We start from the raw sequence: 143,206 nt of genomic DNA on the forward strand, positions 1-143,206 counted from the left end.
ATCTCGTAACTTTTGGGCTTTGTTATTTATTAAACTTTGAGACTAATCTTGTAACTTTTGGGCTTTGTTAATGATTAAAATCCAACTTAGCCCGGAATTGTATAGTGTTGTTTAAATCAAAGGAGTTCGATTCCTCTTTGCATGAGATATCATATGTGTGGAGTTGATGCAAAATACTAGTCCCTTTTAATAAAACCGAAGAACGACTTTGGTACAAGACATTTGGCTGTGGGATCAATTCCAGCAAAACTGGTTTCTAGTGTTCAACTTGGAGGAGGGTCACTTGTCTGATGGGTGGTTCATTGAGAAATAAGCACCAAAGGGTGGCAAGCTACGAAGGCTAAGATTTGGACTGAGTTGTGTCATCCCGACATGTGAGCTTTTCGTCCATATTGGAGTTGAGTTGTAGTTGAGGTTGATTCAACAACGTGATTTTAGGATTCAAAGTCTTTGAAAATGGGTCATGGCGGAGACTGTCTAAGTGGATGATGGCGAGTTTCGATTGAATGGTTATGTTGGTGAGAGACTGATAAACCGAAGGTCTTTGTACATCATCGGAATGCACTACACAAGTAGTTGCAATCATTTATATAGAACCTAAACTAATATAGAGTAGAATAGATACACAATTTCATGATTCTAGACAAAATTGGACCATATACAACACACATGTAATCCAATGCATGTGTGAATGATTAGGTAATTTGCAGATGAGTCCATTACAAATATATCTAACAAGTTGTAACATTGTTTTATGAATTAATTTTTTTAATCCAATATTACTGTTAGATATTCATGGTCCAAAAGACATAAAACAGTTATTAGGCATCAATTTGAAAGGAGGTTTTCGGCTCATAATCCTGTCAGATAAATAGATGTTTCTTTACATTGACTTCAGGCTTTTCCTCTTTTTCAACTTTTAAGAGTTTGATTTGATGTCAAACATATCTTGTTTTTAGAATTAGGAGGGGGAAATTCAGAGCTGGCATTTAATTGTGGTTCACAGCAAGAGAAATTAATTGTAAATATATTTGGTTGTTGTAGGTGTGAAATGAGAAAACCTGATCTTCCTCTTCCACAGTATTACTAGGTACTTGGATTTGATGGTTGAATGTTATGAAGAAGAGTGAGGATGAACAATATCATGCGGTCACTTAATTGTTCAGGAAATTCTTGTCAAGTATTTTGGAAATGACAGTTTGATGCAGAGTGATCCTTGTCCATCAAATGTACGAGTATTCTTCACAAAATGAGTTTCCTTTAAAGAGGGTGGCCCTTGACAACGGTGACTCTTACGAAATTCCCAACGTGGTCACCTTTACACGCCTCTTCTTTAAATAAAATGGGTTTTCACACTTTACTTTCAACTTGAACAAAAGTCTGTCAACTCCAAAACAGTGCTAAACATGATTTTGTTTATGGCTTTTTCCAGGTGCAAGGTGCGCTGGGCTTTAAAATGAAATGATGGAGAAATTCAACTGTGAGGAGTAAAATTCTCAGAAATTAAAATGCAGAGGATAAGTGAACTTCGAGGAAGAAATTAAACGGGAAACTGCATCTTTTGCTCTCTGTTCTTATTTTTTTCTTTTCTTTTGCCGACCACTTCCCTGTTCTTTTATTCCTTTTAGTCTTCTCTCTTTTGTTGATTGAAACCCTCTCTGTGTTTCTCTTTCTTGGCCGTGCAGAAAAAGCTCCACCCTTTTCCTTTTCAAGCTCTCTTTGGAAATGGTCAAAATGCTGAAAAATCGCTGCACTTGGCAGAGAATCCTCTGCTTTTCTATGCCAAGATTTTCTTCTTGTTTTTTTGCCCGTGAATTCCGGTCCGTGAATGCCGAGATTGCTCCCATCGTTAAGATGGAAACTACACGGCCCTTTCCTTCTTTTGATTCTCTTTTGCCTTTTCTTCCATTTGGACGCGTGCAGCAACTGAACAAGACCTTCCATCTTACATGTTCAGACTGGAATTGGCCTCGAAAATGGTATTGGCCAATTGTAACTTCACCTGCTGCCCTTGAATGGCCGCGCTTCCTTTCCCTCCATTCGGCCGAGTTCGATTACAGCTTGGAGGCTGGAGTCGCTGGACTCAAGCGGACTCGGTTTTGGCACCTCGAATGAGTTCAGCACATACTTTTGCATATGGAGCCATCTATTGAGCCACTCCCAAGAAAACTCACAGATGGAGCCATGCTTTGCTCGATGCGAATACTTCATGCCCAAAATTAAAATGTCCTTGATATCTAAATGCGAATAAACGAAGTGAGAATTACGAATGCATGACCATGCAAGATTGACATTTTTGTTAAGGGGTCAAACTCCGTCGAATTCAATCTTCAATTTCCTTATTAAATGAATGGAAGTCTTCTAACGAAAATTTAGGTATCAATTGATACAATCTACTTTAACAGTGGCATAACATTCACACCAAATATAATATGTCCATCATATAAAATCGTACGTACTCCAATAAGATAACGAACATAAGTTGATGTGTATAGCAAAGTCTAGAGAAATTACTATGAATAGTAAGACTTAATAACAATTGGCAGAAATTTACTTTTTTTATTACATAATTATTTATTGCATAGAAAAATTAATAGTTACTAATAGGTAGATGCATTTTTTAATATAAAATGAGTTGCTAATCATACAAATTTTGTATAATTACTTTATTGCTTTTATACAGAAAAATAAGTTGGATGAAGGCATAGAAGTGTATGGGCCAATATACTGTTCCTCTAGGTAAATTTCCAAAGCTTCATCCTCGGAATTGAAAATGTATCCTACTAAATAATGTTTAACTGCGATTTCTCACATGTTGGAAGTGTTAGGAACCGGATCAACATTAGTAGCTAAAGCTTGTAGAAAGCAAATAGCAAACCATTTGTTCTTGATGAGCAAAAGACTAGAAAGTGACATTGTATGGATTTGTCCTTCTAATTACTAAAATGAGACGATATTGAACATTTTTAAAAGGTCAGGAATAGAATCAATTAAGAGATAAGATCACGGCGCACATTAGACAAATATTTTAGGATGTAATTGAATCGATTGTTTGATTAGATATGACATGGACACATTCAAATAAAAGTTCAAGGACAAGCGATTTCATTAAATATAAATCTCGATAATAACTTTACTTGTTTCCATTTAAAAGGTGGAAAATAAATTTCCATTTGGTTGGATGTATATATACTAAAATGATTGGATGGAGAGTAGTAAATTAATGATCTAAGTATTATTGATGTTTTTATCACGAATGGACTAAAACAAAATTTAGTGCAAAGTCATCAACTCTAGCCCAGATGTCACTTGCATCTGCAAAAATTTCATTGCAATCTTGTGAAAAGTTACCGACACAAACGTGGGGAAAGTTACTTCAATGTATACAAGAAAAACTAATCATGTATATATATTACAAGTCAGATTAATGAGTTACTAACCATATGAAATTGTGTTACCTTTTTCTATGTTAAAAGTTGGTATATAAAGCACTAGTTACGTAAATGGTTAAACTTACTTTGTTGAATGAACAATGACTATCTGAGATTTACTAACAATAGACAAGTAGAAAATTACCTTTTCTAATTCAAAGTTACTTATCACATAGGTTGGGAGAGGAGGCGATGAATACTCATATTTAAATTAATCCTGATGGTTAATTACTTGGGATGCACGCGCCTCTCAAGTCATGGTTGTTAGGTAATCTACTTCCCAGCGTGGGGTGAGGGAAAGCAAGTCAAAAGTCTTTTATCACCTTTGCTTGCTTCCTTGCATTTTCCTATTCTTTTCTCCCAACCAAAGAAAGAGATAAGGCAAAGAACGACAAAAGCTACTCAAATGAAAAAGTCGAAAGGAAAAGGCTGGCGAGCGCAAGCAAGTCGGTCTTCCATCATCTTTGCTTTGCTTCGCTGCATTGCGAATTTTTGGATTAATATAGTATAAAATCCATTTATGCGACAGAGAAAATCAATCTCTGTATAATAATTATACTAAAACTTGTGTTTTATAGTGAGACTCATTATGGGTTTGTATAGCTTCTTTAAGGTATTTAAAGAAATCTAAATGTTCGACAACGCCATGTAAATTCGATATACATCAAACTCTTCAATTTGTTTATTGACTCTATTCATGTTGATCTAGTAAAATACGCGGTTATGCTATTGTTTTGTAGTTATAGTTTTTTTGCTTTAAATTGAAATGAATGAGTAGATACAGGTCATATCCATGAATGTGAACATGCGAATATGCGATACATGTAATCCTAATGCTAGTCTCTCGTCAAAGGTTTTACAAGAGTTGAAATTGATATGTGGAAGTATTTGGGCTTGGCGATCTAAATTTAGGAGAGGGGGATTCGACACTGGCATTTTGATTTGGTTCATGGCAAAAAAAATTAATTGTAAATATCTTTGGTTGTTGTAGGTGTGAAAATGAGAAAACGCGGTCTTCCTCTTCTGCAGTATTGTTAGGTAATTGGATTTGGTGGTTGAATGTTATGAAGAAGAGTCAGGATAAACAGTATCACGTAGTTACTAAATTGTTTAGTTTAGGGAATTTTGGTAAAGCATTTTGGAAACGACGGTTAGATGCCAACTGATCCTTGTCCATCAAATGTGCGAGTATTCCTCACAAAATGAGTTTCCTTAGAAGAGGGTGGCTCTTGACAAGGGCGACTCTCACCAAGTTCCCAAACTATTCACCTTTGCACACCCTTTTTTTTATAGATAAAATGGGTTTCCGCACCTTAATTCTAACTTGAACAAAAATCGGTCAACTTCAAAATAGTGCTAAAATGATTTCATTTTGGCTTTTTCCAGGTGCAAGGTGTGCCAGGCTTTAAATGAAATGATGGAGAAATTTGACTATGAGGAGTAAAATTCTCAGAAATTCAAGTGTAGAGGAAAAGTGAACTTAAAGGAAATTAATCGGGAAATTGCATCTTTCGCTCTCCGTCACTACCTCATGCGTGGCCCGACATCTCTCTCTCTCTCGCTCTCTCTGTGTCCTCCTCTATTTCGTCTGTTTCTCTTTTTGTCTTCTTTTGCCGACCACTTCTCTCTTCTTTTTTCCTTTAAGTCTTCCCTCTTTTGTTGATCCAAACCCTCTCTCTGTGTTTATTTTTCTTGGCCGTGAGAAAAAAGCTTCATCCTTTTCCTTTTTCTTTTCGCGCTGTCTCTGGCAATGATTAAACGCGAAAAATCGCTGCCCCACTTGGCCGAGAATCTCCTGCTTTTCTATGCCCGGATATCCTTGTATTCGTTTGGCTGAGAATCCCCTGCTTTTTTATGCCCAGATTTTCTTGTGCTTCCTTTGTCAAGATGGAAACTGCCCGCCCCTTTCCTCCTTTGATTCTCCTTTGCTTTTTCTACCAATTTTGACTCGTGCAGCTGAACAAGACCTTCCATCTATGCGTTCAGACTGGAGCGGGCCTCGACGATGGGTGTTGGCCGATTTGAATTTCCCTTGTTGTCCTTGAATGACCGCGTTGCCTTTCCATTTAGTAGGCCGAGTTTGATTAGCTTAGGGCCAGGCTCGCGCAGGCTTGATTTTGGAACCTAAAGGGAGTTGGACTCATATTTCGCGTATTAGACTATCCATCAAGCCAATCTTAAAGAAATGTTGATCTATGCTTTGTTTGATGCAAATACTTTATACCCAAAATTTAAATGTCTTTAATATTTAAATGTGAAGAATTGCAAAAGCAATACCGTGCAAGATCAATATTTTTGTTTGAGGGGTCAAAATTTATCGAATTTGATGTCATATTTTCTTAAATGAATGAGAAGACCTCAAGCGAAAACTTGTGTATCAAATGGCACAAATCAATTCAATAATACCATAGCCTATCTAACACTCACAACGGATGTCCAAGACATAAAATCTTATGTATTCTCACCACTAAGTTGACAAAGGTAAATTGACTTGTATAGAAAAGTCTAGAGAAATTGCTATGAACATTGAGAGTTACTATATGACATACTGAAGATATGTAGGAAATTGGCAATGAGCTTCGGGCTCTTTCATGGCTCCATGAAATCTACTGGCATTGAAAATGAGCACCTTCAAATTAGAAAACAAGCCCATCCATGAAGGAGAGGTGTCAATGATCGGATTATCACTCTTCAAGGTGAAAATTTGGAAAGTTTTCATCTCGCTTACCATCCACTCTTCTTTGAGAAATATTTCTCTTCTTCTAAATTTTACTTGGAGACAACTTTGTAGAGCAACACCATTTTGTATTTGAAATGAGTTGCGTTGACTTTTCATTTAAAAATACCTATCTGAATCACTTCGTTTTTTGGATTTTCAAATTAAAGCAATTGAGTATTAAATGCTCAATAGATATAATCTCAAAACAGAACATACAAGTAGGAGAAACTTTATTCTTTTCGTTTGCACAGATTAGCAGCAGCAGGCATAACATTCGAGCAAAGTTGCCAATGGAAGTCTCCTATCATCGGAGGAGAATCAATGCCTGTTACTAATTTCCAAACTATACCATCAATAGTAGGAGAGCTTGAGGGTCTAGGCTTAGATGTTTCTTTCTATTTTGCATGGTAAAGTGGTAGAGACTTTACTGTAGAGCCACCACTCCCGTTCCGGGGCCAAATCGTTGGTCATCAAAACTTCTCCACCTTATGTGATTTCTCAACACCGATCATTGCTCCTCCTACCGTATGATGTCCTTAAGGGGAGTCAAGTTCCAAATCCTAGTATCTGCACCAATTAGAGACTTCAGTCTTAATTACTTTTTCACCTGGGTCAGATTAGAGGATGCAACATCAGGTCTCAACTCTCCTTCACCAACCTATCCTCCCAAACTTTGACCGACTTCCTATCAGCAATTTATCATAACCCACCTTCCTTAATTAGACCTCTCCCTCCAAAACTCTACTCTGTCCCTAAGACGTTCTGCCACCTCTTCTAACTTCCACGAAGCTACAAAGGGGAAAGTAGAGCCCTTGAAATATTTGCACCCAGAATTCTGAGGGGTTGCTTTGGATTCTCCAAGCAAGCTCAGCAAGGAGGGTTATGTTAAACTGTGATAAACTACTAAAACCCAAGCCTCATTCTAACTTTGCTTCAGTTAAGCTTTCCCTACTCTTCCAATGCACTTTCCCTTCATTATTCTGCTGACCCCTCCAATAATTGGCTATAGCTGCGTAAACGTCCTCATGCCACATCTTTGGAAACTTGAAACGCGACAACAAAATAAGTTGGTACTGCATAAGCCACTGGTTTTACCTCAATCTCCCTACCAGCTTGTGACAATAATTTAGTTTTCCAGCTTGGCATTCTTTTCAAAGACTATCCTTAACAATGTCAAGAGCTTTATGTTTAGAGCTACCCCATAGAATAGGTAGACCCAAATGGTTACCAGGGTGTTGAGTAGCATTGATTCCCTGGACTGTGCTTACCTCTGTTCTCAACTTTGCCCCAGTGTTAGGACTGAAGCATATACAGGATTTTTGCAACACGACCCTCTGGCTTGAGCAGTACCATATGGTCAAGAATAATTTTCGAACGTCTGCAGTTCAAACTGGGTTAGCAACAAGAAAGAATAGGGAGTCATATGTGAGGAGAAGGGGGGTTCAGGATTCTCCTTTTTAGCTTAATTCCCTGAAGGCATCCCTCTTATAGAGCATTGGAGAGAATATGGGATAAAACATCAGCCACAATTGTGAATAAAGAGGGGGAGCATATGTGCTTGATCGTCTGTGACTCATCGGCCACAGCCTCGTTGACCTCGAATGGATCAGTGCTGGAGCTCCCAAGGGTGATCTTCCTTGTCGACCGCAATGTGTCCTTGTCTCTCCTATTAGTGTGCATTCTGGTGGTGACAGTGGTTCCTCAGATTGCGATCGCAAAACCCTAATTGCAATCATACTTCAATGTCGATCAAGTATTGCAAGAAGCCCGTCGAGTCCACCAAGTCCGACGATAGCACCATCGAGGACGACCTCAAGCCTAGGTCACTTGAGTTCGTTGAAGTCGACCAAGCTATTCTCTTCGAACTCATCCTGATTGGTCGATTCTTTAGTTCCTCAAACGGCCCTCTAGTAAAAAATGAAGCTTTTGTTTGTGTTTTTGTTCCAAATCTATTTTTTTGTTCCTAGGAACAATTTTGGAACAGAGATAAGAAACAAAAAAAACTTGTTTCTTGTTCTTGGAACACTTCCGAGAAACAAATTTTCTCTCTCCTATTTTTTTTTTTTTACTTCTCTTTCTTTTCTTCTTCTTTTTTCTTTGGCCAGTCGCCGGCCTCGGCCATGGTTGGCAACCGGCCATCAAGGGCTAGTGAAGGCCGGCGACCTCAAGCTCGCCTAGCCATCGGTAACGCTCGGCCTCGCCGAATGCAGGTGAGCTCGAGGCTCGCCCAGCCAAGGCGAGGCCAACCTCGCACCGGCCGGTGAAGCTCGGCCTCACCGGATCTAGGCAAGCTCGCCCCGCGTTGTTGGGCCACGGCCGAGTAGGCATCACCGGCGGTGGCCAAGTGAGGCCGAGCCTCTCCAATGGCCGGGCGAGCTCGGCCTCACCAAATGCGGGCAAGCTCGAGCTCACCTAGTCAAGGCGGGCGAGCCTCGCCTAGCCACGACTAGGCTCGGCCTTGCCAGAGGGCGCGATCCTCGCCATGGTTGGGCGAGGCCGCCGCCCTTGTCGGCCGGTCGTCGATCATGGCGGAGGCGCGACCGACTAAAAGGAAGTGGAAAAAAAAGGGAAAAGAAAAAAGAAAAAAGGAAAAATAAAAAGGAAAAATAAAAATGAAAAATAAAATAAAAATATTAAAAAATTAAAAGAAACAAAAAAATTATACAAATTTATCAAACGTGTTCATGTTCTTTTTCTATTCCAAGAACAAATTTATCAAACACGTTCTTCGTTAAAAAAGTATTCCCGGAAGAGAAATAGTTTTTTCTATTTTTGTTTCTTGGAACAATTTTTGAACAAAAACGTTACCAAACGCACCCTAATTATCCATTAAGCTATGAGCGTCGGTTCTCGTCGGTTTGGCTCGCTACGAACAATGTTAAGGACAATGTTGGTTTGGCTCGCCGAGCGTTGACTTGAGTGTACCTTCCGCTTTAATACACGGATACTAGTGGGAATTAAAGCAAAATTGTTTGTATTGTGTTAATACACTTTGTCTCTCTCCATCTTACTCTCTGCCGCCCTTTCAAAGAACCGCCGGCGACCGCCCTGCCCCGCGTGGGGAACAGGACAGGGATGGCCCAAGTTCCTAGTTCGCCGGCTAGGGATTGGACTTGCCCCAATGCCCATCCCTAATGGTGAGCTCTCATGTTTGTGGGAACATTAGAATTTGGCTCCTTTTTCCAGTTCTAATGTCGATTTTACCTCTACAAAATCTTCGCGATTCTATTTCTTATGCATTTCGTGCACTAATTTTCAGTGGTGTACGATGAAGATGGTGATGGGAAGGGAGAAGAGGGGCGAACGACGTTTTCAAGAAATGTGGTTTCCACCTTTTGACATGGGAAACTCTCCTCTAGATTACGCTGATGACAAATTGGATTTTGAACCTCTATAAAGGATTCGTAAAAAAAGAAGTAAAAAGAAAAAGAAAAAAAGCAAGAAAACAAAGGAAAATAATAAAAAGGGCACTGTCCATGGGTCGGAACGTGGAACATGAGGAGGGGTGAGCATGGTCTGGATTGGGTCGGCCCACCCCCTAATCCTAGGACCAACCCACACAGTACTGGTTCTCAATTTTTTGGATCGAGGACCGAGGACTAACCCTATTGAGCTTGGGACCGAGGACCAAACTGATCCAATGGGTTCGGTCCAGTTCCAAGATCAACCCGAGATCAACCGATAATTCATTTATTTTATTTTTTGTACTATCTAAAAAGGCAATCAAGGACCAGATCGACCTAATGGGTTTGGTCCGATTCTAGAGTCAACTCATGATCAATCAATAATTTTTTGTTTCATTTTTGTATTCCTGAAAAAGTGAGTGAGAACCGGACTGACCTTATGGGTTCAGTGACAAGCGAGGTTAGCTAAGAGAGGCGAGTGACGATTGTTGAGTGGGGTGAGCATCGAGCATCGAGCAGGGAGCAACAAGCCAGGCAAGCATTGAGCGGCAAGCGGCAGGAGTGACCCAAAGCAAGTGAGGCTAGTGTTAGGTGGCAAGTGGAAAAATTATTTCTTTTGATTTTGGCAAATTAAAGACTAAGATGACAAATAGGACAGAAGAAAACGAGTATTAAAGGAGGATGCCGTGAGGAGTTATTTACGCTCTTTTGAACACCCTCGGGACTCCTCACAAAAACATATTTCTCATTTGTAAATGATGACTTTTGACGCCGTAAAAGACATTAAAAGATCTAAGTTATTAAAAAATAGTGTAAAATTATTCAACTCCATACTAAAGAGCTATTTAATGTTGTTGATGCCGTTTATTTTAGGATTTTATCTATATAAAAAATTATAAATAATATATTAGATATATACATATACATATATATATGTATATGTATATGTATATATATAGGATCAACCCGTACAGTACTGGTCTAGGAATCTCAGGACCAAGGATTGACCCGATCTCCCTGGGAACTGGACCAGGATTGGCAAAGTTGGACCAGTTCAAGATTGGTCCAGGGTTGACCTTAGATCGATGCTCACCCTTACGTGAGACATATGTGGTCATCGTCCAAAGGCCATGTCGCAAGTGAGCTGAGAGCAATTGAGACGAAGTGATCAACTACATTTTTGGTTTGCTCAGCGAAAATTGCCTCGGTTTTGTTTTTCAAAATTTTGCCTAAGCGCCCACCGACATGTCTTGGGGACGTTAACCTTTCAACTTTTTTGTCTTTCTACCTATGAAACCCATCTGGATTTGACTGTGTTATGACTTGTTCATGGTTAAATTCAAGTTTAATAAAGGCGTAAACAATAATCATTCTGTTCTCAAGAATAATTTCTTATCAAAAATATTTTCTTTTTCTTTTTCTATATCTTAGATGAGTTTTTGAACAAAGATATACGTTTGATAATGTGATAGAATTTATATTCCTAAAATAGAAATTTGTTTGATAGGCCTTAAAATTTCTTAGCAGTGGTCGGTGGAGGGTGGTGATTGGTGGCTAGCGGGTGGGCAATGGGTGGAGGGGACGACCATTTGCTAGTAGAGGATGGTAACAACGAGTAATGAAAAGAGTTTTTATTTATATTTGTTCCAAAAATAGAAAAGTAGAAATTTTCTACTTTTCTCATTTTTGTTCCAAATCTATTTCTAAGCTAATTTTTTTTTTGAAAATAAAAAAATGAAATTGCATTATCAAACGAATTGCTATTCCAAACCTATTCTAAAGAACAGAAAAAAAGAAAAATAAAGAAATAAAATAATTATCATTCGCAATCTAAGAGGATATGCATTTCTAGCAAAGATCTAGTCTAGCGGGCTTCTAGTAATCTTCTTATATTGGTGATGAAAAGTTAAGAATAGATTTCCCCTATCATAATTGGAAAATGTTGATTTCGCATTTTTCCAGTCTCGTCATCCATTACGTGCAAGAAATGACAATTAGCATATCTAAAAAGTCTTCTCAACACCAAGTCGTAAGTGAGGTCGAGTTTTATATGGGACATGAAGAAAAGTGACCACTCAAGCTATGCTTTGCAGTGCAAATTACAATTAATTAATTACTGGGTTTCTCCGTCGAATTTTCAAAATTAATTTAAAAGAAACTATACATTATATACTAATTTACAAGCATAGCTGCTCTCGCCGTTGGACTTATTGCCCAGTTAGATTGCCCTTTAAAGATGTCCATGACAAAATTAATGTTTATTTTTTATTTTTTTGATCCTCATAACATGTTTAGAACAAAAATTCATTTAGTAACGCAATTTCATTTTTTTAAAACAAATTTCTATTCTAGAAATAGATTTGGAGCAAAAATCAGAAAGGACCTATTGGGTAACCATCCCAACAGTGCCAGATTCTGATTTTTTGTTCTCGGGAATAGTTTTGGAACATAATCGCGTTTGGTAAAATATTTGTTCCTGGGAACAAATTTTGAGGAGAATTAAGAATAAAAAAAAAGTCGATTCTTGTTCCGGGAACAAAATTGAGAATCAAAACTCTTCTTCTTCTTCATCGACCGCCATCCTGCGACCGCCGCCCACTATCGCCTGCTGTCACTAGTCGTCGTCGCCTGCTATTGCCGGTCGCCGCCGCCGATCACCAGCAACCAATCTGGCGAGCTCGCCCAGCCACCAACAAGGTCCGGCAAGCTCGCCGGAGTCTCACCCAGCCATCGATGAGCTCGCACAAGTTGCCGACCTGGCCACCGGCGAGACCGTGCCTAGGCTGGTGGTGGGTGAGCCTTGCGATGCTCACCCGTCGGTGGCCGGGCGAGGCCTTGCCTAGCCCCGACGAGGCTCGCCCGGCCACCGAGGCTCACCTAGCCCGCCCGTGGCCAAGGCGGCCTTGTCCAAGCTGGCGAGCTTGGGCGACGAGGGCCTCGTCGAGGCCGGCGATGCTCCGTGAGATCACTGCCCTCATTTGGCCGGTCGCCGGTCCGCGATTGGCCTCAAGAAGAAGAAGAATAGGAGAAAAAAGAAAAAAAAAAAAAAAAAAAGGGAAAAAAAAAAGAAAAGGAAAAAGGAAAAAAAGAAAAGAAAAAAAAGAAACAAATATAAAATTTAAAAAAATTTAAAAAATTTAAAAATTAATTTGGAATAGAATCAATTAGCACGGTACCAAACGCAATTCTACTCTAGAATCATAAATTTTGTACGGTTACAAAACACATTTTTTTTTTACTCAAAATCGGTTTTGGGAACAAAATATAAAAAAAAAAAAAAATCATTTCAAATTAGAATTTGTTTTCAGAACAAAATCGTTACCAAATACGTCCTAAAATTATTAGCTTTTCTATTTTTGGAACAAAAATAAGAAATGAACACTCTTTTATTGTTCACTCGTGTTACTACTCGCCACTCACCCACCGCTGGCCGCCGATCCCCGCTTGCCTAATGCCGAATGTCACGCCCACCGCCGGACGCCCGTCATCGGACCACGGATGCCTGCCGTTGCCTCCCCCGAAATAGAAATTTTATTTTATTATCAAACAATTTCTATTCTAAAAACAAAAATTTTGAGTTGTTGTCAAACGCGTTTCTTTACAAAAAATTTGTCCAAGGAATAGAAATTGAGAAATTAATATATGTTTAAGAAATTTTGGCATGTCACCCAAATGGATAGTGGGCAATGTTCAAGGCCCCAGTGGATCCAGCCTGCAACAAAGTCTCCGTAAGTTCTTCAATTGACAAGCAAAGTTGCAAGGCACCGGTTTCCTCAAATCCTAAACCACCCATAAACTTGGGGAGACATGCATCATCCAAGCAACTTTTGAACCTCGAGCGTTTTCAGATTTTCCCTTCCAAAGGGAGGCAATGCACTTGCTTTCCATCATATTGATAACATTTTTGGCAAAAAAAAAAAAAACAATTTACTCCAAAGATTCACCAAGCTGTCACTTCCTTAATGAGCTGCAATCTTTCGGATGCCTAATTGTCCAAGAACTCATTCAAAAAGTAATCTTATCCACTAAAGGCTTACACTGGATCACTTAACCTTCCCAAAATCAGAGGAAGGCCAAGGTATCTAACTGGCACTTGACCCTTTTTAAAGCCACCAAGAGATGTATGTCATCCACTGGCTGCCGCTTAATACCAGCTAGATTTATTTCCCGGTCTTTGGGGGATTAAGACTAAGACCTGACGTGTGCTTAAGTCTCTGAAACAAGGCCACTACTTCCGTTCAAAGAATCCATATCCCCATTTCGGCAGGTTTCATCTTAGAGCACTGAGAATGGTATTTTGATTTGCCATGACTTGCAGCATTATTGAACAGTTTTGGGAAAACCTCCATCACCATAACAAAAATATGCAATGAAGAGTCAACCCACCTTAGTCCTTTCTGACCCTTGAAGAAACCCTCAAGACCACCCTCCCATGTCAGAAGATACAGAGGAACGCTCTGTAGCTTAACCCAACAACTGTTTTCACATTGGGGACCTCCTAAATTTGCAGTTCAGGCTTCCATATTCTTAGCACAAGAGGATAGCGGGCAATGTTCTGGAAGAGGGAAAGCTCATAAGGAACATTCCATTCTCAATCTCCTCCTATCCCCACAACATATTCATCGTAGAGGAAATAAATCCAATAATCTTTCTTGCCAAGACCTTGCCCTACAAGAGAAGAATTCCACTTTTCAGCGCTGTTATCTATGACAGATTTAGGAACTAAAAACATGCTTAACACCATTGACAATTTTAGGTAAGAGGCACGTCATGCGTAACGTCCTAGACTGCTGATATGGTCTTTTCTTTACAAATTCCTTACTTTCTGGCCAAGAATGCTATTTTGGTTCTCTTCCTATTTCTTCCCTTGAAACCCACTCCCACAATCAAATAAGCACTTTTCATTTATCAAATAGAAAATTTGCACGTCTTGCATGATTTTCAATGATAAAGATTAATTGTTTCCATTTCGATTTTTTGCAGATGAAAGCAAAACTGCTCAATTTAGAAAAGAAAAATTCATCTCCTCTCACCCATAAATATTCTCTGGGAAAATGAAGTCTTGAAGCGGTCTTAGATCCAAGTCTACAGGAACTTGGTGGAATGTTACGTGGACAAAAAGGTCCCACGTTGGCGATAGATGAACCTTAACTATATACTGTCAAGACTGTGGGCTTTGTGACTCTAATCGTTACCATATAATATTACAGATCAATAACAGCAAAGCCGACAGGAGAAACTTTGGATCTTGCAAACTAAGTAAAATACTCACAAATTGTGTAAAGCAAAGAAAATTCAGAGCAGTAAACTGATAAATAAAGGGATGATGTATTTGGGACAAACAGAATGCCAAACAATTCTTGAAGAAGAGAACAAAAGCCTTGCAATTCTTGAGAAGAACCCTTGTATTGAGGTACTTCCTAAGATCAGCTTGCGTGATCTATAGAGAAAAGACACGTCCAATTGGCAGCCCCATCTTGATGGTGCACAACTTCATTCAAATATGAAAGGACAATAAAAAAAAATAAAAAAAAAGAAGAGAAAATCGCAGTGATCGTACATAATACTAAGTCGATGATGCATCTTGGGCAGCTTACCCTTAGATGCTTTGGAGAAATTTGGTGCCCCTCGAACTAGACACTCTCATCCCCCCCAAGACAATCTCATCGCATCAAGTATCATGAATTTCCTTCTCTTTTATACTTCGCACGTGATGATTGGCTTGTGTGGGTGAGAGCTTCGCGCTCCTGGAGCACCCAAAATTCTCTTGGAGGGTGGGACTCTCCATTTATACAGCTGGATAACTTGCACAATTGAACATTGCTGTTCTCTTTGCAGCCACAATGCGCCAAACCAATCCCCACTTCACCACATCACGGATCTTGCACCATGCCACCTTCGGCCTTACAATCCTAGAATTATGGACTCCATAACCTGTGTGAGATGGACAGATCCCAAAATCTGCCCCGCTGCTTGACTCAATGATGAAAGTATGCTCCGGTGTCCACATCAAATTGCCAGGGATCGGAGATGGCACTTGGAAAAGCTCCTCAGGTAACAAATGGGTATTCGGCGCACACTGATCTTGCGTGTAACCAGAAAGAGGACTGCTTTCGTCAGCACTCAAACTGGACAAAAAGTCCTCCCTTGCTAAGCTGTTGAATACAGCCGGATCAAAGATTTTTGCAGTAATATGACTCTGTCGCCCCAGACAACCTAATTGTCTGATCTCTGTGACATTGTAGCAGCACGGTGCTGAAACCAATGAGTAACTAAACTCAGGAGTCACTTCTGGTCCATCTGAATAATGATGCATCTCAGTTTCAGCTACCATAGATGTCCAAAATGGTGGATGTGCCAATAAAGAAATAGGAACACTAAACCGTGAAAGATTAAGAAGGCCAAGAAGGAAAAGATAGATGGAAGTGATGTAATAGCACAATACCTTGGTTTAGCTCTGTGTAAAATAGATGATGAAGAGGCAGGCTCAGGCCAATTGACGGCTCTGTAGGCAAGTTGGTTGGGGCTCTAAGAAGAGAGACGCTAGGTAGGGTATCGAGCGTCACCCATTGATTCTTGTTATTGTAAGCTAGCCATTTCAAGTTCTGCACCAAAATCTGTTGACCGAACATCAGATTCAATCAAGTCCAAAATTAAGCGGAGACTATTTTAGGAGAAGTTCTTCTGGTATATATTCTGCCATGGAAGCGGACTAGTCTGATAAGTACAGGCCCTTCTATAGGTCCAGATAGATTCACACTCGGCTACTAGATAGAGAAGTTTTGGGTTATGGTTTATGTACCCTCTGGGAGTGGGTCAATTTGTCTACTGATTGGTAAGTTTGGCCATCGAGTGTTGCTTGAGCCACTTTCATTACCAAATTGAACTGCATACTGGCCTTGTTCAAAGCTTGGTAGAAAGCATACATCTTGTTGTTGACCTCATAGGTGCGGCATGTCTGATAATCGTCTCCCACGTCCCCTTGGGGATCCCATTGCCAAGTATCTGAAATAACATCGCACCACAAAAGAAGTAGCACGATTTGATAGTTAACAATGCTTACAATAACGTGTACTGGAAAAAGGGAAATTAGCAGAGCTCAAAGCGAAATGGTCACTGCGTTTCTTTGAGAGGATGCATTGGCTTTGTACAGCTGGAGGAAATCTTGAACAGTATTGATTCCTCTCGAAGTCAAGCACTTCTGTAGGGTGCCATCTTCGGCTACTTCCTCTAAACGCCACACTTGTCACTTAGTCAAGACTATACATTCTATGCTATATCAGCCTACGACCCTGAATTAAGTAACAAGGACAAGACTCTAGTCTTCCAATTTTCTGTAAAACATGAAAAAAAAAACATAACTCTGGTGTGCACATGAGGCTACTCAGTGGGGAAGTTGATCAGAAAGAGTTTGGTGGCGAAACCCCATATAGGTTTTGCACTCCCGTAGACTACATGATCTTTTTGTCTTCCATTTGTTGGATTTCTTGCTGTCCAGATTATTGAATATCCATTGCTTCGCATTTATTTATTGGGTTGTTATATTGTTCAATGCAGCATCATGTGTGGACCAAATGACCGTAGCTACAGTTTCAAGAAAGTCCATGCTATTCTCCCTTATAATGGATTAATTACTTGATAAAATAGGACGTTTCTTGTGAGACAGATCAACTTACTCATGTTTATATCTTTGTACTCTGTCCTGATGTTACCTATACTATCTTGATTGAAAATGCTGAGAAAAAATCGAGTAGCTTGTATACTGACTGGGATCTTCTCCTGCCAAAGCTGAAGAAGGTAATCTATTTACTGAATGTTCCGATCAGTTTGCTCTGAGCTATAAGTCTAGATAATGACCTATCTCAGCCTGAAGACAGGAAAGACAGAGCACATTCCAGATCCTGAAGATAAGAAGCCATAGGTATTCATCCCTTACCACGGCTAACCTTTCAAATGCAATTTCCTGTAATTCTTTTAAAATGACATTGTACATGTGACTGCCGGGCATGATGACATCCCAAAAAAGATACCAGATCCTGATGCCGAGAAGGTAACCCTGCTGAACATGATTCTGATTTGAAGTTGATTTTCTACCATCTTTCATGAGGTTGATCTACACTAGGTAGTTACTAGTCAAGATTATGATTTCAGCCTGAAGACTGGGACAATGAGGTGGATGTTGAGTGAACTGCCCCAACCATTGCCAACCCTGAATACAAGGGTCCATGGAAGCCAAAGGTATGTGACGTTCTTCTGCATTAAGGGATTCTCTTGATCATGCATGTCCTGCAGAAAATTAGAATCCTGACTACAAGGGAAAGTGGAAGGCACCAATGATTGGCAAACCAGATTCTTAATCACTAGTTCTTTTCTTAAACTTAGAAATACATCAATGTTATTCTTCTCTTGTTTGCTGTTATTATAAAATTCTTTGAAGTCTATCCTTTGCAGTTTTTTTGAACATCAAAGATGAACCAGAGCTCTATGGCTTACCCATCTTAAGTATGTTCGGATGAACTGTGGCAGGTCATTTGTCTGTAACTGGTCCTGTTATATTTGATAACGGTGTTCCAGGAGCTCCAAATCGGTTTACCCTTGTCAAGTCAAATCTGGAATCTTTTTCAATAATGTCTTGGTCTGTGATGATTCTGAGTATGCCAGGAAGCTTGCTGAAGAAACATGGGGCATGAACAAGGATGTAAGTGGTTTTGCTCCTTTTGGGTTTTACCTCTGAATTTAGTAAAAGTATAGACTATTTATGGGCTTTATTTATTCTTTGCTAGCTGAGAAGGCAGCATTTGACGAGGCTGAGAAGAAAAGAGAGGAAGAGGTAACCAAGAGCTGTTATAACTGACATTTTTTTTGGAAATGGAAAGAAGCATAGAAGTTTTAAGATTAATTTGCTTCATTATTATTGCTATCCGAATTGTCTGACATATTTTTTTGACAAACAAGGACGTGAATATATCCTAAAATTGGTGAGTTGACAGGAAATTAGTAATCATATCTCTGAAAGTTATGCTTGTGATGCTCGGTATTACATGGTTGCATATTTTCTCCTGGATAGCTTAGGGTCCTTGACAATACCTGTAATGTACCTATTGGCAGGCACGATTGAGAGAGAGAGAGGGGGAGATGTTGTAGTCACATTGGTTTGTTCCTCTTTTTCTGACTTGGATTTATATCCTTTCCAGTAAGCCAATGAGCCAGTAGATTCAGATGTAAGCCGTTCATACCTACTCTTTAAAGATTCCTATTGTTATTTATTTGGATGGTTTTAACCGTGCAGATATATGATAGGGGAAAAATGAAGTGCACATCGCTTTTTCAGACTAAGAATGAAGATGTTGATGCCGATGCTCATGATGCTGGAGATCACTTTGATTTTGAAACTAAAATGGATAAGAGTGCCAACTCTACTGTTGCTAAGGATGACGTAAAGGTATGATTCTTCACTTGACATGATCATGAACTTTATTTTACTATACTTTCTTCATTTTCTTTCCTTCTGTTCTTTTATTTTTCTTTTATTTATTTATTTATTTTATTACATTCACTTATCATCGTCATGTTATGCTGTTTGAAGGAATAGTTGTAAAGAGGCAGAGCAACAAGCTAACAAGTTGGGTTTTACATAAACTTGGTGCCTAAATTTTTTTCCTTTTTCTATCTTTACAATGTAGATGGATGACTTTTCTTCAGAGGGAGAGAAATGTAGGAGACTGATCCCAAGGTTGACTGATTGCATCTATATCCATGTTGACTTTCGAGTTTTTAGAATGAAGGCAAATGTCCATTTTTAGAACAATTTGCACATGTGAAATAGTCCAGATCTGCAGCATATGATTTAGATAATGCAATCAATTCCTGTTGGTTTTCTCCCTTTGATTTGGTCGGTCTTTGTCAACTGCTGATGGAAACTGACAAATATGCTCATTCCCATTATATTGTTGCGGCATCAGTTTTACTTAATATTTGCAATCTGTGCATCGCGAGTGAGCGCAGGCTTGGCATTCTTCTGGAGTTGCCTGCTATGCATATATTCAAGGTTCCTCTCTTTTACCAAGATATTTAGCTTGATTTATTAGATTATACTCAGGATTTATTCCTTTGTGATAATATGCAGAATAGACGACACGAAAGTGAACTGAATGGAATTATATGCAATGAACTATCCGTGGGGTAGTTATTCTCTTTGGCGGTTTCCCTCTTCCCATCATCCAAAATGATGCTACTTCCCGTGTATTTGTTTAGACAATAGCGACAAGCTAAATAGATACATAGGACAGAAAGTTTTCCCCAACAACTCAATTCTGTTTGCTTGAAAGGCGCCCTGTTGGTGAACTTGATATGAAGCACATCAACTCATGAGAATGACAGAGATGTTACTGAGGTCCAACCTGTCGGCGAAGAAGAAGCTTGGGTCTCCTTATCACGGAGGGTCTCAAGTAATACGCTGCTCGATGCTTAGGCCAAGCATCATATCCATTTTGATGATCAAGTTTGTCGTGACCTACATTTTTAGTTTGGAGGGGAAAAGCCTTGGTCCATCCTTCGGACTCATTCCATCCCCCGAACCGCAGCTCCTCCCCCACTCTCGCGGCAGTCGCAGCGCGACGGAGATGGCTGCGATGAGCGACGCCGCCCGTCTTCGCCCGGCCAAGGACGCCTCCAGGCTTCGCCTCAACCGCCCCGGGGCCGAGCACTTGGCTTTCGTCTGGCCGGTGAGGCTCCAATGACAACCATGACGGGCCACTTGGACGCCGATCCACAAGAAACTGCGGAGCCTCCGCGTACGACCATCATGGCGGCCGCGGACCAAGAAGAAAAGCATGGCCACCCTGAAGACAACCCCTCCGTCTAGGCCGTCGTTCCTAGGCCGGAACCTGACATCGCCGGCCGTGGCGTCCTCGGCCTCGCGCAAACATAGACAATGACGGCCGTGGTGGGAATATGGCGAAACGACCGACGCCCGGAACGGAAAACTCAACAACGCCCGCCTCAACAGAACGAATCAACTCAAGGACGCTCGGTTTTGGCTAAAAACGGGAGGATGAAAACTAGATCTCACTGAAGAAGCATTTCGGCGAACGGGTGAAGGGCGCTCACGAATCGTGAGGTCTCCGACTCAACCAGGGACCCGAACCCAAACCGGGACTCTCGCCAAACAGACAACGAAACACACAACAACCGAAGGAGGGATGGACGGGGCCGGAGTTCGCGTGAGCCAGATGGTCGCGAGCTCCGGCCCGGCGTGCCCCAAAACAGGGCAGAAAAAAGAGGGAAAAAAAGAAAGATTTACCCGTTCGGCTTGAAGACATCGACCAGGCGTGGTCGTCGGACGGAGTTCGTGCGTGGCCGCGGTGTCGGCCCAGCTCACTCTCGCTCCCCGTTCTATCTCGGCTCTCGCTCTACGCTTCTCTCTCCCTCTCAGTCTCCTTCCTCTGTAAAAATGCCCCCCCTCTCTCTCTACCTCTCTTTCCTTTTAATGGCCACCGGGGCACATGGCCTCCTGTGACGCCAGCTGCCGTTGCCGGTCTGCACCCGACCACCCACTCCGGTGAGACGCTTTGCCCTCTGCTCTCTTGTCCTTCTGCTCGTACGAGCCTTCTATTTTTCCTTTTTCTGCTAAACGCGCGAGAGCGCGAGGGAGAGGGAGGGCGACGGGAAAGCGGAAGAAGAGGGGAAAAGAAAGAAGGCGGGTCTCACTTTTTTTAAAATATATACATTTTTAAATAATTATAAAAGTTATAATAGTAAATTTTTTAATTTTTTTTTAACTTTAATATTAGTAATGCAAATACTCCTAATGTCTGAATGCAATGTAATTTAATGAAAATTATTTTTTCTAAGGATTAAAAGTTAATCCATAATTTTTTATGAAATTGATAAGTGATTAAATAAGTCCGTTAAAATTTAGGTGTCAACAAAGTTTTATTAACAAAAAATCAATCCATTCACAAGTCGTGACTAACGAAGAATATGCATGTACATAAAGCCTAGGCAAGAAACAATGAGGACGCTAGACAATATGGGAGTATATACAATGAAACTTGACAAAGCGCTTAAAGGCAACCTAGGACTTGGACCCAACCAAAGAAGATCCCAAGCGCAAACTTTACAAATTCGAGTTTTAGTTATTCCTGCTAGATGTTGGTCTCTTCACTACCAACACAGGGCACTTGACATTTTGAGCACAATGATAGCTCACGCCTTGCCACATTTCACCAATCACTAGTCTGTATCCATACACATACTACAATCTACTCATTGAAACAAAAAGAAATTTATAATTAAGAGTAAACCTTATTACTTCCCCTCATTCTACTAATAGGAATAAATCATTAAATAGTCAATCAAACACTCGAGACTTTTCGATTGCCCGCGTATACGTGAGGACAACCTTCAACTAGGGTGAGCAACTAGATCAATTTTCCTTTGCTCTTTTCATTTTATTTAAAGAAATGTTAGATATGCTAGAGATGGGTTTCAAACCCAATAATTTAGGTAGTCCATCAGTTTCTTAACCACCATACCACAAATTGTTTACATTATATTTTCTTCCAAACAATAATGACAAAATTTAAAGTTAGGCCCGGTTCTCGAATGCTACTTACGACTATAACATAGAACCTACCTATTGTAAAACCGTTCACCCACACTTGCAATGCTAGCATTTCTCATTCTAGGGCTACATAATACATGTCTTCCCTCTGAGGCAATGGTCTAGCGTTAGAGTTGATATCAGGAGTTTTTGAGTAACTAAACAAAATGAGTATTTGAAGTACCTCTTGATAAGGCTGTAACCATGGCTTCCCATCACCAGAACATCAGGTGCCAACTTCTGCGCCCTGCGGTAGATCACATCTCTTGCATCCCCATTCTCCCTCTCGTCTCCACCTCGACCTATCCCCAATAACAGCAACCATACCCAGGTCAACCATCACAATAATCTCTTAGATATTTCGCTTATTGAAATTTAAAAATTTATGCCTTGATAAGAGCTCATCTCACCAAAATCATGACAGATCTTCTTAGCCTTAGCCATAAAACAGTCGGCCATTTCATTGTTGTACCTCTCCATGATGGCCACTATGTCTGAAGAAAACAGGTACCGGAACAAAGAATGAAATGAAAAATAAAAATGTCAAAACCGCTCTATAAATATAATTGCAAGAGATGGTCTCCATAGCAGAAGAAGACCATCTTGATGTTTAGTTTTTTTACCTGTAGGTAGATCAAAAGGGGTTTGCATAGAGGAGGACGAGGGGAAATGTACACTATGAGTGCCAAAACTTGACATAGGTGAACATTTTAGTATCAAAACTTCCAAAAAATACATCTAAGTAGGATTTAAAAAAAAATAAAAATTGGATACTTTAGTGCCAACTCCAACGAAGGTAGTCGGAAATCTGACATTGCATTATTTCAATAATAAAACTGATCCACGTGACTCATTGGAATGCTTACTCAGCAATACGTCGTTTTGCCCATAAATTTGATTTTTAATATAAATATTAATTAAATTGAATTAAAAAAATTAAAAGGGTTTTGGAATGCTGTGCAAATTAAAATTAAGCATCGTGTTTCTCCATCAAATTTTCAAATATTAATTTTCAATGAAACTATATATTATATGCTAATTTACATCGCTCGAGTAAACTTTCTCCAAACATAGCTGCTCTCGCCAGTTGGATTCACTGCCCAAATAGACTGCCGTTTAAGCAAGAAACAGCTAAGCCAGGCCACCCAAATGGCTCCAACCTGCAACAAAATCTCCATAAGTTCTTCAATAGACAAGCAAGATTTCAAGGCCCCAGTTTCCTCAATCCTGAACCACCCTTAAACCTGGGGAGACATGCATCATCCAAGCAACTTTTTTGAAACTCGAGCGTTTTCAGATTCTCCTTCCAAAAGGGTTACACTTGCTTTCCATCATATTGATAACTTTTTGGCAACAAAAAATTTGACTCCAAAAATTCACCAAGCTGCTCCTTCCTTAATGAGTTGCAATCTTTCACCGAGACAGAGATGCCTAAATTGTCCAAGACCTCATTCGAAGAGTAATCTTGTCCAGCAAAGTTTTACACTGTCATCACTCACGTTCCCAAAATCAGAGGAAGGCCAAGGTACTAACTGGCGATTGGCCCTTTTTAAAGCCACCAAGAGATGTATATCATCCACTAGCTGCCGCTTAATACCAGCTAGATATATATCTCCGTCTTAAGGGGATTAACACTAGGAATCCTTATCCCCTCTGGAAAATATCATCAAATCGTCAGCGAGTTTCACCTTAGAGCACTGAATGGCATTTGAAAACCTCCATCACCATAACAAAAATATGCAATAAAGGATCGACCTGCCTTAGTCCTTTCTCACCCTTGAAGAAGCCCTCAAGACCACCCTCCCATGTCAGAAGATACAGAGGAACGCTCTGTAGCTTAACCCAGACAATAATTTTCCCATCAGAGACCTCCTAACTTTGCAGTTCAGGCTTCCATTTTCTCAGCACAAGAAGATAGTGCACAATGTTCTGGAAGAGGAAAAGTTCATAAGGAACATTCCGTTCTCAATCACCTCGTCCCCACAGCATATTCACCGTAGCGGAAATAAATCCAATACTCTTTCTTGCCAAGACCTTGCCCTACAAGAGCGCTTTTATCTACGACAGATTTAGAGACTAAAACATGCTTAACACCATCGACAATTTTAGGTACGTGGAACATCATGTGTAACGTCCTAAATTGCCGATATGCTCTTTTCTATACTAGTTCGTATTCAGATCTTACTTTTTGCGTAAGAGTACTTTTTTGGTTCTCTTCCTATTTCTTTCGTTAGAACTCACTCTCACAATCAAATAAGCACTTTTCATTGATCAAGCAGGAAACATTGCACGTCTTGCATGATTTTTAATGATAAAGATGAATTGTTTCCATTTCAATTTTTTGCAGATGAAAGCAAAACTGCTCAATTTAGAAAGAGAAAAATTCCTCTCTTTTCTCGCCCAGAAATATTCTCTGGAATAGTCTCGAAGTGGTCTTAGATCCAAGCCTACAGGAACTCGGTGGAATGTTACGTGGAAAACAAGGTCCCACATTGGCGATAGAAGAACCTTGACTATATACCGTCAAGATTGAGGGCTTTGTGACTAATGGTTACCATATAATATTTCAGATCAAAAACAGCAAAGCTGACAGGAGAAACTTTGGATCTCGCAAACTAAGTAATATTCTCACAAATTTTGTAAAAGCAAAGAGAAGTCTACTAAGCATATCAGGGCAGTAAACTGACAAATCAAGGGATGATGTATTTGGGACAAACAGAATGCCAAACAATTCTTGAAGAAGAGAGCAAAAGCCTTACAATTCTTGAGGAAGAACCCCTGTATTGAGGTACTTCCTAAGATCAGCTTGCGTGACCCATAGAGAGAAGACACGTCCAATTGGCAGCCCCATCTTGATGGTGCACAACTTCATTCAAATATGAAAGGACAATCAACAAAAAACAATAGAGAAAATCGCAGTGATCATGCATAAAACTAAGTCAATGATGCATCCTGGGCAGCTTACTCCTAGAACTAGACATTCTCATACCCCCAAGACAATCTCCTCGCATCAAGTATCATGAATTTCCTTTTTTTTTGTACTTCGCGTGTGATGACTGGCCTGTGTGGGTGAGAGCTTCGCACTCCTGAAGCACCCAAAATTCTTTTGGGGGATCAGACTCTCCATTTATACAGCTGGATAACTTGCACAATTGAACATTGCTGTTCTCTTTGCAGCCGCAACGCGCTGAACCAATCCCCACTTCACTACATCACGGATCTTGCACCATGCCACCTTGACCCTTGCAATCCTAGAATTATGGACTCCATAACCCGTGCGAGATGGCCAGATCCCAAAATCTGCCCCGCTGCTCGACTCAATGATGAAAGTATGCTCCGGTGTCCACATCAAATTGCTAGGGATTGGAGATGGCACTTGGAAAAGCTCTTCAGGAGACAAATGGATATTCGACGCAAACACATCTTGTGTGTAACCAGGAAGATGACTGCTTTCGCCAGCACTCAAACTGGACAAAAAGTCCTCCCTTGCCAAGCTGTTGAATTACAGTCGGATCAAAGATTTTTGCAGTGATATGACTGTGGCCCCAGAAAACTAATTGTCTGATCTCTGTGACATTGTAGCAGCACGATGCTGAAACCAGTTAATAACTAAATTCAGGAGTCACTTCTGGTCTATCTGAATAATGATGCATTTCAGTTTCAGCTACCATAGATGTGCAAAAAGGTGGATGTGCCGATAAAGAAATGGGAACACTAAACTGTGAAAGATTAAGAAGGCCAAAAGGAAAAGATAGATGGAAGTGATGTAATACCACAATAGCTTGGTTTAGCTCTGTGTAAAACAGATGATGAAGAGGCAGGCTCAGGCCGATTGACGGCTCTGTAGGCAAATTGGTTGGGGCTCTCAGAAGAGAGACGCTGGGCAGGGCATTGAGCACCGCCATTGATTCTTGTTATTGTAATCTAGCCATTTCAAGTTCTGCAACAAAATCTGTCAACTGAGCAGCGGGTCCAATCAAGTCCAAAAATAAACGGGTACTTTTTTAAGAGAAGTGCTTGTGGTATATATTCTGCCATGGAAGCAGACTAATCCGATAGAAACAGGCCCTTTCTATAGGTCCAGATAGATTCACACTCAGCTACTAGATAGAGATGTTTCGGGTTATGATTTATGTACCTTCTGAGAGTGGGCCAATATGTCTACCAACTGGTAAATTTGGCCATCGAGTGCTGCTTGAGAAACTTTCATGACCGAATTGAACACTATACTGGCCTTGTTCAAAGCTTGGTAGAAATACATCTTGTCATCGTTGATTACACAGGGGCTGGCATGTCTGACGATGGTCTCCCATGTCTGCTTGGTGATCCCATTTCCAAGTACCTGAAATAACATCGCACACAAAAGAAGTAGCACGATTTAATATTGAACAATGCTCAGAATAACGTGAACTGGAAAAAAGAGAAATTAGCAGTGCTCGAAGAGTAAGAGTCACTTTGTTTCTTAGAAAGGCGCATCCGCTTCGTACAGCTGGAGGAAATCTTGAACAGTGTCGATTCCTCTCGAAGTCATGCACTTGTGCAGAGCACTGTCTTTGGCTATTTTTTGCAAACACCATACTTCGTCGCTCAGTGATTGTGGATAGTGCTTCTTGTTCACTGCACATAACAGAGAAAACTTGTCAGTCATTCTATGGTCCACATACAGAGTTGATGGTTGGAATTAAATTGTCATCATAAAATGATAGGCATTGCAAACTTACACTCTCCTCGATGATATTTAACAATGAAAGTTTCACTTCTCACTTCACTTATTCTTATTTCTGCAGAAACCTTTTGCACAGCTTGAGCTCATTTCCCGACTTCTCATCCAGCTCGAGCTGTCAGTGATGATTAAATTATGGAGGCAAACAATTCCCCCCTTGCAAGATCACAGTCGGCTCCCGATTATCAATGGCCTTCTCCCTTCCCTTTCGCAAATGATGTTGTAATTGAATTCCTTCTCGGTCCAATCCTCTCCCTCGTCTGACCCGAAATCGCCATCAAGGATGACAATTTTGAGCTTTATGGAAGATAGAGGGCCACTCATAACCCTCTCATTGGTCCTGCCATCTACTTGTTCGATCCTCAGAGGAGTACCATCCTCGGTGCTTATCTGACTGCTAGTGAAGATGGTTGCCGGTAATTTGGTAACAAAATGCAGTTGCAAACTGCTTGTGCTTCCCTTATTCTTTTTTCTACAACAATGTTGATTCCTCTCAATGTCATGCGCTTGCGTAGAGCACTGTCTTTGGCTATTTTATCGAAACGCCATTCTTCATCGCTAAAAAATGGAGGGTGGTACTTCTTGTTCACTGCACATAACAGAGGAAACTTGTCAATCTTTAAGTCTTTTTTAAGGTCCACAAATATTATCAATGACAAATCCACTTCTTCATGCCACTTCTTTGGAAACTTGAAACAAGACATGGAGTAAGTTTGTACAGCATAAGCCATTGTTTTTACCTAATGTCCCTACCAGCTTGTGACAACAACTTAGATTTTCAGCTAGGCATCCTTGTCAAGACTCTATCCTTAAAAAGCCAAGAGCTTCATGTTTGGATCTACCCCATAGAATAGGCAGACCCATATAGTTACCAGGGTTCTGAATACCATTCATTCCCTGGGCTATGCGCACCTCTGTTCTGAACTCTGCACCCATGTTAGGACTGAATCATATACTGGATTTTTGCAAGATAATCCTAGGGACCGAGCAGTGCAATACAGTCAAGAATTTTTTCGAACATCTGCAGTTCAATCAGGGTTAGTAACAAGAAAGAATAGGGAGTCATAAGTAAAGAGAATGTGGGCTCAGGGCACTCCTTTTAAGCTTAATTCCTAAAAGCCAACCCTCCTACAGCATATGGGATAAAACATAAGCCACAATTGTGAATAAAAAGTGTTAGTATATGTGCTTGCCCGTCTGCGACTCGACCAGCACAGCCTCGCTGACCTCGAACAACACAACGCGCCCCCCCCCCCCCCACCCCACCCCCACCTCCTCTCTCTCTCTCTCTCTCTCTAATGTAAGAATCCGAGAGAAACTCCGACCATCCACTCTCTCTCTCTCTATCTCTAGCCCTTCCTCATCTCTCGCTACGAGACTTTCACATTCCGTGTTCAGTTTCTCCGTTTCGAACAAAACAAGAGAGGGAAAAACAGGGTTTGACCACACTCGTTTGAGTTGAAACTCATATATAACAAAGACAAAAGGAGGAATAAAATGAAAATCATGGACATCAATCAATGAACTGAGTACTATGTTCAAAAGCTGATCAAAATTGGACAATGTTTTGGCATCGTATGAGCGTGCCTTGTTCACTTCCTTAGCTTCATCATCAATATTTGTCCGGGAGAAAGCCTTTTTCATAGAACAAAAAAACAAAACAACAACAAAACAAACAAAATGGCTACACCAAGCACCACAACCAAGTCATGTTCTAAATTCCTTACTGGCGCAACATCCGGGTGTCCCTGTAATACTTGCTGGACTTCCATCAGGTCAGATTTCCATAACCCTCGAAAAGCATCTCACAATAGCAACCCCGGCCACGTTTACAATAATTGCGACGGTCGGGCAACCACTTGCAACGGACAATTAGGCAACATTCTAAATCCAAATTCGAGGTGTCCACCAAACTCTCCAACGACCTGCAATCGTGAATCCGCAAACACTTTAGAGATTCCAAGTGGTCCAAACCTTCCATGCTTCTTAGATTCAGACATTTTCCTACTCAAAGCTCCCTTAGCTTCCACAATTTCGACAGGTCTGGCATCCTTTCGATCGACCTACAATATGCGACCGCAAGGGATGAAAGGGATCCCAATTCTTCGAGGCCGCGAATCTCGACTAGTAGCTCGCATTCGAACAGATCTACCTCTTGCAGATTCTTCATATGTGACGGCTCAAGTGCTATTGTGGGGTGGCCGCTATGGAGGACGTATCGAATTTTTTTTCGAACCGGAATCCTTTCATTTTCTGCAAAAAGGGTAGAGCTGTCTTGAAAGCGGGCAATCCTGCAGAAGGAGTTTCTCCAACTCCGAATCACATATACCAACGAATATCGGCATCCACCAACAAGTTGAACAAAAATATAGAAAAGGTGAGTTCGCCAGTTCTCGAAATATTGAGTCTCTCAAACTAGACGGGAGCTGGAGGAGGAACCGCATGTTTGGGGTGGCCAATATTTGTTTTTCCATCTGAGATCGGGTACGATCGGGTCCACAGGATAAAACAATGACATTCTCCAGCTCACCAAGAGGGGTCCACGTCGGATTCCCTAACCGTCTGCTCTCCTGTGCAGCTATCTCAAGTTCACGGATATTAGAGACAAGATTCGCCACAGTGGGTAATCCGGATATTTGGGTCCCTGACAAGTCTGGCATTTTCAAACAGGACTGCCTACTTCCGTTGGACCAAAAAGGACCAGTCACTGACTGAACAAACCAGATCGCACTAGGTAATTTTGTCAACCCTCCCTTAATGTCCCTCATCCTAAGTGTTGTTAGTTGCTTTAGATTGCTAAATGAATCCGGTAGGTGATCAATACTTGTTCCTAACAAATCCAACTCGATTAATGATTGTAATTTCCCAATCGAGTTCGGAAGTTTCTTTATCTGCCCACAACCACGTAATCTCAAAATCTCCAAGAACACCAGTGTAGATAAATCGGGTGTTCTCCTTAAGTTTTTACAGTTGCTGAGATCTAGGACTTTTAGTTTTCTTGTCGCCTGCAAAACAATTCGATAAAATAAAATATTTATTGAGAAACAACCTACAAAAAAAAATGAAAAGAAACAATTTACGTGTCAAGGCGTGGAGTTGTATCGTACTTTGATCCAATCAATACTTTCTCCCAAAATTTTGCTCCATGAAAAGTCAAGAACGACCAAATTAGTTGGATGAAAGTTTTTTGTCTCAAACATGGAACAAGAAATCCATCTTAAACGGGAGAAAAGATTATCGAAATCTCCAACAAAGGACACCCCACGCGAGAACCGCAGGTTTTGTAAAGCAGCATATTCATCAGCCTTTAGAATGATGTCTTCATAAAAGAATCTTCGAGATCCAAGTGAAAGAGCTTCTATTTTCTTACTTCCCTGAGAATGGAAACACCAAGAAGTCCACGTGTAATGGTCAAAATCAAACAATTGCAAGCGCTCATAGCAATCAAATTGTCCTTTTGCAACAATAATCTGCAACAATTCACATGAAATTAAATTGCTATACTCTTTCTATACCTCTTTTTGCTTCAGAATATTCAAGGCATCCTCATGATTCCACACTCTACTACGCTCGCAGGGTTCTTTGTTCTCTTGACGTACAATTTCCCTTCCGAGGTCTCGCACTTGATCATGCATCCAAAAGTTATTGTCATCTTTAATTTTGATCAAGGACATGAGAAAGAGGACCTTAATGGCAACGTCTGGATGGTATCCATAGGCATCCCACATAGAGAGAGGGTATGTTTTATCCTCATTAACAAAAAAACAAGCTATATCCAAAAATACTTGCTTTGTTTTATTATCTAACTTATCATAAGATATCATCAATTTACTTTGGACTTCATCAGGAGGAGCATCTTTTAACTTTTTCAATGTGGCTTGCCAGAATTCTTTGGGTTCATTGTTAAGGGATGAACCTGTAACCTCAAGGGCTAAAGGAAGCATTCCCAATGTGGAGACAATCTTATTTGAAAGGGAGCCATAATAATCTGGCGGTGAGTCCCTTCTAAAGGCATGCTTACTGAAAAGCTTAAGAGCATCTTCAAATTTCATTTCCTGTACTTCGTAAATCAAAACTTTTGCAGATTTTTTTACATGGCCTTCACCTATTGCTCCTCCCTCAATCCTTAGAACACTTTGATCCCTAGTAGTTATGATAATCCTACTACCGAAACCAAACCAATCACCTTCTTCCGCTAGACTTTTGAGTTGCTGTTTCTCATCCACATCGTCCAGAACAATGAGAACTTTTCTATTGCCAAGAACTCTCTTAATCATGTTGATCCCCGCATCCAAATCACCAATTCAGTCGAGCATAGAATGAGAAGTAACAAACTTGGATAGCAACTGTTTTTGCAAATATACCAAACCATGGCGTTGTGATAACTCTCGGACATCTGAAAGGAAATTGCAGTCTTTGAAGTGAGAAGACAATTGATTGAAGACAACCTTAGCAAGTGTTGTTTTGCCAATCCCGCCCATTCCGTGTAATCCAAGAAATTCTATGACATCAGATCCCACGTCCAACATCTCGATTATAGCTTTTGCACGATCATCAACTCCAACTAGATTTTTAGTCACAATCTTTTTATTGCGGACATTCAGCTTATCCAACACAGTTTCAATTACAGATTGCATCAAATCTGCTTGGCTGCAACAACGTAACAACCATTTTAAGAATATATCTCATATTGCAAAACTACTCCCTAAATGACTCAATTGTCCTTACAATTTGCGGAAATTACGCAAAATAATCTAGACGCTAAAACAATCAGGATTTTTTCCGATCTGTCTACGCTCCCCCAATTTAGTCATCATCCTCGTCAACCCCTGCCACCACCAAGCCGCCATTGACATCACTCACTTCCCCAGGCTGTCACTGTCGCTTTCCAGTGCCGTTGCCCATCGCACCTCGTCAATCCGCCCATCTCAGCCTTGTCTTAATCCTTCAAGTCACGCGGGTCGTGGCTTTGCGACCACCGGGGATGGCTTTGCCGGCCTCCGCTGACCCTAGATTTGGTTGGTGACATTAGACCCAACACCCCGAGCCCGAATCCGACTTGCCATGGAGTGAGAGAAAGAAAGGGTGGCGGCCAGATGGCTCGGCTGCGGCTTCTGGTGGCTTGGGATTGGGCTGGTGAAAAAGGAGTGGCAGGGACTGACGGAGAGCTGCTGCGATGGCTGGCTGGCGGCTTGGCGGAATTGCTAGGAGCGATCGCCACAACAGTGCCGATATTCATAAGAGAACAGAGCTTTTCACTTTTTTAAGTAATCGTTTCATTCTAATATTCCTTATATATCCACTGGCCCTTATACTTTTATATTTTTATTCGAGCTTATGAAATCGAAAGTAAAAAATCGCACTGCCATACAAATGAGGATGAAAGATACGTAGGAAACTACACAAAATCCCCTTAAATTACGGGTAGTACACATTTTTTTTTTTTCTGAAACATTCAACGGTTATGCAATATTTCCTGCACTTTTATTCTGTTAAAACTGTTATCTCTCTATTAGCTTTGTCGCTAGCAGTGTAGTGCACATGAGTTTTATGTGATTGATATATTTTTACCTCAGTTTTTAAGAAAACTCTCCTTCATACTTAAACATGGTGAAAAATGAAAGAAAATTAGAAAATAGGAGAAAAATGAAAAGAATGAAATAATAATTTTTCATCCACAACACTACAATTAAATTAAATAGAGAGGAAAAGGAAATCTACAAACAATAATTGAAAAGTTTTAGACATTTACCCTTCATCTTTCCTCCAGTTCCATCCCTTTATCTTGTCCACTTCAATGAGGGCCTTTTTCCATGATTCAACTTCATTACGAAATTTTTTCTGGTGCACTGAAAGAGCTTTGCTGTATAACTTTGTTTTGAGCTTGACATCATCAGGCTCCACATCTAAGAAAATGGGCAAAATCTCTTTATTCCCATTCGATTTGGAGGCGCACTCAACCATGTATGCAAGCTCTCGAAGGCACCAGTGACTCGATGCATAATTCTTGGAGAATATGGGAATGTAGATCTTGGAGTTTTGGATGGCTTGTAGAAGTTCATCGCCAATTCTTTGACCGACATGGAGGGATTCATTATCCCTAAAGACGAGGATCCCGGTCTCAACCATGCCATGGTAAAGAAAATCGGTGAATCCATGACGAGTGTCTCGTCCATGAAAACTTAGAAAAACCTCGTAGGAAGGTCCAACTGATTCCCAAGAATTCGTCCCTTTTGCTGGCACTTCGTGCTTCTTCGAGGTCCGGCTAAGAAGGACGCAGAGGTATATGAGGAGAGCGATGGAGAGTGCGGAGAGGCTGAGGATTCCGATGAGGAAGTAGAGCTTGAGGCTGGGGCGGGGAGTCTCGCAGGTGAGCTCGTGAGGGAGAGAGCAGTCGAGAGGTCGGTGTTCGCCGGAAACCACCATGTTTCCAGCGGAGCGAAGAGCGAGAGAGTTGAAAAGGCTAACGGAGTACGTGAATGCGTGAGAATTCTAGAATGAGAGCTTTGCGGAGAGAGAGAGGAGCAGTGCAGAAGAGAGTCTCGTTTAGTAATACTATTACGAAAGTGCCACTGTGATGGATGAGTGGAAATAAATTGCAAAAAGTGACAATGATGGGTTCAGAAAGCATTGCACTCCACCCAAAAAAAAAAAGAAATTGTTCCAGAAGTGGGCACGCTTTATTGTTACGCGTGTTTGCATCTAAGCATGCCTCAGTCCAGGCCTCAATCGCCCGATGGCCTGCTCTAATCCCTCCTTCTCCAAATGGAATCGTCCTCAGCCGTTCGATCCGAATACCTGCTTCCAAGTCAAACCTCGTGCGGGGCCCAGAGAAGGAGAACGAGAAGGAAAGGCACATGAAATGAGGGTGTCACCACCATCGAGGACCACTCAACGACGAGAGAAAGCAAGTCAAAAGTCTTTCCCCATCGAAAGACTTTTTGACTTGCTTTAGCTGCAAAAAAGCAAAAGCCGACGAAACCCTCTCGAAAGAAATGTGCAGAAAAAAGACGCCGACGAGGAAAGCAAATCAAAAGCCTTCCACCACCTGGCACAGTTTGTAAGTGATGCGACGGAGAAAATCAATAATAATTTAATAATTATACTAAAATTTGTGTTTAACTATGGGATTTAGTATGGGGTCTGCACGGTTTTTCTTAGGTATTATATGAAAATCTAGATGTCAGACAATGTAACGTAAATTTAGTGTGCATCAAACTCTCCAACTTGTTTATTTATTCTAAATAACTCATATTTATCAAATAGCATATGTGGTAATGTTATTATTGTATAATTTTACTTTAAAAAAAAAGTTGAAAAGAGTTAGCTGATGCGGGTCATAGTACAAGAATATGAACCTGCGAATATACTATATGTGTAATTTTAACACTAGTCTCTCATCAAGGGGTTAAAGAGAGTTGAAGACGCTGTTTGGAAGCTAGCTATTACTTTACATATACATCAACATAGCCAAGATTGGCCATGTAATACAGTTTGTCAAATTTTCATCTTTATCCTAATTCATAAAATTCATCATCTCTTCTACTTACTCTACTTTTGTTGATCATGAGTTTTTGAAGATTTACATTAGATCCATCATTTTTATGGGTCTAGATTTAATTCAACACATAATTAGATTCCTAGCTTCGGAATTAGAAGATATAAAGTGAAATCAGGATAGAACATGAAGATGAATTTTTAGTTTTCCTTTATTATAATTATATTAGAGAAAATTTCAAGAATCTCCTCAAATTTAATATCTATATCAAATATGTTTCCCAACTTTTGGCATTTTCAACAATCTTTATGTTTAGAAAAAAAATCCTTAAATAAAATATTAAACTATTGCTCTACTACAAATATGTATTTATGTGTTAGACACATGATTGACGTGATGTGATTGATTAATCCAAATGGCCCGTGCACTCTATGCATGTCATCCTAATTGGCACTTAAAAATTAAAAATACTCATTTTCATTAGCTTGTTACGCAATGTATCATAATATGGTATGTGTCACGGCCAAGAGATTCCGGTAACTAAGGGGCCATGCCTTCTCGTGGAGGACCTTTTGTGCTCACTGAGATTCCCAACAAGACTCCTTTTGGAACTTTCCAAGGGCGGACGATACGATAATTGAGCTGCATTCTAGAAGTCTCTAGCCATTAATATCAGTAGTTGGTAGCTATTAAGGTTTGGCGGTGCAATCTCGTCCGTCAGATAAAGAGTCAATCAACAGATGTAATCAGAGGGTCTCTAGTATAAGAAGGAGTGCCCTCCCCTTCATTTGTATACATCCAATCCTTTCAGTAATATCAAAACTCATTTCTTTCCAAAGTTCTTCTCTCTAGAAGTTTTATCTCTCTACAATCTGGGTGAGCGAGCAAGTGAGCGTTCGATTGAGCAAGGCTTGGCTTAGGTGATCCAAAAGAGCCTGAGCTGCCACGCTATCACGATCCTAATCGATCGGCCCGTGACAAGTGGTATCAGAGCAAAGGAGAGATCTGTTTCGAGAGATCGATGAGCACCAATTGTTTGAGAGAATGTCGAGCCAAGAAGCTGCTATGGATGGAGAGGCCGTGCAAGTCAAGGAGACTCGCAGCCAAATAAAGAAAAGAGAAGCCTCAATGGATGTCGTAGCTGCATTGGATGAGAAGCTCGTGAAGGTCTAGAGTACCATGGTCGAGTTCATGGAAGGTCTTAACGATGTGAGAGACCGCATCATGGAGGTTGAGGTCTCGCTCTGTGAAGATTTCACGACCGGCATCAACCAAGCAACAGCCCCATTGCATGACAAGGACGAAGCCCTTGAAGTATCGATCGATGTGTTGAAGGAGCGTGTCCAAGTGATCGAGGAAGAAAGCTTTCGTAGGGATGAGGTCGAAGCCATGAAGGCGGAGATCCAAGAGCTCAAGACCGAGCTCGCCCTATGCAAATTGAGCATCACCAGTGGAGTGATACCTACACAAGCGGTGCTTAAGCTCGAGGTGCCGAAGCCTAAAGAGTTCAAAGGCAACTGATCCGCCAAGGAGGTGGATAAATTCGTGTGAAGCATGGAGCAATACTTTGACGCCGTCAACATTCAAGACGAGTTGATCAAGGTAAGAACCGCTTAGATGTTCCTTTCCGATACCGCAATGCTTTGGTGGCGCAATAGGTGCGACGAGACAAAGCGTGATGCCGATCCCGTTGACACATGGGATGACTTCATGAGAGAGTTCCGAGACTACTTCTTCCCTGAGTTTGCTCAACAAGAAGCTTGTAGCAAGCTCTGTCGCCTCGAGCAAAGAGGCACGATCCGAGAGTACGTGAAGGAATTCACGGAGCTCAAATCTAGATCCACAACCTAGGAGAGGAGGAGGCTCTCGGAGCGTTCATGGATGGATTGAAGTCGTGGGCACAACTTGAGCTAAAGCGACAGGACATGAATAGTCTTGCAAGAGTGCTAAGCATGGCCGAGTCCCTCGTCGACCTCACCAAAGCCGAACCAAAGAATTGAGCAAGAGATTGGAGGTCGGAGTGATCCTCTGAGGACGAAGGAAGAAGCACACTCCGAGGCGCGCATGATCAAGGTGGCCGAGTCAAGACATGGGGTGAAGGAACTTCTAAGCCGTCCTTCCAAAAGGGTCGACCAACGGATTGCATGACGAATAAGTTTGATCAACCCCTGTCTTCACCTTGCTTCATTTGCAAAGGTCCGCATTTGACCCAAAAGTGCCCAAAGAAGGGTAGGATCAATGCCCTTCTTGCCATCAAAGAAGAGGAGGAGGAGCCCTGTCACGCCACGAACCCCAAGCGCGCGAACATCCCACCATGGTCATGCAAATGTGTGATATTCCCAGGACATGTCACCGACCCATTCATGTTATTATACATGCAGAAGCGAAACAAATCCCTAACAACAATTAATTTGGGATAGAAAAGCAAGCAATTAATCATAACCAAACACTTACATAATCCAACGGAGTTTACAAACAGAGATCTACAACCAAAAGTCTACAAAAGACCAGCTTATAAAAAGGGATCATCCCACAACCTACAAGCCGAACACGATCTCCAATCCTTCAACTTCACCTCTATAACTCCACAAGGCCAACTATAATGAACTGGCCGCTCCATCCACTAGGGAGTTGAAAATGTAAGCCTACAACGGGGTAAGACATTGTCTCAGCAAGTTCACCCCTTAAACCCATATTAGAATGAAAATACACTCAAGGATGGCCTAGCCACATCATCACAAACAATGAAACTTACCTTTGCATCAATTCTTTCTTACAGGTTAGCACAGTTCATATTACTCAAGCATATACAATAATAGAATTCAAACAACCGAAACACCAATATTTTCACATAACCAAAACTATAGGAGTCCTAATTATAAGACCAAATTGTTATGACACGTCCCATACCGTGCCACACAATTTCGCCCCATAAACCGATAATCAAATCATTCAGCATGCGTTCCAATTGTTATTCACTGCCATACAAGGGCACTGCCATACAAGGGCATAGCTTACTCACAATTCGGCTATCTATTGGCATTTTGCCAGGCATCGTCTCCCCACCTTGGAGCACGACTTCGTCACTACGTCGACGGCATTCCCGAAGGAGCATAGGCCTAAAATCAACTGTGACCCGAGCCCATTATAAGGGGCATCCCACATAGGGGCAAGTCTGGCTCAATAGCTCAAGACAATTTCCTCTTAATTAATACACAATAAATTCATACTCGGCCCAGGACACTTTACATTTTACTCAATGCTTCCATTTAAAATAGTGATATCGGCCTCTTTTCTTCATATTAAAAATATCCAAGAAATTACTCACATGTGTGGGGACACATTAATTTCGAACCAGAAAACCAATGTCTTACTTTCTCTAACCCCACCATTTAATATAATCCTTAAAATCAAATTTTGGTATCAAAACCCGACACTTGGGATTTTTTGAATAAAGTACATAATTTTCACAATCAACACTCAATTTGCAATATACACTCATCAAATTCATAATCTGAATACATAGCAGTGATCAACGCGAAATTATGACAATTTAAGATCCCGAAATAATTTTCGGAAATAATAAATAATTAAATTTATTTCGAAAATTAATTAAATAATAATATTTTAATAATTTTATATGATATAATATATTGTTAAATAATTAAATAATTTCGAAATATTTATTTATTCAAAAATAATCAATTAAGGTCTAATCAAGATTATAGTAATCTAAATATCTACTTAGCCTTAATTAAACATGCATTAAACTAATCACACCCCTTAATCTAATCCACACTTAACTAAACTAATCTAACTTAACTTAAACTAAGCACACCTAAAGCATCATTAACCTTATAATCAAGGTTTAGGAGGCTAAACTCACCGGAATCGCTTTCCGATGAGTTTTTGACGAAGACAATGGCGAGGTGGTCGATAAACTTCCTCGGGGCGACATCAAAAGAGGACCGAAGGCACCCAAAACAGGCCTTGAAGTTCCACGACCTAGCTGGAACTTAGCTTCTAATCTTGGCCGGAGGAGGGCTGTTCGGCGGTTGATTGGGTGCGGAATGGTTGTGGCTCAGGCGAGTGGAAGCAGCAGCTTCGACGGGACTTTCGGTGGCCTTGGTGACGGCGAGCAGCTGCCTGGACGATGGCTTGGATGATCGGATGAAGGCGAAGCAGCAGGGACGCACGGCGGAGTACCTCACGCGAGCGAGCAACGACGACCTTGGCCGCTCTGGGGACGGGACGACGGTGGCTGAGTCAGGGTCACACGAGAAGCGGCTAGGTGGTGAACTAGCGCGCAGACAAAGGTGGAGCAGCGAGCTAGCCGGTCGTGTGAGCGAAAGAGAAGTAACACCGGCAGCAAGCGACTCCGATGACGTGCGAGCGAGCGGTCGTGCGAGCGAGCGAAGGGGCAACTGGAGGAGCTGGTTCCGCACAGCTTTTATTTTTTTTCTCCCTTCCCAAGGCAAAGTCCTTGTTTCAAGGAAGAAGATGATGTGAGAGCCCACATTTTTTAGAGCAAAATTGCACCCTACACTTGTCAAAATCCCCCCCACTTTGGCCCCACCATGACCTCACATGACCTCACTTTCCACTCACTCAAATCTTCCATAACAATCCTCCAATGGGTCCAAAATGCCTCTTGCACCATGGCATGCGAATTTTAAAAGTTTGTATCTCAATTATTTCAATTTCATTCAATTCTCTTCTAATTGAACCAAATTGAAGTCCATAAATTAATTCATTGTCACCACACTTCAATTCACATTTTTACTCGACCATAGAACCATCTTGGATCCCAAAAGTACAATCAAAAGCGGGCCTACTAATTTTCCCAAACCAAATTAACCATACTTTAATTTTCCATTGAAAAACTCGGTTTGTAAGAAAATCTTCTGAAGATGAGTCAACGTTCCTAAAATGATTTATGACACAACATGACTTCCAATTTTTGAATTCGGTTTCCATTTTACGGTTAATTTCACTCTGGCATGATAATAGCGCGTCATAATCTACCGGGTAGTTTTTAGGAAATTTTCATGCATTTGACATGCGGTTGATCATTTTCAAGCCACAATGTACATCTTTGACACATTGGCGACTCTCGGTTGTCGTGGTAATATCAATGTTTCAAATACGGACACAGTGGTACCAAACGATAGAAAAATTGGTCCAAGTGCCAATCGACAAGAATTGTGGGAATCACCCACACTTGATCACATGCATTTGTTGAATCGACCTATCTCCAGTCTCTAATTGATTTTTAACTGTGTCGTACTGACCATTGTAGATTAGCTCGGTTGAAAGGTCGCTTCTTGGTCAAATTCTTGAGTCCGATGCATTAGAATCTCTTTACGGCTTCGCCTGATAGACTAGTCTTCTCATGAGTGGCCAATTCAGAGAAAAGAATTATACACATGTAGATGAAATGCCCGTCTCATTTTACTGAAAATAGAATTGGAAAATCGGAATGTCATAAGCCCAAAGAAAAGAAGCAGCAAATCCGACTTGGAGCTATGAAGGTTGTCAACATCGTCCAACCTCGATAGCCGTCCAAAGAAGAAGCTACACCGAACACGGACATGTTCTTCGTGGAGGTCGAATTGTGTGGCTGAGTGCTATACGCCTTGGTCAACATCGGTGCCTCAAACATGTTCATGTTGACCAAGGTGGTGAAAGCCTTGGGACTTTGCGTGGAGCCAAATCGGGAGATGTTCAAACCCATCAACTCGGATGGCCTCCATGCTATAGGATTGACTCCTGACGTGGATGTCAAAATTGGCAGATGGAAGGCCAAGTTGGAATTCGAGGTAAGACCAGTTTGGTTCAGCTTTAGGGAAATGCTCTTAGGAGAATGCAAATACCTTTGAGACAAAGTGGTTGTCCAAAATATTACACCGTTTGGTAAATTATAGTCTCAAACAGCATTGAAAGGCAACTTTAGCGAAATACCGTTTGGCAAAACTTACATTACAAATGGGCTTTTGCTTTTATTTATTTATTTTTAAAATTTGAAAATCAAATTCGGCGGCCGGCGGTGCCGGGCGGCCAGATCTGGCTGCCCGAGGTTGCGACCTCGGGCGACGCCATCGCCTCCTAGAAGCATGACCTTAAGCCCCTGGAGGCGTAGAGGCCAAATATGGACTCCAGACCGCCAGATTTGGCGGCCTGAGGTATTGCGAACTCAGGCAACGCAACCTCAGGCGACGCCGTTACTACCTGGAGGCGCAACCTCAGGCGCCTAAGGTCGCAGAGGCCAGATCTGGCCTTCGGACCACCAGATGTGGCGGCTTGAGGTCGCGCGGACCCAGACAACGCAACCTCAGGCGACGCCGTCGCCACCTGGGAGGCGTAACCTCAAGCGCCCGAGGTCGCAGAGGCTAGATCTAGCCGTCCGTGGCCAAATTTGGCCTTCAGACCGCCAGATTTGGTGGCCTGAGGTCGCATGGACCTCATGCGTCGTCGCCTGGTTCGCGCAGAAACAAGCGATGCCGCCTGAGGTCCGCGCGACCTTAGGCGACGCCGCCTGAGGTCCGCGCGACCTAAGCGGTGCCGCCTGAGGTCCACGCAACCTAAGCGGCACCGCTTAAGGTCGTGGGTTGCACCACCCCCAGGCAGTGGTCACCGGGGACGTGCAACCCTTAGGCAGCGGCGGCGGTGGCGGCTGTCGGAGAAGCTTGATGGCCAGGAAGAAGAAGAAGAAGAAGAAGAAGACGACGACTGGGGAAGAGAAGATTATCAATACGCATGGCATTTCCCAAATGCCCAATGCTTAATGCTGCCCCTCCCCAGCTTTCAGCATTCGAAATGCTTATATTTGAGCGAAGGGGTTTTCAAAAACTTTGCCAAACACAAAAATTTCTCCAATGGGCTTTAGGCCCCTAAAGCCCCTTGTGAAAGTCCAACCAAACGGGGCAGTAATCCCTCTCGATCATTATGACCTCATTTTGGGAATGCAATTCTTCAATAGCGTAAGATTCATGATTGATATGAGAACCAAGTGCATTATGATCCTTGATCCGAAATGCCCGGCGATGATCCCCATGATGAAAGGGGTGGTCGACACCAAGACCATCGCCACGATCCGACGCCTCGACAAGAGCTTGAAGGTCAGAAAATGCATGAATGAGCCACCATCCATGGAGAAGCCGAAGGTAGAGTTGGATCCTCCTACTCCAACTCGCGACATGCCGATCCAAGCGCTCTTCCCCAAGGTCGAGTACTCGCCACATGCCATGCCCAAGCCAAAGTTGGAGCCGAAAATAGAAGGGTGTGGTCCCTCGTTCGTGAGCGTTCGAGTGAAGCAAAACCAAAAGAAGAGAGCTTCTGCTCGTGCCAGAAAGGTTGCCCATTGAGCTATGAGCGACGAGGGCGTCGCTCGATTAAGTGGGGAAGAATGTCACGGCCAAGAGGTTCCGGTAACTAAGGGGTTGTGCCTTCTCGCGGAGGACCTCCTATGCTCGTTGGGATTCTTGACAAGACTCCTTCCAGAACTTTCCAAGTGCGGATGATACGGTAATTGAGCCGCATTCTAGAAGTCTCTAGCCATTAATGTCGGTAGTTGATAGCTCTCATTAGTGTCGATAGGTTTGGCGGTGCGATCTCGTCCGTCGGATAAATAGTCAATCAACGGATGTAATCAGAGGGTCTTTAGTATAAGAAGGGGTGCCCTTCCCCTCATTTGTATCCATCCAATCCTTTCAGTAATACCAAAACTCCTTTATTTCCAAAGCTCCTCTCTCTAGAAGCTTTCTCTCTCTACGATCCGGGTGAGCGAGCAAGTGAGCGTTCGATCACGCAAGGCTTGGCTTAGGTGATCCAAAATAGCCTAAGTCGCCGCGCGATCACGATCCCAATCGATCGGCCCGTGACATATGACTGTCACATGAAATAACTTCAACTTTACCACACATTTCTCTCTTCTTCTCTCTCCTCACCTTACAGCCAATTAATGACACCACCAACAATCCCTGACGGTACCACTCCCTAAACTGACACCACCTTTTTAGATAAAAAAAAAAAAAAAAAAAAACTGACACCACCTTTGTCTTCATCTCTCTCTCTCTCTCTCTCTCTCCCTCCCTCCCTCGCTACAACAAATTAATGACACCACCGACAATCCTAGATGGTCACCATCACTCCCTAAAGTGACACTGCCTTTGTCTTCATCTCTCTTTCTCTTCCCTCACCTTACGACCAATTAATGACACCACCGACAGTACTTAATAGTCACCATCACTCCTTAAACTAACACCACCTTTATTTTCATCTCTCCCCCCTCTCACCTTACAGCCAATCAATGACAACACCAAGAGTCCTTGACAATCACCACCACTCCTTAAACTAACACCACCTTTGTTTTCATATCCATCTCTCTCTCTCTCTCTCTCTACAGCCAATCAAGGACACCACTGACAGTCCTTGACAGTCACCACCACTCCCTAAATTGACACTAGCCAATCAATGACACCACCAACAATCCTTAATGGTCACCACCACTCCCTAAACTAACATTACCTCTCTCTCTCTCTCTCTCTCTCTCTCTTCTTTGCTATTGCCCCACTCAAAAATAAAGGCGTCAAGCTCAAAGCTACAATGACGCTTGACAAGATCTAGCATCTAGCTTGAGCAATGCATAGGGCTAGAAGGTGTGACGGATTTTGAGTGCTCGATTATACCCTACCTTTCTAGATGATTCTTTATAGTTAACAAGAGAAATGAAATGAATGCTTTTTCTATATCATTAATTGCATAGTACAAATATGCAAAGATGTATGAAATCACAAATTTAAACATAACGACAACTATAAAAGACATCAACAATATTTTGAATATTGGTGAGATTCGATAGATCGCAGAACAAATCAATCAAGATTACACAAAATCAAATATATATAACATATTGCTCGAAAATAAGATGATAGAAGTGAAACCAACTTGACTGGAGAAATTGAGCTATAAAATAGCCTAGATAATTGAATTTAATAATGGAGTAAATGTAAATTGCCACGAACATTATGTTGAACGATGAAGAAAAATCATTTTCAACGTACTTTGTACATTCATGAAAAACATCAACATAAGCAACCTATACAGCATTGCTAGAGTCATAAAATATTGCTAGAGTCATAAAATAAAGTAGCATCAGATTTCTACAGAACACAGGTATCTTTGAGACGCCACCGAAGCCATAAAACTTCAATAGCTGAATTAGCTAAAATACGATAATATGCTTTAGCATGGGTTCAATGTTAAGATCTTGCTTTTTACTACAACATGAAATTACAGTGTTTCCACACACACACACACACACACACACACAAAGAAGCCGTAAAGAGATGATCATTGAGATGACCAGCATAACTGGCATCGGAGAAGTCATTCAAAGCAAGAGAGGACTTAAGTAATGAAGTACTCGATGTAAACAGATAGTGCATAGAATTGTAGCATAGTTAGTAGTTCTAAACGAGACATGGATTAGGCTGATAATATATAGCTGCAAAAGCTATATCACAAGTAAATATTAAGGTAATGCCCCACAAGCAGACGACACAAGGTGGCATCTTTTAATGCTTGGCTGTCTTAAGTATTCAACTAGGCATTCGGCTTGAGATGCGCCAAAGTAACCTTCTTGGCGTGAGAGTAAATCCCAGCAGAAGACATAAAGCCCTAAGAGATAACTAAGTTTTGCCAGACCTTTTACCTCAAAATCTTGAATAAGAAACAGCTTAATCGAAGTATGGAACACCATCAGTGTAATCATAGTGATGATCACGTCATTCTGGATCGAAAACCAAAATGTTCCACAGAAGCACAAAATGATGCTTGTTTCCAACCATTTAAGGCTCATTCGAAAATATTTATTTTCATTGGCTTGTTACATCTTGTATAATTGCCATAGGATATGACTCTTACATGAAATATCTTCTACTCTACCACACATTTCTCTCTTTCTCCTTCCCCACGATACAGCCGATCAAGGACTCCATCCTCGACGGTCGGCACCACTCCCCAAACCGACACCACTAACGCCCTTCACAAGTTAGGCTCTACCTTTGCCTGCATCTGCTTACTGCATCTCTCTCTCCCTCTCCCCCTCCCTCCCTCCCTTACCATGGTCTCACTTGAATATAGAGGCATGAAGCCTGAAGCTGGAGCAATGCTCAACCAGATCTAGCCTCGAGCTTGAGCAATTCTGGCATGCATTGAGCAAGTCGTTATGATTGAGTTTGAGTGCTTGACCATGCTCTACATTTTCAAATAATTATTTGTAAGCTGTGTTAACAAGAGACAAATGAAATGGATGCTTTTTCTATATCATTAATTGTGTTGTACAAATGTAGAAAGATATATGATATGACAAATTTAAACATAACGGCGATTATATATAGACACTAATTAGAATCTGAATATTTTTAAGATTTGATAAATCACGGAACATATTAATCAAGATTACACAAATTCAAATCAAATGTATCTAGTATATTACTTAAATGATGATTGCAGTGAAACCACCTTGAGTCTAGAAATTAAGCTATAGAATAGCCTAGGTAATCAAATTTAGTAATGGAGCAAATGTAGACTACCACAAACATTATGTTGCTGAATGAAGGTAAAAAAAAAAATCATTTTCCACATACTTTCTTCATTCATGGAAAACACAAATATAAGCAACCTATGTAGCACTGCAAGACTAGTAAAATCAAGTAACATCGTAATTACTTAGAATAATAGAAAAGGCAATAGATTGAACAGATCTAGGTAACATTTTTTCATTTTCTTTTTTAATTTTTAGGGCTAGGAGAGCGACATTCAAAGTTGGCATATTTACTGGTTGGTGAACTTTTGAAAATGAGAAAACATGGTCCTCGTCTTCTTCTGTAGTATCGCTCGATAAACAAAGAATATTTGAATAAAAAAATGGCACGCAGTTTACCAAATTGTAGGGAACTTCTTGTCCATTAGTCACATTTAAAAGATAGGCCAGAAAATAGAACGCAATTTACGACAATTAGATGCACAAAGTAAGACAAAATGGCATGCGTGCTTACCGAGGTCGGGTGATGGGCTGGCCTCTCATCTATCTTTTAATTATTTGGCGCTTTTGCTTTTTTTGACAAAAACATGATTACATGCTAAGTACGATGAAACGAGAATCCCGGGATACTTCACATGAGATTACGGTCAATTCTGACGAGAATTAGTAATGACATTACATCGAAACTTCCTTCCAAATTAACTTCATGGTGCATCTTCTTTATGGAAAAAACTTCATAATGAGCCTTTCTCTTAGGAACATCACCAAGGATAAAAAAAGCCAATTACGTTTTCAGAATATAACACGCTTGACATTATACAAATATATACTTTGGTCGGCACATCAAGCGTATGTCTAATGTAGAATAACAACGATAATAATAAATAGATAAATTAAAAAAAAGTGGAAGAAAAAGAAAATAATAAAGAAAGAGGGCTTAATTTGGTTTCGGCCCATCTTGTAGAGCCCAAGGAAGCAGTACTGAGCCCAGTCGCGACCCAAATCCACCGAGCCCAGCAATTCTAGTCGATGTCCCTTACTGTGAAGAGCCCATCAGTCCAAGAAGTCTGCCAAGATCCTTGGAAGCCTTGGTCCAAAAACGGGTTCCTTCCGGCCATCACCTCTAACCGCTGCAGTACCACCGCCGATCGTCCATCACCGGATAACGACCTACTCCATTCTCTCTCTCTCTCTCGACACCATATCTTGAACGGAGTCTCTGAGGTCACACTTCTCCATATTCGTTCTTCATGACGCCCTCTTCTTCTAGCCACCCAGGCAGTTTGAACGACTCCAATCAGCAGTGACTTGGTTCTAAAATGCGTAGCCCAGATGCCTACCAATTGTTTGTGAAAATTCCTGAACTAAAATGACGTGTGTTTTGGTTCAAATTTTGACGGAGGGTCGTCTTTTGCTTGAACGATTCACTCTTGTCGTTGTGTAGACTTTAATTGATCTTTGTTTCTTTTGAAACCCATGATTGAACTTTGATCTTGCTGAAATTAATCTCAAGTTAGATGGAACCGGAATCTTTACATGCTGACCGTGAGCTCCCTTGTCCAATTTGATGTCAATGTATCCTTGATTCTTTGCTATTTCAGTCAAGTAACCATATAAGCCGAGGGAGAATTCAATGCCTATAACGTGCTTGGCGAAAATCCTGACCCAGTTGCGTGCCGGATCATCAATTGTTGCTTACAGCATGTGCTTATGGTTACTGCTCTATTTCTTGCTGGTTGAGTTACTTCTGTGAACATATGAGTTTTGCATTTGACCGAATGAATTTTGAATGGTTGTATGGGAAATCTCTTGATTTTGTTTGAAGGTGAGTTGGTTAATCCGTGTCGTTTGACTTGACGAAAGAAAAGGGGAAGACGTGAACATCAGAACAAAACAGAAGATGGTAAGTGTGCTGCTGTGATGAGGGTGTTTATGAATGAGCGAATGAAGGAGATGAGTGGAATTGAGTAAGGAAATTCAGCAGAGAACAAGGGTAGTCTTCGGTGAGTTTAATAGAAAAGAGTGACAAAATGGAAAGGCTGAAGGATTTATGCAGCAGCTGACATGTCCCCGTGTTCAGAAGGTGATGAACCAAGAAAGAGACCAAATAAAAATAAATAAACAAATAATATCGAAAATTAAGAAAAAAAAATTATAAAATAGGTCTTGATTAGAAACTTAGACTCAGTATTAGATTTAGCTTAGTGTTATTTAGTTGATACTCATATAGTTTAGGTAATTTCATGGTCTTCTAATTTGGTTTAGATAAGGTAGATTTTGCGTCTTTTAAAAAATTGGATTTGATTTGATTTTAACTCATGGGATTGTTATTCCTGGACTTAATAATAATGTCACGATATATTATTTGCCCAACTTGTATATAGTTACCCTTTTGAAATTCTATCTTTTACTCGGTCTTTTACTATTGTTGATGACAAAGTGGTTGTGAATTATTTGTATCGCTTCTATATTGTGATTTGGTTGTTATACTTAAATGGTTGGGTTGCATTTTAGGATCATAATAAATGCTAATATATATATTGCAAGGACAAACAGATGAGAATCTTAAGGGCGCGTTTGGTAATGATTACGTTCCTAAGAACAGATTCTGATCAGAAATTATTCTTTTTTATTTTGTTCCCGGAAACAATTTCTAAGCATTTTAATCCGTTTAGTAATTGTCTAAAATTTCGATTCCGAAATAGAATTGTGTTTGGTACCGTGCTCATTGATTCTGTTCCAAATCAATTTCTTTTAATTTTTAAATAATTTTTCTTTTTACTTTTTCCTTTTCCTTTTCTTTTCTTTTTTTTTCCTTTATCTCCTATTCTTCTTCTTCTTCTTCTTGTGGCTGGTTGCCGACCGGCAACCAGCTAGACGAGGGTCGGTGACCTTATCGGACCATCGCGCCCTCGACGAGGCCGACCCTCATCGGCCGAGCCTTGCTGGTGTCCGAGCCGGCCTCGCCTTGGCTGGGCAAGGCTCACTGCCACCGGCGGGCCGGGCGTCGCGAGGCTTGCCTAGCCTCGACGAGGCCGAGCCTGCCGACCTCGCCCTAGCCTAGCGAGCCTCGGCGAGCTCGCCGAGGCCGACAGCCTCGCCGGGGCGGGCGAGGCCCCTTGGCCCCGTGAGGCTCGCCCAGCCCCGCGAGGCCCGCCGACCACCGGCGACCTCGCCGAACCTTGCCCCGGCTTGGCAAGCCTTCAGCGAGCTTACCAGACCGATTGCTGGCGACCGAAGACCGGCGACCGGCGGTGGCGGCAACGGATGGCGGTCGATGAAGAAGAAGAAGAGAAGGGGAAGATGAAGAGTTGGTTTTGATTCTTAGATTAGTTCCCGAAACAAAAATCATTTTTTATTTATTCTTGATTTTGTTCCAAATCTAATTCCGAGAACAACAAAATAGAAATTTGTTTCCGGGAACAAAAATTTTACCAAACATGATTCTGTTCCCAAATTGCTCCCGGAAACAAAAAAAAATCAGAATCGACACTATTTGGATGTTACCAAACGGGGCCTAAGAATCATTATTTGATAAATATACTGTGTGGATACTTTAGTTGATAAATAATCAAGTTTAGGTATCGAAAGAGCATTAGTTGAATAACTTATATAATCAAACCATTGAATTTAGAATTCCGATTGCTAAGAAGTGAGATATACTCTCGTATCTCACTTGGCTCTTAATTAGACCCAATATGCTAGTAATGACTTACATAGAATTTTCGTAAGATTAATAAATTGAAATGAACTTCCCAACGTCGCACGAAGTAAGGGTTTACGAGAGCCCGCACCTATTGAGTATCATTCGTACTTAACTTGACATTACCTCTAAACACGCATTCCTCTGTCATGTCAAGGGGGTTGTGACAATATTTAGGAATATGAGATTCTCGAGCCTCGAGGTCTAGATAGGTGATTCAATGGAGGTAGCTATCCTTAGATTTGTGTTCTTTATTAACAAATTCTTGAAAATATATCATCATATGATTTCTTGGGAGAAAATGCGGGGATAGACATGTTCTTTACACTTTATATCATTCCGTCCCCTTCCTCGCCATCAAGCAAAGGAGATGATAAGGTTGACGATATAGGAAAACACAAAAGAATCACACTTATAATACATATCTATTCGTGTTAGTTTTGAAGCGTCGTTATTTTCATTAAGACAAGTTAAATAATCAAAATAATACAAGAACCTACAATTCATATCAATATGTGAATCGAACGTGAAGTGTAGTATCTTCAGTTTTGCAACATTAATCCATTTTCATGTGTCGCAATCTTTTATCTAAATGAAGTCGCACGTTTGATTGTAGATGGTTTCTTGTTCCATTCATTTCAAAACAAATTTAAAATCTGAAGCCTAATAACAATGCTACAAAACCCACAGCACAAAATTAAAGATTCATAGCTTTAAAAACAGAGAATATAATACCAGTTAAATGTAAGAAGTAGAGCTTCACTTCAGCAAAAAATTAGACCTTCCCAGTCAAATGTTGTATTGGCTATTATATGGAGAGTTCCTACCTCCATCTTTTTAAATTATTAGATCTAGTTGTAATGTTGGGGGATGCCCCTAAGTTGTTGTACTTCATTGCTCTATAATACTTACTAATTAAACAAAAAAAAAACAAAAAAGAGAATATAAAGTCAAAGTCAAATTAGGATGCGAGAGCTTCTTCTTTTTTTCAATTATAATTATAATGGAGAAAATTTCAAAAAGCCACTCCAACTTTTTATTTATATCTAATATGCTTCTCATTTTTTTTGACATTTGCAGCATGATCATCTTCAGACTATAAATAAAAGATCAAACTACCCCTCTATTATGCAAATATATTTAATGTGCTACTCACGAGATTGATGTAGTATAATCAGTTAATCCATATTGCCCATTCAATATCCTATGCTTAAATGTTGCCAATACACAATTTTTATTGGTTTGTTATATCATATGTTAATATCACGTGATATGACTATCACACTCTTCTAGGAAATCATTTCTCTCTTTCCCTATCTCTCCACAATACTTGCCTATCAACATCAACATCCTTGTCCTTGATGGACACTGCCATTGCCTTAACCGACACCACCGACACCTTTGACAATAGAGGCATTGAGCTCAAAGCTGCAACTACGCTTGACCATATCTAGTGGGTGACTGCCAGAGCTCATTTAGTTCAAGTTTAAGTGGAGATGGAGAGAGAGATATTTTTATGGGTGTTTCATACACAAAATTAACAATTCATTTGGGTAGAAAACGGTACATGGTCACCGAGTGTAGACGAGACCACTCTATCTTCGCTTACGTCATCCCCAAAGTCAAGGTAATTCCGGATCTAAATCAAATCAACTATCACTATGTTTGGATATATTTTTTGGGAGGTGAAGAAAATGACGAGATTGAAAATATAGGCAAAGGAAAATGAGGTGGAAAAAATAGTCATTTGGAAAGGTCCAGAAAACGAAGGTGAAGAAATTAAGAGATCGACTATCATTTGTTTGAAAAGAGTGGAAAATTGAAGGTGAAGAAAGTGTAGATGTGTAAAAAAGACGTTATTGTTCATTAAAAGAAAAATGCAAAAAAAAAAAAAAATCACATAAAAGAAGGATTGCGTGGAAAATATAACCAAGTATCGGCAATTCCCCTTTGAAAAAAAAAAAAAAAAAAAAGAAGTGGTAGTAGGGTGTAATTTTCGCCCTGGTCCAAACTTTCGAGTCTGGAATTTCCAAGCTCGGAAAAACCCTAAACCCGAAATGGATTATTTAGCCTGTCCATTGTTATTTCGGTCTTTTGGGATTAGGGATGAGTTAGGGTCGAAAGGTAGCCAACTTAAAAAAAAAAACCAAACCAAAAAAAAAAAAAAAACTTGCTAGCAATTTGTTCACCTGTATAGTGTGTTTTCTCTTGAAATTTGTTAATAATTTTCACTATTTTCAATAGTGCAATAATTTTTTTCACCGGTAAAATTTCATTATTCTCATCTATGATTAAAGAAATTAATGAAATACTACAAATATAAATCAATAAAATATGAAAATAAATCGTGCGTGCATGACCATTTTGGGCTACATAGCACGAAGTCGGAAAACCTGGCCTACCTGAAACATACATAAAAAAGGTATACGATCCGTTCTGGTCTATTCGGGTTAAAAATTTTCATGCTGATTCGGGCTAGGACAATTTTTGGAACTTTCGTAATTTTATTTTCGTCCCAATCAAACATCGACCTTCATTTTCCCTTCTTTCAAATAGGTGAAACTCTTCCAATTCTTTGCACATCCTTTCTTTCCTCATCTTATCCCCTTCTCCAAGCGCAGGCTGCGGGTTAAAGAGAATGGATTCCTTCATTTTCAGTAAATGGAACCAAATTTAGATTTCGGTGGTGTGTAATCACTTTTTATCTTTTTCAATTCAAGGGGCTATTCACATGCTAACTTAAAAATTTCTTGATTAACTCTTATCTCCTAACAAATATAAGCAAGTACTAACGATAGGATGGAATTGGGATGAGTTTGGGATGGGTGGATTTCCTAGACCAAAGTCACTAAAATAACCCCGTGCCCGTTGGGTACGTCCAGCTTGCCATAGTACTTACATGGAAATAAAATTCTCACACTGGATATGTAACAAGCCACTTCAAATTTGCAACACAACCATTTATTCAAAATTTGTGCATTGCAGATCTTCAACTAGACAATCTTCAAATCGAAACACTAGATCAAAAAATATTTAAGATCAATCATGATAAAAATCTAAAACCCACTAATCCTAAAATAAGAAATCGTGCCTGAAATAGTGTTCGTCCCTGATAATGTTCAATTATAAGTAATTTTGAACATATAATATATTAGGCAATGTACATGTATATACCCAGTTTTAGCTCAAAAGTTGTGTAGGTTAGAATATTTACTTCCCAATCATATCGTGGCCGAGCAATGAATAGTAAGGTATCACGAGATATAAATTGATTTAACACAGGCAGTGATAGTCATCATGTATCAACGATTCAATGTGACTAATTAAGACAATAAAGTAAATGAGGGAAGAACAAATTGACGTCAAATTGAGAAGTTCCCCACTCGGGCATAAGGAAAGCAAGATCCGGCTCACTCAAATAAGTCCAAATGCATTTACGGCAAAACTGGAGGCATTAAAACACGAATCAAAATCATACAACGTAAGTTCGAAACACACAAAACGTGCCTATCTTATAATGCAAACAGATGTGATCAGGTCAGTGAATTGAGTAGGAGAATGCTCTCAGGCAAGCGAAATAACATGAACCAATCAAAAGCAAATCCAAACTATCATAGGGAACCCTCAGCCTAGCATCGACATATCGGTACATGTGCATATAATGAGCGTATCAGTAATGCTAATGCAATGCATTAAATAATTCGGTTCAGTCACATATATGCCATTTACACAGAGAACTATGACGCTTCCCTATAAACACATCGACAAGAATCAAAAGACGCCAAAATGAAATCAAGCAAATTCAGAAACTTCAAGTTTCGCAATAGAATGGACATGATCAGTATGGGGCTTCGGCAAATTTTACAGAACATGGGAGTCAATTCAAGCACAACTCAACTGGATAAGTTCATAAATAAGCATACAAGTATAGGATTCACTTTGGTTTCATAAGAATTCAGCGAAAAACACATTGGGATCGGTTCAATTTTATACTTGAGGTTCTCGGCCAGCATTACATAATCGAACACATATGGATCTAGCTCACTTTCTTCAAAATAGGCCTATATGACCAAATTCGATCGACAGTTTAGTAGTGAAGGAAATTCTCCGTTCAGGCATTTTCATCAAAGATGTGATATTCGGCAGAGGAGCTTAGATGCAAAAGTAAAGCAACGATTCACATCCTGATTACCACAAAGGCAGCGCAGCAAGTTCAGATAATTAATAGAGCCTCAATGGCAGCCGATTTTCACACAGGCTGAAGCTAGAGCCCTGGGCCTCTGCTTCATTTCCAAATTAAGAAGAAAACAGAGCACTGATTACCAGGAAATGGAAAGTTTGAGGAAATGCAGATGCTACGCGAGAACATGCTGGACGGAAACTCCATGGTTATAACAAAGTCGTATCCACCCAGTGACAAGAATATGGTTACGACACGTAAAATTCATATCTACTTACGATAACAAAAAGAGAATGGGGTGAAAGTCACTGAATTCTGATCATTCTAGGTCGAGGTCATTGGGCCAATCTTCTCAACATACTTCTCTCTACATCATCTCATCTTCAAATTGCTTTCAATCTTAATGGGTCGTACTTGTCCCAATATTGTCATGGGAAAACCTTCTTCAGACCATCCGACTTCAACTTCAGAGAGAAAAAAGAAAAACAAAAACAAAAGGAACACAATAAGCCCAACAATAAAGACTTGATCTGACTTCCTTATAGACACAATATACGAGTGTTCACATCATACTCACCGGACTTTCATCAGGTCGGGCTCAGTGTAACCGGCTCAAAAATACTTAGCGTGGTCAAGTTCAGTAAACATTGAATCTCTGTTGTCGTGACATCTACAATAACTGTTACGGTTGGGCAACCGCTCGCAATGTTCAATTGTGGAACACTCTAAACGCAAATTTGAGGTGTCAGCCAAACTCTCCAACGAGCAGCAATTGTGAATCCACAACTTCTGTAAAGATTTCAAGTGATTTAGACCTTCCACTCTTCTTAGCTTTGGACATTCTCCTACTCTGAGCCTTTTCATGGAACTGCAATCCACAATCGATAGGAAGCAAAGGGATCCCAATTCTTCAAGGCCCCAAATCTCGACTAACAAGGAGCATCCGAAAAGATTTACCTCTTCTAGAATCTTCATGTGCGATAGACGAAGTGCTCTTGCGGAGAACTTGCACGTACGCATCATTAAATGTCTCAATCTTCCCATTCCCAACAGAAACAATCTCGATTCCTCTAAATATGTCGATCTTTCCATTTCCGATTTCTCTAAATCTCTCGATCTTTCCATTTCAAACAGAATCGATCCCCGTTGCATTATGGAGCACTCGACCTCCTCAGGGATGATCAGATCAAGGAATTCTGATATCGAACAACTTTGTAGTCGCAAGGTTGACAAGTTGCTGAAAAGGGAATAATTCATCCATGGTGTCATTGATAGATTTCCAACTTCGAACTCTCTTAAACTAGAAGACAGGAGCCGGGGCCATAATCGCCGGGTTTTGCCAGATGCTAGTTCTTCCACCTCATATAGGGGTATGATGCTAGAGTGATAAGTAGAGTCCCACTCCAACACATGTGTCCTGTTTCCGCAGAACTTGAGAGTATCAAAGGCCCACCTTAGACAACTCAAACTTCGGGGAAGCTGCGGCAACTCATTAAGCTTAGAAAATGATTATAGATTAAGTGTTTGGAGATTAGAGAGGTAACGCATAGTGATAGGTAATTTGGATATACGTGTGAACGACAAGTCTAAGATCCTTAAACGAGACAACCTCCCAATTTCTTCAGGGATTTCACCAGTCAAGTGGTGACATCCACTAGCTTCTAACTCTTCAAGCTTCTCCACCAGCCCAATCGCTCTTGGTAATTTTGTTATCCCAATTATGTGGCTCATCCTAAGTACTGTCAATTGTTTTAGATTGCCGATTGAATCAGGTAGATGTCCCAAACTTGTTGATGACAAATCCAACTCGACTAATGATTGTAATTGCCCAACCGAGTTTGGAAGTTTCTTTATCTTTAAACACTTAAATAAATTCAACCGCCTAAGTTTCACCAGCCCTCCAATCGAGTTTGGCAACATGCATATCAAGCTATGTGATACATCAAGGGTCAACAATGACTTCAAATTACCAATCGTCTCCGGAAGTTTGAATGCATACGATGAACGAGGCATGAGAATCTCCGTCAAAGCATCTAGAAATCCTATTTTGTAAGGCAACCCTTCGAGAGCGTGACATCCATTCAAGTTTAAAGCAGTGAGGAGCTTTAATTTTCCAATGGAAGGGTCAATTTCAATTAAATTGTGACAACCTTCAAGTATCAATCTCTCTAAGGACACCAACATAGATAAATCAGGCGTTCTCATTAAGTCGTTGCAATTGCTGAGATCTAGTACTTTTAGTTTACTTGCCAACTGCAAAAATATATATATATTAAGAAACGATTTATAGGAAAAAAAACGAGAAAGACAAGAAAATATACTTGTATACAAGGATTGAGACTCGTATCATACTCTGATTTGGTTCCAGCCAATCCATTTCTCTGATACATAGCTGTGTGAAAGGTCAAGAATGATTAAATTGACCAGATGAAAGTTTGTTGCCACAAACTCGAAAGGGCACCATCGCCAAGAAAGTCATCTTAAATTGGAGAGAAGATTATTGAAGTCTCCAATAAGAAACATCTCATTCCCATCCAAGAACCTCAGGTGTCGTAAATTAGCAACTTCACTAGGCGTTATGATGACTCCACAAGATCCTAGTGATAGTGCTTCTATCTTCTTGCTTCCCTATCGATGGAAACACCAAGAAGTCACGTGTGAAGGTTAAAAGCAAACAATTTCAAGCACTTATAGGGATGGATTTTTCCTTTTTCAAGAATAGGCTACAACAATTCACAGGAAAATAAGTCGTAAATCCTTTTCAATACCTTTTTCTGCTCCAAAATGCTCAAGGCTTCCTGATGATTCCACACTCGGCTATGCTTGTGAGGTTCTTTGAAATTCTCTTCACGAACGATTGCCCTTCCGAGGTCCCGCACTTGATCATGCATCCAAAAGGTATTGTCATCTTTGATTTTTATCAAGGACATGAGACAGAGGATTTCAATAGCATTGTACGGGTGGTATTCACAAATCCTCCCACATGTAGCAAGGGTAGGTTTTATCCTCATTAACAAAAAACAAGTTATATCCAAAAATACTTGCCTTTGTGCATCATCTAACCTTTCATAAGTTATCATCAATGTTTTTGGACTTCTATGGAAGGAGCTTTTTCTAGCTTCTTCAAAGTGTCTACCCAAAATTCTTTGGATCTACCGTAAAAGGGATGAACCAGGTGACTTCAAGAGCTAAAGGAAGCTTTCCCAAAGTGGAGACAACTTTTTCGAGAGGTCGACATAATCATCGGGTGGAGAGTCTCTCCCCGAAGGCATGCCGACTGAAAAGCTCAAGAGCATGGTGAAATTCCATTTCCTGTACTTCATAAGTCAAAACATTTGCACACTTTATAGGACCTTCACTTGTCGCTTCTCCATCAATCATTAGGACACTTTTGTATCTAGTAGTAATGATAATCCGACTACTAGAACCGAACCAATTTCCTTTTTCTGCCAAATTTTTCAGCTGCTTGATTTCATCCACGTCGTCAAGAACAATGAGAACTTTTTTATTATGAAGCACCCTCTTAATCATGTTGATTCCATGATCCACTTCACTAATTTGGTCAACATAACGACGATCAAGGAACTTGGATAACAATTGTTTTTGCAAATGTATAAAGCCTTGTCGTTCTGATGACTCTCGAACATCCGAAAGGAAATTGCAGCCTTGGAACCGAGAAGACAATCGGTTGAAGACGACTTTGGTTACTGTTGTTTTGCCAACACCTCCAATTCCATGGATCGCAAGAAATTTCACATCATTAGATTCCATGTCCAACATCTTGATTATAGCTTCTACACGATCATTAACTCCAACTAGGTGCTTGGTCACATTTTTATATTTGACATTTAGCTTAACCAAAACAGCTTCAATTACCGATTGGATCAAATCTACTTGGCTGCCATGATGTAACAACTGTGTTAAGGACAACTTTTATGTTGTAAAAAGCTACTCCTCAAGTGACTCAATTGCCCTCACATGTTGAGGAAATTAGCGAGAAAAAAAAAATCTAGATGCTAAGAATTTCTGATTTTTTTAATCTCTCTCCACTCCCTAACTTCAGTCACCATCACCATCGGCCTCTACCACCATCATGCCACTATTAACATCACTTGCCTCCCTGCACCATCACCATTACGTTCTAGAGTCCTTGACCGTCACACTCGATCGACCAACCATCTCAGCCTTATCTCAATCCTCCATGTCACATGGGTCGTGGCCTTGCGATCGTTAGGATGGTGTCGTTGGCTTTAGGAGACACCAGATTTGGGGTCGCCCAAGGCTGGCAATGCCAGATATAGGCAAGGTAACGTTAGACCCAACTTGGATCTGACTTACCAGTGAGTGAAGGATAGAAAGGGTGGGAGTTTGGATGGTTGTGGCAAGTCCTGGCTGCCTGGTGTCAGGCCGGCGACAAAGAAATGGCAATGATTGATGGATGAGTTACAGCGGTGGCTAGCCGGCGGCTTGGTGAAGCTGCTCAAGATGTTACTATTCGTGGCTACTATGTTAGAGATAGAAAGTGAGAGGAGAAAGAGAATTAGAATGAGTAGGTTGTGCCATGCATCGATGCCGGCAACTATTGGCTACTACCCCGAGAATTCCATGCTTGACGAGATGAATAAACTATATTTTTCACCAACAATACTGCAATCGAATTGATTTGGGAGGAAGAGGAAATCTATGTAACAATCGAAAAGTTTAAGACATTTACCTGTCATCTTTCTTCAAGTTCCATCCTTTTATCTTGCCCACTACAATGAGAGTCTTTTGCCATGACTTTGCTTCATTGCACATCGTCTTCTGGCGCTTTGAAAGAGTTTGTTTATACAAGTTTGTTTTCAGCTTGACATCAGCGGGTTCCACATCCAAGAAAATAGGTAGAATCTCCTTGTGCCCATTTGATTTCAAGGTGCACTTGACCATGTACGCAAGCTCTCGGAGGCACCAGCAACTTGAAGCATAATTTGCGGAGAATATGGGAATGTAAATCTTGGAGTTCTCAATTGCTTGTAGAAGTTCAGCACCAATTTCTTCGCCGACATGGAGGGATTCGCTATCCCTAAAGACAAGGATCCCAGCACCAACCATCCCATGGTAAAGAAAATCGGTAAATCCATGACGGGTGTCTACTCCTCGAAAATTTAGAAAAACCTCGTACGAAGATCCGGATGATGCCCGTGAACTCGTCCCTTCTCCATTGTATGATCTCTAAACACTAGATATCTCAGGAAAGTTTGCTTTAGGTGTGCTTGGATCCGAGTGATGATCGTCAATATGATGAGCTCTCAGTCTCTAGCGTCATGGAGGGGGGAAAATCTCTGGATATCCCTTGAGTAAATATAGTCAATGCCTTGAGTCATGCAAGAAGTTTCCAAGAAGTTTCCTAAAAGTTTCCATGAATCATTCATGAATCAATCAATGGGCTGAAGTTTCTGGGTCCCATTCGTTGAAAAACAAATTTAAAATCTGAAACCTAGCGACAAACAAAAGTGACAGCACAAATTGATAGATTCATGGCTTTAGAAACTCACTTGTCTTAGCTCTTGTAGAGCCCCTTTCATGAATGAATGAAAGCACTACTTCATCCAAAAAAATAAAAATAAAAATAGGGATATAAAGTGAAACCAAAAGATAGAGCAGAAAGATGGTTTTTGAATTTTCCTTTACTTTAATCATATTAGAGAAAATTTTAAAAATACTCTCATCTCTATCATATACGCTTCTCTGCTTTTGATAATTGTAGGATGTTCATCTTTAGAGAAAAATCGTCAACTAAAAGATCAAACTATCCCTTTTAGTATGGAAATGTATTTTATGTGAAGTAATCAGTCAATCTACATTGCCAAATACAATATGCATTTCATTTTAATTGGCGCTTAAATATTGAGAATACCCAATATTAATTGATTTATTATATCACATTTCACTATCGAGTGATGCAATTATTACTTAAAATTTTTCTTACTTAAAATTTTTCTCATCTTTAGCATAATATTTCTCTCTCTCCCACCATATAGCCGATCAACGTCGCCATCTCCATCCCTGAATCACACCGCCACTCCCCCAGTTGACCCCCATCACAACCTCTACAAGTTAGCCTCCACCTTTGTCATGGCCTAGCTTGAAAATAGAGGTGTCGATCTCAAAGCAGCAACACTACTCAAACATATCTATCGTCGAGCTTGAGCAATTTTGCATGCACCAAGCTAAACGCTGTGATGGAGCTCGAATTGAGCTCAATCCCACAATGGGCTGTCATTGATGCTGAAGAGAGAGAGAGAAAGAAAGAGGTGACCACAGACATTCGTCGGTCGAAAGAGCGACAGTGCGGCTAAGGGTGATCGGGTCCATGGTGGGTAGGTTCCAGATCTGGACCTTGTACTCAACCCTGTTATAACCGGTTTCCCTTTTTTGATCCTGTACCCGACCCTATTTGCATTGGACCCTATACCCGACCCGTCCTGTTTTTCCGATCTGGTTCCAAGGTTAACCCTGTTTATATTGGAACCTGTTTTGCAACCACTCATCCTATACGACTTCAAATTTTATATTAATATGCGAGAAAACAACATAATTCTTCAAATTTTATATTAATACGCTCATCCTATACGACATGCAGGGCACCTATTTTTTTTAACTGCATGGATGATAGACAAGTAAAGAATAGGTATACTGCATCAAACCACAACTTGAAATGCCTACTAAAATTGCCCCTGCCTCCCTACCCCAAAAAAAAATCACTTTGCTTAGGCAGTCCCATTGATTGAATCCATAGAAAGAAAAAGCACACTGAGAATTCACCTCAGACAATTCTCTTGAAAAATAGAAATTGTTAAAAACATAAAAGTTCCCATAATCATATTGAAATCTACAGGAAAACATAATTAGGCTAGAGAAGCAGCAAACATACGGTTGAAGAAAGATGATAAAGTATAAACACACAAGAACATAATGCAGACATCGAAATTCGGGTGGAAATGGAAATGAACCTAGAGCTTTATTTTGTATGATAAAGGAGAAATTCAGCTTTCTGTACTTTAGCATCACAGTTGAGGGGCAGAGTAATACAGCAACTATGAAAAGGGTAATCACCGCATCGTAACCTCATCCTTCGGTAACCACAACTAATATGGAAGCATTTTACCTAAAAATTAAGCAATGAAACCCGACAAGTTTATACAATAGGACCAAATAGAGTGTGGACGTTTTGTTTAGAATTTACACACCAACTAGCACTTAGTATACTCCAGCATATTTTTTGGAAACCATATGTAACATTGACCAAATTCATCAGCTACTGTTCAGTGTATTTGGTCAAATCAAACAAAGTAAGAGACACTGCAAGACTTCCTTCTTCTTTAGCGGAATCAACGAACAAAAACTTCAAATTAGTGCCGGTAAAACATCTAATTAAGCACTTGACGTGGAGGAAGTGGTAAGTTAGCTGACTCTTGACTTCTCTTGGCAGCGATTATAGGTACACGTGTGGTCGTGACCAAGAACCGTCAACTGGGTTAGATATCTCTGCGTGTCTTGCACTGCTTTATTTGGTTTCTCACTCGACATTGGTTGGTTTGTGATGGGAAGGCCGGAGGGGGCGAGAGCCCAGCGGATCCGCCCGTCTCCTCGATCTCACAAAGCCTCGACATGGCGGGGATTCACTCGACGCCAAAGCTCTCTAAGTTCTACGATTTCTTCCCTCTCTCCCCTGGCTTACCCCACCCGTTCACAATGAGTTCCCATATGAACAAAAAAAATGCAAACTTTTCCACTAATCTGACAAGAAATCCAGCTTAAGAAAGCACCCCCAAAGAAAACGAGAAGAACCCAGCTTCAATCTGAAAGAAAATTCTAGAAAAACCGAGGAAATTTGCGAGCTTACAGATGAGGAAGCTGGCGATGGAGCGATTGTGAGCCGACCAATGATGGATGGAAGCGAGCGAGGAAGACACGAACGATGAAGGAAAATGCCAATTTTAGACCCTGCCTAGTCCTCCCCAATCCAAGGTGAGCTCAAAGAAGAGGTCTTTTTTGTGTCTTTGTCCCTAACAGAAGTCCGAACAAGAACTTTCCAAAGAAGTTGGGAAATTTTCAACAGAACTTGTGGGCACGGAGAACTCTGGAGCTGGAGGGTTAGTTTGGTTTGGGAAGCAGATGAACGATGAAGGAAAATGCCGAAGTCTGTGAGTGCAAGAGGTGAAGAAAGAAACAGGGGAACAAATTAGGGTTTTGGACTTTTGGATTGGGCTTACAAATCGGTTCTCAAACCGGTTCCTGAACTAGTCCGGTCGATCCGGTTCTTGGGTGGGTAATCACTCGGAACCAGTTCCCAGACCGGTTTAAACCAGTTTTGAATTTTGGGAACTGGTTCCCAGATCAGTTTCAACAGGAATCGGTTCTCGACCCTGTTTTCTGGGTGAGCCGGTCCAGGAACCGGGTATACCCAATCCGGTTGCACACTCCTACGGATGATACCCATGAATTCATGCCTTTCTCCATGGAATGATCTCTAAACACCATAGATATCCAATGCTTTCTTCCTCTCAATGAAGTTTGCTTTGGGTGTGCTTGGATCTGAGCGAGGGCTGTCGGTATGATAAGCTCTCTTGTTCTCTAGCCTAGAGAAAAGTTATTGGACTTCGAATATTCCTCGAGTCAATATAGTCAACACCTTGAGTCATTCGAGAAGTTTCCTAAAAGTTTCATGAATCAATCAATGGTTGGCATCCTAGAAACTTTCGGGTCCCATTCATTTAATGACAAATTTAAAATCTAAAACCTGACAACAAACGAAAGTGAAGTGCAAAGTCATAGATTCATGGCTTTAGAGATGGAGGATATAAAGCGAAATAAAGATAGAGCATAAAGATGCTTTTTTGAGTTTTTATTTACTTTAATCATATTATAGAAAATTTCAAAATTACTCCCATCTTTATCATGTACGCTTCTCAGCTTTTGATATATGTAGAATGTACATCTTTAGAGAAAAATCCTCAACTAAAAGACCAAACTATGTGTCTTACTATGGAAATGTATTTTATGTGTCAAGTCTTATGTGAAGTAATCGGTCCAAATATAATATACATGTCATTTTAATTGATGCTTGAATGTTGAAAATACTCAATATTGATAAGTTTATCATACTATATTTTACTATTATGTGATGCAACTATTATTTGAAATTTTTTTTCTCTTCTCTCCACCATAACATTTCTCTTTTGCTTGGTGAAGCTAAGTTGAAAAACATTGAAACAATTACAATTCAATCCGTGTACCCTATGGGGACGTGGGACCCTTTTATGATAAGATATAGAGAAGGTCTTTAGAGCTGAACACTCTTCCCCGCCCATTACCCGGAATAGAGGAAAGTTATATATTTTTATTAGGGAAAAATTCCCCTTGACAGAAGTATTTCTTTAGATGATGGCAAATGCACTTTGCAATAATTATTCAATTTCAAAACAGTGCTAAACATGATTTCGTTTTTGGCTTTTTCTAAGTGAAAGGTGCTCTGGGCTTTGAAATGAAATGGTGGAGAAATTTAACTATGAGGAGTAAAATTCTTGAAAATTAAAGTGCAAACGAAAAGTGTAACTTTAAGGGAATTTAGATGCTCCGAAAGTAAATTAAACCGACTTACCGTGAAATTGCACCATTTGCTCTCTGTCACTTCCTGACACGTGCCCCGACATCTCTGTCTCTCTCTCTCCCTCTGTCTTTTCAATTTTGCACTGCATCTCCTCCACGACAATCTGCCTCCTCGGTATTTAAAAATCTCTGTTTTCTTTTGCCGATCACTTCCCTGTTTTCCTCTTCATTTTTAGTCCTCTCTCTTGCTGACCACTTCCCTGTTTTTGTCTTCTTTTTATTAAAGTTTTCTCTCTTTCGTGGACCATTTCCCTCTCTCTGTATTTCTCTTTCTTGGCCGCGAAGAAAAGCTCCACCCTTTTCTTTTTCGAGCTCTCTTTTACAATTATTATTTGCCGAAAAATCTCCCTCCCCACTTGGCCGAGAATCCTCTGCTTTTTGATGCCCAGATTTTCTTGTGTTTCTTTTGGCCGTGAATTCCAGTCCTGATTGTCGAGATTGCTTCCTTCGTCAAAAGGGAAACTACACGCACCTTTCCGTCTTTGATTCTCCTTTCCAATTTCGACGTATGCAGCTGAACAAGACCTTCCATCTTACGTGTCCACACTTGAATTGGCTTTGAAAATGGGTGTGGGATGGCCGCGCTTCCTTTCCCTTCATTCGGCCGAGTTTGATTAGTTTAGGGCTCGATTTAGGAACCTCAAGTGAGTTCAGGACTTATTTTTGCATATTGGGCCATCTATCAGGCCAATTCCAAAGAAACTCATAACCCGATCCATGCTTTGCTCACGCGAATGTTTTATGCCCAAATGTATTTCTATCCAAGGAATATAAATTTTGGACAGTTATCAAGTGAGTTTTTTTTTCTCAAAAATTATTCCTACGAATAGAATCAGAAAAAATCATTTATAATCAAAAATTATTTTCGAGAATAGAATCGTTATCAAATGTTCCATGAGTGTGCACCAAGAAGAGACAAACTACAGGTAGAGACGTAAACAACGTGATTGAGATGTGTGTGGGAGCCATTCATGGATGCAAAATGGAGTATTAAAGAACCACAAAGAATCTACCTAGAGGGACAAAAAAGGCAATAAATTAACTGGATCAAGGCAACCCTTCTCTGTTTTTTAATTCTTAGGGTGAGAAATGAGGTTTTGATTCAATGTTGAACATCTCGAATTTTTAAAATTAGGAGACAGGAATTCAAAGCCGTGTGCTTTCCATTACTGAGGTCTGTTGATGGGCTGGCCTTTCAACTTTTTATTTATTTATTTTCGGTTTGTTGCTCTGTGACAAAAACATGATCACGTGCTAAGCAAAGACAATGAGAATTACGGGATACTTCACATGACAATATGGTAATACATTTCTGACTAAAGTAATTAGTGACATTACATTGAAATTCGGTTCCGCCCATCTTGTGCAGCCCACGGAAGCAGTACTGAGCCCAGTCGTGGCCCAAATCCACCAAACTCAGCAATTCCAGTCCATTCCCCTAACTGTGAAGAGCCCATCAGTCCAAGTCCTTGGAAGCCTTGGTCCATAAACTGGTTCCTTCTCCGCCGCTGCCAGTCGCCGCCTCCAACTGCCATAGTATCACCGCCGATCGTCCATCACCAAATGATGATTGACTCCATTCTCTCTCTCTCAAGACGCCATATCTCGAACAGAGTTTCTGAGGTCACACTTCTTCATATATGTTCTTCATCACGCCCTCTTCCTCTAGCAACCCAGGCAGTTTGAACGACTCCAATAAGCAGTGACTTGATTCTAAAATGCGTAACCCAGATGCCTACCATCCAAATGTTTGTGAAAATTCCTAAATTAAAATGGCGTGTGTTTTGGTTCAAATTTTGACAGAAAGCTGTCTTTTGCTTGAACGATTCACTATTTTCGTTGTGTAGACTTTATTTAATCAATGTTTCTTTTGGAACCTTGCCATGATTGAACTTTGATCTCGCTTAAATTAATATCAAGTTCGATGGAACTGGAATCTTTACATGCTGACTGTGAGCTCCCTAGCCTAACTTTATGTCGATTCATCCTTGATTCTTTGCTATTTCAGTCAAGTAACCATATAAGCCAAGGGAGAATTCAGCGCCTATAACGTGCTTGGCGAAAATTCTGACTCAGTAGCATGTCGGATCATCAATTGTTGCTCATAGCATGTCCTTTTAATTACTGCTCTATTTCTTGCTGGCTAAGTAACTTCTGTGAGCGTATGAGTTCTGCATTTGACCGAATGAATTTTGAATGGTTGTACGGGAGATCTCTTGATTTTGTTTGGACGTGAGTTGGTCAATCTATGTTGTTTGACTTGTAGAAAGAAAAGGGGAAAGACGTGAACATCAGAACTAAACAGAAAGATAGTGAGTGTGCTAATGTGATGAGTGTGTTTTTATGAATGAATGAACGAAGGAGATGAGTGGAAATGAGTAAAGGAAATTCAGCAGAGAAAGAGACTAGTACTGGGGGGAGTTTTATAGAAAAGAAAAGGGTGACAAAATGGAAACGTTGAAAGAATTTTGCAGAAGCTGTGACATTTATGCGTGTCTTTGAAGGTGATGGACCAAGAAGGGGACCGAATAAATAAATAACAAAAAAAAAAAAAAAAATCGAAAATAAGAAAAAAATTAGAATAATTTTAGAAAATAATGTCTTGATTAGATTGTTAAATCTTAGTGTCATTTAGTTGATATTTTTTTGCCCAACTTGTATTGAGTAGCCCTTCCGCATTCTATCTTTTACTCAGTCTTTTCCTACTTTTAAAGACAAATTAGTTGTGATTTCTTTGTATCACTTCTATGTCATGATTTGATTGTTTTAGTTAAATGTGTAGGTTACATTTTAGGATAATGATAAACACTAAAAGAATATTGCATTGACACTTAGCAAGTGAAAACCTTAGCAGTCATAATTTGGTAAACTAATTATGTGGACACTTTAGTTGACAAATAATCAAGTTTAAGTATCAAAAGGTCATTAGTTGAATAACTAGTATAAACAAGTTCTTGAATCTAGATCTTTGATTGCTAGGAAGTGAAATATACTCTCGTATCTTACATGGCTCTTAGTTGATCCCAATAGGTTAGTGGTGAACTTCTTCTTGTATAGAATTTTTGTAGGATTAATCAAATGAAATGAATTTCCCAACATCGCACAAGGTAAGGATTTGGGAGAACCAGCATCTATTAAGTACCATTTGTACTTAATTTGACATTACCTCTAAACCTATCTTCCCTTATCATGTCGGGAGGGTTGTCACAATACTTATGAAACATAAATTGATTCAATTTACCTCCTTGAGATATGACATGTTACCTATCTTATATAATGGTTTTTCGCGGTTCTCGATTAACTAAATTGAATCAATTAATCGAGCAAATGTCAATTCTAAATAGTGTAAAATTGATTACCCTTTTGCCATTTTCGTAATCATATGAGATTCTCGAGCCCTAAGATTGAGATCCGCGATTTAATTGAGGCGGCTATCCTTCGATTTGTGCTCTTTATCAACAAGTTCTTGAAAATATATAATCAAATGATTTCTTGGGAGAAAAATGCAGGGTACGCCTTATATCAGTCCGTCCCCTTCCTCACCCTCAAGCAAACGACATGCTAAGGTTGACGATTTAGGCAAATGCAAAACAATTGCACTTATATTACATACCTACTCATGTTAGTTTTGAAGCGTCCTTATTTTCATTAAAACAAGTCAAATAATCAAGTCACGGGTTTGGTTGTAGATGTTTTCTCGTCCCATTCATTTAATAACAAATTTAAAATCTGAAGCCTAATAACAAAGCTACAAAACTCACGGCACAAAATCAAAGATCCATAGCTTTAAAAATAGAGGATATAAAGTCATATTGGGATACAAGAGCTTTTCTTTTTTTAATCATAGTAGAGAAAATTTCAAAAATCCTCTCCGACTTTTTATTTATATCACATATACTTCTCAGTTTTTATTTATATCACATATACTTCTCAATTTCAAAAATCTTCAGACTATAATCCATAATTAAAAGATCAAACTACCCCTCTGTTATGGAAATATATTCTATGTGCTACTTATTGAGATTGATGTAGTATAAGTGGTCAATCCATGTTGCTCGTGCAATATTTGTGGCTTAAATGTTTCCAATACTCAATTTTCATTGGCTTGTTACATCATGTGTCATTATCATATGATACATTATCACACTCCTCTACAAAATCATTTCTTTCTTTCTCTGTCTCTCAACCATACTTGCCAGTCAACATCACCATCCATGTCCTCGATGGGCGCTACCACTGCCTCAACCAACACCATCGACACCCATGACAATAGAGGCATCAAGCTCGAAGCCGCAACTACGCTTGACCATATCTAGTGGGTGACTGGCCGGAGCTCATTGTGCAAGTTCAAGTTCAAGTGGAGAGGGAGAGAGGTATTTTTATGGGTGTTTGATAAGCGCGTACGCAAAACTAACGATTCATTTGGGTAGAAAATAGTACATGGTCACCGAGTGTAGACGGGACCACTCTATCTTCGCTCATGTCATCCCCAAAGTCAAGGTAATTCCGTTTGGGAAAACCGAACCTAAATCAAATGAACTATCACTGTTTGGATATATTTTTTGGGAGGTGAAGAAAATGAAGAGGTTGAAAATATAGGCGAAGGAAAATGAGGTGGAAAAAAATAGTCATTTGGAAAGGTCCGAAAAACGAAGGTGAAGAAATTAAGAGATCAACTATTTTTTTGTTTGAAAGGAGTGGGAAAGCGAAGGTGAAAAAACTGTAGATGTGAAAAAAAGACGTTATTGTTCATTAAAAGAAAATTTGAAAAAATGGAAATATCACATTAAAAAAAAAAAAAGATTATGTGGCAAGTATGACCAAGTTATCAACAATTCCCCTCTGACCAAAAAAAAAAAAAAAAATGTGGCAGTAGGAGTATTTTTCGGCCTAGTCCAAACTTCCGAGTCTGGAATTTCCAAGCTCAGGAAAAAAAAAAAAAAAAAAAACCCTAACCTGAAATGGATTATCTAGCCCGTCCATTATTATTTCGGTCTTTCGGGTTAGGGCTGAGCTAGGGTTGACAGGTAGCCAACTTAAAAAAAAAAAAAATTGCTAGAAATTTGTTCACCTGTGTAGTATCTTTTATTTTTGAAATTTGTTAATAATTTTCACTATTTTCAATAGTGCAATAAATTAATTTTTTCACCCGTAAAATTTCATTTTTCTCATTTATGATAAAAAAAAAAAAAACAGTGAAATGCTGCAAATATAAATCAATAAAATATGAAAATAGAAAAATCGTGTGTGCAAGGCCATTCTAGGCTACATAGCACGAAGCCGAAAAACCTGGCCTACCTGAAATACATGTAATAAAGGTCGACAATCCGGTCTGCTCTATAATCGGGTTAAAAATTTCGTGCTGATACGGGCTAGGACAATTTTTAAGACTTTCGTAATTTTTTTTTCGTCCCAATCAAAAATGGACCTTCATTTTCCCTGCTTCTCTCAAACTAGTGAAACTGTGCCAATTCTTTCCGCATACCCTTCTTTCTTCATCTTATCCACGTCCCCAAGCACAGGCCATGGGTTGAAGCGAATGGATTCCTTCATTTTCAGTAAATTGAACCAAATTTAGATTTTGATAGTGTTTAATCACTTTTTATCTTTTTAAATTCAAGGGGCTAGTGACATGTTAACTTAAAAATTTCTTGATTAACTCTTATCTCCTAACGGATATAAGCAAGTATTGATGGTTATCTCCTAATGGATATAAGCAAGTACTAATGGTAGAGATGGAACTGGAACGAGTTTGGGATAGGTTTGCAACAAGGACAGTCATCCAAACTTGTCCCAAACATGTTACAAATTTCCCATACCCAAGTCACTGAAATAACCATGTACCAATTGGGTACATCCAACTTGCCATAATATTTATATGTAAATAAAATTCTCACACTAGATATATAACAAGCCATTTCAAATTTGCAAACGCAATCATTTATTCAAAATTTGTGCATTCCGGATCTTCAACTAGACAATCTTCAAAATCGCAACACTAGATCAAAATGTTCAATTATGAGAAATCTAAAATCTACTGATCCTAAAATAAGAAATCATGCTTGAAATAGTGTCCGTTGCTGAAAATGTTCAATTATAAGTAATTTTGAACATATAATATACTAGACAGTGTACTTGTATATACCCAGTTTTGGCTCGAAAGTTGTGTAGGAGAGAATATCTACTTCCCACTCATACCATGGCTAAGCAATGAATAGTAAGATATCACGAGATATAAATTGATTTAACACAAATAGTGATAGTCATCGTGTACCAACGTGACTAATTAAGATTATAAAGTAAATGAGGGAAGAACAAATTGATGTCAAATTGAGAAGTTCCCCACTCGGGCATAAGGAAAGCAAGATCAGGCACACTCAAATAAGTACAAATGCATTTACGGCAAAATTAGAGGTATTGAAACATGAATCAAAATCATACAACGTAAGTTCGAGACACACAAAACGTGCCTATCTTATAATGCAAACAGATGTGATAAGTTCAGTGAATTGAGTAGGAGAATGCTCTCAGGCAAGCGAAATGACATGAACCAATCAAAAGCAAATCCAAACTATGAAAGGGAACCCTCAGCCTAGCATCGACATATCGGTACGTGTGCTTATAATGAGCATATCAGTAATGCTGATGCAATGCATTAAATAATTCGGTTCAGTCACATATATGCCATTTACACAGAGAACTATGACACTTCCCTAATAAACACGTTGACAAGAATCAAAAGACGCCAAAATGAAATATCAAGCAAATTCAGAAACTCCAAGTTTCGCAATAGAATGGACATGATCAGTATGGGGCTTCGGCAAATTTTACAGAATATGGGAGTCAATTCAAGCACAACTCAACTGGATAAGTTCAGAAATAAGCATACAAGTATAGGAATCACTTTGGTTTCATATGAATTCAGCGAAAAACACATTGGGATCGATTCAATTTTATACATGAGGTTCTTGGCCAGCATTACATAATCGAACACATATGGATCTAGCTCACTTTCTTCAAAATAGGCCTATATGACCAAATTCGATCAACAGTTTAGTGGTGAAGGAAATTCTCCGTTCAGGCATTTTCGTCAAAGATGTGATATTCAGCAGAGGAGCTTAGATGCAAAAGTAAAGCAACGATTCACATCCTGATTACCACAAAGGCAGCACAGCAAGTTCAGATAATTAATAGAGCTTCAATGGCAGCCAATTTTCACACAGGCTGAAGCTAGAGCCCTGGGCCTCTGCTTCATATCCAAATTAAGAAGAAAACAGAGTCGAGACTGATTACCAGGAAATGGAAAGTTTGAGGAAATGCAGATGCTACGCGAGAACATGCTGGACGGAAACTCCATGGTTATAACAAAGTCGTATCCACCCAATGACGAGAATATGGTTACGACACGTAAAATTCATATCTACTTACGATAACAAAAAGAGAATGGGGGTGAAAGTCACTGAATTCTGGTCATTCTTGGTCGAGGTCATTGGGCCAATCTTCTCAACGTACTTCTCTCTACATCATCTCATCTTCAAATTGGCTTTCAATCTTAATGGGTCGTACTTGTTCCCAATATTGTCATGGGAAAACCTTCTTCAGACCATCCGACTTCAACTTCAGAGAAAAAAAAAAAAAAAAAAAAAAAAACAAAAACAAAAACAAAAGGAACACAATAAGCCCAACAATAAAGAATTGATCTAACTTCCTTACAGACACAATATACGGGTGTTCACATCATACTCACCAGACTTTCATCAGGTCGGGCTCAGTGTAACCAGCTCAAAAATACTTAGCGTGGTCAGGTTCAGTAAACACTGAATCTCTATTGTCATGACATCTACAATAACTGTTACGGTTGGGCAACCGCTCGCAATGTTCAATTGTGGAACATTCTAAACGCAAATTTGAGGTGTCAACCAAACTCTCCAACGAGCAGCAATCGTGAATCCACAACTTCTGTAAAGATTCCAAGTGATTTAGACCTCCCACGCTTCTTAGCTTTGGACATTCTCCTACTCTAAGCTTCCTTAGCTTTCTCAATTTCGATAGGTTTGACATCCTTTCCATGGAACTGCAATCCACAATTGATAGGAAGCAAAGGGATCCCAATTCTTCAAGGCCCCAAATCTCGACTAACAAGGAGCATCCGAACAGATTTACCTCTTCCAGAATCTTCATGTGCGATAGACAAAGTGCTCTTCCAAAGAACTTGCACGTACGCATCTCTAAATGTCTCAATCTTTTCATTTTTAACAGAAACGATCCCGATATCTTTGAATTTCTCAATCTTTTCATTTCCAACAGAACCGATTCCCTTAGTTTTTTTTTTAAATGCATTATAGATACTTGCTCCCACAAAGTGGAGCGCTTGACCTCCTCAGGGATCACATGCATTCTATTTGCTTTCTCCCACAAAATGGAGAGCTCGACCTCCTCAGAGATCACATCAAGGAATTTTGACATCGAACAACTTTGTAATCGCAAGGTTGACAAATTGCTCAAATGGGAATAATTCCATCGTGGCGTAAATGACAGATTTCCAACTTCGAACTCTCTTAAACTAGAAGACGAGAGCTTAGGCAAATAATGCCGGGTTTTGCCAAATGCTAGTTCTTCCACCTCATATAGGAATAAGATGCTAGAGTGATAAGCAGAGTCCCATTCCAGCTTATATGTCCTATTTCCGCAGAACTTGAGAGCATCAAAGGCCCACCTTAGACAACTCAAACTTGGGGGAAGCTCCGGCAACCCATTAAGCTTAGAACATGATTCCAGATTAAGTGATTGGAGATTAGAGAGGCACCACATAGTGGTGGGTAATCCGGATATACATGTGAACGACAAGTCTAAGATCCTTAAACGAGACAACCTCCCAATTTCTTCAGGGATTTCGCCGGTCAAGTGGTGACATCTACTAGCTTCTAACTCTTCAAGCTTCTCCATCAGCCCAATTGCTCTTGGTAATTTTGTTATCCCAATTATGTCATTCATCCTAAGTACTGTCAATTGCTTTAGATTGCCGATTGAATCAGGTAGGTGTCCCAAACTTGTTGATGACAAATCCAACTCGACTAATGATTGTAATTGCCCAACCGAGTCTGGAAGTTCCTTTATCTTTAAACACTTAAATAAATTCAACTGCCTAAGTTTCACCAGCCCTCCAATCGAGTCTGGCAGCATGCGGATCCAGCTATGTGATACATCAAGGGTCAACAATGACTTCAAATTACCAATCGTCTCTGGAAGTTTGAATGCATACGACAAACGAGGCATGAGAATCTCCTTCAAAGCATCTAGACATCCTATTTCATAAGGCAACCCTTCAAGAGCGTGACATCCATTCAAGTTTAAAGTAGTGAGGAGCTTTAATTTTCCAATGGAAGGGTCAATCTCAATTAAATTGTGACAACTTTCAAGAATCAATCTCTCCAAGGACACCAACATAGATAAATCGGGCATTCTCATTAAGTTGTTGCAATTGCTGAGATCTAGTACTTTTAGTTTACTTGCCACCTGCAAATATATATATATATATATATATATATATATATATATATCAAGAAACGATTTATAGGAAAAAAAATGAGAAAGACAAGAAAAGATACTTGTATACAAGGAGTGAGACTCGTATCATACTCTAATTTGGTTCCAGCCAATCCATTTCTCTGATACATAGCTGTGTGAAAGGTCAAGAACGATTAAATTGACCAAATGAAAGTTTGTTGCCACAAACTCAAAAGGGCACCATCGCCAAGAAAGCCATCTTAAATTGGAGAGAAGATTATTGAAGTCTCCAACAAGGAACATCTCATTCCCATCCAAGAACCTCAGGTGTCGTAAATTAGCAACTTCACCAGGCGTTATGATGACTCCACGAGATCCTAGTGACAGTGCTTCTATCTTCTTGCTTCCCTATCGATGGAAACACTAAGAAGTCACGTGTGAAGGTTAAAAGCAAACAATTTCAAGCACTTATAGGGATGGATTTTTCCTTTTAGAATAGGCTACAACAATTCACAGAAAATAAGTCGTAAATCCTTTTCGCACCTTTCTCTCGCTCCAAAATGCTCAAGGCTTCCCGATGATTCCACACTCGGCTATGCTTGTGAGGTTCTTTGAAATTCTCTTCACGAACGATTGCCCTTCCGAGGTCCCGCACTTGATCATGCATCCAAAAGGTATTGTCATCTTTGATTTTTATCAAGGACATGAGACAGAGGATTTCAATAGCATTGTACGGGTGGTATTCACAGTCCTCCCACATGTAGCAAGGGTAGGTTTTATCCTCATTAACAAAAAAACAAGTTATATCCAAAAATACTTGCCTTTGTGCATCATCTAACCTTTCATAAGTTATCATCAATGTTTTTTGGACTTCTATGGAAGGAGCTTTTTCTAGCTTCTTCAAAGTGTCTACCCAAAATTCTTTGGATCTACCAGAAAGGGATGAACCAGTGACTTCAAGAGCTAAAGGAAGCTTTCCCAAAGTGGAGACAACTTTTTCTGAGAGGTCGACATAATCATCGGGTGGAGAGTCTCTCCTGAAGGCATGCCGACTGAAAAGCTCAAGAGCATGGTGAAATTCCATTTCCTGTACTTCATAAGTCAAAACATTTGCACACTTTATAGGACCTTCACTTGTCGCTTCTCCATCAATCATTAGGACACTTTTGTATCTAGTAGTAATGATAATCCGACTACCGAACCGAACCAATTTCCTTTTTCTGCCAAATTTTTCAGCTGCTTGATTTCATCCACGTCGTCAAGAACAATGAGAACTTTTTTATTATGAAGCACCCTCTTAATCATGTTGATTCCATGATCCACTTCACTAATTTGGTCAACATAACGACGATCAAGGAACTTGGATAACAATTGTTTTTGCAAATGTATAAAGCCTTGTCGTTCTGATGACTCTCGAACATCCGAAAGGAAATTGCAGCCTTGGAACCGAGAAGACAATCGGTTGAAGATGACTTTGGTTAGTGTTGTTTTGCCAACACCTCCAATTCCATGGATCGCGAGAAATTTCACATCATCAGATTCCACGTCCAACATCTTGATTATAGCTTCTACACGATCATCAACTCCAACTAGGTGCTCGGTCACATTTTTATATTTGACATTCAGCTTAACCAAAACAGCTTCAATTACCGATCGAATCAAATCTACTTGGCTGCCATGATGTAACAACCGTGTTAAGGACAACTTTTATGTTGTAAAAAGCTATTTCTCAAGTGACTCAATTGCCCTCACATGTTGAGGAAATTAGCGAGAAAAAAATCTAGATGCTAAAAATTTCTGATTTTTTCAATCTCTCTCCACTCCCCAATTTCAATCACCATCACCATCGGCCTCTACCACCATCATGCCACTGTTGACATCACTTGCCTCTCCCTGCACCGTCACCATTGCGTTCCAAAGTCCTTGACCGTCGCACCCAATCAACCCGCATTCTTAGCATTATCTCAATCTTCCACGTCACATGGGTTGTGGCCTTGCAATCGCCAGGATGGCGGGCCGGCTTTAGGAGACACCAGATTTGGGGTCCCCAAGGCTGGCAATGCTGGATATAGGCAAGGTGATGTTAGACCAACCTAGATTTGACTTACCAGTGAGTGAATGATAGAAAGGGTGGGAGTTTGGATGGTCATGGCAGGTTCTGGCTGCCTGGTGTGAGGGCGGCGACAAAGAAATGGCGATGATTGATGGATGAGTTGCAGCGGTGGCTGGCCAACGGCTTGGTGAAGCTGCTCAAGATGTTACTATTCGTGGCCATTGTGTCAAAGATAGAAAGGGAGAGGAGAAAAAGAATTAGAATGAGTAGGGTGTGCCACCACCGTATCGATGCCGGCCACTATTGGCTACTACCCATGAGAATTCCATGCTTGACAAGATGAATAAACTATATTTTTCACCAACAATACCGTAAACGAACTAATTAGGGGGAAGAGGAAATCTACGTAACAACTGAAAAGTTTAAGACATTCACCTTTCATCTTTCTTCAAGTTCCATCCTTTTATCTTGCTCACTGCAATGAGAGCCTATTTCCATGACTCTACTTCACTGCAAAACGTCTCTTGGTGCTTTGAAAGAGTTTGTTTATACAAGTTTGTTTTCAGCTTGACATCAACAAGTTCCACGTCCAAGAAAATAGGCAGAATCTCCTTTATCCCATTTGATTTCAAGGTGCACTCGACCATGTACGTAAGCTCTCGGAGACACCAGCAACTTGAAGCATAATTTGCGGAGAATATGGGAATGTAAATCTTGGAGTTCTCAATTGCTTGTAGAAGTTCAATACCAATTTTTGCACCGACATGGAGGGATTCACTATCCCTAAAGACAAGGATTCCAGCACCAACCATCCCATGGTAAAGAAAATCGGTGAATCCATTACGGGTGTCTACTCCTCGAAAATTTAAAAAAACCTCATATGAAGATCCGGATGATGCTCGTGAATTTGTGCCTTTCTCCATGGAAGGATCTCTAAACACCACAGATATCAAATGCTTTCTTCCTCTCAGTGAAGTTTGCTTTGGGTGTGCTTGGATCTAAGCGAGGGCTGTCGGTATGATAAGCTCTCTCGGTCTCTAGCCTGGAGAAAAGGTACAGGACTTCGAATATTCCTCGAGTCAATATAGTCAACACCTTGAGTCATCCGAGAAGTATCCAAGAAGTTTCCTAAAAGTTTCCATGAATCAATCAATGGGTTGGCATCCTAGAAACTTTTGGGTCCCATTCATTTAATGATAAATTTAAAATTTGAAACCTGACAACAAACGAAAGTGACAGCACAAATTCATAGATTCATGGCTTTAGAGATGGAGGATATAAAGCGTAACCAAGATAGAGCATAAAGATGGTTTTTGAGTTTTATTTACTTTAATCATATTAAAGAAAAATTCAAAAGTACTCCCATCTTTATCATATACGCTTCTCAGCTTTTGATATATGTAGAATGTACATCTTTAGAGAAAAATCCTCAACTAAAAGACCAAACTACCCCTCTTACTATGGAAATGTATTTTATATGTCTGTCATATGTGAAATAATCGGTCCAAATGTAATATACATGTCATTTTAATTGACGCTTGAATGTTGAAAATACTCAATATTGATAAGTTTATCATACTATATTTTACTATCGTGTGATGCAACTATTATTTGAAATTTTTTTTATCTTCTCCATCATAACATTTCTCTTTTTTTTTTTTTTTTTTTGTGAAGCTAAGTTGAAAAACTCTGAAACAATTACAGTTCAATCCGTGTACTCTATAGGGATGTGGGACCCATATAGAGAAGGTCTTTAGAGCTGAACACTCTTACCGCCCATTACCCAGTATGGAGGAAAATTGTATATTTTTATTAGGAAAAAATTCCCTTGACAAAAGTATTTCTTTAGACGATGGTAAATGCACTTTGCAAAAATTATTCAATTTCAAAACAGTGCTAAACATGATTTTGTTTTTGGTTTTTTTCAAGTGAAAGGTGCTCTGGGCTTTGAAATGAAATGGTGGATAAATTTAACTATGAGGAGTAAAATCCTTGGAAAATTAAAGTGCGAAGGGAAAGTGTAACTTTAAGGAAATTTAGATGCCCCGAAAGTAAATTAAACGGACTTATGGCGAAATTGCACCATTTGCTCTCCGTCACTTCCTGACGCGTGCCCCGACATCTCTCTCTCCCTCTGTCTTTTCAATTTTGCACCGCATCTCCTCCACGAGAATCTGCCTCCTCGGTATTTAAAAATCTCTGTTTTCTTTTGCCGACCACTTCCCTGTTTTCCTCTTCTTTTTAGTCCTCTCTCTTGCTGACCACTTCCCTGTTTTTGTCTTCTTTTTATTGAAGTTTTCTCTCTTTCGTGGACCATTTCCCTCTCTCTGTATTTCTCTTTCTTGGCCGCGAAGAAAAGCTCCACCCTTTTATTTTTCAAGCTCTCTTTTACAATTATTATTTGCTGAAAAATCTCCCTCCCCACTTGGCCGAGAATCCTCTGCTTTTTTATGCCCAGATTTTCTTGTGTTTCTTTTGGCCGTGAATTCCGGTCTTGATTGTCGAGATTGCTCCCTTCGTCAAAAGGGAAACTACACGCTCCTTTCCGTCTTTGATTCTCCTTTCCAATTTCGACGTATGCAGCTGAACAAGACCTTCCATCTTATGTGTCCATACTTGAATTGGCTTCGAAAATGGGTGTGGGATGGCCGCACTTCCTTTCCCTTCGTTCGGCCGAATTTGATTAGCTTAGGGCTCGATTTAGGAACCTCAAGTGAGTTCAGGACTTATTTTTGCATATTGGGCGGGCCAATTCCAAAGAAACTCATAACCTGATCTATGCTTTGCTCACGCAAATGTTTTATGCTCAAACGTATTTCTATTCCAATAATATAAATTTTGAACAGTTACCAAACGCATTTTTTTCTCAAAAATTATTCTTAGGAATAGAATTATAAAAAATCATTTCTAATAAAAAATTATTCTCGATAACAAAATCGTTATCAAATGTTCCCTAAGTGTGCACCAAGAAGAGACAAACTAGAGGTAGAGATGCAAACAACGTGATTGAGATGCATGTGGGAGCCATTCATGGATGCAGAATGGAGTATTAAAGAACCACAAAGAATCTACCTAGAGGGACAAAAAGGCAATAAATTAACCGGATCAAGGCAATCCTTCTCTGTTTTTTAATTCTTAGGGTGAGAAATGAGGTTTTGATTCAATGTCAAACATCTCGAATTTTTAAAATTAGGAGACAGGAATTTTGTTGAGTAGGTCACTCCCAATTGGAGAGGCCAATGCAATTATGTATATCTGTAGTAGAATATGTATAGTAGTGGGTGTGTAAAAGAAAAAGAAAATAATATCAAAAGAGATGGGGAGATAAATCAACGTGGTTTTCTACATCTAGAAAATCAAGGGAGATTGGGAAAGAAATCAAAGTGATATTCCCAGATCTACAAAATCACAAGAGATTAGGAGATATATCTACGTGATTTTTTATATCGTACAATTCCAATTGGGATTGCATTTGCTCCTATAAATAGGAGTCCTCCTCAACGGAGAATAGCTTACAAAAAAGCAAGAAGATCATAGCAGCATAGCGGAAAAAACAATTTTCTTCTTCCAATAAAGAGAGTTTTTCTTTGAGAGTTATCCAGTTTGTGAGAGATTCAAATTCACAAATTGAAGACAGCGAGAGATCCACCTTTGGGTGAAGTTGTATCCCATTATTTATCATAGTGAAAGTTTGAAGTGAATTACGGTCCCGTCACCTTAGAGGGTTTTTCACGTTAAAATTCTGGTGTTATTTATTATTCATCTTTACTGCTTTCATTTAATATCTTATTTAATTTTCACAGAATTAGTAGCAGAAAATTATTTGGGCCTTCTCACAAATATTCTTTTCTTTTTCCCAACAAATTCAAAGCCGCATGCTTTCCATTACCGAGGTCGGTTGATGGGCTGGCCTCTCAACTTTTTATTTATTTATTTTGGGTTTGTTGCTTTTTGACAAAAACATGATAACGTGCTGAGTAAAGTAAAACGAGGCGAGAATTACGAGATGCTTCTCATGACAATCCGGGGAAGACGGGGAAGACGTGTCTCACTAAAGTAATTAGTGACATTATATTAAAATAATTCGGTTTCGGCCCATCTTGTACGGCCCATGGAAGCAGTACTGAGCCCAGTCTTGGCCCAAATCCACCGAACTCATCAATTCCAGTCCATTCCCCTGACCGTGGAGAGCCCATCAGTCCAAGAAGCCTGCCAAGATCCTTGAAAGCAGCCTGCCAAGATCCTTGAAAGCCTTGGTCCAAAAACTGGTTCTTCTCCGCCGCTGCCAATTGCCGCCTCCGACTGCCGCAGTATCACCACCAATCGTCTATCACCGGATGACGACCGACTCTATCTCTCTCTCTTGAGATGCCATATCTTGAACGGAGTCTCTGAGGTCACACTTCTTCATATTCGTTCTTCATCACGCCCTCTTCCTCTAGCAACCCAGGTGGCTTGAATGACTCCAATCAGCAACGACTTGGTTCTAAAATGTGTAGCCCAGATGCCTACGAACCAAATATTTGTGAAAATTCCTGAATTAAAATGGCGTGTGTTTTGGTTCAAATTTTGACCGAGATCATCTTCAGACTATAATCCATAATTAAAAGATCAAACTACCTCTCTATTACGGAAATATATTTTATGTATTGAGATTGATGTAGTATAAGTGGTCAATCCATATTGCTTGTGCAATATTTGCTACTTAAATGTTGTCAATACTCAATTTTCATTGGCTTGTTACATCATGTGTCATTATCATAAGATACAACTACCACACTCCTCTACGAAATCATTTCTCTTTCTTTCTCTATCTCTCAACCATACTTGCCAATCAACATCACCATCCATGTCCTCGATGGGCGCTGCCACTGCCTCAACCAACACCACCGACACCCATGACCATAGAGGCGTCAAGCTCGAAGCCGCAACTACGCTTGATCATATCTAGTGGGTGACTGGCCGGAGCTCATTGTGCAAGTTCAAGTTCAAGTGGAGAGGAAGAGAGATATTTTTATGGGTGTTTGATAAGCGCATATGCAAAACTAATGATTCATTTGGGTAGAAAACGGTACATGGTCACCGAGTGTAGACGGGACCACTCTATCTTCGCTTACGTCATCCCCAAAGTCAAGGTAATTCCGTTTGGAAAAACTGAACCTAAATCAAATGAACTATCACTATGTTTGGATATATTTTTTGGGAGGTGAAGAAAATGAAGAGGTTGAAAATATAGGCGAAGGAAAATGAGGTGGAAAAAATAGTCATTTGGAAAGGTCTGAAAAACGAAGGTGAAGAAATTAAGAGATCGACTATTTTTTTGTTTGAAAGGAGTGGAAAAGTGAAGGTGAAAAACTGTAGATGTGAAAAAAAGACGTTATTGTTCATTAAAAGAAAAATTGAAAAAATGGAAATATCACATTAAAAAAAAAAAAAGATTGTGTGGCAAATATGAGCAAATTATTAACTATTCTCCTCTGACCAAAAACAAAAAATGTGGCAGTAGGAGTGTATTTCTCGGCCTAGTCCAAACTTTCGAGTTTGGAATTTCCGAACCCCGAAAAAAAAATAATAATAATAAAAAATAACCGAACCTGAAATGGATTATCTAGCCCGTCCATTATTATTTTGGTCTTTTGGAATTAGGACTGAGCTAGGGTTGAAAGGGTTGGAAGGTAGCCAACTTAAAAAAAAAAAAAATGCTAGAAATTTGTTCACCTGTGTAGTATCTTTTATTTTTAAAATTTGTTAATAATTTTCCCTATTTTCAATAGTGCAATAAATTAATTTTTTCACCCGTAAAATTTCATTTTTCTCATTTATGATTAAAGAAATAAGTGAATTACTACAAATATAAATCAATAAAGTATGAAAATAGAAAAATCGTGCGTGCAAGGCCATTTTGGGCTACATAGCACGAAGCCAGAAAGCCTGGCCTACCTGAAATATACATAATAAAGGTCGACAATCCGTTCTGGTCTAATCGGGTTAAAAATTTTCGTGCTGATTCGGGCTAGGACAATTTTGAAGACTTTCATAATTTTATTTTCGTCCCAATAAAAATGGACCTTCATTTTCCCTGCTTCTCTCAAACCAATGAAACTCTGCCAATCCTTTCCGCATACCCTTCTTTCCTCATCTTATCCACGTCCCCAAGCACAAGCCACGGGTGGAAGAGACTGCATTCCTTCATTTTCAGTAAATTGAACCGACTTTAGATTTTGATAGTGTTTAATCACTCTTTTATCTTTTTAAATTCAAGGGGCTAGTGACATGTTAACTTAAAAATTTCTTGATTAACTGTTATCTCCTAACATATATAAGCAAGTGGGATAGGTTTGCGACAAGGACAGTCATCCCAAACTCGTCCCAAACATATTACAGATTTCCCAGACCCAAGTCACTAAAATAACCCTGTACGTCCAGCTTGCCATAATATTTATATGTAAATAAAATTCTCGTACTGGATATATAACAAGCCATTTCAAATTTGCAAATGCAACCATTTATTCAAAATTTGTGCACTGCGGATCTTCAACTAGACAGTCTTCAGAAATGCAACACTAGATCAAAAGATATCTAAGATTAATCAAGATAAAAATCTAAAATCTACTGATCCTAGAATAAGAAATCATGCTTGAAATAGTGTTCATTGCTGAAAATGTTCAATTATAAGTAATTTTGAACATATAATATACCAGACAATGCACATGTATATACCCAGTTTTGGCTCGAAAGTTCTGTAGGTCAGAATATCTACTTCCCACTCATACCATGGCCGAGCAATGAATAGTAAGGTATCACGAGATATAAATTGAGTTAACACAAATAGTGATAGTCATTGTGTATCAACGTGACTAATTAAGATTATAAAGTAAATGAGGGAAGAACAAATTGATGTCAAATTGAGAAGTTCCCCACTAGGGCATAAGGAAAGCAAGATCGGGCACACTCAAATAAGTCCAAATGCATTTACGGCAAAACTGGAGCCATTAAAACGTGAATCAAAATCATACAATGTAAGTTCGAAACACACAAAATGTGCCTATCTTATAATGCAAACAGATGTGATAAGTTCAGTGAATTGAGTAGGAGAATGCTCTCAGGTAAGCGAAATAACATAGAACCAATCAAAAGCAAATCCAAACTATCATAGGGAACCCTCAGCCTAGCATCGACATATCGGTACGTGTGCATATAATGAGCATATCAGTAATGCTGATGCAATGCATTAAACAATTCGGTTCAGTCACATATATGCCATTTACACAGAGAACTATGACACTTCCCTATAAACACATTGACAAGAATCAAAAGACGCCAAAATGAAATTAAGCAAATTCAGAAACTTCAAGTTTCGCAATAGAATGGACATGATCAGTATGGGGCTTCGGCAAATTTTACAGAACATGGGAGTCAATTCAAGCACAACTCAACTGGTTAAGTTCAGAAATAAGCATACAAGTATAGGAATCACTTTGGTTTCATATGAATTCAGTGAAAAACACATTGGGATCGATTCAATTTTATACATGAGGTTCTCGGCCAGCATTACATAATCGAACACATATGGATCTAGCTCACTTTCTTCAAAATAGGCCTATATGACCAAATTTGATCAACAATTCAGTACTGAAGGAAATTCTCCGTTCAGGAATTTTCATCAAAGATGTGATATTCAGCAGAGGAGCTTAGATGCAAAAGTAAAGCAACGATTCACATCCTGATTACCACAAAGGCAGCACAGCAAGTTCAGATAATTAATAGAGCCTCAATGGCAGCCGATTTTCACACAGGCTGGAGCTAGAGCCCTGGGCCTCTGCTTCATATCCAAATTAAGAAGAAAACAGAGCCGAGACTGATTACCAGGAAATGGAAAGTTTGAGAAATGCAGATGCTACGAGCATGCTGGACGGAAACTCCATGGATATAACAAAGTCGTATCCACCCAATGACGAGAATATGGTTACGACACGTAAAATTCATATCTACTTACGATAGAAAAAAGAGAATGGGGGTGAAATTCACTGAATTCTGGTCCTTCTTGGTCGAGGTCATTGGGCCAATCTTCTCAACGTACTTCTCTCTACATCATCTCATCTTCGAATTGGCTTTCAATCTTAATGGGTCGTACTTGTTACCAATATTGTCATGGGAAAACCTTCTTCAGACCATCTGAATTCTAATTCAGAGAAGAAAAAAAAAACCAAAAACAAAAGGAACACGATAAGCCCAACAATAAAGACTTGATCTGACTTCCTTACAGACACAATAATATACCGGTGTTCACATCATACTCACCGGACTTTCGTCAGGTTAGGCTCAGTGTAACCAGCTCAAAAATAATTAGCATGGTCAGGTTTAGTAAACACTAAATCTCCGTTGTCATGACATCTACAGTAACTGTTACGGCTGGGCAACCGCTCGCAATGTTCGATTTTGGAACATTCTAAACGTAAATTTGAGGTGTCAGCCAAACTCTCCAACGAGCGGCAATCATGAATCCACAACTTCTGTAAAGATTCCAAGTGATTTAGACCTTCTACGCTTCTTAGCTTTGGACATTCTCCTACTCTAAGGTTCCTTAGCTTTCTCAAGTTCGATAGGTTTGACATCCTTTCCATGGAACTGCAAGACACAATCGATAGGAAGCAAAGGGATCCCAATTCTTCAAGGCCCCAAATCTCGACTAACAAGGAGCATCCGAACAGATTTACCTCTTCCAGAATCTTCATGTGCGATAGATGAAGTGCTCTTGGGAAGAAATTGCACATACGCATCTCTAAATGTCTCAATTTTTTTGTTTTCAACAGAAACGATCCGGATATCATTAAATCTCTCAATCTTTCCATTTCCATTTTTAACAGATGCGATTCCCATCGCTTTTTTTTAATTGCATTCTATTTTCTAGCTCCCACAAAGTGGAGCGCTCGACCTCCTCAGGGATCATATCAAGGAACTCTAACATCAAACAACTTTGTAATCGCAAGGTTGACAAGTTGCTCAAATAGCAATAATTCGTCCATGGTTTAATTGACAGATTTCCAACTTCCAACTCTCTTAAACTAGAAGACAGGAGCTTGGGCAAGAATGGCTGATTTAGGAAAAAGCTGCTAGAGCGATAAGCAGAGTCCCACTCCAGCACATACGTCCTGTTTCCGCAGAACTTGAGAGCATCTAAGGCCCACCTTAGACAACTCAAACTTGGGGGAAGCTTCGGCAACTGTTTAAGCATAGAACATGATTCTAGATTAAGTATTTGGAGATTAGAGAGGCAATGCACAGTGGTGGGTAATTTATATATACATGTGAACGACAAGTCTAAGATCCTTAAACGAGACAACCTTCCAATTTCTTCAGGGATTTTGTGTCTCAAGTGGTGACATCTACTAGCGTCTAACTCTTCAAGCTTCTCCACCAGCCCAATCGCTCTTGGTAATTTTTTTATCCAAATTATGTGGCTCATCCTAAGTACTATCAATTGCTTTAGATTGCCGATTAAATCAGGTAGGTGTGTCAACCTTGTTGATGACAAATCCAACTCGACTAATGATTGTAATTGCCCAATTGAATTAGGTAGGTGTTGCAAACTTGTTGATGACAAATCTAACTTGACTAATGATTTTAATTGCCTGATTGAATCAGGTAGGTGTAGCAAACTTGTTGATGACAAATCCAACTTGACTAATGATTGTAATTGCCCAATTGAATCAGGTAGGTGTCCCAAACTTGTTGATGAAAAATCCAACTTGACTAATGATTGCAATTGCCCAATTGAATCAGGTAGGTGTTCCAAACTTGTTGATAACAAATCCAACTCGACTAATGATTGTAATTGCCCAACCGAGTTTGGAAGAAATTTTATGTTTAAACACTTAAATAAATTCAACCGTCTAAGTTTCACCAACCCTCCAATCGAGCCTGGCAGCATGCAAATACTGCTATGTGATACATCAAGGGTCAACAATGACTTCAAATTACCAATCGTCTCTATGCAAATACTGTTTGAACATCAAGGGTCAACAATGACTTCAAATTACCAATCGTCACCGGAAGTTTGAATGCATTCCACGGACGAGGTATGAGAATCTCCATCAAAGCATCTAGACATCCTATTTCGTTAGGCAACTCTTCAAGAGCGTGACATCCATTCAAGTTTAAAGCAGTGAGGAGCTTTAATTTTCCAATGAAGGGTCAATTTCAATTAAATTGCAACAATCTTCAAGAATCAATCTCTCCAAGGACACCAATGTAGATAAATCAGGCGTTCTCCTTAAGTCCTTGCAATTGCTAAGATCTAGTACTTTTAGTTTAATTGCCACTTGCAAAAAATATATATATTAAGAAACAATATGTAGGCAAAAAAAACGAGAAAGACAAGAAATGATACATGTATACAAGGAGTGAGACTCGTATCATACTCTGATTTGCTTCTAGCCAATCCATTCCTTAGATACATAGCCATGTGAAAGGTCAAGAATGATTAAATTGATCAAATGAAAGTTTGTTGCCACAAACTCAGATGGGCACCATCTCCAAGAAAGCCATTTTAAATTGGAGAGAAGATTATTGAAGTCTCTAACAAGGAACATCTCATTCCCTTTCAAGAACCTCAGTTGTCGTAAATTAGCAACTTCATCAGGTGATATGATCTCTCTACGAGATCCTAGTGACAGTGCTTCTATCTTCTTGCTTCCCTAACGACGGAAACACCAAGAAATCACATGTGAAGGTCAAAAGCAAACAATTTCAAGCGCTAATAGGGATGAATTTTTCCTTTTTCAAGAATAGTCTACAACAATTCATAGGAAAATAAGTTGTTATTCCCTTACTATACCTCTTTATGCTCCAGAATGCCCAGGGCTTCCTGATGATTCCACACTCGGCTACGCTTGTGAGGTTCTTTGAAATTCTCTTCACGAACAATTGCCCTTCCGAGGTCTCGCACTTGGTCATGCATCCAAAAGGTATTGTCATCTTTGATTTTTATCAAGGACATGAGACAAAGGACTTCAATGGCATTATGTGGGCAGTAATCACAGTCATTCCACATGTAGCAATGATAGGTTTTATTATCATTAACAAAAAAACAAGCTGTATCCAAAAATACTTGCCTTTGATCATCATCTAACCTTTCATAAGTTATTCTCAATGTTTTTTGGACTTCTACAGGAGGAGCTTTTCCTAGCTTCTTTAGAGTGTCTACCCAAAATTCTTTGGATCTACCAAAAAGGGATCAACCTATGACTTCAAGAGCTAAAGGAAGCTTTTTCCCAAAGTGGAGACAACTTTTTTTGAAAGGGAGACATAATCATTGGGCGGAGAGTCTCTCCTGAAGGCATGCTTACTAAAAAGCTTAAGAGCATGATGAAATTCCATTTCCTATACTTCATAAGTCAAAACATTTGCAGACTTTATAGGACCTTCACCTGTTGCTTCTCCGTCAATCATTAGGACACTTTTGTATCTAGTGGTAATAATAATCCTACTACTAGAACCAAACCAATTTATGTTTTTTGCCAAATTTTTCAGTTGCTTTTTTCATGCACATCGTCAAGAACAATGAGAAATTTTTTTATTATGAAGTACCCTCTTAATCATGTTGATTCCATCATCAACTTCTTTAATTTTATCCACAAAACGAGAATCATGGAACTCGGATAACAATTGCTTTTGCAAATGTACCAGGCCATGTTGTTCTGATGACTCTCGAACATCCGAAAGGAAATTGCAGCCTTGGAACCGAGAAGACAATTGGTTGAAGATGACTTTGGCTAGTGTTGTTTTGCCGACACCGCCCATTCCATGGATTGCAAGGAATTTCACACTATCAGATTCCACATCCAAAATCTTGATTATAGCTTCTACACGATCATCAACCCCAACTAGATGCTCAGTCACATTTTTATATATGTCATTCAGCTTATCCAAAACAGCTTCAATTACCGATTGGATCAAATCTACTTGGCTGCCATAACGTAACAACCGTGTTAAGGATGACTTTTATATTGTAAAAAGCTACTGTGTCGGACAGAAAGTGAGGAGAAAGAGAATCGGGATGAGTAGGGTGTGCCACCACCGCGTCGGTGCCAGCCGCTATTGGCCACTACCCAAGATGAATAAACTAGGTTTTCACCAGCAATACCAAAATTATACTGAATAGGGAAGAAAAGGAAATCTACAGATGACAATTAGAAAAGTTGAAGACATTTACCTTTCATCTTTGTTCAAGTTCCATCCCTTTATCTTGCCCACCTCAATAAGAGCCTTTTCCCATGACTTTGCTTCACTCTTTTGGCACTTTGAAAGAGTTTTTCTATACAAATTTGTTTTCAACTTGACATCATCTGGTTCCACATCCAAGAAAATGGGCAAAATCTCTTTGTTCCCATTCGATTTTGAGGTGCACTCAACCATGTATTTGAGCTTCTCGAAGGCACCAATGACTTGAAGCATAATTCGTGGAGAATATGGAAACGTAGATCTTGGAATTCACAATTGCTTGTAGAAGTGCACCACCAATTTTTTCACCGACATGGAGGGATTCACTGTCCTTGAAGACCTCGATCCCGGCCCTAACCATGTCATGATAAAGAAAATCGGTGAATCCATGACGGGTGTCCGCTCCTCGGAAACTTAGAAATACATCGTACGAAGGTCCGGATGATTTTTTTGAACTCGTCCCTTCCTCCATCGCAGGATCTGCAAACACCACGGATGCCAAATCCTTTCTTCCTCTCAGCCAAGCTTTGCTTTGGGTGTGCTTGGATCTGAGTTTGGGCTCTTAATCTAGTAAACTCTCTGGCGTCCTGGGTACTCAGGGTAGAGAGCCGAAGAGGAAAGAACAAGGGACTTGCACCACTTAGGTTATCATCCTTATCTTTTATATCACCCTTGCGTCCTCCCGGGTAGGGTTTTGAGGAGTCTTTGTGGGTCGCGCACTCGATTGGCCCCGCAGGGCCTGGCCGAACTACGCTTTTAGCTTGAGGTTCACCATGTGGGCCGTATCATCTTTGGTTGGGCCTTCTCTCTTTCTCTCGATGTCATTCCTTCCCGTAGGCCTTCCACTTTCTATACCCGACAAAATGTGTGCTAAGGCTTAACAAAAAGGGAAAAAAAAATTTGCACATTAGTAGTCAATTAACTCCAATCATCTTCGAAATTTTTTTAGGAATATCTATGAATATTTTGAGTGCTTATGACTTCAACCACATTGTCTCATCAATATTGACATCACTAGATCTTTTAAATAATCAATTTGCCCCAATTTAACTTTTTTTTTTTTTTTGGCTGATGCACCAATTTAACTTGACAAGCCCAAGTTACAAGAAAAGAAATTTGTCTCATTATAAATTCAATCAATTATCTAATGGTGTGTTTGTTTTACAAAAAACCTTTTCTAGAAAACATTTTCCTCATTCTCAAGGCACTTGGTTTGCTTAGAAAATGGAAACGGAAAATGTTTTCTTACTAAAACTTAAATTAAGGAAAACAATTTCCCTTTAAAAGAAAGGGAAAACGAAAACATTTTCCAAAAAAAAAATTTTTAATAATTTAAAAAAAATTGAATTTTTTGTTATTATTTCTTTTCTTTTTTTATTTCTTTTTTTTTTCTTTTCTTTCTTTTCCTTTCTCCTTCTTCCCCCTTCTTCCTCCATTGACCAAGTGCCTCCGCAACTACCAACAGCCCGATGAGCTTGAGGCTCAACCAATCTAGGTGATTCGAACTCGCCAGCCCGAGCTTCGTCGAGGCTAGTGAGCTTGTGGCTCACTAAGCAAGCTCGGGCTCGCCTATGGCCAGCAAGCTTGCGGGCTTGCTCAATCTTAGCGAGGTAGAGCTTGCTTGTGGCTATTGTTGGCGGGTAGCAGCGGAAGAAGGGAGAAAAGAAGAGGAAAGAAAAGAAAAAGAAAAAGAAAAAGTAATTAAAATTTTGAATTTATTGAACAATAAAAATAAAATAAAAACAAATTAAACATAAAAAATGAAAAAATTAAAAATCCTATTTTTTTTTGCCTAAAATAAAATTATGAGATGAAAACATTTTGCAATAATATACTTACCAAAAAAAATTGCAATATTATCCAAATATTAGAATATATTTTCAATCATATACTACCAAATAAAGGAAAATTAACCGCATTCCTAAAAAAATGTTTTACTGGAAAGTATTTTGCTATATCAATGAGTTTTTCACAAAACATACGCACTATAAATTTTTAAACAAAAACAAAAATGATTGAGAAACTAAGGTTTTGACATGACAACCAAGGGTTATTCATAATTTGAAGAGACACAAACGTGGATAAAAAATTATCAACCATAGGTTAAACACGCAAAAAACCCCTAAAAGCCACTTGGTAGTTTAGGTTGTATTAAAGTCACATTTGATCAATTTTAACCATGAAATTTAATTCGACTTCGGTATTAAACTTTTGAGGATTTCAAAAATTAACTTATTGAACTTCACCTCATCTATTGGTCAATTTATTAGTAAGTTTCAAATTTTCGGACAAGGTTCAATAGATCGAGAATTAGAAGGTGGAAAAGAGAGCCGAGCCAAGTGAAGGCCTAATGGGCCTTATGCCATTAGATTCGGCCAAGTGGGCCCAAGCCAAGCCCACCAAGCCCATCTAAACCCATTTCAAGTAATTGGACCTAAGGGCAAAGTTGGAATTTTTGTTAAAGTTTGTGAAAAGACTATAATGCCCCTTCTAGAATAGTTGGTATCTAAGAAAATAAAAATGAAAGGGAAAAGATGCATAGCGGTGAGGATTTTAGGAGAGGTTGGGTGAGATTGAATGATGAAGAGGATTTTTGGGAAGAAATATCCAAGTCTCTCTCTCTCTTCCTCCTCCCCACTAGTTGGCCGACCACTCCTCTCTCAAGCCGCTAGACCACCATCGCAAGCTGCCCTCCCCAAGCTTCGTCATGAGCCCAAGCTTTGTCAAGCCGCGCTGTGGTGCCATCGTTCGAGCTGTGAGGGTTATGTTCTCGTCGCCGTCGCATCACTATCGTCGTGAGCTTGTCATCATTGTAAACTATTGTTGCGACCTACCCTCAGGGAGTGGGAATAAGTTTAGGGTATTACCTAAATGATAGACCTAAGGCCCATGATTAGACACAAACTCTCCCAAGCTAAGATTCCAAAAGGAGATTTGGATGAGCTTCCCAAGAGAAGCTTAGATTTAACCTAAGAATTTTTCATCTGGCAAATTCAGCATTGTAAGTTGAGTCAATTACCTATTGAAGATGGAAAGTTTCCTTAAATTGGAGTGACTGATGACAAATTCTGTAGCCATAATCCCCCCTTGCATTTACAGGTATTTAAAAAAGTGAAGACTATACATTCTATGCTATATCAACTCAGTGCCCTGAATTCAGCAACAAGGACAAAGACTTTAGTCTTCCAATTCTCCGTGATACATGAGCAAAAACGTGACTCTGGTGGGAGGCACATAAAGCTACTCAGTAGGGAGGTTGATTAGAAAGAGTTTGGTGGCAACACTCATATAGGTTTCACACGCCAGAAGATTATATGATCATTTTGTTTTCTATTTGTTGGATTTCTTAAATGCAGTATTCCCTGTAAATCTTTTAAAGGATATTGTAGATGTGACAGCAGGGTTACGATGACATCCCAAAAAGGACACCAAATCCCAATGCCAATAAGGTAAACCTGCTAAACGATGATTCTGAGATGAAGCTAATTATCTACCATGCTTTTCATGAGGTTGATGTACAATATTTAGTTACTAGTCAAGATTATGATTTCAGCCCAAAGACTGGGCCAATGAGGTGAATGGTGAGTGGACTACCCCGACCATTGCCAACCTTGAGTAAAAAGGGTCCATGGAAGTCAAAGGTATGCAACTTGTGAGTCTAAGTTCTGACTGCATTAAGGGATTCTCTTGATCATGCATATTTACAGAAAATTAAGAATCCCAACTACAGGGAAAAGTGGAAGGCACCAATAATGGACAACCCAAAGTCTTAGGCTCCGTTCGTTTCGTGAAAAATAATTTCTAAAAAAACGATTTAATTTTTTCATTTTTCACGGAAAATAATTTCTTGGGGAAAATGTTTTCCATGAAAGGAAAAAAGTCTTCTAAATCATGAGAAAATGTTTTCACTTTTGAAAAGTGGAAAAATTTTCTCACTTGATTTATCTTATCTCACACATTTACAAATCCTCACTTCCTCCTCCCCTTTCTTCTTCTTCTTCTTTTTTTTTTATTCGAATTATTTTTTAATTTTTTTTTTCTTTTTTAAAATTTGAATTATTTTTATTTTTATTTTTTTTTTTCTATTTCTTTTCTTTGTTTCCCATTTTCTTCTTTATGGGCTAGTCGTCGGCTGTTGCTAGGCGAATCTCAAGCTCGTCGATTTCAAGCTCGTGTTGTCAATCTAGCTGAGCCTCGAGCTCGATGCTTGCGCCGCCAACTGGGAGCGGCAAGCCTCATGCTCGTCGATGAGCTCGAGGCTCATTAGTGGCCGTCACGGGCCATCGCTGTGGCCGATGATCAACCAAGAAAGAAGGAGATGAAAAACAAATAAAAAGAAATGAAAAAAATGAAAAAATTAATAATAGATTTTAAAAATTAAAAATAATTAAAATTTAATTTTTAAAAAATTTTAAAAAAAATAAATGAAAAAGAGTATATGGAGAAAAAGATTTTCCTTACCGAATAGCAAAAAATATTTTTCACTTCATTTTCAAGTTCCATCCGAACATCGAAAAATAAATACATTTTCCTGAAAAATGACTTCTTAGAAAATATTTTCTAGAAACGCCACATTTTCCGCGAAACGAAGGGAGCCTTAATCACTAGTTCTTTTCTTAAGCTTAAATGTACATCAATGTTATTCTTTTCTTTGTTTGCTGCTACTGTTTGCTGTTATTTGAAAGTTCTTTGAAGTCTATCCTTTGCATTTTTTATAGACTTCAAAGATGACCCAAAGCTCTATGGCTTCCCCATCTTAAAGTATGTTGGAATGAACTGTGGCAAGTAATTTTTCTGTAACCGATCCAGTTTTATTTGATAACAATGTTCCAGGAACTCAAAATTCTGTTTACTCTACGCTTGATTTGTCAAGTCAAATCTGGAACCTTATTCAATAATGCCTTGGTCTGTGATGATCCTGAGTATGCCACCTGAAGAAACATCGAGCAAGAACAAGGATGCATGTGGTTTTGCTCCTGTAAGTTTTACTTTTGAATTTGGTAAGAGTATAGACTATTCATGGGCTTTATTTTTTCTTTGCAAGCTGAGAAGGCAGCGTTTGACAAGGCTGAGAAGAAATGAGATGAAGAGGTAACCTAGATCTGTTATAACTCATATTTTTCAATGATCTAGTAGATTTAGATGTAAGCCTTCTATACCTATTCTTTAAAAATTCCTAATCTTATTTATTTGGATGGTTTAAACTGTACAAATCTATGACAGGGGAAAAGGAAGTGCACATCTTTTTTTCAAATTGAGGATGAAGATGATGATTCTGGAGGTCGCTTTGATTTTGAAATTAAAATGGGTGAGAGTGCTGACTCTACTGATGCTAACGATGATGTATAGGTATGATTCTTCACTTGACATGATCATAAACTTTATTTTGCTATATTTTTATCATTTTTTGGCATTCATTGATCATTGTCATGTTATCTTGTCATCCCTAACTAGACTAAAGGCAAACAATAATCAACATTTTAACAGTGTGCAATCAAGTGATCATGGAAATGGAAGTGCACAAATCATGGCCTACCATTTGCCTTTTAAGGACATCCAAATCCTATGGTGAAATTCTAAGAGTTTGTTCAATTTTGAACACAAATTTTATATTAAGGATTTTTACACATTTTAAGAGAAAATACTCAAAAGCTAATTTTTTTGAATTTTTTTATTTTAGATTTTCCATAGTTTTTCAGAAAATATATAAAATTTCTTTTATTTTAAAAATATATTTTAAAATTTTTAAAATTTATTTAAAAATATTTTAAATTTTGTATCCGACAATAGGGACTCGGGCCCAGTCCCAAAATGGGCTGCAGCAGGTCATACGAAGCTGGGCTCAAGGACATGAAATGGGCTTTACAAATTAGGAGGCTTTAATTAATTAAAAACGAATCGGACTAACCTTTAGAATTAAGCCCAATTCCTCCAGCATTTAGCTAAGTCCAACTCTAATAAAACAAGCTCGACCCAAGAGCTAAATTAACAAACCCAAGCTTTCCAAAACTAAACTGAGCCCACGGAAAAGACCTAAGTTTATCCTTAAGCTCAATCCCCAATTCAGTCCAAACCAAAATCAAGACCCCAAGCCTTGGGTCCATCCTTCGGACTCATTCCATCCCCTGAACCACAGCTCCTCCCCCACTCTCGCGGCAGTCTCAGCGCGACGGAGATGGCCGCGATGAGCAACGCCGCCCGTCTCCGTCCGGCCAAGGACGCCTCCAGGCTTCGCCTCAACCGCCCCGGGCCCGAGCACTTGGCTTTCGTCTGGCCGGTGAGGCTCCAATGACAACCATGATGGGGCCGCTTACGCCGATCCGCAAGAAACTGCGGAGCCTCCGCGGACGACCACCATGGCGGCCGCCGACCAAGCAGAAAAACACGGCCACCCTGAAGACAACCCCTCCGTCTAGGCCGTCGTTCCTAGGCCGGAACCTGATATCCCCGGCCGTGGCGCCCTCGGCCACGCGCAAACATAAACATGACGGCCGTGGTGGGAATACGGCCACGCGCCCGGAAAAACATAAACATGAATCAAATCAAGGCGCTCGGTTTTGGCTAAAAACGGGCGAGAATATGGAGGGGAGGGCTCTCGCCAAACAGACAACGAAAAACACAACAACCGTGGAAGAAGAGGGGAAAAGAAAGAAGGTGGGTCTCACTTTTTCGTGCGTGGCCGCGGTGTTGGCCCAACTCTCGCTCTCCGTTCTATATATATATATTTTTAAATAATTATAAAAGTTATAATAGTAAAATTTTAATTTTTTTTTAAATATTAAAATTCTTTAGTATTAGTAATGCAAATGCCTCTAATGTCTATATGCAATGTAATTTAATGAAAATTATTTTTCTAAAGATTAAAAATTAATCCATAATTTTTTTTATGAAATTAATAAATAATTAAATAAATCAGTCAAAATTTAAGTATCAACAAAATTTTATTAACAAAAAATTAATTCATTCACAATTCGTAACTCACGAAGAATACGCATGTACAAAAAGCCTTGGTAAGAAGCAATGAGGACACTAGATAAGGTAGGAGTATATAAAATGAAACTTGACAAAGCGCTTAAAGGCAACCTAGGACTTGGACCCAACCAAAGAAGATCCCAAACACAAACTTCACAGATTTGAGTTTTAGTTATTCCTGCTGGATGTGGGTCTCTTCACCACCAACACAGGACACTCGACATTTTGAGCACAGTGATAGCTCACACCTTGCCACATTTTACTAATCTACCTATCAAAACAAAAAAAAAAGAAACTTACAATTAAGACTAAATCTTATTACTTCCCCTCATTCTACTAACAAGAATAAATCATTAAATAGTCAATCAAACAGTTAGAGACTTTTCGATTGCCCACGTATAGGTGAGGACAACCTTCAACTAGGGTGAGCAATTGGATCAATTTTCATTTGCTCTTTTCATTTTATATAAAGAAATGTTAGATATGCTAGAGATGGGTTTCAAACCCAAAATTTATGTAATCCATTAGTTTCTTAACCACCATACCACAAATTGCTTACATGATATTTTCTTCCAAAACAATGATGACAACATTTAAAGTTAGGCCTGGTTCTCGAATGCTACTTACAACAATAATTTAGAACCTACCTATCGTAAAACCGTTCACCCACACTTGCAATGCAAGCATTTCTCAATCTACGGCTACATAATACATGTCTTTCCACTGAGGCAATGTTCTAGCGTTAGAGTTGATATCGGGAGTTTTTGAGTAATTAAACAAAATGAGTATTTGAAGTACCTCTTGATAAGGCTGTAACCACGGCTTCCCATCAACAGAACATTAGGTACCAACTTCTGCGCCCCGCGGTAGATCACATCTCTTGCATCCCCATTCTCCCTCTCGTCTCCACCTTGACCTGTCCCCAATAACAGCAACCATACCCAGGTCAACCATCACAGTAATCCCTTAGATATTTCGCTTATTGAAATTTAGAAATTTATTCCTTAATGAGAGCTCATCTCACAAAAATCATGGCAGATCTTCTTAGCCTTAGCCATAAAACAGTCGGCCATTTCATTGTTGTACCTCTCCATGATGGCCACTATGTCTGAAGAAAACAGGTACCCGAACAAAGAACGAAATGAAAAATAAAAATGTCAAAACCGCTCTATAAATATAATCGCAAGAGATGGTCTCCATAGCAGAAGAAGAAGACCATCTTGACGTTTAGTTTTTTTACCTGTAGGCAGATCAAAGGGGCTTTGCATAGAGGAGGACGAGGGCAAATGTACACCATGAGTGTCAAAACTTGACATTGGTGAACATTTTAGTGCCAAAACTTCCAAAAATACATTTAAGTGGCATTTTTTTAAATAAAAATTGGATACTTTAGTGCCAACTCCAATGAAAGTAGTTGGAAATCTGACATTGCATTATTTCAATAATAAAACTTATCCACGTGACTCATTGGAATGCTTACTCAGCAATACGTCGCTTTGCCCATAAATTTTATTTTTAATATAAATATTAATTAAATTAAATTTAAAAAAAATTAAAAAGGGTTTTGGAATGCTGTGCAAATTAAAATTAAGCATCGTGTTTCTCCATCAAATTTTCAAATATTAATTTTCAATGAAACTATATATTATATGCTAATTTACATCGCTCCGAGTAAACTTTCTCCAAGCATAGCTGCTCTCGCCAGTTGGATTCACTGCCCAAATAGACTGCCGTTTAAGCAAGAAACAGCTAAGCCAGGCCACCCAAATGGCTCCAACCTGCAACAAAATCTCCATAAGTTCTTCAATAGACAAGCAAGATTTCAAGGCCCCAGTTTCCTCAATCCTGAACCACCCTTAAACCTGGGGAGACATGCATCATCCAAGCAACTGTTGAACCTCGAGCGTTTTTAGATTCTCCCTTCCAAAAGGGTTACACTTGCTTTCCGTCACATTGATAACTTTTCTGGCAACAAAAAAATTTGACTCTAAAAATTCACCAAGCTGCTACTCACTTAATGAGTTGCAATCTTTCAGCGAGAGAGAGATGCCTAATTGTCCAAGAACTCATTCGAAGAGTAATCTTGTCCAGCAAAGTCTTACACTGTCATCACTTACGTTCCCAAAATCAGAGGAAGGCCAAGGTACTAACTGGCAATTGGCCCTTTTTAAAGCCATCAAGAGATGTATATCATCCACTAGCTGCCGCTTAATACCAGCTCGATATATATCTCCGTCTTAAGGGGATTAACACTAGGAATCCATATCCCCTTTGGAAAAGATCATCAAATCGTCAGCGAGTTTCACCTTAGCGCACTGAATGGCATTTTGATTTACCATGACTTGCAGCATTATTGAAAAGTTTCAGGAAAACCTCCATCACCATAACAAAAATATACAATACAGGATCGACCTGCCTTAGTCCTTTCTCACCCTTGAAGAAGCCCTCAAGACCACCCTCCCATGTCAGAAGATACAGAGGAACGCTCTGTAGCTTAACCCAGAAAACAATTTTCCCATCAGACACCTCCTAACTTTGCAGTTCAGGCTTCCATTTTCTCAGCACAAGAAGATGGTGCGCAATGTTCTGGAAGAGGAAAAGTTAAGGAACATTCCGTTCTCAATCTCCTCGTCCCCACAGCATATTCACCGTAGCGGAAATAAATCCAATACTCTTTCTTGCCAAGACCTTGCCCTACAAGAGAAGAATTCCATTTTTCAACGCTGTTATTTATGACAGATTTAGGAACTAAAACATGCTTAACACCATCGACAGTTTTAGGTACGTGGTACATCATGTGTAACGTCCTAGATTGCCGATACACTTTTTTCTTTACAAGTTCGTATTCAGATCTTACTTTTTGCCCAAGAATACTTTTTTGGTTCTCTTCCTATTTCTTTCGTTAGAACTCACTATCACAATCAAATAAGCACTTTTCATTGATCAAATAGGAAACTTTGCACGTCTAGCATGATTTTCAATGATAAAGATGAATTGTTTCCATTTCGATTTTTTGCAGATGAAAGCAAAACCGCTCAATTTAGAAAGAGAAAAATTCATCTCTTTTCTCGCCCAGAAATATTCTCTGGAATAGTCTCGAAGCGGTCTTAGATCCAAGCCTTCAGGAACTTGGTGGAATGTTACGTGGAAAACAAGGTCCCACATTAGCGATAGAAGAACCTTGAGTATATACCGTCAAGATTGTGGGCTTTGTGACTAGTGGATACCATATAATATTTCAGATCAATAAGAGCAAAGCCGACAGGAGAAATTTTGGATCTCGCAAACTAAGTAATATACTCACAAATTTTGTAAAGAAAATAAAAGTCTGCTAAGTATATCAGAGCAGTAAACTGACAGATCAAGGGATGATGTATTTGGGACAAACAGAATGCCAAACAATTCTTGAAGAAGAGGGCAAAAGCCTTACAATTCTTGAGGAAGAACCCCTGTATTGAGGTACTTCCTAAGATCAGTTTGCGTGACCTATAGAGAGAAGACACGTCCAATTGGCAGTCCCATCGTGATGGTGAACAACTTCATTCAAATATGAAAGAACAATCAACAAAAAACAATACAGAAAGTCGCAGTGACCATGCATAATACTAAGTCGATGATGCATCTTGGGGAGCTTATCCTTAGATGCTTTGGAGAAATTTGGTGTCCCTCGATCTAGACATTCTCATCCCCCAAGACAATCTCCTCGCATCAAGTATCATGAATTTCCTTCTTTTTTATACTTCGCACGTGATGATTGGCTAGAGTGGGCGAGAGCTTCGCGCTCCTCTGGAGCACCCAAAATTCTCTTGGGGTCGCCTTGAGATATGTGTAGAAAATCACTCTTCATTTTTTCCTGAAATGACACTGGAAAGAATTGGGCATTGAAAGTAGGGGTGAGCGGTTTTTGGTTCCTTACAGGTTTCACTTGGAACCTGGAACCTACCATCGGATACAGGTTCCTCATTTTTTGGAACTTGGAACCTACCCTGTCACAGGTTCCAAGGTCGGTTCCAGGTTCCAACAGGTTCTTTATTTTTTGGTTTCATTTTTAGTTGAAAAAAATGGAAATGAATGCATCAATAATAAACAAACTTGTCATTCATCAAAGAGAATATAACACGAACACAATCTATAATACTCATAAGCGTTTAATATTCTAGAATGTGAACTATTTTTCTTTTGCAAAGTCCAGCGGTTCACTTCACAAAGTTCAGCCTTACCTCAACAACAACCCTGCACCAAAATAAAGCCATATCCCTCATTGTTTTACAGCTTCCAATAACTTCAGCAACTTTAGTAACAAAGCTTTCAGGTGGAGCTGCATGAGTATCTCTCGGCAATGTTGCAGCAGTGGTTTCGAACCGAAATGATCTTTCTTTTGAGAAACTTTCCTCTCGCAAATATCTTGCAGATATTACAACAGAAGTGAAAGATCATCATAGGATAATTTTAAAAAAGAACCGATAAATTTTTTATAATGGATGAGTATTATTTCATGGACTAGTAAATTTGATAATCTAATTATTGATTTATCTGCATCAAATAGCAAACTAACCAAAGAATAGAGCTTCACTTCATCTAGAAACTTGGATATGTTATCTTCCTTTTCACGAAGCACAAGCGACCTCACAACAGAGAGATTTAGTCCTGCCCCTTCAAATCCATGAATCTTGATAGATGGCAATTCAGGAGGATGATGGTTGATCAAATTTGCCCATAGATTAGCAAGTTTGAGAAAATACTGCTCCTCGTCCCAAAAATTATCTTCATACCTAGCTCAACAACAGCAAACAACATTTTAGAAGCAAAATTAAGGTTCTAAGCAAAAGGTTCAACGTATATAGCCAGCCAAAGATGCCATGTTGCCACAAAAGAGAATAAAAGAAGACAACCTAAGACTAGGGAAAATACTTGGGAATCCCATTTGAGAACTTTTATTTTTAAAACAGCCTTAAGATGCAATAGATAACCTTAGCAGTTCGAGTACTTGCATGACTAAAGTTACAACTCTGTGATAATGGTGATCTTGTACCAAAACGAACCCCCTGATGGATAAAAAACAGATTGATGTTTAGTATTAACATACCTGGCACAGTTCTTGGATTTAACATAGACAAACGGCAAACAGGTTCTTCACAAGAAAAAATAGCCTTCTAGAGTACACCTGTATTGAGAGTGTAAACATGCTTGATAGACTCCAATAAAGCCTTGACGCTGTCCTCATATTGGAACTCTAGGGATCATATATGTTTTGAAGAGCTTCTTCAAGGCCTGAACTGGACCATAGAGTAGTACATTCGTCTAAAAGAGCAGATGTGGCAGAGAAATCTCTATAATTAAGAAGAATCCATGGTTTGTATAACATGGCTGAGGCCCCAAGAACTCCAACTACTCTGTAAACTTCTCCCATGGCAAGTACATATTGCTTGCCTAAATGATGTGAAAACAACAGCACATCAAATTCGAGGCCCAAGAAACTCTAGTCATCACTATTTTTATCGTTCTTGGTAACTATAACATACCTTCTTTTTCAGATAATATTTGACTGGAAACATTCTTCTCTAGAGCTTGCTTCCATATTGAGGCTCCATGCTTGAGCTCTTGAGCACAAGCAGATATCATTTCGGACCATGTGGAAACATAATTAGATTGTGACTTAGCTGATCCTAATTTTAAAATTTTCAGTACCAAGGCTACGTGTCTCAAGAGTTCAACCAATGACTTTGAATCTCTCTCAACCTGTAGACAAGCAAGGTACTGCTACTGTTAAGTTCAAGAGCCAAACAACTGCCAGTTAGACGTCAACTTTTCATATCAAAACCAACTTAAGATATATTGATTTTTGACTCTAAAATTAAGCGGATTGTTTGGACAGACAAATAAACAAAGAAAAAAGGGAGAAGTTTATCCATTTTTAACCACTACATGTGCAGAACAATTGCATCAGTAGCCTTGTCCACAAATCTCATATCAGGGACTCTATCTTGGATTACTTGCAAGGCAAATAACTACAATGAAAGTAAAGCAAATGAGAGTTCAGTAAGTTGCAGAACCTAAGGAAAGTTTTCGTAGTGCGATGACGACGAAGACACGAGTCTCATGGCACCAACGGTGGCACGGATGGCGCGGCGAAGACGGCGGCGGTCGTGGCTCAACCCATGGCCAAGGGGGCAAGAGCTCGGTTCTGGCTGAGGCGGTGGCGGTTCGGAGCAATGGCCGCCCGGACGGCCGAGCGAGCGGCGGCAAGAGGTGGTGACGGTGGGTTTGGGGACAACGACGGTGGCTCATGGCGGCGAGGGGCAGTGCGACAGCTCGTCGGGCTCAACGGCGAGACGGCTCGTCGGATGAGTAGTGGGTGGTGGTGGTTCGGTGGCCAAGAGGTGGTGGTGAGTACTGAGTAGGGGGTGGGGTGGTGGTGTTGGTGGTGGGTGAAGCAAAGAGCCAGCAAGAGGAAGGAAGAAGAGGAAGAAGAAGAAGAAGAAGAAGAGAAGAAGGGGGGGGTTCGGCCGAGAGAGGGGGAAAGAGAAAAGAAAGAGAGAGAGAGAAGAAAAGAAAAGAAAAATTGGGGGAGGGGACAGGGAAGTGACGTGAGGGGGAAAATGGGTGAAAAGAAAGGGAAGGGGGAGAAGAATCGGCGAAGGAGAGGGGGAGAAATCACGTGGGGGAAGAGAGGAGAAAGAGGAGAGAAAGAGAGAAAGCTAGGGTTTTTTTTTTTTTTTTTTTTAAAAAAACTCTGACCGGTTCCGGTTCCTAAGGGAATCGAAATCGGAACCGAGAACCGGAACCGGAACCGGCCCTTTTAGAACCGGGAACCAAGCCGGACCTTGCGGTGTGGTTCTCCGATTCTTGGTTCTACCCGGAACCACGCTCACCCTTAGTTGAAGGCTGCTTAAAGTCCTCCCAAGCTATAGCACCACCCCTATCTCCAAGAGTCGGCCTCATTCCCTCCCACCAATGCTCTACCTCGCCTTCTAAGTATCGAGAAGCAAAGCTAACCTTCTTGTCTTCGGAGAACACTTTTAGCTTCAAAGGTCCCTTCGATCTTTCTAGTCCATTGCTCAGTTGCAAGAGGATCAGCTTTCCCATCATAAGTGGGTGGTTTCACCTCTCTGAATTGGGCAAAGGTGTATGAGCCAGTAGCTCCATCTCCACTTAATTCCTTTGCTTGACAATACCAATGAATCATGGCTTGCTCGAAGTCAGTCGGGGGAACGACCATTGGTTAACTTCACTAACTTCATGTTAGTCTGGACTTCCATCATGCCGATCCTCACATCTCCTCCTTAAAGACGCACCTCGAGAAGCTTGAGGCGTGCCTCTAGCATCAGGGGCGACAACTTGCTTGCCTTTACTATTTCTACAAAATGAAGCAAGTGTCTCCGAGTCATGCATAATCACCTGAATCCAAGAATGGAGCTACGACTTAGTATCTAAAAGGCTAATGCGTTAAAAATCTATCACACAATCTAACATCGTCCCATATCTACCAAACAAATCAAAACCTAAGCTTTGATACCAACAAATGTCACACCCCGATTCACAAGAAAAAGGGCATGACACGGCCGTCCTTTTACCAAAGGACGTAGCCTCAACATAACCAAAATTCAACCCGATATCAACATATATACATCCATATATATATATATGACAAAAAGGGCATTTGGTTACTATATCAGAGTATTTCTACAATCCACCGAACCAAAACATATACATTTTGTAAAGACTAACTTATAAACTTATCAACTATGCACACATCATACCAAAAATTTTCCACCATAAAAGTTCTCCTTCACACCTACTCGCGACTCGCTGAAGAACCTGAAAAACAAGTAGATACGGCTCAGTGAATAACACGTTTCTTCTAAGCGGATCGAGAAATCACTATGCACGTTTAAAACACAATCGTAACTCACTTTATCATAAAATATAATCATAACTCAAATACCGAAGATACCAATGGTCCAGTCCATTAGTCGATCTCATAAAACATGTATCAGTGGTCTATTCCATTGATTAATCTCATCAAATCACATCGATGGTCCATTCCATCAACCAAACTCAAATCATACATCAATGGTCCACTCCATCGACCAATTCATGCTCAAATGTCTAACCATGGTCACGCGTAACGCCCGTGACAAAACGACCAATATTCCCCCATTGGCAAGGTCTCCACCTATTATTAGCCGGTGGCTCAGCCCACAAGGATATCCTAGACTAGTATGCGCATACCCACACCCCTCAGGGTCCATAGAGACATTGAGCACCAACCGCCAATCAAAATATTCAGTAATCCAACATCAGAAAAAAAAAGTCATATCACAACTCAAAGATATATAAATATCAAAGCATTCTCCAAAACATTCCAAGATTCTTTCATAAAGAATTTCACAAATCCTTTTTCAAACAACCATCCAAATCGAAGTCGAAATATAACTCCATTTGAACAACAAAAATGGCAGTAATAGCTCGATTATGTTTTATGCAACAAAATATGCTTTTTATCAACTCATAGAATATATAATCCATCACGTTTCTCAAAACATGAGTTTAAAATACAAAGAAGAAATAGTGTCACTCACCTGGAAAAAGCCAAAAATCAACTATGACGCATACTCAACCATGCATTCGGATCCCTAACAATTAACATAAAAACAATATCAAAAGACCTAGTAAAAAGGATATTCTTATAACAACTCGCTTATACTAGGCCTATTAGTCGATAAAACGACACATATGCACCACAAAAGCTCACATTTAGCGGAAACCCATCATTTTCAGCTAGGCGCAGCCCATGTGCCAACTTTGTCGCACCATAACTTCCTCCACAAAATTTCGTTTCAAGCCGTCTTACAGTCTTTAGAAAGCTCTCTTAACGTACAACAACAACCCCAACTCAGCCACCCCAAAACAGTACCAAAAATAACAACAAAAAACAGGCTGGAAGCTATTGTTTGCTACAGTTCAAGATTGCACCCCCAACTTTAAAATTTCGTTCCGAACAACTGCAAGCTCAAACCACGATCCGTAAGATGCTATAGCTTTATAACATCCCAAAGTACCATTTCTACAAAAATATACAGCTCAACGACTCAAAAATCGGGCTTCACCATACAAATATCCAAGAAATCTGAATTTCAAGCCCTAATTGCGGCAATTGCTTCAAGTAGGTGATTAAGGGCTTCGATTTCTTACCGGCATTGCAAAACACACTTGAATCGGCTTGATGGGGCATCCGGATCATGAGCGCGCCAATTTTTTTCCCTTTTTCCTTTTTTTCCTTTCTCTTCTTTCTCTCTTCTCCCCTGTTTCGTTCTTTCCCCTGCTTCTACCCATGCTCTTCTCTCTCTCTTGCTCTCTCTCTCTTTAAAACAGCAGAAGGTTCCACAGTTCTCCTTCAGCTTCCTTTTTTGACTTTTCAACCCTTTCTTTTCCTTTTATTATTATTTTTTTAAAGCCCATATGTTACAGAAGTGATGTAATACCACGATACCTTGGTTTAGCTCTGTGTAAAATAGATGATGAAGAGGCAAGCTCAGGTCAATTGACGGCTCTGTAGGCAAATTGGTTGGGGCTCTCAGAAGAGAGACGTTGGGTAGGGCATCGAGCGGCACCATTGATTGTTGTTATTGTAAGCTAGCCATTTCAAGTTCTGCAACAAAATCTGTCAACCGAGCAGCAGTTCAATCAAGTCCAAAATCAAACGGGTACTTTTTAAAGAGAAGTGCTTGTGGTATATATTTTGCCATGGAAGCAGACTAATCCGATAAATACAGGCCCTTTCTATAGGTCCAGATAGATTCACACTCAGCTACTAGATAGAGATGTTTCGGGTTATGATTTATGTACCTTCTGAGAGTGGGCCAATGTGTCTACCGACTGGTAAATTTGGCCATCGAGTGCTGCTTGAGCAACTTTCATGACCGAATTGAACACTATACTGGCCTTGTTCAAAGCTTGGCAGAAATACATCTTGTCATCGTTGATCACACGGGCTGGCATGTTTGACAATCGTCTCCCATGTCCGCTTGGTGATCCCATTTCCAAGTACCTGAAATGACATCGCACACAAAAGAAGTAGCACGATTTGATATTGAACAATGCTTAGAATAACGTGAACTGGAAAAAGGGAAATTAGCAGTGCTCGAAGAGTAAGAGTCACTTTGTTTCTTAGAAAGGCGCATTCACTTTGTACAGCTGGAGGAAATCTTGAACAGTGTTGGTTCCTCTCGAAGTCATGCACTTGTGCAGAGTACCGTCTTTGGCTATTTTCTGCAAACGACATACTTCATCGCTCAGTGATTGTGGATAGTGCTTTTTGTTCATTGCACATAACAGAGAAAACTTGTCAGTCTTTCTATGGTCCACATACAAAGTTGATGGTTGGAAATTAAATTGTTATCGTAAAATCATAGGCATCGCAAACTTACCCTTTCCTCGATGATATTTAACGATGAAAGTTTCACTTCTCACTTCACTTATTCTTATTTCTGCAAAAACTTTTTGAACAACTCGAGCTATCAGTGATGATTAAATTATAGAGGCAACCAATTCCCCCTTGCAAGATCACAGTCAGCTCCCCAGTTATCAATGGCCTTCTCCCTTCCCTTTCGCAAACGATATTGTAATTGAATTCCTTCTCGGTCCAATCCTCTCCCTCGTCTGACCCAAAATCACCATCAAGGATGACAATTTTGAGCTTTACGGAAGATAGAGGGCCACTCATAACCCTCTCATTGGTCCTGCCATCTCTAGTTCGATCCTCAGAGGAGTACCATCCTCGGTGCTTATCTGACTGCTAGTGAAGATGATTGTCGGTAATTTGGTAACAAAATGCAGTCGCAAACTGCTTGTGCTTCCCTTATTCTTTTTTCTACAACAGTGTTGATTCCTCTCAAAGTCATGTGCCTGCGTAGAGCGCCGTCTTTGGCTATTTTATCGAAACGCCATTCTTCATCGCTCAAAAATGGAGGGTGGGCTTCTTGTTCACTACACATAACAGAGGAAACTTGTCAATCTTTAAAGTCTTTTTAAGGTCCACAACTATTATCAATGACAAATCCAACTCAACTAAGGATTGTAATTTCCAAACCTGAGTCTGGAAGTTCCTCTATCTTCGTACACCCTGATAAATCCAACTGCCTAAGTTTTACTAGCTCTCGAATCGAGTATGGTAGTTTGCTAGTCTGCCTATGTGATACATCAAAGGTCAATAATGACCGCAAATTACCAAATCTCTTCGAAGGTTCATGTAGCGTATTAGTCATGACAATCTCTATCAAAGCTTGTAGATATCCTATCTCTTCAGGTAACTCTTGAAAAGAGTCACATCCCTTTAGGTGCAAAGCAGTTAGGAGCTTTAATTTACCAATGGATGGGTCAATTTCAATTAAGTCGTGACAACCTTCAAGAGTCAATCTCTCCAAGGACACCAATATAGATAAATCAGGTGTTCTCATTAAGTATTCGCAATTGTTGAGATCTAGTACTTCTAGTTTCCTTGCCACCTGCAAAACAAAATATATACTAAGAAATTATTTGCAGGAAAAAAAAACAAGGAATGATACATGTATGCACGGAGTGAGATTTATTATATTATGATTTGATTCCAGCCAATCCATTTCTCTAAAACATTGTTGTGTGAAAGGTCAAGAGTGACTAAATTAGTAAGATGAAAGTTTGTTGCCACAAACTCTTAAGGGCACCATCGCCTGGAGAAACTATATTTTTTTCTTTTGCACATGTAGCAGTAGAGGCACAACATTCAAACAAAGTTGCTAGAGGAAGTGTCTTATCTTGAGGAGAGTCAACTCCCTGTGCTAGCTTCCAAATTATACCATCAAAAGTATGAGAGCTTGAGGATCTAGGCTTTAGTAGATGTTTCTTTCTATTCTGCATGGTAAAGTGGTAGAGACTTTACTGAAGAACAACCAATCCTGTTCCAGGGCCAAATCATTTGGTCATCAGAACTTCTCGACCTTATGTGATTTCTCAACACCAGTCACTACTCCTCCTGCCGCATGCTATCTTTAATGGGGTTTAAGTTCCAAGTCTTAGTATCTGCATCAATTGGAGACTCCATTCTTAATTCCTTTATCACTTGAGTCACATTAAAGGATGCGGCATCAAGTCTCAACTCTCCTTCACCATCCTATCCTCCCGAACTTTGACTGATTTCCCATTAGCAATTTATTATAACATGCCTTCCTTAATTAGATCTTTCCTTCCAAAACTCTACTCCATCCCCAAGACATTCTGCCACCTCTTCTAACTTCCACGAAGCTACAAAGGGTAGAGTGCTTGAAATATTTGCACCCAGAATTCTAAGGGGTTGCTTTGGATTCTCCAAGCAAGCTTAGCAAAGAGGGTTTTGTCAAACTGTGATAAACTTAAGCCTCATTCTAACTTTGCTTCAGTTAAGCTTTCCCAACCAAAAATTGGCTATAGCCGCATCCACTTCTTCATGCCACTTCTTTGGAAACTTGAAACAAGACATGGAGTAAGTTTGTACAGCATAAGCCACTATTTTTACCTAATCTCCCTACCAGCTTGTGACAACAATTTAGATTTTCAGCTAGGCATCCTTGTTAAGACTATCCTTAAAAAAGCCAAGAGCTTCATGTTTGGATCTACCCCCATAGAATAGGTAGACCTATATAGTTACTAGGGTTCCGAATACCATTCATTCCCTGAACTGTGCGTACCTCTGTTCTGAACTCTGCATTGTGTTAGGACTGAATCGTATACTAGATTTTTGCAAGATAATCCTAGGGAGAGAGCAGTGCAATACAGTCAAGAATCTTTTTCGAACATCTGCAGTTCAATCAGGGTTAGTAACAAGAAAGAATAAGGAGTCATATGTAAAGAGAATGTGGGCTCAGGCACTCCTTTTGGGCACTCCTTTTTAAGCTTAATTCCCTAAAGCCAACCCTCCTACACAGAATTGGTGAGCATATGGGATAAAACATCAGCCACAATTGTGAATAAAAAGGGTTAGTATATGTGCTTGACCATCTGCAACTCGACCGCCACAGCCTCGCTGACCTCGAACAACTCGACACCCCCCTTATTAGACGGTCACCACGCGACGCAGAAAAATCCCCCCCCCTCTCTCTCTCTCTCTCTCTAATGTAAGAAGCCAAGAGAAACTCCGACCATCCACTCTCTCTCTCTCTATCTCTCTAGCTCTTCCCCATCTCTCACTACGAGACTTTCACGTTCCGTGTTCAGTTTCTCCATTTCGATCAAAGCAAGCGAGAGAAAAACAAGGTTCGACCACACTCGTTTGAGTTGAAACTCATATATAACAAAGACAAAGGATGAATAAAATGGAAATCATGGACAACAATCAATGAATTGAGTACTATGTTCAAAAGCAGATCAAAATTGGACAATGTTTTGGCATCATATGAGTGTGCCTTGTTTACTTCCTTAGCTTCATCACCAATATTTGTTCGGGAGAAAGCCTTTTTCATAGAACAAAAAAACAAAACAACAACAAAACAAACAAAATGGCTACACCAAGCACAACAACCAAGCCATGTTCTAAATTCCTTACTGGCGCTACATCCGGGTGTCCCTATAATACTTGCTGGACTTCCATCGGGTCAGATTTCCATAACCCCTCGAAAAGCATCTCACAATAGCAACCCCGGCCACGTTTACAATAATTGCGACGGTCGGACAACCGCTTGCAACGGACAATCAGGCAACATTCTAAATCCAAATTTGAGGTGTCCACCAGACTCTCCAACGACCTGCAATCGTGAATCCGCAAACACTTTAGAGATTCCAAGCGGTCCAAACCTTCCATGCTTCTTAGCTTCGGACATTTTCCTACTCGAAGCTCCCTTAGCTTCCTCGATTTTGATAGGTCTGGCATCCTTTCAATCGACCTACAGTATGCAACCGCAAGGGATGAAAGGGATCCCAATTCTTCGAGGCTGCGAATCTCGACTAGTACCTCACATTCGAACAAATCTACCTCTTGTAGATTCTTCACATGTGACGGCTCGAGTGCTTTTGTGGGGGTGATGCAGCTGTGGATGAATCACCGAAGGGGATTCAAACTGGAAACTGTTAATTTTCGACAAAAACGGAACGAGCTGTCTTGAAAGCGGGCAATCCCGCATAAGGAGTTTCTCCAACTTTGAATCACAAATACCAACGAATATTGGCATCCACCAAGAAAAAGATTTATATGGCAAAGATAAGGTCGCCAGTTCTTGAAATACTGACTCTCTTAAACTAGACGGGAGTTGGAGGAGGAACCGCATGTTTGGGGAGGCCAATATTTGTTTTTCCACCTCAGATCGGGTGCGACCGAATGCATAGGGAAAAACAATGACATTCTCCAGCTCACCAAGAGGGGTCCACGTCGGATTCCCCAACCGACTGCTCTCCTGTGCGGCTATCTCAAGTTCACGGATATTAGAGACGAGACTCGCCACGGTGGGTAATCCGGATATTTGGGTCCATGACAAGTCTGGCATTTTCAAACAGTACTGCTCACTTGTCTCGGACCAAAAAGGACGAATCACTAACTGAACAAACCAGATCGCACTAGGTAATTTTGTCAACCCTCCCTTAATGTCCCTCATCCTAAGTGTTGTCAGTTGCTTTAGATTGCTGAATGATTCTGGTAGGTGATCAATACTTGTTTCTAACAAATCCAACTCGATTAATGATTGTAATTTCCCAATCGATTCTGGAAGTTTCTCTATCTTCCAACAACCACGTAATCTCAAAATCTCCAAAGACACCAACGTAGATAAATCGGGTGCTCTCCTTAAGTCATAGCAATTGCTGAGATCTAGGACTTTTAGTTTCTTTGCCTCCTGCAAAACAATTTGATCAAATATCTATTGAGAAACGACCTACAACAAAAGATGAAAAGAAATGATTTACAAATACAAGGAGAGGGACTCGTATTGTACTTTGATCCAATCAATACTTTCTTCCGAAATGTTGCTATATGAAAGGTCAAGAACGACTAAATTAGTTAGCTGAAAGTTTTTTGCTTGAAACATGGAAGGACCGTCATAATAAAAATGCCTTCTACCACCAGAATAAGAAAGCATTCTTAAATCGGATAGAAGATTGTTGAAGTCGCCAATAAAGGACACACGATCGCCTAGAAAGAGCCTCAGCTTTTCTAAATTAACAAATTCATCAGCCTCCAATAAAGCCTTGTCTTTAAGAAATTGAAGCGACAGTGCTTTAATGTCCCTACTCCCCTGACAAAGGAAACCCAAAGAAGTCCACATGTGAAGGTCAAAAGAAAACAATTTCAAGTGTTGATAGCGATTAATTTTTCTTTTCACAAGAAAATAAATTATTGTTCCATTTTCATACCTCTTTCTGCTTCAAAATGTGTAGTGCTTGCTCAGGATTCCACACTCTGCTACGCTTGCAAGGATCATCAAAGCTCTCTTTTCTAACAATTTCCCTTCCGAGGTCCCGCACTTGGTCATGCATCCAGAAAGTATTATCATTCTTGATTTTTATCAAGGACATGAGAAAGAGGACTTCCAGGGCATTGTGTGGGCAGTATCCACAAGCATCCCACATGTAAGAAGGGTATGTTTTATCCACATTAACAAAAAAACAAGCTATATCCAAAAATACTTGCTTTTGTTCATCATCTAACTTTTCGTAAGTTATCATCAATTTTTTTTGGACTTCCATGGGGGGAGCTTTTTCAAGCTTCTTCAAAGTGTCTTCCCAAAATGTTTCAGACTTACCGGAAAGTAATGAACCGGTGACTTGAAGAGCTAAAGGAAGCTTTCCCAAAGTATGGACAATTTTTTAGAAATGGAGATATATTGATCTAGTGGAGAGTCTCTTCTAAAGGCATGCCTACTAAAAAGCTTAAGAGCATGATCAAATTCCATTTCACCTACTTCGTAAGCTGAAATATTTGCAAGGCCTTCATCTGTTGCTTCTCCCAGTTTGGTTAGGACACTTTGGTCCCTAGTAGTTATAATAATCCTACTACCGAAACCAAACCAATCATTTTTTCCTGCTAAACTTTTGAGTTGTTCTTTCTCATCCACGTCGTCAAGAACAATGAGAAACTTTTTTATTGCAAAGTACTCTCTCAATCATGTTGGTCCCCTCATCCACATCATAAATTTGGTCGAGGAGAGAACGAGAATTAGGGAACTTGGATAGCAACTGTTTTTGCAAATGTACCAGACCATGGCGTCGTGATGATTCTCCAACGTCCGAAAGGAAATTGCATTCGTGAAAGCTAGAAGACAGTCGGTTGAAGATGACCTTGGCAAGTGTAGTTTTGCCAATCCCGCCCATTCCGTGGATTCCGAGGAATTGTACATTATCGGATTCCACATGCAACATTTTAATTATAGCTTCTACACGATCATCAAGTCCAACTAGATCTGCGGTCACATTTTTTTTAAGGCTGATGTTCAACTTAGTCAACACTGTTTGAATTATTGATCGCTTCAGATCTACTTGGCTGCCAAAATGTAACAACCGGGTTAGAATAAATTTTATATTTACGATTTGAAGAAAAAACGCAATATAATTTAGACACCAAAACAATCTGGATTTTTCCCATTCTATCTCCGCTCCCCGAATTTTAGTCACCACACCGTTGGCCCCTGCCACTGCCTCACCGTCGTTGACATCACTCACCTCCCTGGGCCGTCGCTGTCACGTTCTAGCGTAGAGCCCTATTGACTTGCCCGTCTAGGCCTTGCCTCAATCTTCATCATGTGGGTCATGGCCTTGCGACCGCCAAGGATGGCGTGACTGGCCTTGGGCAACACCAGATTTGGGGTTACCGAAGGTCGGCGACTCTAGATATGGGCTTTGTGATGTCAAAAATGGCCTCCTGAGCACAAATCTGACTCACCACAGTGAGTTAAAGGAAGAAATGGTGGGGGCCATATGGCTCAACGGCGGCTTCTGGTAGCTTGGTGCCAGCCGGCGACGAAGAAGTGGTGGCGAATGACCGTCGACCTGCTGCAGTGGCTGGTCGGTGGCTCAGTGGCTATTGTATTGGAGACTAAGTGTGTGAGGAGAAACAAAACTAGGATGAATAGGGTGCACTACCACCGCATTAGAACCATCGAAGCCTACGATAGAGCCGATACCGGTCATTGTGGTCGATAGCAGCAGTGACAGCAGCCACGACCACAAGTTACACTGGATAGGATTGGTGAGATGAATGAACTATATTTTCACCAATAATACCACAATTAAACTAACTAAGGAGGAAAAGGAAATCTATGGATGACAAGTTGAAAAGCTTAAGACATTTACCTTTCATCTCTCTTCAAGTTCCATCCCTTTATCTTGTCCACATCAACAAGAGCCTTTTTCCATGATTCAACTTCGATGCAAAACTTTTTCTGATGCTTTGAAAGGGCCTTGCTGTATAAGTTTGTTTTCAGCTTGACATCATCAGGCTCCACATCCAAGAAAATGGGCAAAATCTCTTTATTCCCTTTCGATTTGGAGGCGCACTCAACCATGTATGCAAGCTCTCGAAGGCACCAGTGACTCGATGCATAATTCTTGGAGAATATGGGAATGTAGATCTTGGAGTTTCGGATGGCTTGTAGAAGTTCATCACCAATTCTTTGACCGACATGGAGGGATTCATTATCCCTAAAGACGAGGATCCCGGTCTCAACCATGCCATGGTAAAGAAAATTTTTATTTTTATTTAAAATTAATTCGATATATGTTTAAATCTAGGACTCCAACCATGCCATGGTAAAGAAAATCGGTAAATCTATGACGGGTGTCTTGTCCATGAAAACTTAGAAAAACCTCGTAAGAAGGTCCAACTGATTCCCGAGAATTTGTCCCTTTTGCTGGCACTTCTCGCTTCTTTGAGGTCCAACTGAGAAGGACGCAGAGGTATATGAATATGAGAGAGCGATGGAGAGCGTGGAGAGGCTGAGGATTCCAATGAGGAAGTAGAGCTTGAGGCTGGGGCAGGGAGTCTCGCAGGTGAGCTCGGGAGGGAGAGAGCAGTCGAGAGGTCGGTGTTTGCCGGAAATCGCCATGTTTCCAGCAGAGCGAAGAGCGAGAGAGTTGAAAAGGCCAACAGAGTACGTGAATGCGTGAGAATTCTAGAATGAGAGCTTTGTGGAGAGAGAGAGGAGCGGTGCAGAAGAGTCTCGTTTAGCAATACTATTACGAAAGTGCCACTGTGATGTATGAGTGGAAATAAATTGCAAAAAGTGACAATGATGGGCTCGGAATGCATTGCACACCACCCAAAAGAAAAAAAAAACAATTGTTCCAGAAGTAAGCCCGCTTTATGTTACACGTGTTAGCATCTAAGCATGCCTCAACCCGGGCCTCAATCGCCCGATGGCCCACTCTAATCCCTCCTGCTCCAGATGGAATCATCCTCAGCCGTTCGATCCGAATACCTGCTTCCAAGTCAAACCTTGTCACACAACCAACGGGGCCCAGAGCAGGAGAACGTGAAAGGAAAGGCACATGAAATGAGGGTGTCACCATCATTGAGGACCACTCAACAACGAGAGAAAGTTAGTCAAAAAGTCTTCCCCCATCTTTTCCTTAAGCTGGAAAAAAGCAAAAGCCGACAAAATCCTCTCGAAAGAAAAGTGGAAAAGAAAGGCTCCAACGAGTGAAAGCAAAGTCAAAAGTCTTCCACCGCCTTGCACGGTTTGTAACAGATGCTACGGAGAAAATGGATAATAATTTAATAATTATACAGAAATTTGTGTTTAACTATGGGATTTAGTATGGGGTCTGCACGGTTTCCTTAGATATTTTAAGAAAATCTAGATATCCGATAATGTTACCTAAATTCAATATACATCAAACTCTTCAACTTGTTTATTAATTCTAAATAACTCATATTTATCAAATAGCATATGTGGTAATGTTATTATTTTATAATTTTACTTTCTTTTCTTTTTTAAATTGAAAAGAGTGAGGACATGAATGTGTAGCGCGAATATGCGATATAATGTAATGTTAACAATAGTCTCTCATCAAGGATTTGAAGAGAGTCGAAGTTGATATGTGAAAGCTGTATGTTGCTTTGAATATATATCGACATAGCCAAGATTGGTCATGTAATGAAGTTTATCAATTTTTCATCTTTGTCCTTATTCATAAAATCCATCTACTCCCCTACTTGCTCTACTTATGCTGATCATGAGTTTTTTGAGATTTACATTAGAAACACAACCACTAAGCATAGTCGAGGAACAGTTACTACACTTTCCCTATAAATACCACTAGCTATCCAACAAGAAGACTCCTCATACAAGTCAAACAAAATGTTATCTCTTAGTTATCTTTACTTTTCCTACGTTCTATTTTAAATTTCCTTAGTTGTATAACTCTCGAATTCGCGTTGTCGATTAGATTTCAATGTGTATCTTTATTCTGATACTTCATCGTCAATTGAATTTTGACGTTGTATCTCAGTATCCTCAATTTATGTCCTCGATTGAATTCCAACATAGTTTGAGACTTATATTGTAACTTTTGGGCTTTGTTATTGATTAAAATCCAACTTAGTCCGGAATTGTATAGTGTTGTTTAAATCAAAGAAGTTTGATTCCTCTTTGCATGAGATATCATCTGTGTGAAATTGACGCAAAATACTAGTCCCTTTTAATAAAACCGAAGAACGACTTTGGTAAAAGACATTTGGTTGTAGTATCAATTCCAGCAAAACAGGTTTCTAGTGTTCAACTTGGAGGAGGGCCACTTGTCTGATGGGTAGTTCACTGAGAAATAAGCACCAAAGGGTGGCAAGCTACGAAGGCAAAGATTTGGATGAGTTGTGTCGTCCCGACATGTGAGCTTTTCGTCCATATTGGAGTTGAGTTGTAGTTGATGTTGATTCAACAACGTGATTTTAGGATTCAAAATCTTTGAAAATGGGTCATGGCGGAGACTGTCTAAGTGGGTGGTGGCGAGTTTCGATTGAAGGGTTATGTTGGTGAGAGACGGATAAACCGAAGGTCTTTGTACATCATCGGAATGCACTACACAAGTAGTTGCAATCATTTATGTAGAACCTAAAATAATATAGAGTAGAATAGATACACAATATCATGATTCTAGACAAAATTGGACCATATACAACGTACATGTAATCCAATGCATGTGTGAATGATTAGGTAATTTGCAGATGATGTCCATTACAAATATATCTAACAAGTTGTAACATTGTTTTATAAATTAATGTTTTTAATTCGATAAAACTGTTAGATATTCATGGTCCGAAAGACATAAAATAGTTATTAGGCATCAATTTGAAAGGAGGTTTTTGGCTCGCAATCCTCTCAGATAAATGGATGTTTCTTTACATTGACTTTAGGTTTTTTCTCTTTTTCAACTTTTAAGAGTTTGATTTGATGTCAAACATATCTTGTTTTTAGAATTAGGTGGGGGAAATTCGGAGCTGGTATTTAATTGTGGTTCACAGCAAGAGAAATTTCGGAGCTGGCAATTAATTATGGTTCACAGCAAGAGTAGATACAGGTCACTATCCATGAGTGTGAACATGTGAATATGCGATACATGTAATCATAACGCTAGTCTCTCGTCAAAGGTTTTAAAAGAGTTGAAATTGATATGTGGAAGTATTTTTTGCTTGGAATATAATTAGCATTGGCAATCTAAATTTAGGAGAGGGGAATTCGAAGCTGGCATTTTGATCTGGTTCATGTCAAGAAAAATTAATTGTAAATATCTTTGATTGTTGTAGGTGTGAAAATGAGAAAACGCGGTCTTCCTCGTCCGCAGTACTGTTAGGTACTTGGATTTGGTGGTTGAATGTTATGAAGAAGAGTCAGGATAAACAATATCACGCAGTTACTAAATTGTTCAGGAATCCTGGTCAAGTATTTTGGAAACGATAGTTAAATGCCAATTGATCCTTGTCCATCAAATGTGCAAGTACTCCTCCTTTCTGTTGAAGAGGGTGGGCTCTTGACAACGGCGACTCTTACAAAGTTCCCAAACTGTTCACCTTTACACACCGCTTTTTTAGATGAAATGGGTTTCCGCACCTTAATTCTAACTGGAACAAAAATCGGTCAACTTCAAAATAGTGCTAAAATGATTTCATTTTTGGCTTTTTCCAGGTGCAAGGTGTGCCAGGCTTTAAATGAAATGATGGAGAAATTTGACTATGAGTAAAATTCTCGGAAATTCAAGTGTAGAGGAAAAGTGAACTTCGAGGAAATTAAACGGGAAATTGCATCTTTCGCTCTCCCCGTGGCTACCTCATGCGTGGCCTGACATCTCTCTCTCCTCCTCTTTTTCGTCTGTTTCTCTTTTTTTTTTTTGTCTTCCCTTTTTGTTGACCCAAGCCCTCTCTCTGGGTTTCTCCTTCTTGGCCGTGAGAAAAAAGCTCGATCATTTTCCTTTTTGATGGATTTAATTGGTGATGAGCTTAAGGCCCGTCCGCCCATGCTGGGCCTAGAAAGCCCGGCCCACGGGAATATGGCCCGTGGAAGGGAAGGTATAAAAGGGAGGAGAGAGAGAGGGAAGACACCTCTTGGTACAAAAAGAACGTACGTCTTTTTCCCTCTCCCTCTCCTCCAAGAAGAAAACGAACGCTACGGCGACGCCGTTTCTTCCCTTTAAGGCCAATCGACGTCATCGGATCGCACGGGATCGAATTTCTTCCTCGATCTTCGGCATTGGTGTTTAATCTGTGGCTAACAAGGAACGCTCGAATCAGTGGTGTGCTTTACGATCGGTGATACGTGTTTTTCCCAGGCTTCATCTTCTACATTGATTTAGGCGTTCGATTTAGTGTTGAATCCGGTTTTTGGGGATCCGTTATTCCCAACATTGGTATCAGAGCCCTAGTTCACGTTTTTCCCGATCAATTTGGTGTTTTTTGCTTGATTTTTCGCGAAAACCTTCGGCCGTACGGATCGGGGCGAAAATCCCGACACCCAAGCGCTCTTCGGCCATTTTTACATGTTTTCGTATGTCAAAATCAAAATATGATGGCACAGGGAGAAAGGGGGCGTCGAGACGAGTCCGGCGGTATGTCGAGCACCGCCGCCAGACGCCGCACGCGCCCACACGAGCCGCCGGAAGGCGCTGCGCGTGGGCGCGACGCGCCCGGAGGCGCTGGCTCGCCAGGCGCGTGTGGCACACGTGCCGGTGGCGAACCGGCGCGGGTGCTCGCCGCCGGCCGGCTAACCGGCACGCGCCGGTCCACGGACCGACGCGTGCTGACGTCACCCGCTGATGACGTCACCAACGGTCGATAACCGTCGGGATGATGACGTCAGCGCGCGACGACGGTTGGCCGGCCGGTCACCGGCCGGCGAACCTGACCCGGCGGCGACCCGACCCAACCGACTCGCGGACCCCGAAGCACGCGCCCAGCACGTGCCGGATGACGTCTGCGTGACGTCATCCCCCGCACGCGCGGGCGGCGGTCCGCGCGAACGGTCCGACCCGGCGGCCCGACCGTCGCGACCGGACCGGTCCGACCGTCGCGACCGGTCCGACGTCCGCCGTTGACCCGACCCGTTGACCGAACGTTGACCCGTTGACCGACCGTTGACCGTTGACCGACCATTGACCGTTGACCCGAAAAAAAAAAAAAAAAAAAAAAAAAAAGGAATTTGTTTCTTTTTCATGTATGCCTATGTGGTATATGTAATCCATTTTTTTATTATGCATTTGTTGCATGAATTATGGAAAATTATTTATTTTCCTTATGTAAAATTATGGATTATAAGTGATCAATTTTTAGTTCCGCATTTGTTGCGAAACTATGATGCGTCATGCACGGATACCGCAATCCCGAGAACGGACGAGGAAATGCAAGACTGAAAAGGCTAATGTCAGATTTAGCTAATTTTCGGTGGCATGACGGTGATTTAGTATCACATGTGGTCAGGATCAATGAGATGATACAGGAAATCATTTGGAATGGTTATCTTATGCCGGATTTTGAGAACGTGCTGGCTTTGATGAACACTCTTCTACCCGAATGGCAAGCAGTGTTGGATCGGTTATGGGAGGTCAACGTGGTCCCGGATTATAGCAGGCTAGTGAAAGCTTTTGTAAGAGAAAACTATAAGATTGAGTTAAAACTAAAACTTCAACCCTTAGTTTAAGCGCCACAGGGCGCAGAGTAAATGCGCCTTAGTGGCGACATGAAAGCTCTCCAAAAGTTTTTCCCTGGTTGGCAAATGTGCCTTGAGTTTTCTCAGATGTTTTGACTGATAGATTAGAAGGGACATTCCCTGATTATTTCTTAGATTAATTATGAGATGTTTTATGGATGTAAATATATCTTTTCATGTTGATATTTTTCTTTGTGTATATTGCTTAGTGTAATATGTTAGTTGTATTATGTTGCAAGTATGACTATTCTGTTGAATATAGTTATCTATTTGCTTTAAGATTTTTATTTGCTTTACGATTCTTTGTGGGTAGTTAGTCAGGGGTAGTTATAGAAGTTTTTGTAACTTCATAGAATTGATTTTACATATGACAATCATATTAATGATAGTTTTAAGTTAGGATTTTGGAGGATGATTGGAAACGTAGTGACCTTTTGATTCTCAAGCCTTACTTGAGATTATTCATTAATATGATGGGTCTATGTAAATAGGGATGCATAAATGATAGGCATTAATTATTCGTGCATGTATGTCTGATGTGTTCAGACTGATGGTTTCAGCAACTAAGAATGTAATTGCTGATATGAACGGCTACAATTGTGAAATATTGAATATGAAGATTCAATATGTGCTGGAAAAGCAAGAAGCACTAGAAGCTCTTCACCATGTTATGAAAGATCTTGAGGATGCTGTGCGCCACCTTGAGCTAGTAGAGGACCGCCTAACGGCATTTGAGCCGAAAATAAATATTGGCAATGTTGGTTCTAGCTCAGAAAGGGCTTTGAGCTCTAAGCGCAAGCGAATTGATTCGTTCAATATATGGGCATGCAAAGGATCAAGTCCTTATTGCAAGAAATCAAGGGTTAACCAACACAAGAGAGGAAAACGTCCTCAAGTAAAGAAAATGTCAAGGGTGAAGTGTTACAATTGTGACAAGAAGGGTCACTATGCTCGCGATTGTTGTGAGCCAAAGAAGGTAAACACCTCTTGTACATTTGAGAACTTTGATTATGTGTCAAGTTCTGAATTATTGGCTGAATCCAATCCTTTGTGGACTGTAGATTCAGGAAAGACAGACCATGTAGCGAAGGATAGAGAATCCTTCGTGGAATTCCGACGATACCGACTGGAACTAAGTGGATCTATGTGGGATATAACTCCAGAAATGAAGTTAAAGGGATTGGCACCTGCCAATTGAACATGCGTGGTGGACGCATCTTGTTCCTACATGACGTTCCATATGCTCTAGAGATTCGTCAAAGTTTAACGTCTGTTTTGGTGTTGGTTAAACTTGTTTTTTATATGAACTTCCATAATAGAGGTGTAGATTTGTGTTTAGATACAAACTACTATAGTTGTGGTCACTTTCTAGATGGTTTTATTGTACTGAATGTTGACTGTGGCGATGTCAATAATTGTTATTCCCTTGTTTCACGTCTTCTCTACTTCACATGATAATGATGTGAATGTTTGTTTCACGTCTTCTACTTCATATGATAAAGATGTGAATATGTGGCATGCTAGACTTGGTTATATGGGCCAGCAACATATGAAAAGACTAGCCAAAGAGGGCTTGTTGGGCAATATTGAAAAAGTCGATTTGTCCATATGTAAGTATTGCCTAGAAGGGAAAACGACAAGGAAACCATTTGGAAAAGATAAAGAGCTGAATTTCCTCTGCATTTAATCCATTATGATGTTTATGGTTCAATGAATGTGAGAAGAAGGCATGGGGCTATTTATTTCATCACTTTTATAGATGATTATACTTGATTCGGATATGTCTATTTGATTTATCATAAATTTGAAGCATTTAGTTGTTTCAAAAGGTTTATGAACTTGGAAGAAAATCAATTAGACAAGAAAATAAAAGTATTGAGATCCGATCGAGGTCGAGAATATTTATCTGATGAGTTCAGAAAATAATGTGATGAAAAGGAATAGAAATACAGTTGTCTATTCCATATACTCCTCAACAAAATGGTGTTGCAAAGAGAAGAAACAGAACCCTACTGGAAATGGTTAGGTCCATGATGGCGCAAGCTAACTTACCTATTACTTTTTGGAGTGATGCGTTGTTAACTGCTGCCTATGTACTTAACCGGGTGCCTTCCAAATCAGTTACTTCCACTCCATATGAGTTATGGACGGGTAGAAAACCGGACTTAAGTTTTTCTTAAGCCATGGGGTTGTTCTGCCTGTACACATGAGTCCTCTCACAAGTTTGGGAAATTGGGTCCCAAAGGAAAGAAGAGTATTTTAATGAGATACTCCGAACACTCAAAGGGTATGTGTTCATAGGTGAGCAGGAAAGTGAGAGTATAACTGAATTTGAATCACGGGATGTCACATTCTTAGTGAATGAATTTCCTAAGAGGGGCGAAATAGGAGAAGATTATTTCCTATTTAAAACCTTGGATCAAGATAATGATATTAGTGGAGTTCGTCCAAGTGGGAGTTATATGAGAAGTGATGAATTGAATTCAACTCATTCTCAATTACAACCACATGATGAGATGATATCGTCATTATCTAATCTGAGTGGGAGCATAATGGGGAATGATGTGCTAAGTGTACATTCTCCCATATAGCGAACAAGTCGCCAAAGTATCCCCTGTCAACGTTTTGACATTGAAGGGGGAAACTTTTATGATTGCTCCACAAGATGAGGATGAGCCAAGAAATATTAATAAGGCTCTGAGTTGCCCTAGTAAGGAAAAATGGATACATGCAATGAAAGAGGAAATGGAGTCAATGAAATCAAACCAAGTCTGGGAACTGGTTGATTTTAAAAAAGGACATAAAGCCATTGGGAACAAATGGGTTCTCAAAATAAAGCAAAAGGCTGATGGCTCGATAGAAAGGCATAAGGCTCGCCTTGTGGCGAAGGGGTATGATCAACGAAGGAATTGATTATGAGGATACATTTTCTCCCCGTGGTGAGATTTACCTCGATTTGCATCATTCTGGCAATAGTGGTTAGTCTGGATCTTGAGTTACATCAAATGGATGTAATGACTGCTTTCCTCAATGAAAAATTAGAGGAAGAAATTTATATAGAACAACTTGCTGGTTTCATAGTGTAAGGCTAAGAAGACAAGGTATGTTGACTTTTGGAATCGATATACGGCCTTTAGCAGTCGTCAAGACAATGATATATACTTTTTTATAATGCCATAATGGCATATGACTTTACAATGATAGATGATGATTATTGTGTATATATCAAAAGATCCAAGGATCAATTTGTGATCATATCATTATATGTTGATGATATACTAATTGCCGGAAACAATATGGAGTTTGTTAATACTGTCAAAAATTGGTTGTCTTCCAATTTTGAGATGAATGATATGGGATTGTAAACCCATAAACACTCCTATTGCAAAATGTGAAGGATTGAGCCATAGACTGTGTCCAAGGACTCCACAAGAGAAGGAACAAATGAAACATGTTCCTTATGCTAGTGCTTTGTTGGGAGCTTGATGTATGCTATGATGTGTACAAGACCTGACATATGTTATGTAGTTGGAATGGTGAGCAGGTACCAATCCAATCCAGGTCAAGCACGTTGGAAAGCCGTTAAAAGAATACTAAGGTATCTAAAGGGACTGCTGATTATACGCTGAGTCATTAAGAAAAGGATCTGCGACTCTGAAGCTATACTAATGATGATTGAGGAGAAGATTTAAATGAAAGGAAATCTACCTCTGGGTTTGTTCTCTTACCGAATAATGGCACCATGTGTTGGAGCAGTAAGAAACAAAAGTGTATAGCCTTGTCCATGATGGAAACCGAGTTCGTGGCATTATCGCGAGTATAAGAAGATGTTTGGCTTAAGAGATTTTTGGATCATTTAGGTGTTATTGGAAGTGCTGCAGATTCATTGTTGGTTAACTGTGATAGCCAAGCAGCAAAAGCGTACACCAAAGATCCAAAATATCATGGCAAGACCAAACACATAGATACCAAGTATACTTTTGTCAATGATATGATTGCACGAAAATATGTGAACTTAGAGTACATACTACGCATAGCATGGTAGCAGATCCTATGACAAAGCCAATACCTAGATATGTGTTTTGTGGCTATATGAAATCTCTAGGATTGCGTAGAGGCTGATGTACTGAATTTTTTTAATTTCCCTAAGTGTTCACGATTTGATGAATTTGTGTTTTCATCATAATGCCTATGAATCTTTGTTTGATCTTTATGCATCTTAATGCTCAGTGCATTATTTTAAGTTGAGGAAGTATGTCGGACAGATATAAGATTAGCCCACTCACACGGGTAATCGCCTCTATTTACTGTGTGATAAATAGAGATGAGACTGTTTTTAAGCTTATTATCTAGGTGATAATCGAGAGCTCAAGCTTAAAACACGTATGTCGCCTTAACTGGGTGTTAAATTGAGGACATAATACTTGCTATGTCCGAAAGTAAAATACCCCACATATTTTACTTTATCTGTCTATGATGCCAGATGTGAGTTCTGATGAATTTTGTGAATGAGTAGATACGTGAACTCAAGTTAGACATTGGGTATGTCTGAACTATCATCTGTACGGTATTGAAAGGTGTAGACATACGCTCCATGGGAAAGGAGTTAATACCGTAATACGTATTTCATACTACGTATGCATGAGACGACCAATAAGAGTGACAAAAGTTTGATCTCAACTTTTATGTCGTGTGAGACTCTTGAGGAAAATAGTTCCTCAATTTTTAGTCCCCTTATGACTCTTACTTATTCTCAAGATTTCTATTTAGTGTTTGCTATCTTAGGATGTTGCCAATGGTCATGAGTTTGATTCGATCTAATGGGGCATTTCTAGAAAAGCAAGCTGAACTGAAATTGAGAGTTTGAAGGAAAGAGGAAGATCGATTTTGGAGAATCACATTGTAGTTTTGTATTCATAGGTTAACCAATTATGACTGTCTTTGTGATAATCATAATTGTGAATACAATGTATATATCATTGTTTAAAAGAGATCAAGAGAGATATAAATGTGATCGATCGATCTAGGGTACTGCATACTAAATCTACTCGGAGTGTGATGCCCATTATGAGCTACTATATATTCCTAACAGATGTATGGCAACGAGCTCTCAAAGTATGCTGGTCGCACGGATTATTCACCGGTATGAATGTTGAAGAGAGGAAAAGAGGATTCTGTTCGGCCCATCATGTTAAGTGAGAGTCTATGATGGATTTTTTCTTTGATGGGGCTGCGTAGGGCCTGTCCGCCCATGTTGGTTTTTGGACCACCATGTGCGAGTGGGAGATGATGGATTTAATTGGTGATGGGCTTAAGGCCCGTCCGCCCATGCTGGGCCCAGAAAGCCCGACCCACGGGAATATGGCCCGTGGAAGGGGAAGGTATAAAAGGGAGGAGAGAGAGAGGGAAGACACCTCTTGGTGCAAAAAGAACGTACGTCTTTTTCCCTCTCCCTCTCCCTCCAAGAAGAAAACGAACGCTCAAGGCGACGCCGTCTTCCCTTTAAGGCCAATCGACGTCATCGGATCGCACGGGATCAGAATTTCTTCCTCGATCTTCGGCATTGGTGTTTAATCTGTGGCTAACAAGGTACGCTCGAATCCGTGGTGTGCTTTACGATCGGTGATACGTGGTTTTCCCGGGCTTCACTTCCGCATTGATTTAGGGGTTCGATTTAGTGTCGAATCCGGTTTTCGGGGATCCGTTATTCCCAACATTGGTATCAGAGCCCTAGTTCACGTTTTTCCCGATCAATTTGGTGTTTTTTGCTTGATTTTTCGCGAAAACCTTCGACCGTACAGATCGGGGCGAAAATCCCGACACCATGCAAGATCAATATTTTTGTTTGAGGGGTCAAAATCTATTGAATTTGATATCAAATTTTCTTAAATGAATGAGAAGACCTCAAGCGAAAACTTGTGTATCAAATGGCACAAATGAATTCAATAATACCATAGCCTATCTAACACTCACAATGGATGTAATATGTCCAAGACATAAAATCTTATGTATTCTCACCACTAAGTTGACAAAGGTAAGTTGATTTGTAAAGAAAAGTCTAGAGAAATTGCTATGAACATTAAGAGTTACTAACGATGTCCTACTGAAGATATGTGGGAAATTGGTAATGAGCTTCCGGCTCTTTTATGGCTCCATGAAATCTACTGGCACGCAAAACAAGCACCTTCAAATTAGAAAACAAGCCCATCCATGAAGGAGAGGTGTCAATGATCAGATTATCACTCTTCAAGGTGAAACTCTAGAAAGTGTCCATCTCGCTTACCATCCACTCTTCTATGAGAAATAATTATCTTCTTCTAAATTTTACTTGGAGACAACTTTGTATAGTAACACCATTTTGTATCTGAAATGAGTTGCGTTGACATTTCATTTAAAAGTTTGATCTTCTTTTTTTCTTTTTTCAAATTTAAACAAATGATGAGTTGCCTGACTATCTGAATCACTTTGTTTTTTGGATTTTCAAATTTAAGCAATTGAGTATTAAATGCTCAACAGATATAATCTCAAAACAGAACGTACAAGCAAGAGAAACTTTATTCTTTTCGTTTGCACAGATTAGCAGCAGCCGGCTTAACATTCAAGCAAAGTTGCCAATGGAAGTCTCTTATTGTGGGAGGAGAGCCAACACCCCGTACTAATTTCCAAACTATACCATCAATGGTATGAGAGCTTGAGGGTCTAGGCTTAGATGTTTCTTTCTTTTCTGCATGGTAAAGCCGTAGAGACTTTACTTGGAGAACCACCACTCCCGTTCCAGGGCCAAATCATTGGTCATCGAACTTCTCCACCTTATGTGATTTCTCAACACCGATCACTGCTCCTCCTACCATATACTGTCTTTAATGGGGGTCAAGCTCCGAAATCCTAGTATCTCGCACCAATTAGAGATTCCATTCTTAATTACTTTTTCACCTGAGTCAGATTAGAGGATGCAGCATCAAGTCTCAACTCTACTTCACAAACTTATCCTCCCGAACTTTGATTGACTTCCCATCAGCAATTTATCACAACCCACCTTCCTTAATCAGACCTCTCCCTCCAAAACTCTACTCCATCCCCAAGACATTCTGCCACCTCTTCTAACTTCCATGAAGCTATAAAGGGGAAAGTAGAGCGCTTGAAATATTTGCACCCAGAATTATGAGGGGTTGCTTTGGATTCTCCAAGCAAGCTTAGCAAGGAGGGTTATGTTAAACTCTGATAAACTTCTAAAACCCAAGCCTCATTCTAACGTTGCTTTAGTTAAGCTTTCCCTATTCTTCCAATGCACATTCCCTTCATTATTCTGCTGACCCCACCAATAATTGCCTATAGCTGCATAAACGTCCTCATGCCACATCTTTGGAAACCTGAAATATGACAACGGAATAAGTTGGTACTGCATAAGCCACTGGTTTTACCATAATCCCCTACCAGCTTGTGACAATAATTCAGTTTTCCAGCTTGGCATTCTTTTCAAAGACTATCCTTAACTAAGTCAAGTGCTTCATGTTTAGAGCTACCCCATAGTATAGGTAGACCCAAATGGTTATCAGGGTGCTGAGTAGCATTGATTCCTGGACTGTGCTTACCCCTGTTCTCAACTCTGCACTAGTGTTAGGACTGAAGCATATACAGGATTTTTGCAACATAATCCTCTGGCTTGAGTAGTACAATACAATCAAGAATCTTTTTCGAACGTCTGCAGTTCAAACAGGGTTAGCAACAAGAAAGAATAGGGAGTCATATGTAAAGAGAAGCGGGGCTCAGGGCTCTCATTTTTTAGCTTAATTCCCAGAAGGCATCCCTCCTACAGAGCATTGGTATGGGATAAAACATCAGCCACAATTGTGAATAAAGAGGGGGAGCATATGTGCTTGATCGTTTGCGACTCATCGGCCACAACCTCGTTGACCTCAAATGGATCATTGCTAGAGCTCCCAAGGGTGATCTTCCTCATCGACCGCATTGTGTCCTTGCCTCTCCTATTGGTGTGCATTCGTGGTGGTGACAGTGGTTCCTCAGATTGCAATCGTACTTCAATGTCGATCAATGTCAATCAAGTATTGCAAGAAGCTTGTCGCGTCCACCAAGTCCAACGATAGCACCATCGAGGACGACCTCAAGGCCTGGGTCGCCTGAGTTCGTCGAAGTCAACCAGGCTACTCTCTTTGAACTCATCCTGATTGGTCGATTCTTTAGTTCCTCAAACGACCCTCGGGTTTTTGGCGGTGCATTCAGTTTCTGGTTTGACGTTAGGGCGATGACTTGAGTGTACTTCGCTAATTATCCGTTAAGCTCTGGGCGTTGGTTCTCGTCGATTTGGCTCGCTACGGACGATGTTAAGGACAATGTTAGTTTGGCTTGCTGAGCCTTGACTTGAGTGTACCTCCCTCTCTGTTTTAATACACGGATACTAGTGGGAATTAAAACAAAATTTTTGGCACTGTGTTAATGCACTGTCTCTCTCTATCTTACTCTCTGCCGCCCTTTCAAAGAACAGCCAAGCGAGCCGCCTTGCCCCGTGTGGGGAACGGGACAGGGATGGCACTACCTTTCTTAGAAAGGACACATTGGCTTCATACAGCTGGAGGAAATCTTGAACAGTATTGATTCCTCTCAAAGTCAAGCAATTCTGTAGGGCGCCATCTTCGGCTACTTCCTCTAAACACCACACTTCGTCGCTTAGTCAAGAGTATACATTCTATGCTATATCAGCTCACGTCCCTGAATTAAGTAACAAGGACAAGACTCTAGTCTTCCAATTTTTTGTAAAACAGGAACAAAAACATAACTCGGGTGGGCACATGAGGCTACTCAGTGGGGAAGTTGATCAGAAAGAGTTTTTTTGGCAAAACCCCATATAGGTTTTGCACTCCCGTAGATTACATGATCTTTTTTTTTTTTTTACTCAGCGAGGAAGTTGATCGAAAGAGTTTTTTGGCAAAACCCCATATAGGTTTTGCACTCCCGTAGATTACATGATCTTTTTTTTTTTTTTTTGACATCCAGAGGAACCGCCGTATAGCCGGCAGCCGGCAATGTAAACTTGGAGTGAGTACAAGACCCATCACCATGACGCTGCACTTAAGTCCACTAATGAATGCGCAGTATGTGAACCTGGAGGTTCGAACTCTCGCCCTACCGTGAAGAGGGTTTGAGCGCATACCAACGCAGCCACCGAATGGGGTGGTCGTAGATTACATGATCTTTTTGTCTTTCATTTGTTGAATTTCTTGCTGTTCAGATTATTGAATATCCATTGCTTCGCATTTATTTATTGGGTTGTTATGTTGTTCAATGCAGCGTCATGTGTGGACCAAATGACTGTAGCTACAGTTTCAAGAAAGTCCATGCTATTCTGCCTTATAATGGATTAATCACCTGATAAAATAGGACCTATCTTGATTGAAAACGCTGAGAATAAATCTGGTAGCTTGTACTCTGACTGGGATCTTCTCCTGCCAAAGCCGAAGAAGGTAATCTATTTACTGAATGTTCCGATCAGTTTTCTCTGAGCTATAAGTCTAGATAATGACCTATCTCAGCCTGAAGACTGGAAAGACAGCACATTCCAGATAAGAAGCCATAGGTATTCATCCCTTACCACTGCTAACCTTTCAAATGCAATATTCCCTGTAATTCTTTTAAAATGACATTGTTCATGTGACTGCCGGGCGTGATGACATCCCAAAAAAGATACCAGATCCCGATGCCAAGAAGGTAACCCTGCTGAACATGAGTCTGATTTGAAGTTGATTTTCTACCATCTTTCATGAGGTTGATCTACACTAGGTACTTACTAGTCAAGATTATGATTTCAGCCTGAAGACTGGGACAATGAGGTGGATGGCGAGTGAACTGCCCCCACCATTGCCAACCCTGAATACAAGGGTCCATGGAAGCCAAAGGTATGTGACGTTCTTTTGAGTCCGAGTTTCGGACCGCATTAAGGGATTCTCTTGATCATGCATGTTCTGCAGAAAATTAAGAATCCCAACTACAAGGGAAAGTGGAAGGCACCAATAATCAGCAAACCAGATTCTTAATCACTAGTTCTTTTCTTAAACTTAGATGTACATCAATCTTATTCTTCTCTTGTTTGCTGTTATTATAAAATTCTTTGAAGTCTATCCTTTGCACTTTTATAGACTTCAAAGATGAACCAGAGCTCTATGGCTTCCCCATCTTAAGTATGTTCGAATGAACTGTGGCAGGTAATTTATCTGTAACTGATCCTGTTATATTTGATAACAGTGTACCAGGAGCTCGAAATTCGGTTTACCCTTGTCAAGTCAAATCTGGAACCTTATTCAATAATGTCTTGGTCTGTGATGATCCTGAGTATGCCAGGAAGCTTGCTGAAGAAACATGGGGCATGAACAAGGATGTAAGTGGTTTTGCTCCTTTTAGGTTTTACTTCTGAATTTAGTAAAGGTATAGACTATTTATGGCCTTTTCTTTGCTGGCTGAGAAGGCAGCGTTTGACGACACTGAGAATAAAAGAGAGGAAGAGGTAACCAAGAGCTGCTTTAACTGATATTTTTTTGGAAATGGAAAGAAGCATAGAAGTTTTAAGATTAAATTGGGCAAAAGAACAACCCAAGTGCCATAACTTGGCACGGGAGGAAACTTAAGTGCCATAACTTCAAAACGGTACACTTAAGGGCCACTTTCTTTTCTAGTGGGACACTTAAGTGCCACCTCCGGCGACCCTTGCCGGAAATCCTACGTGGCAATATTTTTTTTTTTTTTTGCCTACATGGCTCGCTGGAGAGCTGAGTCGGCTCTAACTCACCTGAAACGACGTCGTCTGCATAATAAAAGCCCCAAATCTTCCAAAAATGACGTCGTCTCCCCAAATGCCCAAAATCTAAAACCCTAAATCGGCCAAAATCCCCATTGAAGTGCTCGAATCCAAGTCTCAAACCCTAATTTTCATTTGCCCAAAATTCTTTCGTCAAATCTTGGAAATTGAGAGCAGGACTCGTAGCAGCGCCTCAATTTCCTCTCACCGAAGTGAAGGAGAAGGCCAGCGTTTCTGTTTTTGTGGGTTACCGAGTCCAAGAAGAACATCGTGGACTCAAATCAATCCTAGGAGAAGATTTTATGGATGCGCCCGATATAAAGAAACGTCGAAGTGCAAATACTTCAAATGGATCGATGCGAAGTTCTTTGACCGAGTCACATAGGTGATATTGGATCTACTTCATAAAAGACAGCAATCTCCATCTGTGTTCGTGGACGACTTGGACGATGTTGACTCAATGCAAGCTCAAGCGTCTTCAGTTAAACTTTTCAAGAATGAAGTCTCAATGCACGCTCAAGCATCTTTAACTAAACCTTTCAAGAATGAAGTTTCAATGATGAAAATTGAACGAAAGTGTTACCAAGCGTTTATTATGGTGTTCTTTTGTCGTCTATTGTACTTTATGATGAAATGTAAAGTACTTGAAAATGAGAAAAAGTTTCTCCGACTGCCATAGTTAAAAATGATATTGTTCTGGATTAAACGTAGGTTTTTTTCTTTTTGAAAGATGCGAAGAAATTTGTGTTGTTCCACAAGATCATTGTGGCTTTGTTGTTGTTTGTGCTATCATATGGAGTTGCCATAAGTTAAATTACTATCATCTTCTCTATTTTGATGCAGAATCATCTTCTCTGTTTTGATGCAGACCAACATATACACAAGACAAACATGAGTGATTACCCGAGTGCCATAAGTTGTATTTAGTAATCACTTAAGTGCTAGTCGCGATGAAAAAATGATCACTTAAGTGTCAAGTTATTATTAAAGTGATCGGTTAAGTGTCACTTGTAATTAAAAGTGAATAGTTAAGTGCCAAGTTTTTTAGAATATGACCAGTTAAGTGCCAATTTTTTGTGTGGGTTTTCTCTAAAAATTGCGCCAGCCACCACCATCGGCTGCACCACCAACCATCACCACTAGCCACACTACACACTAGGCACTCCAGCCACCACCATGCTGGTGGTGTCACTGCACAAGGTAAGCTAAGCCTTGCACTAGCTTGCACCAGTACACATGTGTAAGATGTGCAAACTGCACACTTGTACCATGTGTAGGTGTAGTTGCTTAAGCCTATAACCCCCACCACAAACCCATAATCACCAGGCATCATCACCAGCCACACCAGCACCCCAGCCACCACATTAGCACCCTAACAACAAACTCACTACCACCAAACATCACCATGCACCACCACCAGATACACCAGCACTCCAGCTATCACCTCAGAACACCAACAACAACAGCAGCAAGTAAAAGCAGAATCTATGACAAACAACAACAACATAAATTGACAAGCAGCGCAAGATCATTTCATTGATATTGAAATTAAGTCTGACAACATCAATGAATGACAAACTAAAGAAAAAAAAAAGATAACAATCCATAGTAAGTTTGACAACATCAACGTTTACATAACTGTTTTGACTTCTAAGCTCCACAAATCCCATCACATCTCATCTCATCAATCAATATGCACGACACCCCTTGTTCGTGCTCCTTTCGATGGGCCTTTCACTTGATTCATAATTCTTGCACTCTTTCTAACTAGACGTGCAACTTCTTCTTCAACCTTCTTAGTATCCACTGACTCAGATGGAGCTGCAAATGTCCTAGACCGAATTGATTCAAAAGGAGCTGGAGTTGGAGCTGGGTTCTTTCTCTTCTTTCTTGTTGGCACAGTTGATGTTTTCTTTTTGTTGGTGCAGCCGTTGATTCTTGAGTTGGGCTTGAGATAAGAACCTCTGAACTTCTCCCAGGTTACAAAAAAAACAATAAATTGTTAGCAGAAGTCTACAGCATAAATTAAATTAAATGCAGCCAATAAAACTTACATTGAGAATAACTGTTCCAGTACGCTCATCTGTATAAAGGCCATAGCCATATTGTCTTAACCTCTTCCCAAGTGCCCCTCTTGTTTGAATAGGGGTGTCACTTTCAGGAACTTGTGATTTGTTGGCTCTTTTTCATGCTTTCTTGGGCCCTTCAGCTACAATCGGGGCTTCTTCGACCAATTCTTCAGCTGGGCGTCTTCTAGATGGCCTTTGTGTAGCTGCCCCTTCACCTGGCCTTGTTCTAGTTGTCCGTCTATGTAGCCCTTCAACTTCAGTGACACCTCTTTCTGTTGAGTCTTCTGGTGGTACTAGTGGTGGTACTTGTGGTGCCCCTTGCAGTGATTCTTCTGGTGGCCCTTATGATGATCCTTGAGGTGGCTCTTGCGATGACCCTTCAGTTGGCAGTTGAGTTCCAACTTACTTTCTTCGAACTTGAGAAAGAGGCCAAAAGATACCATAAATATAATATCGAGACATATAATAATATAAAGAAAATGAAAAGCCGAATGCAAATAGTTGAATTTACCACTGGGTATTTCTTTTGCTGCTGAAGAACAGTCGACTGCACTGGCCGTGATGCTGCTTGGGCTAATCATTCAACTAGTCGTGATGCTGCTTGGGTCAATCTTTCAGCTGGCCATGATGCTGCTTGGGCCAATCCTTCACCTAGCTGTCTTCTACCTTGCCTTCTTCGAACAGGCTGTTTAGTTTCATGACTTACTGAGGTTCTTCTTGTGACCTAACAGACACATTACATACAAGACCAAATAGGATATTATGTACATTTTTATACAAAGCAACATAAACATAAAATAAATTTCATGACTTACCGGGCTTCTACTTGTTGACTGAAGAACAGTCGACTCACTTGGCCCTGCTGTGTGCATTTCTCCAACTGTCTCTTCATTAGACCCTTCACCTTGCCTCAACAGTTGTTGTTGCTTCCTCAATTGACAACCTTTAATATTGTGGCTTGCTAGGCGACAATAAGAGCACGTTATCTTTGCACCATTCCTGCTCATTCTTTGTTGACCCGAGACCTCTCCCTCCGCCATTCTTCGTCTTCGTTTTGTCCTTCCAATTTTCTTCTTCAGTGGCAAAGGTTGAGGTGCTTCATGATCCGTGGGCTCCCAAAACTTGCTACTTCTAATTGGCTGCATCATAAATTGATAGGAAACAAGATATTTTGATTTATGATACCAATCATCGATGTAATCATATGTATTGTCGCCCTTCAACTGGATGTCACATATGGCATGTGCACATGGAATTCCACTTACTTGCCATGTTCTACATGAACACTTCATACTTCCTAGATTGACAACATACTTATCAGCGTCCTTCATTATCTCATATCCGTCATCTCCATTCCAAATGGGATGACAATGCCTACTTGCAGCCAAGTTCTCATCCAATTTCTTGGCAATCCTAGAACCATATTGTCTTGTCCACTTTATAGCCTCATCTCTTTGTTTTTGCAGCCGAGTCATAACCGCAACTCGTATATCTTCAAGTATTGAGATGATTGGTTTGCATCTGGCATATATTATCTTTGAATTAAATACTTCACAAATGTTGTTGTTGATGTTATCGCACTTGAACTCCTCACTGAAGAATGCCCTGCACCAATGCTTCAGTTCTAGTTGAAATAGGGTAGCATAACCTTCCTTTGTCAACTGAAGCAATCCTTTTTTGGCTATTCTAAAGTCAGCCATGTTTGCACTCTTTGCTAATTGCCAAAATTGCAATTGTAGCTTATCCCCTTTGTAGGTCTTTACCCAATTTCCGTATATGTGCCGCGCACACATTCGATGTTCAGCATGGGGCAACAACTCGGCTACTGTCGGAACCAATCCCTGCAATAATTCAAAGTTAAGAAATACTAGAGCAAATTACATGTTCATATTACAAAGCAAACTATTGACTAAATTTTTCAAAAAGCAAGCATTACCTTTTGTTGGTCGCTCATGAATGCCCACCCTTCCCCGTTTGTTATCTCCAAGTCAGCCATCAGATTTTTCAAGAACTAGGACCAATTGTCCTTGTTCTCAATCTTTACAATAGCCTAAGCTAGTGGGAACATTTGGTTATTCGCATCTCTTCCAATAGCTACCAACAATTCTCCCTTGCACAAGCCCTTCAAGAAACAGCCGTCCAATCCTATAATCCATCTACAACCAGCTAAAAATCCTCGTCTGCATGCATCAAAGAACACATAGAACTTATCGAACTTGGTCCCATGATTAGGAAGCGGTCTCTCAACCACCTCTACATACACTCTACTTGTAGGGTTTTGCAGCCTACACTCCCAAGCATACTCTCATACCTGCCCATATTCCTTAGCATTGACCAATAAGTATCTTTATCATCTTTTGCTTTGCTCTTTTGCACTGATTCCTAGATACATTAATGCCTACACGCTCCTTCACCAGCATCCTAAAGTTAGAAATTTTCATCTCTAGCATCAGCTTGATCAGACCGAAGAAGTGCTTGGACAACCATGCACTTGTTACCCTTTTGTTTTGAAAATTAATGGAACAAGTGTGTTCCTTTTGGTAGGCTCTAATCTGGAAAGACCCACTCTTCTTAACAAACGCACCATAAATCTTCCATGGACAGTTTTGCTGCGAATACCTAGCTCTTACAAATTTCTTGGTATTTCTAATTAAATCAATATTTCTTTGTGCAGCAATGGAGTTCTTCAGTATAGCTTCCCTAAATTGTATCGCATCATGGAATTTCATACCTACCGACAAAGTAGGAGAGACAATGAATGGATCATAGGAAGGAAGCTTACTTTTCCTTCTACGCATAGCTCGTTGATCTTCTTCAACTTTGTCTTCCGGTTGCGGTGTCGATGCTTTCTTCATAATCTCTCTCTAGGACCTGGCCAGCAACACCAACATTTGCAGGGCCTTCGTCTCTATTTGGAACTTCATCAGCTACATGCAAAGTTGCAAATCTATCTAACAAAAAGTCCCTTTGTTTTTTCCTTGATTGTGTAAGCTCCTCATCGTCGGCGTCACTTAAGATTAATAAATTTTCAGCTTCAGCAGCCAACCCTTCATCGTCATCGTCATCGTCACCGTCACTGAATTCAGCTACTTCCCAATCTAATTTAGTGATGGTGACATCACCTATGTCACAATCGCTCTGGTGAACAGCATCTGCGCCCCTCTCCTCCCCATCCTGTCCATCATGCCCTACTTCATCCCTAACCTCAGTACTAGCTTGAATACCATCTCCTCCTTCTCCTACTGGGTGTTATCTTTGTCATCATCTTCGTCCTCACTATCACTATTGTTTTAAATAAATACTTTCGCCTCTTCGCCATGAAGATAATGATATAAGACATCCCTAAAACCATTATCATCTTCCAAAACTCTCAAACCATCTCTCAAGCCTTTCCTGGAACACAAGACAAGTAACTTTTGTACTCTACAAGGCAAAAATGTCACTATATCTCTAACAAATCCAATACAAGATGCCTTCTTTATATCTACAAAGATAGTACCCTCATTCCCCCCTCATACTCCCACTCATCCTCCCTAATCACAAAATCCCCACTGTAGTAAACGATAACATCAACATAGTCTTTATCATGCGCCATTTCTACAACAAAGATGACAAATATACAATTAACTTTTGGGACCACATTCACAAAGGACAGGCAATTGCAAGTGGAGGTCCCTACACTCTTTATTAAAGAAAAGAAGAAAGAGAGATGGAAGATGCATAGGTCAGACGACAGCTGCAGCTGAAAAGAGGCATCAGGACAAGGACAAATAGAGATGGGACCCGACAACTACTTTGATTATGCCTTGCATTCCTTTAAAATATGGAGAAATTCCTCAGCATGGGTCATCAACAATGCAATTTATTAAAAAAATACCCAAAAGTCCCCATCCCCACAACCTTCGATTCGAACATGTCCAAAGTCCAATACTCCGAATCCTAACAATCACCAATCACCATCGCACATTTCACATCCGACCACTACAAATTACTTTCGCAAATCACAATTCAACACCCTGAATGAATCACACATCACAGTGGATGAGGCGACGTCGAGCCCTACATCGAGCCCTAATTTCCCCCCCGCCAAGCCCTACACCGAGCCTACATTTCAAGGCCGCTCCTAAATTGTCAATTTGAACCCCTAATAGGATTGTAGCATGGCATCTGAGCCATAAATCTCACACCAAGCTTGAGCTTTCCCAGCCGACTCCCAAATTTCAAGTCGGAGCCCTAATAAACGAGTCGGAGCCCTAATTTCACCACATGGGAGAGGAAGAAGAGAAAAAACCTGACCAAATCGATGATGGCGAGCAACGACAGTGAGTGACGACCTGCGAACGGCGACCTGTGAACGGCAATGGAGAGGACGTCAGACCTGGTGTGAACTTAAAATCCAAATAAGCAAAACGACGTCATTTAGCACTAAGGAAAAACGACATCGTTTAGTTTGGCCAAATGCACAAAGTGGATGGGGCGACATCGTTTTCCTCCTCCACGTGTGTTTTTTTTTTTTTTTTTTTTTTAAATTGCCACATCGGTTAAGCATGTCGTCGGAAAATGCCACGTCTGCATTTTGGCCGGTTTTTGGCTGGATTGGCACTTAAGTGTTCCATTTTACTCCGATATTGGCACTTAAGTGTACCATTTCAAAGTTATGGCTTTTAAGTGTCCCTCTGTGCCAAGTTATGGCACTCCAGGTGTCCCAACCTCGATTAAATTGCTTCATTATTATTGCTATCCAAATTGTCTAACATATTTTTTTGACAAACAAGGACGTGAATATATCCTAAAATTGGTGAGTTGACAGGAAATCAGTAATCATATCTCTGAAAGTTATGCTTGTGATGCTGGGTATTGCATGCTTGCATATTTTCTCCTGGATAGCTTGGGGTCCTTGACAATACCTGTAATGTACCTATTCACAGGCACGATTGAGAGAGAGAGAGAGAGATGTTGTAGTCACATTGGTTTGTTCCTCACTTCGATTTATATCCTTTCCAGTAAGCCAATGAGCCAGTAGATTCAGATGTAAGCCGTTTATACCTACTCTTTCAAGATTCCTATTGTTATTTATTTGGATGGTTTTAACCGTGCAAATCTATGACTGGGGAAAAATGAAGTGCACATCTCTCTCTCAGACTAAGAATGAAGATGTTGATGCCGATGCTCATGATGCTGGAGGTCACTTTGATTTTGAAACTAAAATGGATAAGAGTGCCAACTCTACTGTTGCTAAGGATGACGTAAAGGTATGATTCTTCTCTTGACATGATCATGAACTCTATTTTACTATACTTTCTTCATTTTCTTTCCTTTTCTTTCCTTTTCTTCTTTTATTTTTCTTTTATTATTATTTTTTTATTGCATTCACTTATCATCGTCATGTTATGCTGTTCGAAGGAATAGTTGTAAGAGGCAGAGCAACAAGCTGACCAGTTGGGTTTTACATAAGCTTGGTGCCTAAAATTTTTTCCTTTTTCTATCTTTACAATGTACATCGATGACTTTTCTTCAGAGGGAGAGAAATGTAGGAGACTGATCCTAAGGCTGACTGATTGCATCTATATCCATGTTGACTTTCGAGTTTTTAGAATGAAGGCAAATGTCCATTTTTAGAAAAAATTACACATGTGAAATAGTCCAGATTTGCAGCATATGATTTAGATAATGCCATCAATTCTTGTTGATTTCTCCCTTTGATTTGGTCAGTCTTTGTCAACTGCTAATGGAAACTGACAAATATGCTCATTCCCATTATATTGTCGCGGCATCAGTTTTACTTAATATTCACAATCTGTGCATCGCAAGTGACTGCAGCCTTGGCATTATTCTGGAGTTGCCTACTATGCATATTACCAAGAGATTTAGCTTGATTTATTAGATTTTACTTGGGATTTATTCCTTTGTGATAATATGCTGAATAGACGACATGAAAGTGAACTAAGTAGAATTATATGCAATGAACTATCCGTGGGGTAGTTGTTCTCTTTACGGGTTCACTCTTCCCATCATCCAGAATGATGCTACTTCCTGTATATTTGTTTAGACAACAGCTACACGCCGAATAGATACATAGGACAAATTTTTTTTCCCAACAACTCATTTCTATTTGCATGAAAGGCGCCCTGTTGGTGAACTTGATGTGAAGCACATCAACCCGTGAGAATGACAGAAATGCTACCGAGTTCCAACCTATTGATGAAGAAGAAGCTTGGGTTCTCCCGATCACGGAGAGTAATACGCTGCTCACTGCTTACACCATATCCATTTTGATGATCAAGTTTTTCGTGACCTACATTTTCCATTTGGAGGGGAAAAGATATAGGTTTAAGGGTACTGCAACAAGTCAACAAAGATTATCTAGACAATTGAATGCTTGGTTCCCCAAATATCTTCAATCTTATCCTACTTGTCTCATAATACTTTCTAGCCCAATAATCCTCTAAATTATCCAAATTGAAGCCAAAATAATGCTGCCCTTGTTAATTCCGAATTTCACAATTTTTGGTCTTCAATTTCTTCAACAATTTCCCAACTTCAACGTCCAATTTTGATGTAGAAAAAACCCACATAATTTCTACAAGTCCCCCTCGCCATATAGCTTGGTTTGCGAGGCGAAAATCTCTTCATTTTGGCCAATCTGAATTTCTGCTAATTTTTCACGATGTCCGAATCGATTTCCCGTAAAGATCTTGGAATATCTAAAAATTCTCAGAGGATAAGTCGACGTTCCTAAAATAACTCGTGACACCACAGAACTTTCAATTTCTGAAATCGGGTTCAAATTCATGGTTAATTTCACTCCGGCGCACTTTTAGCATGACCTGGCCTACCGGATAGTTTTTATGAATTTTTAATGCAATTGACCCGTGATTGATTTATCTCAAGTCACAATGTACATCTCCAACACATTGGCAACCCTCGATTTTCGTGAAAATCTCGAGGTTTCAATTATGGGCATCGGGTACCAAAACGATAGAAAATCAATTTAGTGCCGATCGATGAGAATTTTGCAATCAAGTGGAATCACCCACAATTTGATCACATATCTCAGTCGAATCAACCTATCTTTGATCTTTGATCGATTTTTGACGATGCTGTAATGACCCTTGCAGACCAACATGGTCGAGCAGTTGATTCCTGGTCGAATTCTCAAGTCCAATTGCATTTAGATTCCTTAATTGTTTCCCTAGATAGTCCAGTTATCTCGTGAGTGATCAGCTCAGAGAATAACACTATTAGCGCGTCGATAAAAGGTCTGATTTATTCAATTGAATCAGATTTGAAAAATCAGTATATCACAGTTTAAGTTCCGAGTCTTAGTATTCGCATCAATTAGAGACTCCATTCTTAATTCCTTTATTGCCTGAGTCAGATTGAAGGATGCAGCATCAAGTCTCAACTCTCCTTCACCAACCTATCCTCTCCAACTTTGACTGATTTCCCATTAGCAATTTATTATAACCTGCCTTCCTTAATTAGATCTCTCCTTCCAAAAATCTACTCCATCCCGAAGACATTCTGCCACCTCTTCTAACTTCCATGAAGCTACAAAGGGTAGAGCGCTTGAAATATTTGCACCTAGAATTCTGAGGGGTTGCTTGGATTCTCCAAGCAAGCTTAGCAAGGAGGGTTCTGTCAAACTGTGATAAACTTAAGCCTCATTCTAACTTTGCTTCAGTTAAGCTTTCCCAACCAAAAATTGGCTATAGCTACATCCACTTCTTCATCCCAATTCTTTGGAAATTTGAAACAAGACATGGAGTAAGTTTGTACAGCATAAGCCACTATTTTAACCTAATCTCCCTACCAGCTTGTGACAACAAATTATATTTTCAGCTGGGCATCCTTGTCAAGACTCTATCCTTAAAAAAGCCAAGAGCTTCATGTTTGGATCTACCCCCATAGAATAGGTAGACCCATATAGTTACTAGGGTTCTTAATACCATTCATTCCCTAGACTATGCGTACCTTTGTTCTGAACTCTGCACCCGTGTTAGGACTGAATCATATACTCGATTTTTGCAAGATAATCCTAGGGACCAAGCAGTGCAATACAATCAAGAATCTTCTTCGAACATTTGTAGTTCAATCAGGGTTAGAAACAAGAAAGAATAGGGAGTCATGTAAAGTGAATGTGGGCTAAGGGCACTCCTTTTTACGCTTAATTCTCCAAAGCCAACCCTCCTACACAGAATTGGTGAGCATATGGAATAAAACATCAGCCACAATTGTGAATAAAGAGGGTTAGTATATGTGCTTGACCATCTGTGACGCGACCGCCACAGCCTCGCTGACCTTGAACAACTCAAACCCCCCCTTTTAGATAGTCACCATGCGACGCAGACAAATTACCCCCTCCCCCTCCTCTCTCTCTCTCTCTCTCTTGTAAGAAGCCGAGAGAAACTCCGACCATCCTCTCTCTCTCTCTCTCTCTATCTCTCTAGCCCTTCCCCATCTCTCGCTGCGAGACTTTCACGTTCCGTGTTCAGTTTCTCCATTTCGAACAAAACAAGCGAGAGAAAAACAGGGTTCGACCACACTCGTTTGAGTTGAAACTCATATATAACAAAGACAAAAGGAGGAATAAAATGGAAATCATGGACAACAATCAATGAACTGAGTACTATGTTCAAAAGATGATCAAAATTGGACAATGTTTTGGCATCATATGAGCGTGCCTTGTTCACTTCCTTAGCTTCGTCACCAATATTTGTCCAGGAGAAAGCCTTTTTTTTTTTTTTTGGTGAAGAAGGAGAAAGCCTTTTTCATAGAACAAAAAAGCAAAACAACAACAAAACAAACAAAATGGCTACACCAAGCACAACAACCAAGCCATGTTCTAAATTCCTTACTGGCGCAACATCCGGGTGTCCCTGTAATGCTTGCTGGACTTCCATCGGGTTAAATTTCCATAACCCCTCGAAAAGCATCTCACAATAGCAACCCCGGCCACGTTTACAATAATTGCGATGGTGGGGCAACCGCTTGCAACAGACAATGTTTTGGCATCATATGAGCGTGCCTCATTCACTTAGCTTCATCACCAATATCTGTCCGGTAGAAAGCCTTTTTCATAGAACAAAAAAACAAAACAGCAACAAAACAAACAAAATGGCTACCCCAAGCACAACAACCAAGCCATGTTCTAAATTCCTTACTGGCGCAACATCCGGGTGTCCCTGTAATGCTTGCTGGACTTCCATCGGGTTAAATTTCTATAACCCCTCGAAAAGCATCTCACAATAGCAACCCCGGCCACGTTTACAATAATTGCGACGGTTGGGCAACCGCTTGCAACGAACAATCAGGCAACATTCTAAATCCAAATTCAAGGTGTCCACCAAACTCTCCAACGACCTGCAATCGTGAATCCGCAAACGCTTTAGAGATTCCAATCGGTCCAAACCTTTGATGCTTATTAGCTTCGGACATTTCCCTACTTGAAGCTCCTTAGTTTCCTTGATTTCGATAGGTCTGGCAACCTTTCGATCGACCTACAATATGCGACCGCAAGGGATGAAAGGGATCCCAATTCTTCGAGGCTGCGAATCTTGACTAGTAGCTCGCATTCGAACAGATCTACCTCTCTCGCAGATTCTTCATATGCGACAGCTCGAGATTCTTTATATGCAACGGCTTGAGTGCTTTTGTGGGGTGATGCGGCCGTAGAAAAATCTTCCGTTGGTAGTTAACCTGGAGCATCCTCATATTGTGCGAAAACCGTTCGAGCCGTCTTGAAAGCGTGTAATCCTGCAGAAGGAGTTTCTCCAAATCCGAATCACATATACCAACGAATATCAGCATCCACCAACGAGGAGATGAATGTGGCCAAGGTAAGGGCACCAGTTCTCGAAATACTGACTCTCTTAAACTAGACGAAAGCTGGAGGAGGAACTGCATGTTTGGGGTGGCCATTATTCGTTTTTCCATATGAGATTGGGTACACTTGGGAAACTCGCCAAAATAAACAACACTCTCCAGCTCGCCAAGGGGGTTAAGGATGTACTCCGTCCAATGCGAAAACCATCTACTATCCCGTGCGGCCATCTCAAGTTTAAAGAAGGATATTAGAGACGAGACTTGCCACGGTGGGTAATCCGGATATTTGGGTCCATGACAAGTCTGGCATTTTCGAACAATACTGCTTACTTCCCCCGCAATAAAATTCAGGAGTCTCTACTAACTAAACAAACCAGATCGCATTAGGTAATTTTGTCAACCCTCCCTCAATGTTGTTCATCCAAAGTGTTGCTAGTTGCTTTAGATTGCCGAATGCATCTGGTAGGTGATCAATATGTGTTCCTGACAAATCCAACTTGATTAATGATTGTAATTTCCCGATCGAGTCTGAAAGTTTCTTTATCTTCCAACAACCACGTAATCTCACAATCTCCAAAGACACCAACGTAGATAAATCAGGTGTTCTCCTTAAGTTATAGCAGTAGCTGAGATCTAGGACTTTTAGTTTCCTTGCCTCCTGCAAAACAATAATATTTATTGAGAAATGACCTACAAAAAAATATAAAAAGAAATGATTTATGGATACAAGGAGTGACACTTGTATCGTACTTTGATTCGATCAATACTTTCCAAAATTTCACAATCTATTATTCTCAAAATCTCCAAAGACTCCAATGTAGATAAATCAGGTGTTCTCCTTAAGTTATCACAGTCAGTGAGATTGAGGACTTTTAGTTTCCTTGCCGCCTGCAAAACAATTTGATAAAATATTTATTGAGAAATCACCTACAAAAAAAATGAAAAAGAAACAATTTACAAATGCAAGGAGTGGGACTCGTATCGTACTTTGATCCAATCAATACTTTATTCCGAAATGCTGCTCCATAAAAGGTCAAGAACGACTAAATTAATCAGATGAAAGTTTTTTGCCCAAAACATGGAAGGGCAATTATCGTAAGAAAGCCATTTTAAATCGGAAAGAAGATTATTGAAGTCTCCAACAAAGGACACCCGATATCCTTGAAAGAACCTCAACTTTTCTAAATTTGCAAATTCATCATGCTTTAAAATTATGTTTTCATGAAATCCAATTGACGGTGCTTCAGATTTTCCATTCTTTTGAAGAAAGTCTTCAAGAAATCCAAGTGTTAGTGCTTTAATCTTCCTGCTGCCCTGACGATAGAAACACAAATAAGTCCCCATGTGAAGGTCAAAAGCAAACAATTTCAAGTATTGATAGCGATTAATTTTTCGTTTTACAAGAATAGTTTATAACAATTCACAAGAAGATAAATTGTTGTTCCCTCTTCATACCTCTTTCCGCTTCAAAATGCTTAGTGCTTCCTCAGGATCATGCACTCTACTACATTCGCACGGATCATCGAGATTCTCTTTACGAACAATTTCCTTTCCAAAGTCCCGCACTTGGTCATGCATCCAAAGAGTCTTGTCATACTTGATTTTTATCAAGGACATGAGAAAGAGGACTTCAAGGGCAATGTGTGGGCAATATCCACAAGCATCCCACACGTAGGAAGTGTACGTTTTGTCCTTAGTAAAAAAAAAACAAGCTATATCCAAAAATATTTGTTTCTGTACATCATCTAACATTTCATAAGATATCATCAAATTTTTTTGGACTTCCTTTGGAGGAGCTTTTCTTAGGTTCTTCAATGTTTCTTCCCATGATGCTTTGGATTTACCATTTAGAAATGAACCTATAATCTCCAGAGATAAAGGAAGATTTCCCAAAGTACGAACAATTTTTTCGGAAAGGGAAACATACTGATTTAGTGGAGAGTCTCTTCTAAAGGCATGTCTACTAAAAAGCTTAAGAGCATGATCAAATTTCATTTCACATACTTCGTAAGCTGAAATAATTGCAAGGCCTTCAGCTATTGCTTCTCCCTGAGTGGTTAGGACACTTTGGTCCCTAGTAGTTATGATAATTCTACTACCGGAACCGAACCAATCAACTTTTTTTGCTAGACTTTCGAGTTGCTTTTTCGCATCCACATCGTCAAGAACAATGAGAACTTTTTTATCACGAAATACTCTCTCAATCATTTTGGCCCCATCATCCGTGTCATGAATTTGGTTGAGGGTGGAATGAGAATCAAGGAATTTGGATAGCAACTGAATTTGCAAACCTACCATACTGAGGCGTTGTGACTTATCTCGGACATCTGAAAGGAAATGGCAGTATTTGAAGTCAGAAGACAGTCGGTTGAAGATGACCTTGACAAGTGTTGTTTTACCAATCCCGCCCATTTCGTGGATTCCGAGAAATTGTACGCTATCAGCTCCCACTTCCAACATTTTGATTATAGCTTCTACATGATCATCAACTCCAACTAGATTTTCAGTCACAATCTTTTTATTTCCGACATTCAGCTTACGCAACACAGTTTCAGTTACAAGTTTTACCAGATCTGCTTGGCTGCAACAATGTAACAACCATGTTAAGGATAAATTTTATATTGCAAAACTACTCCCTAAGTGACTCAATTGCTCCTACAATTTGCAGAAATTATGCAACATAATCTAGACGGCAAAATAATCTGGATTTTTTCCAATCCGTCTCCGCTCCCCAATTTTAGTCACCATCACTGTTGGCCGCTGCCACCACCACACCGCCATTGACGTCACTCACCTCCCCAGGTCGTCACCATTGTGTTCCAACGGGGTTGCCCATCACGCCTCATCGACCCGCCCATCTTGGCCTTGCGTCAATCCTTCAAGTCACATGGATCTTGTGGCCTTGCAACCGCCAAGGATGCTTTGCCGGCCTTCGGCGGCGCCAAATTTGAGGTCGCCCAAGGTCGGCAACGCCAAATATGGTCTCGGTGACATCAGACCCGACATCCCGAGCCCATATCCGACTTCCCAGTGAATGAGAGAAAGAAAGGGTGGGGGCCGGATGGCTCGATGGCGGCTTGTTGTCGGGCTGGCAAGGAAGAAGTGACGGTTGAGGGAGAGCTGCTGCGGTGGCTGGCCAGCGGCTTGGTGGAGCAGCTAGGTTCACGAAAGAACACAGCTTTTCACCTTTTAAGTAAACGTTTTTTTTTTTTTTGAAGTTTTATTCTTCTATTCCTTAAAAATTAACTGGCCCCTTAGACTCGCGCCGAATGACCATATAAATGAGGTTGTATACTTTATATTTTTCTTAAATGCTTAAGAAATCGAAAGTTAAAAAAAAAAAAATCACTGCCATATAAATGAGGATGAAAGAAACAAGGGGAAATACACAGAATCATCTTAAATTTCGAGTAGAACACATTTACTCCTGAACCTTCAATTGTTCATCGCCAATTTTTTGACCGACATGGAGGGATTCATTATCCCCAAAGACAAGGATCCCGGTCTCAACCATGTCACGATAAAGAAAATCGGTGAATCCACGATGGGTGTCTTGTCCATGAAAACTTAGAAAAACCTCGTAGAGCTTGAGGCTGGGGCAGGGAGTCTCGCAGGTGAGCTCGTGAGGGAGAGAACAGTCGAGAGGTCGGCATTTGCCAGAAAACGCCATGTTTTCCAGCAGAGAGCGAGAGAGTTGAAAAGGCTAAGGGAGTGCGTGAATGCGTGAGAATTCAAAAATGAAAGCTCTGCAGAGAGAGAGAGAGAGAGAGAGAGGGGGGGGGGGGGAGCAATGCAGAAGAGAGCCTCGTTTAGCAATACGAAAGTGCCATTGTTCAGGAAATTCTGGTCAAGTATTTTAGAAATGACAGTTTGATGCAGAGTGATCCTTGTCCATCAAATGTGGGAGTATTCTTCACAAAATAAGTTTCCTTCAAAGAGGGTGGCTCTTGACAACGGTGACTCTTACAAAGTTCCCAGCGCGGTCACCTTTACAGGCCTCTTCTTTAAATAAAATGGGTTTTCAAACTTTACTTTCGACTTGAACAAAAGTCTGTCAACTCCAAAACAGTGCTAAACATGATTTTGTTTTTGGCTTTTTCCAGGTGCAAGGTGTGCCGGGCTTTAAAATGAAATGATGGAGAAATTTAAGTGCGAGGAGTAAA

At 40.1% G+C, this 143,206-nt stretch overlaps 10 protein-coding genes, 3 long non-coding RNA genes and 2 pseudogenes across 14 annotated transcripts; 2 read left to right on the plus strand and 13 right to left on the minus strand.

Moving 5' to 3' along the window:
- Window positions 1-16,688: 16,688 nt before the first annotated feature.
- LOC104434898 lies at window positions 16,689-20,418 on the plus strand (annotated as a pseudogene).
- A 1,269-nt stretch (window positions 20,419-21,687) lies between these two features.
- Window positions 21,688-22,857, minus strand: LOC120290618 (universal stress protein A-like protein). Its single transcript, XM_039306948.1, has 4 exons — window positions 22,782-22,857; window positions 22,569-22,652; window positions 22,343-22,460; window positions 21,688-21,793 (listed from the first exon to the last, which is right to left on the minus strand). Exons 1-4 carry the CDS (start codon window positions 22,855-22,857, stop codon window positions 21,688-21,690), a joined length of 384 nt encoding a protein of 127 aa, XP_039162882.1.
- Window positions 22,858-24,827: 1,970 nt separating this feature from the next.
- On the minus strand, window positions 24,828-27,031 carry LOC104434953. Of its 2 annotated transcripts, none has more exons than XR_005548415.1 (6): window positions 26,880-27,031; window positions 26,613-26,775; window positions 26,297-26,500; window positions 25,932-26,110; window positions 25,124-25,726; window positions 24,828-25,024 (listed from the first exon to the last, which is right to left on the minus strand). It is a non-coding gene; the product is annotated as an uncharacterized LOC104434953 (long non-coding RNA). The 2 variants fall into 2 exon arrangements; XR_005548414.1 differs by having other exon boundaries at window positions 25,124-25,750.
- A 1,383-nt stretch (window positions 27,032-28,414) lies between these two features.
- Window positions 28,415-30,516, minus strand: LOC108956499 (disease resistance protein TAO1-like). The gene is made up of 2 exons (XM_039306670.1): window positions 29,989-30,516; window positions 28,415-29,886 (listed from the first exon to the last, which is right to left on the minus strand). The coding sequence occupies exons 1-2, from the start codon at window positions 30,079-30,081 to the stop codon at window positions 29,128-29,130; spliced, it is 852 nt and encodes a 283-aa protein (XP_039162604.1). The 5' UTR covers window positions 30,082-30,516; the 3' UTR covers window positions 28,415-29,127.
- On the minus strand, window positions 30,391-31,158 carry LOC120290619 (TMV resistance protein N-like). The gene has a single exon (XM_039306949.1). The coding sequence runs from the start codon at window positions 31,156-31,158 to the stop codon at window positions 30,391-30,393; it is 768 nt and encodes a 255-aa protein (XP_039162883.1).
- On the minus strand, window positions 30,888-33,384 carry LOC104428261 (TMV resistance protein N-like). Its single transcript, XM_039306669.1, has 2 exons — window positions 32,634-33,384; window positions 30,888-31,531 (listed from the first exon to the last, which is right to left on the minus strand). Exons 1-2 carry the CDS (start codon window positions 33,305-33,307, stop codon window positions 31,186-31,188), a joined length of 1,020 nt encoding a protein of 339 aa, XP_039162603.1. The 5' UTR covers window positions 33,308-33,384; the 3' UTR covers window positions 30,888-31,185.
- Window positions 33,385-56,048: 22,664 nt separating this feature from the next.
- Window positions 56,049-57,899, minus strand: LOC104434943 (disease resistance protein RPV1-like). The gene is made up of 2 exons (XM_039306950.1): window positions 57,523-57,899; window positions 56,049-56,706 (listed from the first exon to the last, which is right to left on the minus strand). Exons 1-2 carry the CDS (start codon window positions 57,897-57,899, stop codon window positions 56,049-56,051), a joined length of 1,035 nt encoding a protein of 344 aa, XP_039162884.1.
- An 11,883-nt stretch (window positions 57,900-69,782) lies between these two features.
- On the minus strand, window positions 69,783-70,683 carry LOC108957528. The gene is made up of 2 exons (XR_005548416.1): window positions 70,207-70,683; window positions 69,783-70,076 (listed from the first exon to the last, which is right to left on the minus strand). It is a non-coding gene; the product is annotated as an uncharacterized LOC108957528 (long non-coding RNA).
- Window positions 70,684-70,846: 163 nt separating this feature from the next.
- Window positions 70,847-72,378, minus strand: LOC120290620 (disease resistance protein RPV1-like). Its single transcript, XM_039306951.1, has 3 exons — window positions 72,099-72,378; window positions 70,996-71,975; window positions 70,847-70,892 (listed from the first exon to the last, which is right to left on the minus strand). Exons 1-3 carry the CDS (start codon window positions 72,267-72,269, stop codon window positions 70,847-70,849), a joined length of 1,197 nt encoding a protein of 398 aa, XP_039162885.1. The 5' UTR covers window positions 72,270-72,378.
- Window positions 72,379-72,456: 78 nt separating this feature from the next.
- Window positions 72,457-74,831, minus strand: LOC104434957 (disease resistance protein RUN1-like). The gene is made up of 3 exons (XM_039306952.1): window positions 74,572-74,831; window positions 73,164-73,638; window positions 72,457-73,053 (listed from the first exon to the last, which is right to left on the minus strand). Exons 1-3 carry the CDS (start codon window positions 74,829-74,831, stop codon window positions 72,457-72,459), a joined length of 1,332 nt encoding a protein of 443 aa, XP_039162886.1.
- A 9,993-nt stretch (window positions 74,832-84,824) lies between these two features.
- On the minus strand, window positions 84,825-86,885 carry LOC104428257 (disease resistance protein RPV1-like). Its single transcript, XM_039306672.1, has 3 exons — window positions 86,666-86,885; window positions 86,234-86,594; window positions 84,825-85,987 (listed from the first exon to the last, which is right to left on the minus strand). Exons 2-3 carry the CDS (start codon window positions 86,473-86,475, stop codon window positions 85,573-85,575), a joined length of 657 nt encoding a protein of 218 aa, XP_039162606.1. The 5' UTR covers window positions 86,476-86,594; window positions 86,666-86,885; the 3' UTR covers window positions 84,825-85,572.
- A 10,678-nt stretch (window positions 86,886-97,563) lies between these two features.
- Window positions 97,564-99,617, minus strand: LOC120290427. Its single transcript, XR_005548420.1, has 4 exons — window positions 99,267-99,617; window positions 98,736-98,952; window positions 98,300-98,643; window positions 97,564-97,985 (listed from the first exon to the last, which is right to left on the minus strand). It is a non-coding gene; the product is annotated as an uncharacterized LOC120290427 (long non-coding RNA).
- A 448-nt stretch (window positions 99,618-100,065) lies between these two features.
- On the minus strand, window positions 100,066-103,539 carry LOC120290621. The gene is made up of 6 exons (XM_039306953.1): window positions 103,409-103,539; window positions 103,063-103,264; window positions 102,804-102,877; window positions 100,974-101,031; window positions 100,509-100,611; window positions 100,066-100,259 (listed from the first exon to the last, which is right to left on the minus strand). The coding sequence occupies exons 1-6, from the start codon at window positions 103,537-103,539 to the stop codon at window positions 100,066-100,068; spliced, it is 762 nt and encodes a 253-aa protein (XP_039162887.1).
- Window positions 103,540-107,555: 4,016 nt separating this feature from the next.
- LOC104428265 (disease resistance protein RPV1-like) lies at window positions 107,556-111,325 on the minus strand. The gene is made up of 4 exons (XM_039306671.1): window positions 110,950-111,325; window positions 110,503-110,876; window positions 108,568-109,693; window positions 107,556-108,449 (listed from the first exon to the last, which is right to left on the minus strand). Exons 1-3 carry the CDS (start codon window positions 110,950-110,952, stop codon window positions 109,273-109,275), a joined length of 798 nt encoding a protein of 265 aa, XP_039162605.1. The 5' UTR covers window positions 110,953-111,325; the 3' UTR covers window positions 107,556-108,449; window positions 108,568-109,272.
- Window positions 111,326-124,213: 12,888 nt separating this feature from the next.
- On the plus strand, window positions 124,214-133,544 carry LOC120290623 (annotated as a pseudogene).
- Window positions 133,545-143,206: the final 9,662 nt, after the last annotated feature.

Source organism: Eucalyptus grandis, chromosome 2 (assembly GCF_016545825.1).
Source record: "Eucalyptus grandis isolate ANBG69807.140 chromosome 2, ASM1654582v1, whole genome shotgun sequence".
Classification (NCBI taxonomy): Eukaryota; Viridiplantae; Streptophyta; class Magnoliopsida; order Myrtales; family Myrtaceae; genus Eucalyptus; species Eucalyptus grandis.

What these genes read in the sequence shown, in the direction of transcription:
- LOC120290618 (XM_039306948.1), bottom strand. Translation starts at nt 22,857, where the DNA reads ATGTCAAGTTTTGGCACTCATAGTGTACATTTCCCCTCGTCCTCCTCT. An exon ending in GAAGATCTGTCATGATTTTG is followed by an intron (nt 22,461 to 22,568) that starts GTGAGATGAGCT and finishes TATTGGGGATAG; the next exon opens with GTCGAGGTGGAGACGAGAGG. An exon ending in GGTTACAGCCTTATCAAGAG is followed by an intron (nt 21,794 to 22,342) that starts GTACTTCAAATA and finishes GTATGGATACAG; the next exon opens with ACTAGTGATTGGTGAAATGT.
- LOC108956499 (XM_039306670.1), bottom strand. Translation starts at nt 30,081, where the DNA reads ATGTTTGAGACAAAAAACTTTCATCCAACTAATTTGGTCGTTCTTGAC. An exon ending in AAAGTATTGATTGGATCAAA is followed by an intron (nt 29,887 to 29,988) that starts GTACGATACAAC and finishes ATTGTTTTGCAG; the next exon opens with GCGACAAGAAAACTAAAAGT.
- LOC120290619 (XM_039306949.1), bottom strand. Translation starts at nt 31,158, where the DNA reads ATGATTAAGAGAGTTCTTGGCAATAGAAAAGTTCTCATTGTTCTGGAC.
- LOC104428261 (XM_039306669.1), bottom strand. Translation starts at nt 33,307, where the DNA reads ATGGTGGTTTCCGGCGAACACCGACCTCTCGACTGCTCTCTCCCTCAC. An exon ending in AACTGGAGGAAAGATGAAGG is followed by an intron (nt 31,532 to 32,633) that starts GTAAATGTCTAA and finishes ACGTTGTTGCAG; the next exon opens with CCAAGCAGATTTGATGCAAT.
- LOC104434943 (XM_039306950.1), bottom strand. Translation starts at nt 57,899, where the DNA reads ATGGTTGGTGCTGGGATCCTTGTCTTTAGGGATAGCGAATCCCTCCAT. An exon ending in AACTTGAAGAAAGATGACAG is followed by an intron (nt 56,707 to 57,522) that starts GTAAATGTCTTA and finishes ACATCATGGCAG; the next exon opens with CCAAGTAGATTTGATCCAAT.
- LOC120290620 (XM_039306951.1), bottom strand. Translation starts at nt 72,269, where the DNA reads ATGTTCCTTGTTGGAGACTTCAATAATCTTCTCTCCAATTTAAGATGG. An exon ending in TTGGCTGGAACCAAATTAGA is followed by an intron (nt 71,976 to 72,098) that starts GTATGATACGAG and finishes ATATATTTGCAG; the next exon opens with GTGGCAAGTAAACTAAAAGT. An exon ending in GAGTTCGAAGTTGGAAATCT is followed by an intron (nt 70,893 to 70,995) that starts GTCATTTACGCC and finishes ATCTCTGAGGAG; the next exon opens with GTCGAGCTCTCCATTTTGTG.
- LOC104434957 (XM_039306952.1), bottom strand. Translation starts at nt 74,831, where the DNA reads ATGGTTGGTGCTGGAATCCTTGTCTTTAGGGATAGTGAATCCCTCCAT. An exon ending in GTCAAGCTGAAAACAAACTT is followed by an intron (nt 73,639 to 74,571) that starts GTATAAACAAAC and finishes ACATCATGGCAG; the next exon opens with CCAAGTAGATTTGATTCGAT. An exon ending in AAGGAAATTGGTTCGGTTCG is followed by an intron (nt 73,054 to 73,163) that starts GTAGTCGGATTA and finishes TATGAAGTACAG; the next exon opens with GAAATGGAATTTCACCATGC.
- LOC104428257 (XM_039306672.1), bottom strand. Translation starts at nt 86,475, where the DNA reads ATGCTTCAAGTCATTGGTGCCTTCGAGAAGCTCAAATACATGGTTGAG. An exon ending in AACTTGAACAAAGATGAAAG is followed by an intron (nt 85,988 to 86,233) that starts GTAAATGTCTTC and finishes ACGTTATGGCAG; the next exon opens with CCAAGTAGATTTGATCCAAT.
- LOC120290621 (XM_039306953.1), bottom strand. Translation starts at nt 103,539, where the DNA reads ATGAACAAAAAGCACTATCCACAATCACTGAGCGATGAAGTATGTCGT. An exon ending in GTTCAAGATTTCCTCCAGCT is followed by an intron (nt 103,265 to 103,408) that starts GTACAAAGTGAA and finishes ATGTCATTTCAG; the next exon opens with GTACTTGGAAATGGGATCAC. An exon ending in CACGCCTCAAGCTTCTCGAG is followed by an intron (nt 100,260 to 100,508) that starts GTGCGTCTTTAA and finishes GCAATGGACTAG; the next exon opens with AAAGATCGAAGGGACCTTTG.
- LOC104428265 (XM_039306671.1), bottom strand. An exon ending in AACTTGAAGAGAGATGAAAG is followed by an intron (nt 109,694 to 110,502) that starts GTAAATGTCTTA and finishes ACATTTTGGCAG; the next exon opens with CCAAGTAGATCTGAAGCGAT.